The sequence below is a fragment of the Arachis ipaensis genome, chromosome B4 (assembly GCF_059453495.1).
Source record: "Arachis ipaensis isolate K30076 ecotype BB chromosome B4, ASM5945349v1, whole genome shotgun sequence".
Lineage (NCBI taxonomy): Eukaryota > Viridiplantae > Streptophyta > Magnoliopsida > Fabales > Fabaceae > Arachis > Arachis ipaensis.
In genome coordinates, this window is record NC_142439.1 from 6,678,653 (window position 1) to 6,811,827 (window position 133,175).

At 32.7% G+C, this 133,175-nt stretch overlaps 9 protein-coding genes across 14 annotated transcripts; 2 read left to right on the top strand and 7 right to left on the bottom strand.

Moving 5' to 3' along the window:
- Positions 1-8,692: 8,692 nt before the first annotated feature.
- LOC107635927 (uric acid degradation bifunctional protein TTL-like) lies at positions 8,693-9,616 on the bottom strand. Its single transcript, XM_016339475.1, has 4 exons — positions 9,458-9,616; positions 9,241-9,342; positions 9,021-9,147; positions 8,693-8,901 (listed from the first exon to the last, which is right to left on the bottom strand). The coding sequence occupies exons 1-4, from the start codon at positions 9,614-9,616 to the stop codon at positions 8,693-8,695; spliced, it is 597 nt and encodes a 198-aa protein (XP_016194961.1).
- A 5,523-nt stretch (positions 9,617-15,139) lies between these two features.
- LOC110265618 (uncharacterized) lies at positions 15,140-19,337 on the top strand. The gene is made up of 7 exons (XM_088483031.1): positions 15,140-15,163; positions 17,228-17,595; positions 17,675-17,910; positions 18,014-18,230; positions 18,447-18,539; positions 18,636-18,737; positions 18,822-19,337. Exons 2-3 carry the CDS (start codon positions 17,238-17,240, stop codon positions 17,833-17,835), a joined length of 519 nt encoding a protein of 172 aa, XP_088339157.1. The 5' UTR covers positions 15,140-15,163; positions 17,228-17,237; the 3' UTR covers positions 17,836-17,910; positions 18,014-18,230; positions 18,447-18,539; positions 18,636-18,737; positions 18,822-19,337.
- A 33,052-nt stretch (positions 19,338-52,389) lies between these two features.
- LOC148566563 (uncharacterized) lies at positions 52,390-53,277 on the bottom strand. The gene has a single exon (XM_088483811.1). The coding sequence runs from the start codon at positions 53,275-53,277 to the stop codon at positions 52,390-52,392; it is 888 nt and encodes a 295-aa protein (XP_088339937.1).
- A 5,025-nt stretch (positions 53,278-58,302) lies between these two features.
- On the top strand, positions 58,303-63,662 carry SRF8 (STRUBBELIG-receptor family 8). 4 transcript variants are annotated; one of them, XM_088483271.1, is made up of 16 exons: positions 58,303-58,699; positions 59,314-59,446; positions 59,542-59,613; positions 59,762-59,827; positions 59,936-60,007; positions 60,104-60,175; positions 60,433-60,504; positions 60,590-60,655; positions 60,728-60,793; positions 60,892-61,205; positions 61,607-61,863; positions 62,070-62,341; positions 62,441-62,576; positions 62,654-62,796; positions 62,913-63,069; positions 63,249-63,662. In XM_088483271.1, the coding sequence occupies exons 1-16, from the start codon at positions 58,534-58,536 to the stop codon at positions 63,399-63,401; spliced, it is 2,217 nt and encodes a 738-aa protein (XP_088339397.1). In that variant the 5' UTR covers positions 58,303-58,533; the 3' UTR covers positions 63,402-63,662. The 4 variants fall into 4 exon arrangements, with proteins under 4 accessions (XP_088339397.1, XP_088339398.1, XP_088339399.1 ...); XM_088483272.1 differs by having other exon boundaries at positions 58,319-58,699; positions 62,657-62,796; XM_088483273.1 differs by having other exon boundaries at positions 58,331-58,699; positions 58,906-59,446.
- A 938-nt stretch (positions 63,663-64,600) lies between these two features.
- Positions 64,601-68,330, bottom strand: LOC107638653 (Ribosomal protein L4/L1 family). 3 transcript variants are annotated; one of them, XM_088484127.1, is made up of 9 exons: positions 68,263-68,314; positions 67,972-68,147; positions 67,793-67,854; positions 67,569-67,689; positions 67,223-67,371; positions 66,535-66,642; positions 66,275-66,394; positions 65,231-65,404; positions 64,601-64,995 (listed from the first exon to the last, which is right to left on the bottom strand). In XM_088484127.1, the coding sequence occupies exons 2-9, from the start codon at positions 68,078-68,080 to the stop codon at positions 64,894-64,896; spliced, it is 945 nt and encodes a 314-aa protein (XP_088340253.1). In that variant the 5' UTR covers positions 68,081-68,147; positions 68,263-68,314; the 3' UTR covers positions 64,601-64,893. The 3 variants fall into 3 exon arrangements, with proteins under 3 accessions (XP_088340253.1, XP_088340254.1, XP_016197496.1); XM_088484128.1 differs by having other exon boundaries at positions 67,972-68,140; positions 68,263-68,311; XM_016342010.3 differs by having other exon boundaries at positions 67,972-68,330.
- Positions 68,331-70,017: 1,687 nt separating this feature from the next.
- Positions 70,018-74,815, bottom strand: LOC107637542 (homeobox protein SBH1-like). Its single transcript, XM_016340949.3, has 4 exons — positions 73,852-74,815; positions 73,384-73,642; positions 70,466-70,710; positions 70,018-70,371 (listed from the first exon to the last, which is right to left on the bottom strand). Exons 1-4 carry the CDS (start codon positions 74,302-74,304, stop codon positions 70,168-70,170), a joined length of 1,161 nt encoding a protein of 386 aa, XP_016196435.1. The 5' UTR covers positions 74,305-74,815; the 3' UTR covers positions 70,018-70,167.
- Positions 74,816-88,819: 14,004 nt separating this feature from the next.
- Positions 88,820-91,511, bottom strand: LOC107638654 (plant UBX domain-containing protein 4). Its single transcript, XM_016342011.3, has 4 exons — positions 91,190-91,511; positions 90,020-90,308; positions 89,646-89,741; positions 88,820-89,446 (listed from the first exon to the last, which is right to left on the bottom strand). Exons 1-4 carry the CDS (start codon positions 91,333-91,335, stop codon positions 89,066-89,068), a joined length of 912 nt encoding a protein of 303 aa, XP_016197497.1. The 5' UTR covers positions 91,336-91,511; the 3' UTR covers positions 88,820-89,065.
- A 2,411-nt stretch (positions 91,512-93,922) lies between these two features.
- LOC107638656 (P-loop containing nucleoside triphosphate hydrolases superfamily protein) lies at positions 93,923-100,737 on the bottom strand. Its single transcript, XM_016342012.3, has 13 exons — positions 100,251-100,737; positions 99,862-100,151; positions 99,013-99,143; positions 98,766-98,910; positions 98,382-98,653; positions 97,518-97,642; positions 96,120-96,163; positions 95,778-95,909; positions 95,583-95,660; positions 94,892-94,974; positions 94,681-94,803; positions 94,354-94,414; positions 93,923-94,277 (listed from the first exon to the last, which is right to left on the bottom strand). The coding sequence occupies exons 1-13, from the start codon at positions 100,324-100,326 to the stop codon at positions 94,119-94,121; spliced, it is 1,719 nt and encodes a 572-aa protein (XP_016197498.1). The 5' UTR covers positions 100,327-100,737; the 3' UTR covers positions 93,923-94,118.
- A 4,638-nt stretch (positions 100,738-105,375) lies between these two features.
- On the bottom strand, positions 105,376-106,717 carry LOC107638657 (uncharacterized). The gene has a single exon (XM_016342014.3). The coding sequence runs from the start codon at positions 106,570-106,572 to the stop codon at positions 105,586-105,588; it is 987 nt and encodes a 328-aa protein (XP_016197500.1). The 5' UTR covers positions 106,573-106,717; the 3' UTR covers positions 105,376-105,585.
- Positions 106,718-133,175: the final 26,458 nt, after the last annotated feature.

Consider the following 133,175-nt stretch of genomic DNA (forward strand, 5'->3'; position numbering starts at 1 on the left):
AATTAATTTATCTTTTTTATATAAGTATTTGGTACTTATAAATATAAGTTTAGCTAATATATATTTTTTAGAACACATTAAAATTATTATTAGTAAAAATTTTTAAATTTTGTATTTTAATAAATATAAAATAATATATTAATTTTTTAATAAATACCTTTTTAATTAATAACTTTAGCATGTCCTGGAAGGGCAGGTATTTGTTAAACCTATAAATATTTTTGTTTTGATAGATCAAATAAACTTTAAAGTTATATCTCGGTTTCTGTTGTTATTTTTTTTTGTTAAATAATGATTTAAAATATTAAATATTGATGTGGCAAGCAAAATCTTAACATGATAATATCTGTTATTTTGGTGTCTAACTAATAATAAAGAGTAAATAGATAGTACACATTTTAAATTTAACTAAAACAAAAAAAAAATTATAATGACCTAAGCAAAATAGATTTTAGAGACTAAAATTATTAAATTCTAGAAAAAAAAAACTTGTTTTTCCATCTTTAATTTATGATTTTTGAATTATAGAAAAGTTTCTAAAAATTCTCTAGAAAAAATAATAACAATTGATAAAACTCACCTCTAAAGCTTCATCGTCTTTTTTTTTCCCTTTATTATTACAAAAGGCTTATAACTTATTTATTTAGTTCTATGTTTCCATTTTTTTTTCTTTTGCACTTACTACTAGTATTTTCGTTTACGAAAATGTTTGGTAACAAAAAAAAATCAGTCAAAAACAGCCATAATTTGTTTTATTTAGTATTCATTAATTATTGCGATAATTAATTAATGCTAAATAAGGCAAGTTCTAGTTTTTTTTCTTCCTATTTTGTTTATAGGAGAAGTGTTAATTATATGTACGGTTTTAATTTTATGTTTAATTTTGATATTAAAAACATTGAAAAGACGGAAAAAATGAAAAATATGATTATTTATCCTAAAAAATGTAAAAATTAAAAAATAAAAAATATTTATCCTAAAAAGAACCGTGTAAAATATTGATATTGAGATGTGGTATATATGGTGACAGTGATAATATTTTTAGATATGTACTAAAAATAAAGTGATTATTGGTTAATTCCGTAGGCTTCAAATTTTTATACAATAGATTCTAATTGTACAAATTAAAGATTTTGCTTTTTATTTGATAATCAATAAACTAATGAGAAAAAAAAAACACACACACACACACAATCACGTATAACAGTACACGTGACAAAATAAAGTGGTTTTTAGTTGGAATGATACTAAAAGAAACCTAAAATTAAATCTCATCAATTATATATTATTATTTTATTTTATAATTAAAATGTTATTCCTAAATTTTAAATATTCAATTATATTATTCTATTAACATACATGATTTTAATTTTAATATACTATGATTTAGATTAAGATATATACATACGCCTATCTCATCCTACCTCCGATCCATCTACGCACACATGCATACACGCATCTACAAAAATATTTAAAGATAATAATAATCAATCACACACACGAAAATATTTAACACATACACATAAAAATATTTTAAGATAATAAAATACACACACATAAAATATTTAAAGATAATAAAAATCAATCACACATACAAAAATATTTAAGGATAATAAAAATCAATCATACACACATGAAAATATTTAACACACACATACAAATATTTAAAGATAATAAAAATCAATCACACACACGAAAATATTTAAAGATAATAAAAATAAATCTAAATCAGTCACACATACAAAAATATTTAAAAATAATAAAAATCAATCACAAACACAAATATTTAAAGATAATAAAATCAATTTAAATCAATCTAAAATCACACACACATAAAAATATTTAAAGATAATAAAAATCAGTCATAAATACAAAAATATTTAAACATAATAAAAATCAATCACACACACGAAAATATTTATAAATAATAAAAATTAATTTAAATCAGTCTAAAATTATTTTCTTTTATATATATATATGAAAATTAGTCTAAATAAATCTAAAACGGTCTTAATTTATGTTTATTAATTATATCTAAAATAAATACATATAAATATATAATTTTAAATAATATATATAAAATTATAAATATCAAGTTAAATAAAATAACTTTATATTATTATCTTTGTAATATTAATATATAGAGAGAGACACACAACACATACAAGAAAAAGTTATTAAATTCTAAGGAAAAAGAAAACAAAACGCTTGTTTTTCCTTCTTTATGATTTTTCAATTATAGAAAAGCTTCTAAAAACTCTAAAAAAAAAAATAGAAATAAAAAAATTGATGAAGTCAGCTCTGAGCTCCATCGTCTCTTTCTTTATAGTTACAAAAGGGCTTGTAATTAGTTCAATGTTTCCAACTTTTTTAAAAGAATGAGAAATATTAATTATATATATTTACCGTTTAAACTGGTGTATATTTTATGTATATATATATATATATATATATATTAATTTTGATATTTAAAATGATTGAAACGATCGTAATAAAATGTAAAAAAAAATGTTATTTATACTAGAAAAGAAACGTAGACTTAATTAGTTCGTACTAAATATAATTTCTTTTTAACAAATTATTATATTTTTTCCTTCAGTTAAAAAAATAAATTGAATGAAAAATGAAAAGTATAAAATAAAAAAAAAGAAAAACAAGATATATTGAGAGATTGAAGAATGAAGGAGAAAGAGAATAATTTATTCCTCATCATTTTATTTTTTATTACAGCTTGCTCCATATTACAGAAGGAATGAAACAATAGATATAAGGGAGCTCGTAATTAATAATAAGGTATGAAATGATGAATCAAGGCATGATGGCATGGCAATCTGGGTTATAACTATAATAAAAACAATCGCAAATATGATCATTATAGCAAAAGCCACTTGTAAAACCCAATGCACTTGAATACTTGTGATAGCACAAATTATAGCAATCGGGTGAATTGCAATGCTGAACGGATTCTCTTGCTTCACAATAGTGAACGTCACGTCTTGCCTCTGCATTTGAACCAATATATAGAACATGAACACGTTTGTGTAATTTTATTTTATTTCTTGAACTCATAATAATATAAGGATATTATTAGCATTGTAGTACTAGTACATACCAGAGCCAAAGGAGAGAGCAACCATTAATAAAACCATGATAAAGGCTGGCATAGTTTGTGTCTTCATCTTTTTTGGCTAGACAATAATGCAAGTGCGTATGAATGTTATGTTCATATATATATATATATATATATATATATATATATATGTTATTTGATATTGTTTTCACAGAGGTTGAGTTATTTATTAAATATGAATAGATGATGCAATTTTAAAGGTGTTTTTTAATATTGTTAAATTCTGATGTTATATACATATATAGTTCAAATTATTCTTATGGAGTATAATTTAATAATAATATACAATTAAACCACTACAACAGGACTGGCAGATAGCGGCGGCCGGTTTGCGGCGGTTGTAGAAATCCGCCGTTAAATATAAATTAGCGGCGGTTATTACAGCGGTCGGGTGTTATTAGAGTTGCTATAAATTTCACATATAGCGGCGGTTAGGATCAACCGCTGTTAAATGTAACCAAATTGCACACGTAATTGCTGAACTAGGGGTGGCAAACGGGCCTTAATCCGCCGGGCCGGCCCGCGTAACCCGCCAAAATAGGCGGGTTGGGCTGGAAATTTGGGACCGCCGAAAGACAAAAGCCCGCCTAACCCAAACCGTTTAAACCGTGGGCTTTGGCGGGGCGGGGCGGGCTTCCCCGGCGGGCTGAAGTTTTTTTTTTTTTTTTTTTTTTTTTTGGGCTGAACCCATTTACCCATTTCCACCCCAGACCCAGAACCCATGAACCCACCCACCCGGCCAACCCCCTACCCGACCCGACCCCCTACCGGCAATCCCCAACCCCAAACCCCAATTCCCCATTCGGCCATTCCTCATTTTTTCCCCAGCCAAACGGCCGAAACCCTAATGGCCTAATTTCGCCCTAACCCAATGAATCCCCAACGCTGAACGCCCCCAACCCCAAGAGCCAATTCCAGATTTGCAGCTTCCTCACTCAGTCACTCCTCAGTCCTCAGTTCGTCGTCGACTCGTCGGCAATACTCAGTCGTCTCCAGTCTCCTCGACGGCTCTCAGCTCGGTTCCTGCGTTCCTGCGTCTCCAGTCTTCTCACTCGGTTCCTGCGTTCCTCACTCGCTTACCTCTCAGCTCGAACTTCAGAGTTGCGTCCTCGCCCCTGACGGTCGCTGAGTCGGATTCAGTTTCCTCACCGTCGATCTTCGGTCGTCGTGGCCACCGCTGCTTCTCCGTCTGGCCGTCGTCGCTGCTGCCTGCTGGTCTCGGTCCTGGGCTCCTGGGTGGCTGGGTCTTGTCCTCTGACTCTGCTGGTCTCGCTATCCGTCACGGCTGCTCCTCGCCTCCTCTGTGGCTCTGTCCTGGTCGGTGGTCCTCGCCTCCTCTGGTAAGTTTTCTGGCTTAGGGTTTGAGATTCATCAATTTAGGGTTGTTTGTTGTGTTTTGTGACTGCTGTTTGATATAGGTAAATTAGGGTTGATATTTAGTTGAGTTTTGAACTTTTGATGATGGTTGATAATGGTTGAGTTTTGCCTATTTGGTTAAATCTGATGCAGATTCAGAAATTGTTTCTTATATTTTGTGTTGTTTGATAATGGCTGAGTTTTGAATATGGTACATAATGGTTGATATTTTGTTTCCTGTTTTTTTGTGTTGTTTCATAATGGTTGTGTTTTGATTATGGTTGATATTTGGTTAAATTTGATTATGGTTGAGTTTTGACTTTTGATGATGGTTGATAATGGCTGAGTTTTGCCTATTTGGTTAAATCTGATGCGGATTCAGAAATTGTTTCCTGTTTTTTGTGTTGTTTGATAATGGTTGATATTTGGTTAAATCTGATTATGGTTGAGTTTTGATGATGGTTGATAATGGCTGAGTTTTGCCTATTTGGTTAAATCTGATGTAGATTCAGAAATTGTTTCCTGTTTTTTGTGTTGTTTGATAATGGTTGACTTTTGATTATGGTTGATATTTGGTTTAAATCTGATTATGGTTGAAATCTGATTATGGTTAAATCTGATTATGGTTTTTGTATGGTTAAATCTGATTATGGTTGAAATCTGGTTAAATCTGATTATGGTTAAATCTGATTATGGTTTTTTTATGGTTTGCTAATGGTTGAAAATCCTAGTTCATATAAACAATTTTCATTTACTTTTATTTCAGGAAATATGAATTCTGAAACTGTGAGTAACCTTGTTACTACTGGAGTTGGTTCTGAGGCTGCTCCGGTCGAGTTTGATGAACCTAGTTCGAAAAGGCTGAGACCAGCAACCTCTGATGTTTGGAAATTTTTCAAAAAGCTCGGTCCAGATAAGGATGGAGTAGAACGTGCTGAGTGTAAAGGATGCAAGAAAGTGTTTAAAGCTGGAGGTAAGCGATATGGCACTTCTACTATAAAACGTCATCTTGATAGTTGTACTCAAATTAAGCATGAAGATATTGGTCAAACTATAGCAGAATTGCAACTTAAAATGGGTTCACTTAAGATTGATTCAGGAGTGGCTAGAGATATGTTTGCTGGGTATGTAGTTGCTGGGGATAAGCCTTTTAATATGGTTGATGATAGGAGATTTAGAAATTGGGTGAAATATATTAGTCCAACTTTGAAACTTCCTTCTAGGAACACGGTTAAGGCTGACATAGTGAAAGTCCACAAGAGAGAAGCTGCGAAACTTAAAAAAATTTTAGTTTCCATTCCAAATAGAATTTGCTTAACATCTGATCTTTGGACTTCAAGTACCAATGAGGGGTTTATATGTTTGACTGCACATTTTGTTGATGAGAACTGAAAATTACAGAGTAAAATTCTCAATTTTTGTCATATGCCTCCTCCTCACACAGGATATGAATTGTCTTCTAAAATCTTTACGCTTTTGACTGAGTGGAAAGTTGATAAAAAGATTTTTTCCATTACTTTGGATAATGCTTCTTCTAATGATACTTGTGTTGAACACTTGAAAAGTACTTTGGATGTGCATGGTTCATTGTTGTGTGGTGGTGAATTCTTTCATGTTCGTTGCTCTGCTCATATTTTAAATCTTATTGTCCAAGATGGAATGAAAATATGTGGTGATGCAGTGTGTAAGATTAGAGAGGGTATTAAGTTTCTGAGAAAATCTGAAAGTAGAATGGTTAAGTTTAAAGAATGTTTTGAAGATATTGAGGGACTTGAGTATACGACTGCATTATGTTTAGATGTTCCTACTAGGTGGAATTCACTTTATGCAATGCTTGCAAGTGCTATTCCTTATAAGAAAGCTTTTGAATTGTATAAAGTAAAAGAAGCTGGGTTTAGGGAGTATTGTCCTTCATCAGATGAGTGGAGAAGAACTGAAAAGATATGTGATTTCTTGTTACCATTTTACGAAACTACCAAGTTGATGTCTGGAACTTCTTACCCAACATCCAACTTGTATTTTTTACAAGTTTGGCAAATCCAGCTGATTTTAATGAATAGTTTAAAGAATGATGAAGTGCTTATAAGGAACATGGGAGAAAAAATGATGATTAAGTTCAAGAAATATTGGGAAGAATACAGTGTTGTTCTTGCATTTGGGGCAGTTCTTGATCCTAGATTTAAACTCAACACTTTGGTTCATTGCTATAATGAGATTGATCCTATTAGTGCTAAAGACAAAGTGGAGCATGTGAAGAGTAAGTTATACAAGCTTTTTGAGGTTTATGACCAAAATTCCTCTACAACTGTGGAGAGTTCTTCCCAACTTTCAAGTAATTTTTCTCAGGCAACATCTTCTGCAATTGGAACTCAGCTTATTAAAATTGTTGGTGTAAGTATTTTTATCTACTTGATTATATGTATTTTTAATTTTTCATGCTTTTTGATTCATATATTGTTTGTAATGCAAAGGATTTGATGTCCCGTAATCAAGAAGCTGAAGTGAAAAGTGGAAAGAACCAACTGGATATTTATTTGAGTGAGGCAACATTATTTTGCAATGATGCAATCATTGATGTTTTGCAATGGTGGAAAGACAATCATCATCGTTTTCCAACACTATCACTAATGGCACGAGATTTGTTGAGCATTCCTATTACTACCGTGGCTTCAGAATCTGCATTTAGCATGGGTTCTCATGTTTTGAATAAGTATAGAAGTCGTTTGTTGTCAGATAATGTTGAAGCGGTGATTTGCACCAGAAATTGGATACGTGGATATGATGATTTTGGTATATTATATTTATGACATACATACTTGAGTGATTTTGACCATTATTATGTACTATTTTGCTAATATATTTATTTACTTTTTTCTAGAGGAAGATAAAGATCAGGAAGATATTGCAAAAGGAGAAGGCTATTCTTCAGGAGTTGGTTCCAATGATGTTATTGACTTATATGAAGATGAAGATGAAAATTAAGTGTATTGAATTAAGTTTAATTTGCTTTGAAGACTATTTATAATTATGTTTTTGGACTTTGGATTATATATTTATTTTGTCTATGGGACTATTTATAACTATGACTTGAGTATTTTGGATAATTGGATTATGTTTATTTACTTTGAAGACTATTTATATACTTTGAAGACTATTTATATTTAATATTTGTATTTATATTGATTTAAATTGAAGATATTAGATATGTTCTTATAAAAAAAATTAATTAGGTGGGTTTAGCCCGATTTATATTGATTTAAATAAAAGATATTAGATATGTTCTTATTAAAAAAAAAAAAAAAAAACTAATTAGGCGGGCTTAGCCCGCCAGCCCGCCAGCCCGCCATTAGGCGGGGCGGGCTAGGATTTTGGGACCGCCAGAATAGGCGGGGCGGGGCGGGCCAGCCCGCCAGAGGGCGGGCTTCCGGCGGGGCGGGGCGGGGCGGGGCGGGCTTGCCCGCCTGACACCCCTATGCTGAACCAATACTTACCTTTTAGCGGCGGTTTTAAATCAACCGCCGCCAAATTTGCTTAGTTCCTCACTCTCATATTTGAATATAGTCTCTTTTTTCATTATTAAGAGAATATAAATTACTTTATTTCTCATTAGTTTCATCAATCTTTTTCTGAATTTCGATTGTCTTTCGCAAATTGTGAAACTTTTTATTGGTAAATAATTTGGGTTTGCCCATATTTGATTTTTTGATATAGTCTAATTAGTTAATTTTGATCAATTTGTTTGACTCACTGTTACCTAAACCGTGAGACCAATTTCTGGATTTGTGTTATGTATAAAAGATTAATCACTTTAAAAAGAGATTTTATTTCAGTCATGTGAAAAAAAATTACAAATTAGATTTTCTCATTTACTATAAGATATTATAAGGTTGCATTCAAGCATAAATGGAAAAGAAAATTGTTAGATAGTTATCAGTTAATGGCAGCTTTAATCGATCATAAATTAAAGTAGGGCTTTTTCGAAAATATTCGTTATTCAATCCGAATCTTAAAATTCCAAAAGTAGTCACATATGTAATACTGCAACCAAACCCATTAAGCTAAGTGGATGTGACCTAATTCTTAAAATACAAGGTCAAAATTTCTCTTCAACATCGTATTGACCTGGGTGAAAATACTCTGTCAAGAATCTATGACTTTCACGTGTTATAGGATCTGGTATTTCATCTCCATACCATGGCATTTTGTTCAAATCGAAGCCCCTTTTGCAACATATACATGATCTTGTATTTGCTGGTTATCGAAAGTTTCTTTGTCTTCTTCCAAAACCTTTTTGTTATCAGACTGCATGGAGATGTCAATTCTAACAGAGAAAATTTCATCTAAATTTTCTGCTGAATCAGTCTCTATCCCATCTAGACTGTCCTTAACTACTTCGCCTGAATATTCAGTTAACACTGAAAATATGAACATCATACAACAAGAAGGACATTCGTCAGAAATTAATTTAGTGAAAACATGGTATGTTAATATCAGTAGAAACTTTTAGAACAGATCAAAAATAAACAATAGTTACCATCTCCCTTATTAGTACTTTGGGCATATCTCTTGGATAGAAGATCTGTAATGTGCAATTCTATATACTTCATTTCCTCCTTTGATGCAATATCCAACTCAACAACATGGTCGTTTCTAAAGCGCGTCTACATAATACCAGATATAGTTTATAGTATTTTTTTGTAAAATACACTAATTATTTACAATGAAATTTTTGTATTAGGAATGTATTCTTATACCTTCAATTCAGCAAGTATTTCAGAAGAACTCTTTTCAGATGCACATGTCACAAAAGTATACCCAAACCTCTTTTCGTACATTGATCCCCATTTATGAAGTTCCTACACGTTTGAATGTTAACATAACAAATATTATTCCAATACATTTGGTTCTCGTATATAAACTTAACATATACATTATTCAATTAAACAATAACTGTATACCTAATGAACGAACTTGCCTGGTATAATTGTTTGCCTTTTTTAAGTATTCCTTGAAACAAGAGCGTCCTGATATAGCCTCCAACCAACACCTAACATTCACTTTACGAAACCATATGTCTCTAGCAACAGCAATTGCATGTTCCAACAAAGAGAACGGCGCGGCTACAGCCATTTCTGTAGTAAATGTCGGGCTTGAACAGCATGATGAAAAGTCATTCATTTCCACTTGCCTTGTTATTCCTTCATATTAAAATAACTAATATTTATTAGTCATAAAAACATTAAGATTAGTTAAAGATTATCATATATGTTATCTTTAAATAAAACCGACATTAAGAACAATAACATCAAACAATATAGATACCTCATTCTGCGTAAACAAATAAAAAAATGGATGAAATGGAAAAAAAGCTTTAATTAATGAAAGCTGTGATTCCAGTAAAGAGTTCATTGAAATACGAAAATGCAAATCGTGATGTAACCAGCCAACTATATAAAAAAACTGATTGATAACTTATTAAACACACAAATCTTTTGTAAAAATTAGGTTTTACAATCTCATGTTTCATTCTGCAACATCATCAATATTTTCAGATACATTGTCTGTGGGGTCTTCTGTATCATCATCCTTTGTCAACTGTAAATCTCCAATGTCCTCTGTCGTTGACATGTTTAACCCTGGCTGTGGAGAGAAACCAACTTCAGCTTCTTCATTCTCTTCTCCCATATCATACAAGTCTCGTGGCTTCACATGAACAACAACGCTCCAACCTTTATCTACTTCATCGTCCACATAGTATACAAGATGAGCCTCTGATGCCAATATGTACGGTTCATCATCTTCTCGATCACCATTGTGTATTGAACGAGAGAAGTTAACACTAGTAAGACCCAAATGATCTTTTTTGATTCCTCTAGTAGTAGTCGTATCCGCCCAAATACACTTGAACAGCACAACTGAGAACCGACTACTGTAATTCAATTCAATTATTTCTACAATTTTTCCATAATATGGAACACTACCAATAGCCACTTTTTGGTCACGCATGCTTGCATAACTTCGTGTATTAGACGAGACATATACTCCACTATTTTGGATTTTCATCCCTTCATCCTTTGCCATAGTTCTAAACTTATACCCGTTGACATTGTACGCCCCATAACGCCTTGCTTGCAGTTTGGGTCCACATGCAAGGCATTTAAGCTCATTTGAATACTCAGTGCTCTCCATCGGTACCTGACACCATATAACAGCCATTCTTACATGCATCATAATTAAAGTATTATAGTATGACTCGCTGTATCATTACTCCTTGGCATAATGCTTACTGTATACTAACCTCTTGCTTGAACCACTGAACAAATTCCTTGTGCACAATGCTGTCTATTTTTTATTGCGACCTTGTTTGACCTCGCAGCATTCTCTTTGTTTTTTGTCTAAATGAACTATTTGAAATAGCACAACATTATTCACTAATAGTGAAAGGCTTTACAGATTTATCTCCGAGAGTTGAAATTTAACATAATATCACTTACTCAATAAATTCAGAAACAGCCTCGCAGTTGACTAGCACGTGACGATGTGCTTGATGTTGTTCCATCTGACTTAGCTTAAAATGAGTTGCAGCCCCTACCGCCTTTCCAATTTTCGGGAACATTGTTTCACATGCATCAGGGATCACTCCACTAGGTTGATCGTCAACTCGCACCGGTCGACTCATCCTTGTTTCAATGTCATCCAGATATCTAGAACAAAAGGTTAGAATCTCCTCAGATAAGTATCCCTCTGCAATTAATCCTTCTGCTTGAGCCCTGTTGCGCACATATTGCTTCAAACGTCCCAAATACCTTTGAATGGAAACCATATCATATAAGTATCCTTCTGTTTTTTTTTATTTTGTTCGTCATTATTGTCCAGCAAGTTATTAAGAATTTTTTGGGTTGTCAATCAATAGGCATATACACTACTTACAAGCTTCAGCTTCTTGTATTTGTTGTAATTAGAAGTACATAATAATTTAACCTTTTGTGGTTTTAGAATCATGGACTAACCACCATGTCAATGATAAAAAAAAGGTTAAGTAAACACTATGTGTAATTTCTTGAGGGTGATGACTTACCGTGTTTGGACAAAATGGATGAGCAGAGGCGGTAGTTTCTTCGAGCTTTTTATGTTGTATACCCAAGTAATTGTACTTTCAATCCTTCACAAAAAAAAATGTAGATTTATGATACCATTCAAATGGGGAACAATTCAACCAATTTTGATACCGAAACAAAGTAAAGTTTTTACATTACCCATATTTTAATAATCACCCATCCCAGAGAACAAATATATTGAAAGTTAAATTTTACCTTAACCGAAAATGCGTTTGACATCAATTTTAGAGCCATTGATTAGTTAATTATAACTCTCTTACTGTTGATCTCTGTATTTTTTTGGCAAATTAAATTGGGTGCATGTAATTCTTAACCAGGAAACAAATATCATTTGGGATATTCTATGTATATAATAAAAGTAAATAAATCCTCCTGCCAACATGTAACTAGTATATGATTAAAAGAGGTAAAATGCAATCTAGACTTATAAAATCTTGTATGCATAGATTCAAAAATTAAAATATATCTTGTGCATATTAATGATTTAAATACCATAATTCAATGCACAGAAAGCTTTGCCGCTTGGCATAACAGAAAGAGATGGATAGGGGAGAGCATAAATTTTTCAATACACAACTTCTTGAGTTATTAATGATAAGGTATGGTGAAAAACTAACCTGACACCTTTGACATTGAAAATTGAGAATATTGTAAACTAGCAGCATACAATTCTTTATATAGGCTTAAAGAATCTAGATTTTTATAACGGTTTCGATTTGGCTGACAAGATATTGCTACGTACCTTTTAAGTAGCTTTTATCTGTTATGGATTGTTAGGAAAAATAGCAATGTTATCGATTACAAAACTTAATTTAAATTTTAAAACCAAATGATGAGGATTGGTTTATTATGAATTTTTCATAATATGAAACGTATTTTTTTTAAACTGAAATTGGCAAGATTTGGTTCAATATAAAATAAAATTGATCTGACTACCAAGCCAATTCGAGCTTAACCCGATACTAGTTAGTATTTTCTCAATAATCATTATGTTGACCATAACAAATTTAGACTACCCTCAAAAAAGGATTAGTGAGGAAAGAATGACTCAATCACGCGTTGCATCGTTTCAGAAGGACTTAACCTTTTTTAAATGGACGAAAAAATATAAAATCCTTCTTTTTTATTTTTATGATTTTTAATTCTTTTCTCTTTTACTAAGTAAGTTAAACCGTTATAGTAGCGTTCGATTAATTTTAGGTGTAATCAATTTAATTAGAAAGATTAAAACTATTGTTTGCCCATGTTTACAGATTATTATAATTAGATAATCCTGTGTATAATAAGATCTTGTATACTAGCAGCAAATCATAAATGTACAGGTAAAGATAATGAAATATCTGAATTCGAACAATTACAAATAAATTCAATCTAAAAGGTCTTTGTCGTCTTCCAAAATTTTATTGACATCAGAATGCATGGCAAAGTTAATTCTTTGGTTGGTGAACCCCACTAAGTCGTTTTCCGGGTTCACCCGCTTTTCTTCTAATCCCCTCCGTTGTTGTACATCGTTGCTCAGTATTCTTTCGTGTCCTCTTTGTCGTTTTAGAACCTGTTTCTCTTGTTCCAACTGGCCAAGATGTCCGTGGACAAGTCCCATAATCGCTATAGGATGTCTTTGCTTCGATGCTTCAGGTCGGGACTCTTGTGAGATTACTTTGCGTCTTTCCAGATTTGAAGAATGCGCATCTTTGACCACAAGTTTTTCTGTATTAGCTTGAGGACGTATGATTGCTGCGCCCTCGTTGATATGTCCGTCAACTCCTAGGGCTTCAGAGTCAGAAAACATGTTCAAATATCTAGGGATGTCGTCCGCCATAGTGCGATACTCATTTCCGGAGGTCCGGCAAAGACGTGTTTTTGTCTTTAAATGTTGTTTGCAGGACTGAAAAATTCAATTACCCAAATATTAAGTTATTTAGGACGAAAATCATTACTAAAGTACTAACTGTAAGTACATATGGAAATTATATATTCCTTGGTATAGAAAATTTTAACGTGTACAAATTAATGAATAAGGTCAAAAATTTAGTTAAAAACTTTTACTTATATACTCAATAAAATTGAAACGGCTTATAAAAAAAATAGACACAAACGTATATGTCACACGCGCATTTTGTTTCTAGCAATTAGTTAGAATAAAAAAATTTGTGATTTCAATGAGTAGAGAAATCCTGAACAAAATATGCAAAGCGAATTCAAACGTGCTCATGAAAACTCTTGTTCATAAATGGCGAATTTATATTTTTTTATATAAAGGTAATTTGCATAAGGTTGCAATGGGTGCAAATGAACGAATGAATAGATTTGAGACCTAAAACAGAGCTCTGAGTGAATATGACAGTAAATTAATACATAAAAACATAGGAGATTGAGGGGATAATAGTTCTAGAGAATGATATTTGATAAAAGGAATTCAAAATCAGATACCATATGTGTTCGGAGGAGAGAAATGAAATATTTATATTACCTCTGTGATCAATGGAAAATTATATCTATTTAAATTAAATTTGAAATTCAAGTGACATAAAATATCTAATTTTACCTAGTTATCATATCCTAATCCCGTTTAAGAAGGATGAGGCAAATTTGTTAGGTAAGTATAGAAAAATTTAACTTTTTAAATTAATTTATTTGGAAGAGGAAAAAATATAAATAATATAGATAACAAAGTTATAACTTTATTTATATGAATACAATTTTAATTGTATTTGCAAAACATGTCAGTATTTAAAATGCAGTTAGATAATAATGCTTATGGATCAACTTAAATTTTAAACTACTATAATGGTAAAAACTCTAGCCTGTTTTATCGGAACAAATCAGTTCCGTTACTACGCTATGTTTTGTATTTGAACCCAAATTGTGTGCTCTGAGTTTTCCCAACATAAATTACCCCTCGCTGCCACTAGTTTAGCCAAAACCCTAGCCTAAGTCAATCCCCGTTCACTGCACATTCACACGGCGTCTGTTGGGGTTGTAGCCCTACAACCGTCGCCGTGCCCTTCCGCCACAATCCCGCCCAGCGTTTCCTCCTTTGCCTGATTGTTCATCGTCGCCTTCAAGTTGTTTTCCCGTTTCAAAGGTGAGTTTTTGTGTTTTTTGAGTTGAATTTTATTTGTGGTTTTGCTCTGTTTATATGTTTCTGATTAATGTACTGGTGAAAATGAATTTTTCCTCTGCTCTGTAAGTATAAAGTTTGAGTTGGGGTGGATTGGTACAAGTTTTGCAGCTACTCTATGGTGTCACTGTTCTTCTCGAGGCATTGACCTTGTGTCCCGTTTCAGTTATTTTTGGGCAGATCTGTTTCTTCTCGACGTCGCTGTTCGGCTTTGCATTTGAGGTGAGAGTTGCATGCTCTTTTTTCAGTCGACTTTATTAGTTGTTGCACTATATGGTGATGTATTTCTAACCGTGCGTATCCTCTTGACATCTTCATCTGTTGTGCTACTCGAATACTATATTGCCTTCTTGTGCATCCGTGACACCTTGGGCTGATCTGGGTGTGGGTTCAACTTGTTCCATGAAAAGCTGCTAGTGGATTCTGGATAGCTATTAGGCAAGTTTAAATCTTTGTCTCAGCTTTACATTTTGTTTCTTTGTTCTCTTGTTTTGTTGTTGTGCTTGTTGGAGTATGTTGCATTCTAGAACACAAAAATAAAAAAATACAGCAGTAGAAAACAAATAATTGTGTTGAATAAGAGAACAAATTATTAATAGTGAGTTTAGGATTTCACTGTGCAGGATAACGTGAACAATTTTCTCTTTACATCAATAATTCTTCCCTAAATGTCCCCCTTTTTTTTTATTTAATGGTAAAACACACTTATTTTTTATCTTTTAAGCATGAAATCTTTTTTTGAAATTTTAAAATAAAAACTCTTTTAAAATTCAATGTAACATGATACAGAAAACTATTTAAAAAAAACTAATTTAAAAAACTCATTCTTGTTAAGTTCCTAATGATTATGGTCTTTGTTAGCAAGTTTTGAGAAGTGGATACGAGCCAAATTTGGTAAAGATCTGGATTAGTAAGCCAATTAAAAGGTAACTTTATAAAATAATGAAACTCAATAACAAGAGTGGAGTTCAAAAGATAATTAAAGAAAAGGTCTTCTTTGTATAAATTTAGTTTTTAAACTAGATATAGTGAAAGCTAATTTTTTATAGTGTTGACACTAACAAAACTTATATCCAAAGCTTGTAGAAAGTATCATGGGTGTAGAGCCACTGTAAATATGGTATTGACCATGTTGAAAACTTATGAAACACCTCCTTTTTTATTCTTAAATATTTTTGCATTTCTTGAATTAAAGTTATATCTGATAGGAATAAAATTCTGAAGAAGAATGTCTATTAAGATTTACAATTATAGTATAGTGGTGGTCAAATTCTCCATTCAAGTATTTTATCTTCTAATGTGAAACTCACTATTCTTTAAGATGCTATTTATTGTAATTTATTAGTACACAATTGATTTAGTTAATTGTTAACTTTCTGTAGTTAAATTTTTGTTAGTAGAGTTTCTATGAACAACGAATGTGAAATTAATTGATCAGATCAAGGTACGTGAATTTGTGCACTATTCCTCAACTAATCAGATTGGAATAATAACATCTTTGAATATAATTATTTATGTATCAATGGATTATTTAGGTTTTCATTTCATATTAAGAGAAAGAAAATCAGCATTGAAAAAATTAAGAGTCTACTTAACAGAACTGCAAAAAGGTTATCTAGGGAGGAAAGACTTAACATTGTTAAACTAATTCCATGTACCATGAATGTATCCAGAATGTTGCAAAACCCAATTCAAATCCAAATAGTCTTATTATTATTAAATTTATGTGATATAAAGGTCTAGCTAGATTGTATTCGTTGAAATGATCTATTGCACAACTCAAAATGCTATAATAATTAAGTACTTGTTGGTCTATTCAATCATTTTCAACTTTCAAGTGGCAACATGTGACTAATAATTGATGCTAACAAACCAAGGATCATGCGAACATTTGAAAATTTTATATATACAAGTTAAGTGGCTTCATGTTATAATTTTGTATGCCTATTATCATTTCTAATGTTTAAAAATAGGTGCGATGTGCATGTATCAATGTGTGTCTGAATTATTTCGTTGTTGGGCTAATTTGACCGATTACAAATTTCAATTGTCCTAGGTTTCCTTTCTTAGCTTTATTATATAACTTTCATGTGATTTTCTTTTTAGCTTGTTGAATACAAATCTTTTCTTTAAACATATACTTGAGTGGAGATGTTCTTGGATTCAAAATTCATGGTTCTGAAAGGAAGCATGCATTTGTGACTTGAGTTTTTAATAAATGTAAGAAGTTAGAAATTGTGGTCAACATTTCAAATTCTACTACCGAATGGAAAAAATGTTGTATTTTTTAATCATATTATTTAAGATTTTTTAAAATTTATAACTAACTAATGATTTTTGCAAATATGAATCGGTGATGCTTGCCAATTTTTCATCATACATGTGATTTCTAGATTAGCAATATAAATTTGTTTAACCTTGAAATGTTACCTTTATAACCTCTTTATTATTGGTTTTTTGGTAGATTCGACTCTCTAATAAGTTTCATTAGTTTATGTGAAGGTTTGAAAAAATGCCTAGAAAACCGCAGTACAGCTCTATCCCCGATGCCGGCACTGCTGACAAAACTCAGAATGTCATTGCTCCGACATCCGGAAAAAATACTTCATTCCGTCCACCGCGTATTGAAACACGGGTAGCTCCAGCAACTCAGAAAGATGCCGGTGATGCTACCGCACACCTCACAGAGACTGAAAATGTTGCTGGGCATGCCCAAATATCTTTGGAGGATGAAGATTATGATCATGAGGCAGATGAGGTTGGGTCATGGGATGACTTTGTTGATAACTTGTATGCCGAAGAAGAAACTGTAAGCCGTAACAAGCCCTATAAAGGCAAAGATACGGATTATTGGACTGTTGTAGTAAGCGGTAAAAATTTTTTCCCTGCATCCTATATTTAATTTTTAATGAATGGCCACTCAACTAAACCTTGTAAGTTGTTTCTTAGATGGTGGCGTCACAAGAACGATGAATTTGAGCGTCAGGGAGGCTATAATACTACCTCCTGGTAGACAAATCATTCTGGAGTTTAATACAGAGATGCAAGCGATCGGTCAGGCAGCGGGATTATTAAGTGGATTTCTAGGAAATTTGGGAGCTGACTTTTAGCATTTTCCCATTAACGAAGAAAGTTGGAAGACAATGGACAAAGCTCTGAAGGAACATGCATACGAGACAATTAAGGTATAATATTAAATTTCGTAGTTTTTTACGTTATGTAAAATTGGAGCAAATTCCTTTACTTTCCCTTTGTTGATGTTAATCGCATTTTTGGTCAAATATTTAGCGGACCTTTCTGTATGAGGAGGATGACCGTGGGAAAAGAAAAAAAGGTCATGATTCAAAGGCTAGGAAAAATTTGGAAAGAAGCAAGAAATCACTTATACCATAAGTGTTATAACGAGCAACTGAGTTGGGAAGATAATTTAAAGAAGAAACCATCAGGAATAAATGTATAGCAGTGGAGATGGTTCGTCAACTATCGTTTGAAGGAATCTACTAAGGTAATTAACATTGGATTCATACTCCATTTAGTGTTGTTATTTTAATCATTTTGCAAAACTGAATAAAATGATTGATTGAAAGTGATAGTTGTAAAAGGCCAAAAAAATCAGTCAAATAAGTTTCTAATCGTTCAAAAAAATGGGATAATATTAACGGGGCATTACTTTCTTAAGAGCCTTCTACATGATTAATTGTATTTTTATCTTTATCTATAGGAAAAGTGTAGACAAAATGCTGTAAATCGGTCGAAGCAACTTTTTACACATACTGAGGGCTCTAAGACAACTGCCAGGCTAAGGGATGAAGAGGTAATTATGTGTGTATTATCTTTCATACAAGTTTTTGTGGTTTGTGATATAATTCTGTAACATGTATGATTGTATGCATATTTAATGTGGGTACAGGAGAAAAAACAGCAAAGGCGCATTGGTATAGGAGAGTTGTTTATTATGACTCATAAAAAAAGGAATGGATCTTATATGAACGATGCTGCGCGTGTTGCTGGGGTAAGTGTTGGCTAAGAATTATTTTTGCTATATTCATGTTGCAAACTTCAACATGACAACAACCAAACTATTGTATGACTGTAGGAAGCGATTGCGAATATCGAGAGCCAAGATGGTTCCTCGAAGGAGATTTCACTTACTGATTCGCTTGCGCAAGTTCTTGGAAAGGAGCATTCAGGACGAGTTCGGGGGTTAGGTTTTGGACCATGTCCGACCGAACTTATTCATAACACGACCCAACAATCAAACTCTGGAGCGCAGATAGAGGAGTATCAGAGGGAGATTACAGAATTAAAGGCAACCGCAGCAGAACAAAAGGCAGAGATTACAGAATTAAAGGCAGCGACAGCAAAACAAAAGGCAGAGGAAATGGAAAAGAGACAGACCATGGTAAATCTGGTAAAATACATGTTACAACAGCAAGGAGACACTTTGCCACCTGAAATTGAAGCACAGCTGAAGTCTTTGGGGAATGTAGCACAATAGGGATCTTTTAACAATTAACTGTTTTCTTCTTTCCTTTATGAATAGTATACTTTGAGGTCAAATTATTATCAACTATTTTATTTTGTCATCTATATATATGGATCATTTGGGATATCTTAGAATTGTGTTTTATTTTTTATATGGTTTTTTTTAATTGTAATTGCAGACATAATCAGTTAAATTAATACGAAACAATTTTAAATTAAAATATTTCATGAATGTTGTTTGTCATATGAACACAAAATTCAAATAAAGTATTTGTTTGAAAAAAAAGTTATTGTTAGCGGCGGTTATGTTTGAATGCTGCAAAATCCGGTTATTTAAACAAACTCGGATAGCGGCGGTTATCTGACCGCCGGGAAACGTGTCTCAACGACTCAACCCAGACCTGGAAAGCAGCAGCAGTTCCAAACCGCCGCAAAACGTATTCGCCGGTAAATTGAGGTTTGGCAGCGGTTATTCCGGCGGTCGAAAAAAACCGCCGCTAAAGGTTTGCCGGCGCCCTTAATTTCAACGGTTTTTTAACCGTTGCTGTATGTTTAGCGGCGGTCAAAAAACCGCCGCTAACTGCGTTTTTAACCGCCGCTATCTGCCGGACCTCTTGTAGTGAACGTAGTATTATTATCAACTATTACAAAGCGCAAAATCATTCTTCTATATATATATATATATATATATATATATATATATATATTATCTTTCTTTATTAATTGGCTCGCTCTTCGTTAAAAATAAAACAATTATTATTTTTATATATAAATTTAATTTAAAGCATTGTCAATGTAAAATGATTTTAATATTTTATATATATATATTTAATCACGTAATGTTACATTAACAAAAATAATTATTTTTTATATTAACTAACATAAATAGTCATATAAAAAAATAAATATAATTATATAACTATGTAAAATATTTTATATATACTGTCAATATATCAAAATTATTTTTTTATGTATGTTTATCTTTTTACTTTTTTTTCCATTAATTTCTAAAAGGAAAAAGTAATGGTGGGACGATTGGAGAATGATGAGGAGATAGAAGTTTACGAGTATGTCTAAAATTGTTTTGAATAAAAAAGGAAAAAGAAAAAGAAGATAAGGAATGGAATGCACATATCTTTTATAAAAAAAATTAAAATAACTATTTAAAAGTCGCGTTTAATTTGTTCCCGCATGGTGTCTTATGGTTTATTTATTTATTTTTCAATGCCCTTTTTTTTATAAAAGATATACGTATTTTTTTATTTAAAATATTTTTTAAAAAATAAAAATGTCAATATTTTCATATATTATATATAATATTTTAAATAAATTATACTTTTATAAATATTTTAATAAAAATTGTATTGTATAATAATATTTTTAACAAATGAATTAATCAATAAAATTTTAATATAATAATTTAATTATTTATCAAGTAATATAAAATAAAATTTAATTATTTTATAATTTTATGTTATCGTTTAGAATATTATTTTAATATAATTTTTTAATATTATAAAATATTAGTATATAATAATTAATTTTAATAAATAAAAAATTATATTTTTTGTATAATACTTTTTTTTATAATAATTTTTTATTTATATTTAATAAAATCTAATAATTTATAAAAATGTAATACATCTAATATATATGAAATTGTGCTTATTTTAAAAATGCCTACAATTTTTTGTAGAAACTAGGAGAAATAAAAGGGAAAGATTCAACAAGAGTTAAAAAGAATCTCATTGTGCCAATGAGCTATAACTTAAATGGCAATATGGTATGATTTTTTTGATCATATTCATTTAAGAGGTTACAGATTTAAATCTCTCTATTTTTAATAAAAAAAAATCTGACTAGCATGTGTATGTTTAGGTATTGTTTTAAATGAAAATTTTAATATCAAATTAGCTCAGTTATTATAAATTCAGAAATAATATGCAAAATTGAAATTGTTCTAAAAATATATTTTAAAAATATAATAAAAATATCTTATTAAGAAATATTATAAAATAATCTTTTTATATTTTCCTTACATTAAATATATCAAAAATGAATAAAATATCGTTTTTGTCTCTAACGTTTGGGATAAGTCTCAAAGTTATCCCTAACATTTCAATCGTTCTATTTAAGTCTCTAACGTTTCAAAACTGACTCAATGTTGTCCTACCGTTAGAGATCCTTTAAAAGAATTGACGTCGGGACAAAATTGAGACGATTTTGAAACGTTAGGGACTTAAATATGACGAAAACGTTAGGGACAAAAATGATACATAGAAATAAATTTTAATTTTATCCTTTAATAATATTAATAATTTTTTACTATACATAGTATTCAATTATTGAAAGATAAAATTAAATTAAAATTTATTTTTATGTATCATTTTTGTCCTTAACTTTTCGTCCTATTTAAATCCCTAACGTTTTAAATCGTCTCAATTTTGTCCCGCCGTCAATTCTGTTAACGGATCCCTAACGGCAGGATAACATTGAGTCAATTTTAAAACGTTAGGTACTTAAATAGGACGATTGAAACGTTAGGGACAACTTTGGGACTTACCCCAAACGTTAGGGACAAAAACGATACTTTACTCATTTTTGATATATTTAATGTAAGGAAAATATAAAAAGATTATTTTATAATATTTTTTAATAAGATATTTTTATTATATTTTTAAAATATATTTTTAGAACAATTTCAATTTTGCATATTATTTCTGAATTTATAATAACTACTGAGCTAATTTGATATTAAAATTTTCATTTGAAACAATACTTAAACATACACATGCTAGCCAGATTTTTTTTTTTTTAAAGATAGAGAGATTTGAACCCACAACCTCTTAAATAAGTATGATCAAAAAGCGTAAAACATTCTTCTATATATTATCTTTTTTTATTAATTGGCTCTTCGTTAAAATAAATCACTATTATCTTTCTTTGTTTATAAAACAATTGTTATTTTTATATATAAATTTAATTTTAATGCATTATCAGTATAAAGTAATTTTATACGTGTATTTAATTACGTAATATTATATTAATAAAAAAAATTATTTTTTATATTAATTATGTGAATAATCATCTAAAAAAACAGATATGATCGTATGATTATACAACTATGTAAAATATTCTATACTATGAAGTATGAACGTTTCAAATATTTAACTCTTTCTATATATGTTTATCGTTTTTACTTTTTTTTTTCCATTAATTTCTAAAAGGAAAAAGTAATAATGGTGGGACGATTGGAGAATGACGAGGGGATAGAAGTTTACGAGTATGTCTAAAATTGTTTTGAACAAAAAAGGAAAAAAGAAAAAGAAGATAAGGAATGCACATAGCTTTTACAAAAAAAGAAAAAGAAAATAAGAAAGCTATTTAAAAATCGCGTTTAATTTGTTTCGTCGTTGTCTTATGGTTTGTTTATTTATTTATTTATCTTTTAATATACTTTTTTCATAAAAGATATACGTATTATTTTATTTAATATATTTAAAAAATAATAAAAAAATAAAAATGTCAACATTTTCATATATTATATATAACATTTTAAATAAATTATATTTTTATAAATATTTTAATAAAATTTGTATTATATATTAATATTTTTAACTCAAATTTTAATATAATAATTTAATTATTTATCAAATAATATAAAATAAAATTTAATTATTTTATAATTTTATGTTGTAGTTTAGAATATAATTTTTGAATATTATAAAAATTTTATTGTATAATAATTGATCTTAATAAATGAAAAAATTATAAATACTTTTTTTATACTAATTTTTTATTTATATTTAATAAAATTTTATCATTTATAAAAATACAACACATTTAATATGTATAAAATTGTGTTTATTTTAGACATATTTAAAATTTTTTATATAAATTAGGAGAAATAAAAGGGCAAGATTCAACCAGAGTTAGAAAAAATCTGGCTAACATGTGTATGTTTAAGTATTGTTTTCAAATGGAAATTTTAATATCAAATTAGCTCAGTTATTATAAATTCAGAAATAATATGCAAAATTAAAATTGCTCTAAAAATATATTTTAAAAATATGATAAAAATATCTTATTAAAAAATATTATAAAATAATTTTTTTATATTTTTTGTATTAAATATATTAAAAATATAATCTCGTCGTATATTAATTAATTTTTAAATTAACTTTTCTATTTATTTTTATTATAATATTTTTAAATTTTAAAATTATCTTACCAAATATATTTGTTATTGTTTGTATTTTTAAAAAATAAAAATTTTACTAAACTAAACTAAGTCTATATCTAGTTAAAGCAAATTGATTTATCTTTTTTTATATAAGTGTTTGGTATTTATAAATATAAGTTTAGTTAATATGTGTTTTTAGAGCACATATTAAGATTAGAGTAAAGATCCAATTCGGTCTTTCTCCATTTTCACGAAGGACAAAGTGATCCCTGTCCAAAAAAAAGAGATACTTCGATCCTCAACTTTTTTATTTTGGGACAATACGGTTCTTCTGTTAAAAAATTTATTAAATAATAATAAAAATTAGTTTTGTGTGGGATTTTAAAATGTGTACGATCTATTTATTTTTTATTGTTAGTTAGACATCGAAATAATATATATTATCACGTTAAGATTTTGCTTGCCACATCAATATTTAAAGATAACAAAAAACAATCTAAAGCAATTTAAAATTATGTTATTTTATATTCATTAATTACTTCTAAAATAAATACATCGATGAGTTTGAAAAATTCTAAATTTAATCTGATGATGAACAAACATTATTAATTTAATTAAATTATAAAATTGTCAATTTGATTTTAATTCATATGTATTAATTAATAATTTTGTTTGTACAAATTTTTAATGGGCCGAAGAGAAAAGAAAAGATCCTAAGTCCAATGAAATCAAATTTCAGCTTTGTGCAATATTGTCATATGAATGTTGGCTAAAGCATTTTATTTGTTGAGCCAGTCTGAATCATTATTGCTGCAAGCCCAATATGCTTGCAACATTCAGTCTTGTTCAAAATCTGTTATATTAAGTGGTTGAGGCAATTTATGATTAATTGGGCCAGAATCATGTTGAACTAAGTCCAAAACTAAATTGTTTGCTACAAGCAATCTTGCATGGTCCGAAACCATTAAGAAAGCAAAGTTTCATTGCTTCTAACGGATCTCATTTTTCATCATGTGATGGAATTCAAATTCTATTAAGATGAGTTAATGCAACCTTGGAACCATGAGAGAGAAATTTTAGTTGATTTGATTGATGGCCTTAATGAGGCACGCTACCTAAAACAAAGGGAAGTGGAAATTTAATTTACTTTGTCGAAATCCATTAGTTAGTGTTCAAATTTCTCTCTCCTTTCTTTCTCATCTTACTTCTTATTTTCGGTCATTACACAGCAGCTATGGAAGAAACTTTGAGTCACCGAAAAGAAGAAAGTGCAAGCAACAAGACCATCACAATGATGGCAAAAAAAAGAAAACAAAAAGTATGTTGTGGCTGAGATTCTCATCACTTTTGGTAGGATTTGGTGAAGAGATCTTAGCTTCTCCATACCAAAAATGATTGAAGAAGATTTCGGTCAGAGGAAGAAGATCCTTGGAGGGATGGCTTGACTCTGATTTTGCTCAACCACTACAGTAGGTAACTACAATGGCTACGTGATGGAAGAGGCAGAGATTGGAGCAGATGAAGCTGTCATCATCAAGCATGCATCAAGGGCTAGGAGTTCATCTTAGAGTGCAAGGCAAGATAGAAGGCTCGGATTGATGATTATTGGTGACCAAAGAAGAACCAGAGGTAATTGCATGTTGGTTATTGCATTCGGTTACTTCTCCTCTCTCTCTGGCCGAACCGGTTTGTATGAAGAAGAAGAAGATTAGCTTGGTTTGTTTGGTTTCAACCGGAGGCTTCTCCCTATATATAAGGGTGAACAGCCAGGGCTTGAAGTAAGGAATGAGAGTGCAAAGAACAGGGTTCTCAGAGCTACCTAAGCTAACATAATTTTTTCTCTTTCAATATTTTCTGTTTTGTATTTTTCTGTTTAATTTTGTCTGTCTTGAGTCTCATGGAAAAAGACAAACAGTGAGGTTTGTAAGAAAAAGCCATAGAGCGGAAAAAGGCAGAGCGTGCAAAATTAAAAGAAAAAGTCATAGATGTCCTTAGAGGTCCTTTGTACATCCGTGTTGTGTTTCATGATTATATGGAAATTCCCTTGCAAGTTGGGTTAGCACTTACCAGTGAAAGCTTGGCAGTAACCAAGTCAAGTTCAGGATTAAGGTTTAGATTCTGGACTTGTCCTGGATAGGAAGGGTAGTTCCTAGGGAGAATTTGTGTCTGTAATCAAGGATGATTATAGTGAAATTCCATCATTGTTGTGATGGAAACTGGATGTAGGCTACACTGCACTTAGCAGCTGAACCAAGATATATCTGGGTGTAATTTTCTCTTTCTTCTACTCTATTTCTGTTTCTGCTACACAGGAGATAAAACTGAAAAATATCTCATGCCGGGTCACGAGATAAAAAGGAAAAGTCTCGTGGTTGGGTACGAGACAAAAATAAAAAATTCTCCATAAATTATTTTAAAAACCAGCAAATATTATTAAGCAAAAAAGGAGCTAAGATTCAACCCCCTTCTCTTAGCCACTAAAACCATCATACATAATATTATGTATAATAAATATATAATGTTAAATAATATATATATATAATTATAAATATTAAATTAAATAAAAAATTTTAAATTATTATCTTCCTAATATTAATATATATACTTTACATAGAAAGAAAGCGAGAGAGACACAAGAGTTTCGACAGATATCAACGGTTTAATAATTGCAGTTGTTTCTAAAACTTCCGCTATCTACCCATTTAGTGGCAATTAGAGCGACCATCTAGAGAATAGCAATTAAATAAAGAAAAAATATAAGTAGACAATATAAATAATAGATATATCGGATATTCGTTTTATTAGGGGTATGGATAATTATTTTAATATTAAAATTTAGATATTTAATTTAGAGGTGTAGTGTGTTTTTATTTGATTGGTGGTTGTTCATGTTATTTAATATGGTCATTATTTACCTAGTATTAGGAGTGAACGCGAATCAGATCGGATATGGTCAAAATTTTGATCCGATCCGCACTAAAATCATCGGATCTCATATCCGCAGTTTTTTAGCTTGGATCCGATTGCAGATGGGATATCGGATCGGATATCAGATATATCCGCAAAACACAAAAATATTTTTAAAAGTTTAATTTTATTAAAAAAATATCAATAAAATTCATTTTTTCTATTCTTTTAAATATGTTTACTCTTAAAATAATATTAAACATATTTTTCTTAAATAATAAATTAAAATAATACAACATATATAATAATTATTAGTTGAAATAAAACATAAAAAGAATATTTACTTATTTATTTCGTTAATTTTGCGGATACACAAATATACAGATTGAATATGTGGATACCTACACAAAATCTGCTATCCGATCCGATTAGTGTGCGGATTGAATCCGATCTCATTCGATAGCCTTACAGATCAGATCTATATCTACAATTTTCAAATAGAATTCGAATAAATATCGCGAATATGCGAATCGAATTCAATTCATGAATATCCTACCTAGCATTTCCCTTAAATAAATTATAGATACGTGCTACCAAAAATTTAATTGTGCTGCCATAAATTTTACCCAACGAAAAGAGAAAAGCATTTTGTCGACAACCGAAAAAATGCATGTATTTCGCTCCAATAAAAAGATGTGTTATCATATACCAATAATTTACACAATTAAATTGTTTTTTTTTTATTTTAAGAAATATGCCGATAAACTTGTCATATTTAATTTTGATTTTTCAGCCAGAGATGTATATCTATACAATTTTTTCCTTTATTTATTTATTTATTATTTTGGAATTCCGTTGTCATTATTTTGATGGGTGTACTTTTATAAATTTTGCAGACTGAAATGTAAAGTAATTGTATGACCGAATATTTCAGTCAACTAATAATAACTAATAAGTCAAGGTCACCACACATTAAAGCTCGGGAAGACGGGAACCAACAAATTTTATTTATATTATCTAGCATTTTTAGTAAGCATTACTAGTATTTTATTAGTGTATTTAGAATTTCTTTTGACATTAATAAAATTGTTGATAATAAAAAATAATAAATTGTGTTGGCCTACTGTAATATTATTGTTTAAATTTATATAAATATTTGGTACCTATAAATATGAATTCAGATAATATGTGTTTTTAAAATACATATTAAAATTATTATTAGTAAAATTTTTTAAATATTTTATTTTAATAAATACATAATAAATTAAAAATTATATTTTTTATTTTTTTCTATACATTTGTTTTATTAATAACGTTAGCATATTATCTAATGACACGTTATCTAAACTCTATAAATATTTTTGTTTTGACCAAATAAACTTTAGAAGTTATACGAATAACGACCAAGCGAGTAAATGATATCAAAATTGATTAGTTTATTATGTCTAATAATTCGACAGAGTCCTCTCATGTTATCTTTTGAAAATGTTACATAAGTAATTAGGTTTGACAACTATATGGTCATAAAAAAAAAATGTTATATATGACTAATAAAATTTATTATTTTCGAATAATATTCTATATTGTAAGTACTAAATTTTAAATTATAAATAGTATTAAATCTTAACTCCTAATCATATAAGTAAAGTATTGACTAATATGAATAAAAAATATTAATCCCTTAATATTTCTAAAAAAAAAGTGAGATATTTATTTTGGCCATATAAAAAAGATAAAAAATGGTGTTTGAAATGTGAGGAAAAAAAAAAAAACAGAATGCTGAAATAACAAGACTGAAAATAAAATTATATTATAATATGAATGTTCTTCTTTTTGAGAGGCATACACTGAAAATAATTAATTTAAAATTTTATCTCTATATAAATGCTACTTGTTCTTGCTGAGTTTGGCCGGTGTATAGCTCGTTCGTCGATGAATGTCTTCAAGCTTGTCGTCGGGATGAGTTATACGTCGGCAAGGAGAGAATAATGGGGTGGGTACATGCAAAAGACACTCTGAGGCTCAAGTCAGTAAGTGTTTAAGAGGTATAAGAATAATTCTATGAATATAGAATGTAAGACATGAAATAGAAGTTATCATGTGTTGTGTGTAATAATTCTATAATAATTCTATGAATATAGAATATAAGACATGATATAGAACTTATAGAACTTATCATGTTGCCTCTTGAGATTAGATATAGAAGGTTCCTTTTATAGGCATAGAATTGATGAATGATATTCATGTTATGACCGTTTGGTCATTAAGATTGAAATGATGGTCATTAAGTCGGTAATGAAGGTGTCGGTTACAAGCAAAGAATAAATGATAATTAACGCCGAGTTATAACTCATAATGCACAATAAAGACCGAATTATAAGGTGACGGATCACTACTAAACATATCTGCATAATGAATGGTAAAAATTCACAATTGTTATTTAGATTTCCCCCTTTAAATGAATGGTATAAAAAATTTAAAATTCACACAGAACAAAAAATGATACTGACTATGCACCCAGAAAATATGACCGACCAGAATTAATGCTATGAAGATACATACCAGGATCAAAGGAGATAACAATATTAATGCTATAAAGGTGCGTGGTGGTTTGAGTCTTCATCTTCTTCTGCGTCACAATTAATATCGTCTAGAATTAATTAACTGTATAAGGACTTAGAGTTTAAAGATTCACCGTGATATGTATATTGATTAATCATTATTATAATATATATATATATATATATATATATATATATATATATATATATATAGTGTTAATAAAAAATAATTATATTATTATAAAATAAGTTTGATTATTTTTGTTTGAGAGGTTTTATTATTCTACTATGAAATATTTAATTATTCTAACTATAGCAGTTAATTATTTTATTAGAAAGATTATGTAAAATAATAAAAATTAAATAAATACATACAAATATTTATTAGTAATTGATTCGGCATGAATATATTTTATATTCGCAATATATTTTTGTCTAAGAACCACCGTATAAATTTGACATTTAAATGTAACGCCGCCATACATGATTTTTAATTTTTGTATGCATGCATGCTTTCATAGTAAGAAATTTGCTTATTTTTCATAACAACTATTTCAATAGTCAATTATATAATTAATTTATAATTGGTTGACATTAAAATATGTTTCCTTATAATTAATATGTTAAATCCTAAATGTTTTTTAGTTAATTATTTGTTAGTGCAAATATAAAGGAAAAATTGTATCCCAGGAGTACTATAACAAGAAAAATCTGAATTCTATTGGTGGGTTCGCTCTTGCTGTTTTATTGCTTGGACTTTGGGTTTATAGCTTTATCTATAGAGAGAGATGTTTTTATTATTGGGACCATATTATTAACTAATTATGGATGGGACAAAATTCACTTTACTTAACTCTATAATTTCATATAGAATCAATAATAAAAGAGAGATATGCTTTGTATCTTAGGTGAATTTTTCATTTTATTTGATTTTGAGATTATCTGATTGTTTCTTCCTTTCAAAGCCAACAGATCTCATTTGTTTGTTTTTTTTTTCTCTTGAAATATTTGGAAAAATAAAAAACAACTCTTTTTTATTCTTTCAAATATTTTTTTTTTTGTTTTACTGTTATATCTTTGAATAGATATAGTAGTGTTCACAAGCTAAGGTGCAATCTATTTATATTGTCGTATTAGTCTCTTTTACTTAAATTAATTAAGTCTACTACATTATCTTGTTTGATATAACATAATATATAAATCACAGATAATTTGCGTTGTCTACGAATTAGTAATTTAAATGATCACTTATGTATGCTATAATATTCTATGATTATTATAATAAAATAATAAAAGACATGTGGTCATAAAATAATAGATTAAACCATTAACATTATTATTGAGTAAGTCATGTTTTACTATTTGATAGAAATAATTATTAATACATTAGACGTATTTTTTCTTAATAATTATTATTTAAAAATTTAATGTAAAAAATCCCAAACCAGGCTTTTTCGTCAACCACAAACCAAGCTTTAGGCCCAGATTGTCTGTTAAATGAGGATAGAGAAACTGGCCCAAACCTAATCCATTCTATTTATAAGTTTCCTCAAGAAAAGAGTATAGATATAATCCTAATTGGGCTTCGGCCCAGAAATGTCCAAAATATTTATATACATACCATCCAAAAATAGTTTCTTTGGGTTTAGGATCCGTTTCAATAACCAAAAATCCATATCCGTACTTTTTCTTAAAAAAATCTGACTAATATAGAATTACTTCAAATAATAATCTTTGTATTTCTTAGGTATCCCCTAATTTGGCAAGATAATAACTAATTCGTTACGAATCGCAGTTTCATTATGAATTTGTAGTTAGTTAATGAGTTGCTGCATATACAAGATATGATTTCAATCTCCTAACACTTGTTTAAGTATATCGGAAAAGCTCTGCATACAAGCCCTAATGGCTTGTATGCCATACAAGTTCATTAAACAATAAGATCAAAATACGCGCTGCTTCAGGTACGTTGATTACACGCGCTATATAACATCGCGCGTATATCTAACTACCAGATTTAAAATATTTCTTTCCCTTTTCGTTTTCGTTATTTTGAGATTTCGTTCTTCTTCTTCTCCCGCGTTTACCCTCCTTCTTCTCCATTGTTCTTTTCTTCTCCTTTTCTCACTAGCATCTTCTTCGTTTAGGTTACCTTTGTCTCTCTCTGCAACTCCATCTTCGTTTTCTATTTTTGATTTGTTGTTTTTCGAAATCAAAGTTTGATCTCGTTTTGAAGATAATGGTTCATTCAACCTCAGATTGTCATCTGAATGCAGGCGAAGTGGATTATGAGTCAGAATCTAACGAAGTCCCTGAGGTTTGATTTACATAGGATTAGTATGAAATTTCTTTCAGTAATTTGTATAGCATTGTGTAGTTGAAAAATTGCTGAACATTACTGTGAAAGTAACACGTTTACGTGAATCTGTCGATTCAATGTATTAGTTGTGATTAATTACCTGGAATTTGTAGCAGACGCTCGGGTGTAGATCAATTCTTGTTTGGGTGTATTTTAGCTAGAAGTGTGGGTGTATCTATACTTTACTGGTTTTTTGTTATTTTAATTTACTTGTTGTGGTTCAGCTGTATTATAACAGACATGATTAGGTGTGTTTTTAGAACTGTATTATATCTGCATGCTGTGTATTTACAGTTTATGGCTTTAAAAGTCATTCTGTAGTTGAGTTGTTGCGGTTAGGGTGTATCGTATTAGAAATGATTGGGTGTATTTGAATCATATCTATGGGTGTATTTACAGTTCTGACATGGTGTATTTTGCAGCCTCTCTCAGTTGTTGATGACGAGCTTGTTCCAAAGGTCGGAATGACCTTTACCACCCTTGAAGATGCTGGAAAATTTTACAGGAACTACGCCAAGGCTGCAGGTTTCTCTACAAGAGTTCGGTGCACAAATAGGAAGGGAAACGAGATTAAGAACCAATTGATTACATGTAGCAGAGAGGGAAAATGGAAATCTAAAATATCTCCGACCGAGAAGACCAATCCGACAGCCGGTCTAAACTGTCCTGCAAGAATTTATATACACACATTGAAGGATATCGGTGCTTGGATCATTTCAAAGGTTGTGCTGGATCATTCACACCCCTGCTGTCCAAGCAAAGCAGAGATGCTCAAACAGCACAGGGAACTAAGCATGTCCATTCGTCGTACGATAGAGAACAACGAGGAGGCCGGTATCAGACCAAGCAAAACCTACCAATCATTTGTTGCGGCTGCCGGGGGTCACCGCGAGTTAAATTTTATCGAAAAGGACGTGAGGAATTACATTACGAGGGAAGTGCGGAATGTTTCCGAACAAGAAGATGCAAAGGAATTCGGGAAATATTTGTTAAGAATGAAAGAGAAGAATCCAAATTTCTTTTTTGAGCTCCAACTCGAAGAGGATCAATCGATTAAGCTGGCTTTTTGGGCCGATGCAAGAAGCAGAGCCGCCTTTGAGTATTTCGGAGACGTCATTTCATTCGACACCACCTACAATACAAACAGGTAACAAACTGTCCCTGTTTATGATGCCAAATTAATTTATTTTTACGAATCCGCAGTAGAGGTGTATATTGGCTGTTTCATTGGGTGTATGCGAAGCATTTGTTAGGGTGTAGCTAATGATTTTGCATTCTGGACCATGGTAATTTGTTTCAGGTATAATTTGGTCTGCGGTTCTTTTGTCGGGGTGAATCACCACGGTCAATCAACACTTCTCGGATGCTCTTTGATGAAGAACGAAGAAATTGAATCATTCAAATGGTTATTTCAAAGCTGGCTTCGTTGCATGGGAGAAAACGCTCCGAAAGGGTTTCTCACCGATCAGTGCGCATCCATGAAAAGGGCTTTAGAGGCCTGTATGCCAACAACAGTTCACCACTGGTGCATTTGGCACATCATGAAGAAGATTCCAAGCAAATTAAACGGGTACAAGGGACATGCCGATATCGAACAAGAAATGAGCCAAGTTGTTTGGAACTCTCACAGCAAAGACTCATTCGATAGGAATTGGAACGATTTTCTGCTGAATTTTGGTCTTGGGGACAACAAGTGGCTTTCAGGTAATGTCTTTTTAAAATCTGCATCAGAGGTGTAAATTGCATGTTTTTTCGGGTGTATTTATAGACTGTATTTGGGTGTATTATGCAGATCTGTACGAAGACCGTCACATATGGGTTCCTATCTATCTGGATCACCATTTCTGGGCAGGGATGAGAAGCACACAAAGGAGCGAGAGCATGCATTCATTTTTTAACAAGTATATCACCCGGAACAGCTCGCTTATTCAGTTCGTCAAACAATACGATAATTGCCTCGGAAGCAGGGAGCAAGCAGAGAGAGAATCAGATGCTGCAGATTTTCATACGGTCATACCGTGTGCAACCAAATCCTGCATTGAAGCTCAGTTTCAAGATGCGTACACTCACGCAAAGTTTAGGGAAGTCCAAGCGCAATTCAGAGGAAAGGCGAATTGCATCACCAGACTGAAGAATTCCGCTCTAGGCTATTCAGTATACGAAGTCGGAGAACAAGTTTCCAGCTCAATATTCAACAAGTTCGTGATTACTTACGACTCGGTTGCAGCCGAGGTAAAATGCCATTGCTTATTATTCGAGTCGAGAGGGATACTGTGCCGTCACGCACTAAGCGTGTTAAGCTTCGAACAAGTAAGCCAAGTGTCACCGAGATACATACTGGAACGATGGAGCAAGAAGGTAAAGAGGCGACACACACACATCAAGAGCAGCCACGACGAGCCACTAATGGGGCCAAGAAGCAAGAGGTTCGACCAATTGGTTTTTCGTTCGCAAAATATATGCGAATTTGCCTCTGAATCGGAGGAGCTGACTGCAATTCTGCACCGCGCGTACGATAACGTCATGGCCGAGATGGAAGCATTAAAAGCCAAAAGGAAGGGGACATCTTCTTTATCCCACGAAGACGCCAACTTGGAATCCGTTAACGAGCTTCAAAGCCCGCCAAGGATTCGAACAAGAGGACGTCCAAAAAACAGGCTAGGTTCAAAGCTGGAGAAACAGATCGCAAATGCCACAAAGAAGAAGAAGACGAAAGTTTTAAGCGAGGTAAAAGTAATGTTCTTTAAATTTGTGGCGATTGAGTTTATTTTTCTCGTTAATAGTTTAGGTAATGTGTGTGTGTTATATTTCAGATAAACCTGTTTGATGCTGCATCAGCGGCGCATTCAAATTGCAGCCAATATCAAGGACACGTTATGAGTTATCAGTTCAGGGTACCAGCAGCAGGGGATAACTGGTTGGGTGTATAGTTTTACAGAATATGGGTGTAAAAGCACCGTTATTTTGGGTGTATTTTCGTTAATTCACAATTTAGATATAGACACATATATAGATATATATAAAACAAAAGCTGTAAAAATTCTCAGGTTATGGGTTTATATTTGATTTGATGTTTTTCTTCATATTTTAGTACATGTAATTCATACATTTTGAATACAGCGCAGACAGTTTGGGTGTATATTTTATACAACCTTGGGTGTATTATTAGACTTGCGTTGGGTGTAGCAGTTTATAATTTGTGTTTATATAGGCCTTGATTTTTTCCTTCATATTTTACCACCTGTAATACAGCTTTTGAATACATCACAGACAGTTTACCAGCACAGATAATTTAACTATGGGAAAAAATATACATGGAATAGAAGTTGTTGATAAATGGCAAATATTTACATCATTTGTTCAATTTACAAACTACCCAGTTTCTATATCAGCAGAATTAATCTGACAAAATGGACTTAATAATATAGAGGATGGCTTCGACAGCCTTATAGCACTACTCTCTCTAATTGCCTGATCTCTCTGTGTATTCATCTCACTGAATAGTATCCGGGATGCGTACTCCACTCTATAGTGGTCCACCTCCTCCTACAATAAAAAAGTATATTCTGTTTAAACAGCAATATTAATTCAGTAAAGTAATACAGAGTTATATGGTTTTAAAGACAGTTACCTGTGGCCAATTATCCCATTGATACTTCCCCTTTTTGATGTTTTCCGGCTCAATTATCTCCATCCACTTCATAACGTACACAGCGCAGTCATAGCTGAAAACGAAGAAAATAAATTACAAATCTCATTTACAAAAGTTTAATGTTCAGACTCACAAATTTATACCTTGTTTTTTGGCCTGATATTTTAACATATGGTGATTTAATTTCCTTCTCCCTCTCCCCTTTCTGAAGAGGTACCCCGCCGGCATATGTTATCAATCTTGAAAATACGTATCCCTTAAATACGAAAACAAATCAGTAATACACCCGAATGAATGGACAAGATACACCCAATTGAATGGACAATATACACCCAAGCATCAACCTTAAATACACCCAAGCATGAACTTAATATACACCTATAATTTTGAGCTAGTTACCTGTTGCATTGATGCCAAGCGCATCACCTATTGTCTTTGGTGTTATTTGGAAAGAACCATATCCTGTCTTCAGTTTGTTCTCCCCAAGTTTGAAGTTGTTTGCCAGTTCCCTTAAGAGTTGGTGATCCACCCTTAGAGGTGGGACATGCATCAACCCACCAAATCCGAGATCCCTGACAATTGCCTTCTTCTCCTCAGCCATGTTTCTGAACTTATCACTCAGGAGATGTGTGGCACACTTAAGGTCTTTCGTTTGGTTTCTTGCTGCCATTTTGTCTGAAACAAAAAATACACACAAATATATTCCCATTAGTAACAGTAAGATACACCCATATGTAAGAATCAGATACACCCATTGATAACAGTGAGATACACCCATTCAAATTATTCAGATACATTCATATATATCAGTCAGATATCAGTCAAACATGTTTCAATATCAAGCAACATTACAAGGTCTAATAACAGTAAGATACACCCATATGTAAGAATCCGATACACTCATTGTTAACAGGGAGATACACCCAAAGATATTATTCATATAAATCCATATATATCAGTCAGTTATCACTCAAACATGCTTCAATATCAAATTAATTCAGATATCAGTAAGATACACGCATATATGAGTCAGATACACCCATTGATAAGAGTAAGATACACCCATATGTAAGAATCAGATACACCCATTGATAACAGTGAGATACACCCATTGAAATTATTCAGATACATTCATATATATCAGTGAGATATCACTCAAACATGCATCGATATCAAGTCACATTACAAGTTCAAACAGTATACAACCCCCAATCTACGGAATAAAGCCCCAAAAATCAACAACAGTAGCAAGAGAACTTAGAACAAGAATGTAGAACGACGTAGAACTTAGAAGAATGACGTAGAACTTAGAACAGTGTGACAAAGAAGCAAGAATAATAGCACAGTAAACCCTAGAGAAGAACGACGTAGAAGAAAACTAAAATTGGGAGGTTTTCTTGATGAACTTACATTGAGTGTATTTGCTTCGTTTTCTCTTCAGATTCTTCACGGAGAGTTTGATGTTGTTTTGATGGAGGTTTCGAACAACGATTTGTATATTTTGAACTTTGATTTTTGCTCGAAATTGGGAGCGTTTCCTTGGTTTCGAAGCGTTTTGAGAAGTGGAGGAAGTGGAAGAGTCTGCCTTGAGCGCGTGATTTTGACGCGCCATGTTATGCTTCCTTATGCGCGTGTCTTCGATTTGGGCTGGGCCAACTTGGATGCTTGGATACTTGTATGTGTAGCAGGCCCGTAAGTATATTAGTGAGTTAGACCAATTCAAGTTGATTAATAATAATAATTATTTTAATATTCAGGCCCTTTGTCTAAGCTATATATGATAAGCCCAACTATTTTTTCACACATTTTCTATTTTTACTATGCGCAAGTAAAATGATTCAAATTTAATTGCATAGGAGCACATGTGATTTTATTTCTTAGTTTTAAAATTAATATTGATCCTTATTAGTTCAGTTAATCAATAATATAATACACTCTTTACAAGAGCAACACTGAATTATTCTTTCTTTTCTTCCTCACTCTTTTTTTTAATATATATTTCATTGACATTACTCACATTATATCCAAAATAATAAATTCACAGGTGATATACCTAAGCACATGTTTCTCTAGTATTTTGTGGTTGCATGCTGTAGGATTTCTTTTTTTTTTTTTTTTGAGTTATAAAAAATATATAGCCTTGGGCATTATTGATTACCTATTAAAGGTGAAGTATAGTTTATTTGTTGCGCTTGATCCAAGTATGATAATATAGTATAGAAAAGTTTTTAGATATATCCGAAACACTAGTATTCTAATAATCTTAACAGTTGATATTAATTAATATATTCTATATAATTTTTATAATTAAAATTAATTATCAAAATTATTAAAATATTAATATACTTGGTATACTTAAAATTTTTCTGAAAGTATAATTTCATGTAACTATAGGATACAACAGTAAACAATAAAGAAACTATATTTAAAGGGCTTGTTTGTATTGGGTGAATTTTTAAGAAAAGGTTTTTTTTTTAGTTATTTTTTTAAAAGATCTTATGAAAAAATAAAAGTAATTTTATGTTTTGATATCTTATATAAAATTTTTTTTATTTATTAATTATGTTTGGGTATAACAATATAAAAGTATTTTTTTGTTTATTTATTATGTAAAAAATATTTTTTTTTTAAGAAAAAAAGATTGTAACTTCTCAAAAAAAAGATATTTTTTTATTTTTCTAATATTTTTATTTTTACTATTAAAAATTTGTCAAACACTCTAAAAAAAATTATTAAAAAAGTATTTTTTTTATCAAAATAATGACACTCAAAAAAAAAAAAAAAGAATAAGTACAATGTAAATCATACAAAATTTGAGGAGAGATATATAGAATTATAGATCATAGTTATAGAGGATTTGCAGCGCATAATCCTTTCCATATATATTATTGGTCAGCGTCAGTCACTGAAAACTGTGTTATTAACTTATTATATCTTCTTGTGGCGTAGTTTAGACTGTAGAGTGTAGAGACATATTTTTTACTTACAGTGCAAGAAATTAATGTCATAAAGGGGATACATATACATACACATGACAACTGTCTCAAAATAAGGAGATTCCTTGCTTTAATTCTCAATCATGCTCATGATGGATCTTGATTATGTGATCAAATTAGAATTAGTGATGCTCTTTTAACTTTCAAAATAAGTGTTAATAATGAGTGCAACAATGCAATTCAACAACATTTATAGGTGAAAAATACATATCAATGTTAAACAAACCTAAGTAAGATACGTAGTAGACTGAATATTAACATAGAGTTCAATGATTTGGGTAATATATTTAGGAAGAACTGAAAAATTCAACTGAAATTATAATTCTAATCCTTCTGCGCTAGTTTTACTAACAGGACGTTCCTTAAAATTAAACAACTAATTAAAAAACGGAAAAAAAAATATTGTTTTTTAACTTATTCAATGCATTACAAATTTTGAATATATTAATTTCAATCCCGTTATGTTACCAACAGTATTTTTGCCAACTCTTATTTATAACTGTGTTTAATAAAAGTGTCTTTATAAATGTGTCTAATAAAAATGTCTTTTTTATGATTGTGTTTAATAGAAGTGTCTTTATAAATATATTTTTTAGATGTATCTCTTTATATATGTGTTTAAAATATAATAATTAATTATTGTTAATAATAAATTGACAGATATTATGTTGGTACTTATATTTTTTTTTATTAATTTTCAATTTGATTCCTTAACGAGTACTCTAAATAAATAAATATACTTAGAGCATTCTTATCAAAACTTATTATATATACACTTTGTGCATTGTGCACCACGTTCAAGGTGTTTCATTTATCGCAATCTATATGGTCTTCATTAAGTCTTCATTATTCAAACCCTAATTTCCCAGCAAAATATGGCTGATGATGACTCATGTCTTGGTATTCTGTTTTTTAATTATAATATTAGCTGGTTCTACCAATCTTAGTAGCTAGGTTCTACTATTTATAATATAAATCAGATCGTTGATGCATTGACTACGTATTCCAAACGACGCTGATAAAAGCTACGAATAGATGTTAAGAATTAGTTATTATATCTATTATAAATAATTAATTAACTGATTTTTTTAGAATAATATAATATTACATGATCAACAAAATTGTTTTTGTCAATATTTGACCAACTCTAAATACTAAAGATTAAATTTTAAAAATTAAAATTTAATAGTATAAAAATAAAATATTAACTAAAAAAATTGACTAAATTAGTAAAAAGTGTTGGCCGTTTAATATTTTTTAATTTTATATATATAATATAGTCGCTTATTAAGCCTCCCTGGAGTTTATGTATGTTGCTTGTTCCATAATCCGTGATAGATTGAATCCAAATATCAAATTAAGTCATCATCAATGTTGATGATAAATATATTGGAGTTATGCATATGTATCCCGAGTCTTGCCATTTGCAAAGTCATGTGATAGGTCAGGGACAATAATGTATCAATCAATTAATAATATTAGAGATATTTGGCGTTTACTTCAGCCTCAAAATTTTATAAGAGATTTTTTTAACATTAATCAGATGGAGTTGCTTATTCAGAATTTGTTAATTCCTGATAATTAACCTGTTCAATTTGAAGTGATTTTATTATTTTTGTGATATTCTAGAAATAAACATGTGTTTGAAAAAAAGAATTTTCATCCTAATGAGGTGGCTGGATTTATGATCAGTAGGAACTTTGATTTTGTTCTGGTGATGAAGGCCAGTATTATTTTAAAGAAGACTAATATTAATTGAGAGCTGATTCTTTCTTTAATCAAACAGGTAATGTAAACTGTGGATATATTGTCTGTAATTATTTGGGTAGCTAAGTTTGTCATGGATTTTTCTTACAATTTAGAGGAAAGTTTGATCATGCAAATTGAACTATGGAAGATAATTAAAAGACTATAAATTGCTACTGCTAATGAGTTTCATCATGTGATTATTGAATCAGATTTGTTATGGCCATTAATTTTGTTAAACATGAGTGTTCTATCCAACATCCATGTGCAACTCTTTTTAAAGACATTGCAATTTTTGTAAAAATAATTTTTCATATGTATTGAAATCATATTTTTCAAAAAGCAAATTCGATGATAGATTTTTTAACCAAAAAAATAATTTTTTTTATGGACTTTATATTTTCTATGCTTTCCCTCTAAATACTATTTATACAATCTCCTCCAACACTATAAATATCCTCAAGTTGAAAAGTTGTAAATAATATTTATTTTTAGTATTTATTTTAGTTTGTGTTTTTCTTGCTACTGTTGGGGTCTATGACCCCTTCTCTACCAAAAAAAAAAAAAAAAAAAAAAGCTTAGGCACAGCGTTTGACATTTACATCTTATGATCGATTTCTCTAGCTACATGATGATCTTTGTAAATACTACACTAATATATGTTGTAAACACTTGTCATGTTGTCACACACGCACTATATTTTGCTTTGGGTTAAAAAAGAAAAAAAAAAGCTTCTTTAATTAATTTCCTACCGGCTAGTTACAAGATAAACTTTGTGACTAGAATCTAGAATACTAGATAGCATTTACTTTGGTAAGTTATAAATATTTTTGGCTGATTTTCTTTGGTTATTAAATATTTTTGATCTATAAAATATGGATTTTTTCTTGAATTGTGTTATCTACATTTTGAATATATTTTAAACATAATATTTTTTTTATATTTATTCGACACGTGTGTCTATTATGTTCAACGAATAATATTTTAATAAAAAATATTTTTTGACACGTTTAAATATATTTAAATGCTCTCACCTAGCAGTGTATTCAATTTTATTATTAATATATATTTTTAAAATAAGTTTAAAAATAATATATTATTATTTATTCAAATAAAAAATATTTTAATTTTATATAATTAAAAAAAATATTAAAAATAATTATAAATTATTTTATATTTAATATCAATAAAATATTAAAATATTATTATAATTTATCTAAAAGATACTTTATATTTTATATATACGTTATGTTTTTGTATCTTATAAATTTTAAAATTCTTGTATTGAAATATTTCGTGTCATATTATATATCATATTAGCATCTGTGTATCATAAAGTTATATATAATATAATCAAATTGTAATGCTTGCTATAATAATTTTGACAGAGAAGTCGGTTATTGTTATTAATATGAACGCATTGGATCCTTCAAAGCTTATGATTGTTGTTAAAGTTAAGGACTATTAGTGGTTAAATATATGATTCCATGCATATTATCAACTAGAAAATTAAAATTGGTATCAAGTTGATTTTTACTTATGTTCAAAGCATGAGTCGCTGTTTAGAATAAGGGTGCCTAGCTAGGGGGGGGGGGTATATATAAAAATATAAATGCTAATTATAATATTCAACAATTATAAAATATAAAGAGAGAGAAAAAAAGATAGATTAAAAAATAACTATCTTAAATATATAAAAAAAATCAGTCATCTAATTAATCGATATTCATATAAAATATATATTAAAAATAAATTAAACAATATATATTTATTATAAACATAGTGATTTATTTGATGACTAATTTTTAACGTGTATATATATAATATTTTTTATTAAAAAATATGGAGTTATATATATATATATATATATATATATATATATGTTGTAGTTGTTAATGTTGCTCCATTTTTAGTTTTCAAATTGGCATTCCGCGAAAATTATTATTCTACTTGTACTGTTCCACTATCACTTAATATGAGACGAAATTTGGTGCATGTTGTGCCTAAACTTTAATAATAAATAAAATATTTTTCACTCGCGAATGTGTCTTTTCAAGGAGAATCATCTTACTTAATTGTTTGAGTAAAGAATGATTCTAATTATCTTTATTGGTTTTCTCCACCTTTCAGCATTTTTTATGCAACTTCCAGCAGACTAAATCCAAAATATTAATAACTTCATCTAGGAGTTGGTTTATCTTTACTGCTATGTTTTTGCTTTGATATGTGCGGTATCACATACACTAACCATTTATTTTTATTTTTATTAATTATCAACATATCCTTTAACTTTTACCCTAAATAAGGAATCGATGAATATTAATTAACAACCATTAATTAACAAGTGTGTGTTTCTATTTGATTTTTTTTGAAAGAGAAGCTCAACATTTAAAATCGAGTACAAAAAATACACATTAGTAAAATAAACTAAACAAAAAGACAAACTCAGCAAATGAACAGTAACATATATCTTTTTATTATTTTTAACATTGCTATCAATAATAAAATAGATCCACACCTAATTATTTTTTGTAGTTTAGAAAAGATATGTTAATAATCTTCTCAACTCCTTTTCTTTTATTCTAAAAGATCTTTCTGTTCTTTTCTAGTCATAAGTTTCAGATAATCGTACAAAAGGACACCATCCATTGCTTGCACTCTACCTTCCTTTGTAATATTTTTGGCTAATTTAGAAAATGCTCCTTCAACGTACCCGGACAAGACTATTGTCTACCAACATACGATAGCCATGCACATCAAACCTGTCAAAAAAAACTACAGCGAATAAATAAGTGGTGACCAAACTCAACACTTTTGTTACATAAAACACATAAAGTATCTTGTTAGTTAATAGCTCCAAACCGACTCAGTCTCTCCTTCGTACTGACCATGCCAGTCAAAACAAATCAAACAAACAACTACACTTGTGGTGGAACTAGTCATTTCTAGATAATTTTAGTAAAGTTGTAGCTTATGATATCCTCCGGGACCATTTCCGCCTACATTACCTACACAAATGAGTTAGTTGAATAAACACCTTGTTTATCATATTTCCACACAACTTTATCCTTTCTGCCATATGCAAGTCTGATCAGCCTTAATGCATCGTGTAGCTGGTTTATTAGATCCAACTCCCATTGGAACAGTTGTCGTCTCCATTGGAAGTTCCATATCCACTCTAACCCATCCCAAAACCCACAATCTCCTATCACTTATCCTTTTTGGTTTGAAACATGAGAAGAGTCTTGGAAAGCGATCTTTCAACGAACCTCCAAAAAGCCAGACATTCTCCAAAAAACGAGTACCTCTCCCATCCCCCACCTCCATAGACAACCCAATAATCATCTTCTGTCTCACTTCTTGATTCGTGAACTGACAAATATCCCTCCACGGACCCTCCCGAGCAGGTAATTCCTGGTTGGTTAGAGGCACATTTGGATCCAGGTTATTGCAGGAACAAACCACCTTCTTCCACAATGGACACTCCTCCTTCGAAAAGCACCATCACCGTTTAAACAGAAGAGCTGTGTTGTGGACCAAAGCATCTCCAACTCCCAATTTGCCTAATCTTTTAGGAGCCTGCATCACTTCCCACTTAACCATAGCCATATCATTCCTCCCATCTTCCTTGCTCCAAAAAAAAAAAATCTTCTCTGCAAGAAAATCAACTTCTCTGCAACAACCTTAGACATCTTATATAAGCTCAAATAATAAATTGAAAGGTTATTTAATACAGATTTGATAAGCACCAATTTACCGGTTTTATTGAGGGCTTTGGCCTTGCAAAAACTAAGCTTTTCTTTCACTTTGTCTATTATTGGCTTTCAAATTTTAACCAACCTTGAGTTAGCTCCTATAGAGATACCTAAATATTATTAGGGATAAGTATGATTTTGGTCCCCAACGTAGAGGCTGAAAATTTATTTCGTTCCCGGCCTTTTTTTCGCTCCAAAATGGTCTCCAAGGTTTCAGTTTGTTTTAAAATCGTCATTTTTACCAATTTTATTTTTTTATTACCAAATTACCCTTCATTAAAAAAATTATAAAATAAAATAAATATAAAATAAATAAAAAAAAAAGAAGAAAGAAAGGGATACAGAGAATGGGGTAGGGAGAGAAAGAAAGGGGGCGCAGAAAAAGGGGAATGGGGGGAGGAGGGGGGAGAGAAGAGGGACCGCCGCTCTGTCGCTCTGCACCACTGCACCACCACCAGAAGAAAGAAAGGGATACAAAGAAGGGGGTGGGGAGAGAAAGAAAGGGGGGCACAGAAAAGGGGGGGAGTAGGGGGAGAGAAGGGGGACCACCGCTGCACCACCGCCGTCGCACCACCACCCCGCCGCCCTGCCGCCCTGCACCACCGCACCACCACCATTTCTATTTCTTCTTCTTCTTCCTCGCCGCCTCGCCGCCCTACCGCCATGCACCACCACCATTTCTTCTTCTTCTTCTTCTTCTTCTTCTTCTTCTTCTTTCTCGCCTCCCTGCTGCCCTGCACCACTGCACCACCACCATTTCTTCTTCTTCTGAACTGGATTTTTTGTGAAATTTCTGGTTGTTGATTATTGTTTAAAGTGCATGTTGCTTGATTTTTTCTGCTGCTGATGATGATGATGATGATGACCATGATGATACTGGTGGTGGTGGTGGTGATTCTGGTCGGGGTAGGTTTCTGTTCTGGTAGTGGTAGTGGTTGATTTTGGTTGATTTTGGGATGAATGAAAAATGGTATTTTCGTATGAAGAACGATTTTAAAACAAACTGAAACCTTGAGGACCATTTTGGAGCGAAAAAAAGGCCAAAAACGAAATAAATTTTCAGCCTCTACGTTAGAGATCAAAATCATACTTATCCCATATTATTACTACATGAACAATAACTTTTATTTTTTATTTTTTTCCTTCTTGATGAACCAAGAATAATAATACTATACTCAATAGGACGGTACGTATAATAATGTTAAGTGTGTGTTGTATATCTGATTTAACTATTTTCTTAAACTGTTACTTATTCTCCAGTGTGTGTTCGTATATTTGATTTAACTTTTTTCTAAATCTGTTATTTATTCTCCACATGTTCTATATATATGTGACGCACATAAATAAATTACAATTAGCTATGTATTAATTTTCTTTGCCTCATTCTATGCTATATTTTAGTATCTGACTGAGACTGTTAGTATGTCTATGTGATCATGCATTCATGCTCATTATATCCAAATAATAATCATCCATCAATATACATAGTATTGTTTATATATGTTATTTGACCAGCATCCGTTTGGAATAGAGTCATTTATTTTATGTGAAATTCCATTATTAGTTAAATTATATATTAACATGACAAAGGGGAATGGACAAACGGCTGCTAGGTATGATGATCGTGTATTCTATTGTTGAAAAGAATCTATGACAAATCACGGGCATGAAAATCCAATTAAAAAAGAAAAAAATAAAGTAAGTTATGTTTTATTTATGTTGTTACCAACCTTGGTCCCCCATATAATATATGGCAAGAAAGCTTTTCTTGAGTTGCTCTTTATTAATGCCTTTTTTTTTTCCATTACATTTTTATTTCACTTTCATTCACATCTCCTCTACTTCGGTCCTATTCTTTTCCCACTTTAAATTCCGAGATGATATGATTACAGTTGAAAGGGAAAAAAACTATACAAAAAGAAAAAAAAAAATCCATCCCTTTTAAATGATACATAAAAGCTTAGTATATAATTAATTATCACAGTATAAAAAATAATATCTTAAAAATAGTTTTTGAAAAAGCAGAAAGAACATTATTGATTCTTTAAATAAGGATGACATGTTATTCATAGTTTATGCTTTTCCAAATAATTATAGAATAGGAGTTCCAATGTAACATTATTGATAGATCTATATTTTTTTATTGGTGCACCGAGATAAAATTCTGGCGTGATGATTGTTGAATAATGAAGAATAATCATTCTCTATTATATAGTTGTATAGCTGCAACTTTGGATGAGCTCATGGGCTCTGGTTTCCAAATTTGTTTTGTTGTCAAATTGAAATAAACAATTGTTACTACGTCCTATTATTTAATTTAAGAGTAATGTTATATATATATTGTTCATACCCTGGCCCAATAAATAGAGCCCAGGATCCAAGCAAAGGCGCCCAACCCAAAGGGTTGGCCCTCCATCCAGTACCAGCCTTCATCCCAGAAGTCGGTACTAAACACGACCTGTTCCAAAGAAGTCGGATACGAAAGTTAGCTGGCAGATAACACTCATTCGAATGAGTAACTGCCCCTAGAAACCCTCTAACCACTTCCACAAGCCATATCTTAATTTCCCTAAGATAAAGGGACGGTTAACACCCTAAAAAAGTGGCACTACTCCAACGGTGGTTATTGGTTCACCACTATAAATACACTGACACTTCTCAGGTATCTCTAAATTCCAATACATTTCTAAACCTGCTCACACTCTTGCTAACTTAGGCATCGGAGTGTCTTTGCAGGTACCACCCCCCATTCTTTCACACGTACAAGTCGGACGGAGGAACACCGAGTAACAGATCCACTCGAAAGCCACCTCCTTCACACGTTTGGGCCAACCAACGCCATCCGACCCATTAATCTCCGGTTACCCACCGTAACATTGGCGCCGTTGCCGGGGAGCCGAGAGATCAACCAGTGATGGCGGATAGATCCCCTGAAGAGGGTCATGTGGAGACAGATTCCGAACAAGAGAATTTGAACACTGGAAACAATGAGGCAGAGCAGACCCTCCACCAGGAAGCCAATGATCAACATAGGGAAGGCACCTCCGGAATCAAAAATCCGAAAGTGAACTCCTCGGAGGGGCGCGAATCAGAAAAAGAAGGACCCTCCCACACTAGTGAGCTTATGGGATTAATCCATAGCCGCCTCGAGCAGCTAGAACAGGAGCGGGAACGACAAAAGGAAGCCGAAAAGAACCTAAAAGAGGAGATGGAGCGACGAAAAGAGTTAGAAAGAAAACTCTTAAAGTTAGAATCCTCCCTCAAAGGTCGGAATTCCCACGGCGATAGAGAAGATTCTCCCTTAGGAGAGAAAGATCCGTTTAGCGAGGACATAATGAGGGCAAAAGTTCCGAGAAACTTTAGAAGCCCCGATATGGACCTCTACGATGGAACCACCGATCCAAAGCATCATCTGAGCAACTTTAAAAGTCGGATGTATCTGACCGACGCTTCTGACGCTACGCGATGCAAAGCTTTTCCGACAACCTTGTCAAAAGCAGCGATGAAGTGGTTCGACAGCCTCCCTCCGAGGTCAATTACCAGTTTTGAAGACCTCTCAAGAAAGTTCTTGATGAGGTTCTCCATCCAGAAGGACAAAGTAAAGCATGCACCAAGTCTCCTGGGAATAAAACAGGAGGTCGGGGAGTCCTTACGGGCCTATATGGAAAGGTTCAACAAAGCATGTTTGGAGATTCAAGACCTGCCCACCGAAGCAGTCATCATGGGGCTAGTCAATGGTCTTAGAGAAGGTCCCTTCTCACAGTCCATATCAAAAAGACACCCCGCCTCTTTAAATGATGTACAGGAAAGAGCCGAAAAGTACATCAATATGGAAGAAAACGCTAGGCTAAGAGACCCGAGTTTGCGACCCGGGCACCCTCCCTCAACGAAAGAGAGGGAGAGGGAAGTGAAGAAGAAGGAAGAACTCGGCCTCGATAGGCCAAGAAAATATCACTCCTATACTCCACTGAAAGTTCCTGTAGTGGATGTATACAGAGAAATTTGCAATACTGAAAGGCTGCCTCCTCCCAGGCCCATTAAAAATAAAAGAGGAGGGAGCCGCGGTGATTACTGTGAGTACCATAAAATATATGGGCACTCCACAAACGACTATTACGACCTTAAAAATGTGATAGAAAAACTGGCCAGAGAAGGTCGGCTTGACAAATATCTCATAGAAAGGTCGGACAGTCATGGAAAAAGAAAGCGAGACGATATGGACAAAAGAGACCCACCACCACAAACTCCGGAGAGACATATCCATATGATCTCAGGAGGGTTTGCGGGAGGGGGACTCACGAAATCCTCTCGTAAAAGACATCTCAAGAGAGTTTACCAGGTTGAAGAGGGGTCCTCCGACCTCCCAACCATTTCATTCACAAAGGAAGATGGGCGAGGAATAATCCCTGGGCACGACGACCCAGTAGTAATCACCATGATCCTGGCAAATGCCCATCTACACAGAACGCTAGTAGACCAAGGAAGCTCGGCGGACATCCTCTTCAAGCCCGCTTTCGACAAGCTAGGATTAGACAAGAAAGAGTTAAGAGCCTACCCCGACACCTTGTACGGGTTAGGCGACACGCCAATAAAGCCACTAGGATTTCTGCCCCTCCACACCACCTTTGGAAAGGGGGAGAAGACAAAGACTCTGAGTATAGACTTCATAGTCATTGACGTGGGGTCGGCCTATAATGCTTTAGTCGGCAGAGCTACCCTTAATCGACTCGGAGCGGTGGTATCGACACCCCACCTTTGCATGAAATTCCCGACCTCAGCAGGGATAGCAACGGTGAGGGGAGATCAGAAGCTAGCAAGAAAATGCTACAATGAAAGCCTAAACCTGAGAGGAAAAGGCAAAGAAGTTCACACAATAGAGCTCGGTGGAGCAAGGATTAAAGAAGAGCTGCGACCCCAGCCCGGGGGAAAAACCGAGGAGATTCAGGTCGGCGAAGAGGAAGGAAAAAATACTCACATAGGAGCCAACCTAAGGGAAACCCTAAGACAAGGGTTGACCAAGCTTCTAAGAGATAATTCCGATCTCTTCGCCTGGAAGGCCTCCGACATGCCTGGGATAGACCCCGAGCTCATGTCCCACAAGCTTTCGGTCTACTCGGGATCTCGGCCTGTACAACAACGAAGACGTAAGCTCAGCCCAGAGCGAGCTCTAATAGTAGAGGAACAAGTACAAGCACTCCTAGAAGCCGGTTTCATCAGAGAAGTCGAGTATCCAACATGGCTAGCCAATGTAGTGCTAGTCAAAAAACAAAATGGTAAATGGAGAATGTGCGTCGACTATACCGACTTAAATAAGGCATGTCCCAAGGACCCTTATCCACTACCAAGCATTGATGCCCTAGTAGACTCTAGCTCGGGGCATCAATACTTGTCGTTCATGGACGCCTACTCAGGATATAACCAAATCCCGATGTATGAACCAGACCAGGAAAAAACATCATTCATCACGCCCAGAGCTAACTTCTGCTACGTGGTCATGCCATTTGGATTGAAAAATGCAGGGGCCACATATCAGAGGCTGATGAATAAGGTGTTTTCCCCTCACTTAGGGAACTTAATGGAAGCATACGTCGACGATATGTTGGTAAAGACCAAGAAGGAAGTCGACCTCTTGTCTGACCTCTCACAAGTCTTTGACACCATAAGGTTGCACGGGATGAGACTAAATCCTGCAAAGTGCGCCTTCGCAGTGGAGGCAGGAAAATTTCTAGGATTCATGCTAACACAAAGAGGGATCGAAGCCAATCCCGACAAGTGTAGAGCTATCCTAGAGATGAAAAGCCCGACTTGTTTGAGAGAGGTCCAACAGCTGAATGGCCGACTAGCAGCTCTCTCCAGATTTTTGGCAGGATCAGCACTAAGATCCCTTCCACTGTTCTCCCTATTGAGAAAGGGGCACCAGTTTGAGTGGACTCCCGAATGCGAGGAGGTGTTCCAGGAGTTCAAAAAGTTTTTGAGCCAACCTCCTATTTTGACCCGACCTATAGCCGGAAAAGACCTCGTCCTATACCTATCCGTGGCAGACAAGGCTGTCTCAGCAGCCTTGATAAGAGAAGACGAGGTCGGTCAACACCCAATCTATTTCATCAGTAAAGTTCTACAGGGCCCTGAGCTAAGGTATCACAAATTAGAAAAGTTTGCCTACTCCTTAGTAATAGCCTCTCGAAGGCTACGGCCTTACTTCCAAGCTCACACAATAAGAGTCCGCACGAACCAACCCATGAAGCAAATCCTCCAAAAGACGGATGTTGCAGGAAGAATGGTTCAATGGGCAATAGAGCTCTCCGAGTTCGACTTGAAGTACGAAACTCGGACGGCGATTAAAGCCCAATGCCTTGCCGACTTCATTGGGGAATATGCAGGGGACCAAGAGGATAAACCAACTACCTGGGAACTCTACGTGGATGGATCCTCCAATAAAACAGGAAGCGGCGCAGGCATAATATTGGTAGATGAAAGGGGAACCCAGATAGAGGTCTCCCTCAAGTTTGAATTCCCAGCTTCAAATAATCAGGCAGAATATGAAGCCTTGATCGCAGGATTAAAGCTGGCAGAAGAAGTCGGTGCTACCAAGGTAATGGTATACAGTGACTCTCAAGTTGTGACCTCCCAAATAAGTGGAGAATATCAGGCAAAAGACCCAAATATGAAGAAATACTTGGAAAAAACTCTGGAGCACCTCGGGCGTTTTGCAGAAACCGAGGTCACGCACATAACTCGGGACCTAAATAGCAGAGCAGACGCCCTATCCAAGTTAGCAAGTACCAAGCCAGGGGGAAATAACAGAAGCCTGATCCAAGAAACTCTCCAGGAACCTTCAGTGGTAAAAAGGGAAGACAAACAAGAAGTCTTTGAAGTGGTCGGATTAAACCTCGGATGGATGAACCCCTTGGTCGAATACCTGAAATTCGACGTCCTCCCCAAGGAGGAAAAGGAGGCAAAGAAAATCCGAAGGGAAGCGCAACACTATACCTTGGTGAAAAATATTCTCTATAGAAGAGGGATATCGACACCATTGTTAAAGTGTGTGCCGACCTCAAGAGCCACTGAGGTATTAGAGGAGGTACACAGTGGAATCTGCGGGAACCATCTGGGAGCAAGGTCGTTAGCCAGAAAGGTGATCCGAGCTGGATTCTACTGGCCAACCTTGCAGAAAGATGCCACAGACTTTGTGAAAAAATGCCAACCATGTCAAATGCATGCAAATTTCCACGTGGCCCCCCCAGAAGAGCTCATCAGTGTCACCTCCCCATGGCCCTTTGCAAAATGGGGAATGGATTTGTTAGGTCCTTTTCCCCAGGCGCCAGGACAAGTTAAATACCTAATAGTGGGAATAGATTATTTCACAAAGTGGATAGAAGCAGAACCACTGGCCACCATCACTGCACAAAGAAGTCGGAGGTTCCTCTACAAAAATATAATCACAAGGTATGGGATACCTTATTCCATTACCACAGATAACGGAACCCAGTTCACCGACTCCACCTTTAGAAGCCTAGTAGCCAGTATGAACATCAAACACCAGTTCACCTCGGTGGAACACCCACAAGCCAATGGGCAAGCCGAAGCAGCCAACAAAGTCATACTGGCAGGGCTGAAGAAAAGATTACAAGATGCGAAAGGAGCCTGGGCTGAAGAACTCCAACAAATACTATGGGCTTACAGAACAACCCCCTAATCCGTCACTGGAGAAACACCCTTCCGACTAGTTTATGGCGTAGAAGCCATGATCCCAATAGAGGTCAATGAGCAAAGCCCAAGAGTGATTTTCCACGACGAGATCAGGAATATACAGGGGCACAAAGAGGAGCTCGACTTGCTCCCCGAAATCCGAGAAGAAGCCCAGATAAGAGAAGCAGCATTGAAGCAAAGGATGACTGTGAGATACAACAAAAAAGTCATTCGAAGGAATTTCAACCCAGATGACTTGGTCCTAATCAGAAACGATATCGGAGTCAACAAATCAGGAGAAGGAAAGCTCGCTGCTAATTGGAAAGGACCATACAAGATCAACGAGGTCCTAGGAAAGGGCTATTATAGGGTAACCGACTTCGACGGCAACGAGTTACCCAGATCATGGCATGCTTGTAATATGAAAAGGTACTACAGCTAAAAGCGAACCCTACTCCCTGATGTACTCTTTTCCCGATTTCATGATTTTTTCCCAAAATCAAAGGGTTTTTTCTGAAAAGGGTTTTTAACGAGGCATCATAGTAGGGGCTAAGGGAAAACAAATAATCAAAAGCCCTTAGTAGCAATAAGGTACCTCCTCAATTAATAAAGATCTCTTTCATTTTAAATATCTCTTTTAAATTCCCTTTTCATTCTCTTTCTACGAAACGCGCCGATTTAAGCTCGACAAAACGTGAAAATCCCATGAACCGACCTAGATGGTCGTCAGGATAAAACGACGAGGTACAAGTCGGCGTAAAGAGGCTATAGAAGTCGATCATGATAAACTCGGGAGCAGTCCGACTCATAAGTCGGAATGCGAAATCGAGTAAAATTAAAATGAATCGCAAAAGTAGCCTAAGTCACGAAAAACTCAATAAAACAAAATTGAGTACTAGGAATAACAAAAAGAGATAGGAAAAACTAAGAAAAAATTGTAAGGCTGCCTTGAGGATCAAGGAGATTCAGAAAAGCAGGCAAGCCCCAAAGAAAAGGTTTTTCCAGAAAAGATCAAAGAGTCAAAAGAACCACGAACAGAAAAGCATGTGCGCATAAGGTAACCCAAAACCCTTATTCAAAAAGGGCATTTATTTAAAACGCTAAATTAAACCCTTAAAAGGGCATCATAAATTGTTTTGTTTACGGCCTTAAAAGGCCAAAAATTGTTCAAACACCAACAAATAAATATAAAGAGTTTAAAAAGGGGGGTCCACAGGCCGGACCCCCAGTAGCCAAATCACTTCTTTGCCAGAGGAGTAGGAGGATCACCACCACCAGGACTAGGGGTTGGGGAGAAAGTCGGAGGCGCGGCAGAAGAACTCGGAGCGTCCTTAGAGTGAGGAGGGGACTCTATGATCCTCTGCCCCCCGAGTCTTCAAATCAGACTCAGACTCCACCACGGGGACAGGAGGATCCACGATGGCACCATCAATGACAACCTTATCAGGGTCCAAAGGAGAAAGGTCCAAGTCAGGAGCAATAACTCCGACCTGCTCCTTGAAAACCCTCCAGGCCTCATCAGCACCATCCGCAATAGAGTCCTCCAACTCGGTATAGGCCTTCCGAGCATTCAGCAAGTCATTCTTTACAGACACAAGATCAGCAAATAAACTGTTGTAGCTGGCTTGCGCTGCTTTCCTCAAATCCACCTCCATGTTGCATTGGGCTTGCAATTTCTGCTCCTTCTCCCGGAGGCTGTCCCTCTCCTTCTTCAGCTTGGCGACTTTCCCCTCCAACTCCCTCTCATGCTCCTGATATATGCGAAGCCTACCCTCCAGCTCCTCGACCCTCGAGGTCGTCCCTAAAGAGCTGATAGGAGTCTTCTCAAATATATCCAAGAGTTTGCCACAAACCCCCGCCGTCTTGAGACTCTCCTCAACCACAGTGGTGAGGTAGTGCCGAACAAAAACATCATCCATACTCATACGAGCATGAGGATAGATGTTCTTTCGGACGAACGCAAGAGCGTCCGCCTCACCAGAAGCGCCAGACTCTAAGGTCTTGCGCTTCTTCAACTCTGGTTCGGGAGTAGGTCGGACGGAAGGGGGTGGCAGAGAGGAAGCAGAGGAAGAAATCACAATAGGTTGGGAGGGAGTCCCAACATTCCGAGGAGGAGGAGAAGGAGAGACAACCACCCTAGCACCGCCAGATCTGGCGCGAGACTTCGCCTTGGCTTCCTGAACCCTCTGGAAAGACTCTTGAGCATTTTTCTTTGCCATCTCTGCAAAAACAAATTGGTAGCTAAAGTCAGACAAGTCGGTAAAAGAAATTGCAAGTCGGAAATAAGTGAAAAACGCAAAAAGCTACCTAGTTGTGACTGGACAAAGGCCGGCGACCCCTGGAGAAATTTTTTAGTATCCAAGTATGGGGCCCTCCCCCACACTTCTCGGAGGAACCCCACAATGGCCGCCTCCACCTCATCCAGGTCGTCCAGACCATATTTCTCGCAGGGAGAGGCCTCCAGCCAATATAAAGGAAATCGGGGAGAAGAATCATCATCCAGGAAAAAGGGGTGGTGACCCTCTACTGCTTGAACTTTGAAAAAATAGTTTTTGAAATCGTGAAAGGATTCGTCAAAAAGGGTAAAAAGTCTCCGACCTTGAATGGCCCGGAAGGACACCCACTGTTGCTTATTATTTAACCCACTGAAGGGCTTGGTCATATGGAAGAGATAGAAGAAAATCCTCAGAGAAGTCGGGAACTCTAAGGCCTGGCTGATAAATTGGTAAATTTTCAAAAAACCCCAAGAGTTGGGGTGAAGCTGGGTGGGAGCAACCCGACAATGACGCAACACAGACATTTCAAACTCTGAAAAGGGGAGAAAAACGCCCAAACGAGTGACCATACTCTCATACATAAAAAAGAAATGAGGGGCCGTCTCGTCGGCCCTCCCGAAACAAACCCGGTCTTCTGGACCCGGGACTACCAACTCGTACTTCGGCTCATCTTCTTCAGAAGTACAAATTCTATAGTGAGTACGAAGGTGGGTGATAAATTCAGTATCAACTGAGGGCTCCTCCCCTAGGACCGTAACATCAACCCACTGGGAGAGAGCATCTACGGAAGCCATTTTCTTTTCTTAAAAAAGGGGTGACAAGAAACCTACAAAAGAAAAAGAAAATCAACACACGGTCTCTAAGGGAAGGGGTACGGAACTAAAGCCTACAAACCAAATCTACCTACAAGATAAAGGCACGCAAATAGAAAGCATGTTACAGAAGGGGAAAAAGCTAACCTTTAAGTCTGAAATCAAGACTGGAGGAAGTAAAAGCCTTCGAAACGCAAGAACGCAGCACGAACAAATGCAAGGGAAATTTGAAAGATTGCAGAAACGAAACAACGAAAGAGAGGAAAAGTATTTATAAAGACGTTAGGGGTATAATGGTAAAACTGGGGCAATCCTTAATAAAGGTGCACCGTTACCAAGGCCATTAAATCCCTACGCATACCCAACGGACACGACGCTTGATTAGACGTAACCGTCAGAACCGAAAGGTCAAGAAAAATCACGTCGGTTCTTAAATCATCACGTCGATCCTCTCGCAAATCGGCCAAGACCCCGAGTTGAATACTCGAACCCAACTCTTAAAAAGGAATTGGGCTCGAGTAGGGGAACTGTTCATACCCTGGCCCAATAAATAGGGCCCAGGATCCAAGCAAAGGCGCCCAACCCAAAGGGTTGGCCCTCCATCCAGTACCAGCCTTCATCCCAGAAGTCGGTACTGAACACGACCTGTTCCAAAGAAGTCGGATACGAAGGTTAGCTGGCAGATAACACTCATTCGAATGAGTAACTGCCCCTAGAAACCCTCTAACCACTTCCACAAGCCATATCTTAACTTCCCTAAGATAAAGGGACGGTTAACACCCTAAAAAAGTGGCACTACTCCAACGGTGGTTATTGGTTCACCACTATAAATACACTGACACTTCTCAGGTATCTCTAAGTTCCAATACATTTCTAAACCTGCTCACACTCTTGCTAACTTAGGCATCGGAGTGTCTTTGCAGGTACCACCCCCCATTCTTTCACACGTACAAGTCGGACGGAGGAACACCGAGTAACAGATCCACTCGAAAGCCACCTCCTTCACACGTTTGGGTCAACCAACGCCATCCGGCCCATTAATCTCCGGTTACCCACCGTAACATATATATATATATATATATATATATATATATATATATATATATATATATATATATATTAAAATTAGTTATTAAAATAAATTATTAGTATAAAATAAATACATGTTAGATTATAAATATACATTAATAATATTAATGACTGATTTTAGTAATTAATTTTGATATACCAATAACATTTTTGTTAATTTAATTGTGATTTATATATTCTATTAGCGTTGAGCGAAGTATAATCAAGAGAAATGAATACGACTTAGTTTAATTTTGATATTATATTAAGGGTTTAATAGTTAGGATACATGTTAAAATTATCAATTAATTTTTTTTATAAAAATATAAATTTTTAATTTTAATTTTAATTTTAATGTATTAATTTGTTATATTTTTGTCACAGAAAAAAATAAAAATTTATAATAACAATAATTTTAATATATACTTTAATAGATACTAGCTAAACTCTCAATTTAGCTATTGAATTATGCAAAATCACTCTATTAAAAATATTCATTTTTAAAATATGATAAAATCATATGAAAAAAAATTATAAATATTTAATAGTAATATCCATTAATCTCATCATTATATCCGTCAAAAGAAAAAACATCTCATCATTGGCAACTTCAACGATGTTATTATATTTGAAGCTATATATAGTTGAGAAACTAAAGTTTGGATTTGTTTCTCTAAAATTATATTGTCGGTTTAGAAAAAAAAATATATTATTAATTATTTTTTAATTAAGATAGTAAAATTCATAAATAATAAATATTATAAATTTAAAAATAATTAAAATATTATTTTATTATTTTATTAATATTATTATTTTAGAAATTTTTTTTCCTTAAAATTTAACACCATTTTTTTCAGTGGCTCCTATGTTTAATTATTAGAAGAAAAAAAAAATCAAAGAATTAGCGCATAAAAAATATGAAGTAATAATATAGCCCTACAATGAACATTGCTAATATCTTGATGATAGTGAAGTATAGTTTGTAGGAAAATTTTTAAGTGTGTCGTTATAATGGTGTTTTAGTAATTTTTATCCGTTAATTTTAATTATAAAAAAATATATATAATATATATAATTAAAATCAACGGTTAAAAATTATTGAGTATGACAATATACTTAAAAATCTTCTTTTGTTTGTATTTAATTTGTACGTACTTTAAATATGTTAATGAAAGCATGTAGAATTCGATGGTATCACATCATCACATGTTTAAAAAACAAAAGTCAAAATAAGCTCAACCAACACCATAGACCCGCAAGTCATTCTTATTCTCTCCTAATCAAAATCAAAATAAAAATCTGTCTCTTTCTTAATTAGAGTAAAGCTTATACAATATTCGTTGAAAAGAAAAATGAAAAAAAGAAGTTAGACTTATGCTGACCGACACTGCTAGTTATAAACAGTCAACGTTTGTGTTAATACCTAATAACTTCATCACATTAATAAACATTGACAATTAGGGAATTAATTTTTTAGTCAATATTAACTCATTTTTTAAAATTATTATTTATATTAAATTTTAAAATTTAAATTCTAAATTTCAATCTTAAATTTTAAAATTTCTAAAAAATAAAAAATAAAAAATAATTTTATAATAAAATAAAAATTTTAATTAATATTAACTAATCAAGAATTAGTTCTGTTTGTTCTTAGTTAATACAATAAGAAAAGAAAATTGTACAAATACTAAGATCATATTCAATAGAATATTTTTAGAGTATCATTATAATACTTTTAAGAATTAAATTGATTTAGAATTGAAATTTATATTAAAGTTGATTAATAAAATACAACCGCTATCAACTTTAAATTACGGTATTAATTTAATAAAAAGTAAATAAAAATTTTATTATTTATATCAGTATGTTAACAAAATAATTAAAAATAATATAAAATTATAATTGAATTAAAATTAAATATTAAAAAATAAATTTTATTTTTAATTTTAAATTATTATTTATAACAAATAATTTTATAAAATCTAAATTAAAATTAAAATTAAAATTATCATTAGAGATGCTCTAATAATAGAAATAAGACATGAGAAAATGAAAGGGAAAAGTGAACTGACAGACACAGATTGGATTGGGGGTAAAAGCCCGAAAGGTGTAGAATATAAGAATGAGAGAAATGGAACAAGAAAATCCTAAAACCCAGAGAGGAAAAAGCTTGGGGGCCCACTTTAATTGCTTCCTTTGTTGCTTCTTCACACCTTCAAAGTTCAAACGAAACCAGCCTGCCACCCTTTTCAACTGCTTCCATTCTATTTTATTTATTTATTTTATATTTGTATATTGCATATTCACTCTCAAATCATGGGGGAAAAAGTAGTTGTAGTATTGTATGTATGTTATGTTTCCTATACATGCTGATTGCTGTGAATAATTATGCTTCCCTATTTTAAGTGAATGGTGTATATATTTGAAGCTTTTTGTAAAAAAAAAGTTAAACTCATAAAATAATAGCTTCTCCCAAATATTTGAAAAATCTAATGTTTAAAGTTTAAACCCCAGAATGATTTATGAATAGAGAGGATCAAGTTGTTAGCCCTTTTTCGGAAAATTGTTCAAGTAATTATATTAAGCTAAAATAAGAATAACTGAATAAAATTCGTCTTTTTTATTACAAACTTTAAATTATTTGATCAAATATGCATTAAAATTTACTGAGATTACACAATCTAAATCTAATGCCATTCTTTTACTAGAAAAAAGAAAAGAAAAAAGAAAACTAGGTTAGGGACCTAGTAATATTAGGCAGTTCTATAGATAATTAGATATAGACATTACATAAGACACTTTACCTTGAATAATCTATTCTCTATTTATATACAAAGAAAATCTAGGTATTTAGTTTAGTTTTTTAATCTCTCATTTATAGTTTAATACTTTTTATTTAAATTATTGATAAAAAAATGAATAAGTTATATACATAACATAAATAAAAAATAAAAAATATATATTAACCCTGTACAACTCTAATAATAATTTTTTTCGGTATGCACTTTCTATTTCTTTTTATTTTTTCTTACGTGACATATATGATATATGATAAGAATATTATAAACAATAATTAATAATAAAATTTAGTGTTTTTCATTTTCGCCGACACACACAAACTCACACACTCATACGCTTGTGTTGTGTTTCGCTTCACTCTACTTTCTCTCTCTTCATTACTCCAAGCTTCGAATCTCTCTGACCCTTTCTTTAATGGAGTTGCCTTATGAAACCAGTCGCGATCTGAATCCCAACTACTACTCTTCTACCCCCAATCCCTTCTTCTTTCTCCTCTCTCTCGCTTCCATGCTTCTCCTGCATGTTTCCTTGCTCCTCTGAGCTTCTTTCTGCAGCTGCGGCGGGAAACAAGAACAACCCAACAATGGCTCTTTCCCGCTTCATTCTTCTCTCTCTCTTTCATCTTTCATTCTCTTCGATCTTCTTAGCTCTTCCTTTTGCACTTGCCAATACTGACCCTTCTGATGGTACCCTTCATCCTTTTAACAAGCTTCTTGTTTTGTTTTTGTATGATCACAATGTGTTTGATTGATTGCTGTGGCTGCTGCCCATTTTGTAATGCTGTTGAAAGTTTCTGATTTTGATGTAAAGTTTGGATTTTGCTTTGAACTTGAACCCAAGTTGAGCTTTGATGACTTGCTTTTTCTGCTTATAAAACTCTGTTTGGGTGCAGGGAAAATGCAAAGAGATAAAAAAGTACTGGATTTCTTTTGCTTTACCGTGCCAAAAGAAGTGATATTTTTCAGAGAGCATTGACTTTTGTAGGGCGTTGGATTTTATTTTTGTGAACACTCTAGTTGAAGAGGGAGTGCAATAAATGAAGTCACGGGGATTATCTGTTTTAACATACCAAAATCTTTCCCTTTTTTTTCAAGGGGGAAAGAAAAAACTCTCTTTCTTTCTCTCTCCATTTGAGTATATGTTTGATATCAAGATAAGCTGAACCACCAGTTGTACAATCATGTGGCTTTATTTGTGTGTATTACTGCATAGTGTTTAAGGCCTAATGGTATTCATTGCCTTTATCAACTATTGACAGTTTTCATTCCTCTTGTTGTTTTTCTTCTTCCCTTTGTTACAGTTCAAGCTCTTGGGGTATTATTCAACGCGTTGAATAGTCCATCTGTTCTAACGGGTTGGAAAGTAGGTGAAGGTGATCCGTGTGGAGAGTCATGGAAAGGAATAACCTGTGATGGTTCAGCAGTTGTTTCCATGTATGAGATTAAGATGACTCTGTAAAATTGAATTTTTGTTAAAATTGTTTGTGGTTTAGCTAACTAACTGATCTTCCTTTTGTGATGCTGATTAGTGATCTCTCAGGTTTAGGACTCAATGGAACTTTGGGATACCTGCTTTCAGACCTTATGTCACTGAGAAAACTGTGAGATAAACTCTGCTCACTCATGTTTCTTGTAACACATACTTTGATATTTTAATCTATTGGTATTTAGGGATTGGTTTTAATCTTATTATTTTAATATGTTCGTATTGTTGATTGATATTATCTTCTTTTACATGTGTTTTTCTAGTGACTTGAGTAACAACAAGATCCATGACACAGTTCCCTATCAGTTGCCACCAAATCTTACAAGCCTGTAATATTCACCTACAATTATCTGTTCCATTCATTTCTTGATTAGTCTCAATTTCTGAAAATTTGAATAATTTTTGTAACCGAGTTACTCTCTAATTGCAACAATCAGGAATTTTGCTGGAAATAATTTAAGTGGAAATCTTCCTTATTCCATTTCTGCCATGACTTCACTCAATTATCTGTAAGTTCCTTTCTATTAGTAAAGTGCTAAGTTCATAATGTCCAGTTCAGTCATTCATTGGAATCACTTTTTTGCTGTGTTTCAATGCATTTTCAGGAATGTAAGCAACAATGCACTCTCCACTCCAATTGGTGATGTTTTTGCTAGTCTTTCTGATCTTGGTACCCTGTAAGATATCTTACATAGTGTCTTCATTCCCATCTTCCATTATTTATTTCATTTAGGTAATGATGTCATCTACCATATTAATGATCACTTATTCTCCTTTGGAAATCTCTTCTGAAATGAGGGGGAGAGTTTCAAATTAAAACTGTATAATTCTTTAGACTTTATTTATCATATATTATAATTATCAATACTAGCTATTCGTAGTTTCAAGGTTGATTGTATTTGATGAATGTCAGTCTTTGTGTTCAATGATGCAGGGATCTTTCATTCAATAACTTTTCTGGGGATCTACCTGCTTCATTTGCTTCTTTGTCAAATCTTTCTTCTCTGTATGTCAGATGATATTTCGATTGATAAACTGGTTTTAATTTACCGTAAGTAAAACATATAATGCTTATCAAAACATATTTGCAGTTTCTTGCAGAGCAATCAATTGACTGGCAATCTTAATACTCTTGTTGGTTTGCCGTTAGATAGCTTGTAAGTACTTCTCCATTTGGGGTTAAATTTGACTGTATATCAGATTCTTATCCTGCTCAATGTTATTTCCAGAAATGTTGCCCACAATAATTTCAGCGGATGGATACCTCATGAGCTTAGTTCTATCCATAATTTCATGTAAGTATTTATGCATTCTTTTCCTTTAATGGAATTGCCAATCTGTTTTCCAATGCATAACACAGTGTGGTTGATATGAATCTTCAAATATGAACTAGATTTGATGGGAATTCTTTTGACAACGGGCCTGCTCCTCCTCCACCACCATTTACATCTCCTCCACCCAGCAGGTCTCACAATAGTCACCGTCGCTCTGGATCTGGTTCCCATAACAAAACACGGGTTTCTGATAATGAAAGTTCTGATAGCAATAATGGCTTGACCACAGGGGCTATTATAGGCATTATTATAGGTTCAATATTGGTGGCTGTTATTTTGATACTTGCTCTTTTCTTCTGTGTCCGAAAGCAAAAGGGGAAGGAAAAGGTTACAAGAACTTCTAGTGGGAGCCTTCCTCATGGAACTACTAATGGTGAATTCTTTTCTATACCTCTTTGTTTCCAAATACATTTTCTAATCATGTAATTTGCTTTCTTTGTTGAACCTAATCTAATAAAGTATGCTTAAATCTGGCCCAATCTTTGTTCAATATTTAATATTTAGAGGCAATGAGGTCGCAGCTATATAGTAGAAGTGATTAGAAGGCCAGCGTGAGGGAATTATGATTTGGAAATTCATATTCACTATTTTTCACATAGGAACAAATTTTCTTTATGCTACAATAGTCATTTGCATTATCATCCTTTTGAAGCTACTATTCCATAAATGGTTCTTTCATTCAGAATTCCAACTATTTTCTTATTCTTTGGAGGTGAAGGATGTTGTATATGTATCCTGAACAGTATAGCTTTTCTTTTTGGTTTGTACTTGCAGTGAATCCTCAGATGCAAGAGCAGAGGGTAAAAAGTGCAGCTTTGATTACGGATCTCAAGCCTCCACCTGTTGAGAATGTGGTAGTCGAGAGGGCGCCTGTGAAAAGTGGATCTATAAAGCAGATGAAGTCCCCTATAACTTCCACATCATACACAGTTGCTTCTCTCCAAAGTGCAACGAATAGTTTTAGTCAAGAAAATATTATTGGTGAAGGTTCTCTTGGTCGAGTTTACAGGGCTGAATTTCCAAATGGGAAGGTAACATTATGGTTTTACATTTCTCATCTGCAACCCTGGCATCTTGGGACCGTATACTTGTTGCGTATCAATGGGGTACATACTGGTTTCACTGTGGGAAATGAACAAGGGAAAAGTTGTTTTATTATTATCATTATTATTTTTATTAAACCATAAAGTTTATGTACATTGTAATTCTAATAGTTTGAAGTTTTGTTTTTATTTAGATCATGGCCATTAAGAAGATCGACAACTCAGCATTGTCACTACAGGAGGAAGACAATTTTCTTGAAGCTGTTTCAAATATGTCAAGGTTACGGCACCCAAACATTGTTACGCTGGCTGGATATTGTGCGGAGCATGGCCAACGCCTTCTAGTTTATGAGTATATAGGAAACGGAAATCTACATGACATGCTACATTTTGCTGAAGATAGTAGTAAGGCTTTGTCTTGGAATGCCCGAGTACGCATAGCACTTGGCACAGCCCGGGCTTTAGAGTATGTCTCGTGCAAATGACTCATTATGTTTGTTATAGGCTCTAGCTATCATACCACATTCAGGCTAATTTCTTCGTCGAATTTTATGCTGTCTATCAGGTACTTGCATGAAGTGTGCTTGCCTTCTGTTGTACATAGAAATTTCAAATCTGCAAATATATTACTCGATGAAGAGCTCAATCCTCACCTCTCTGATTGTGGTTTAGCTGCACTAACACCAAACACTGAGCGGCAGGTTGATGAGAGAGGATTTCTTATTTTTATCTTTTCTAGTCACACTTCAATGGTAAAAGTCAACAACTTTGCTTTTAGCAGGTTTCAACTCAGATGGTCGGTTCGTTTGGTTATAGCGCTCCTGAGTTTGCATTATCAGGAGTATATACTGTAAAAAGTGATGTTTACAGCTTTGGAGTAGTCATGCTGGAACTATTGACTGGTCGGAAGCCGCTTGACAGGTGAGCCTATTCTACTGCTGGAAATGAATATTCAACTTCATCATGTCAACATTTGCCTGTGTTTATTAGCTTCCATTTTTGTATGGATTCTTACATTCATTTCTAACTTTTAACAGTTCACGGGTTAGATCAGAGCAGTCGCTTGTGAGATGGGCTACACCCCAGCTCCACGACATAGACGCGTTGGCTAAAATGGTTGATCCTGCTTTGAACGGCATGTATCCTGCAAAGTCGCTTTCGCGCTTTGCTGATATAATTGCACTTTGTGTTCAGGTAATACTTTGAGTAATACAAACTATAATCCCATGAACTGCACTCTGTTGGTTTTTCTACTAATGAACATATTCTTGTGGATTTGATTATGATCAATATATCTTGCATCTAAACCCGTCTGGGGTTTCCCTCATTGCTCTTCAATAGTTATTCGTCAACTAACTCGATCTTCTGCGCAGCCTGAACCTGAATTTCGACCTCCCATGTCGGAGGTGGTGCAAGCATTGGTACGGTTAGTGCAAAGAGCAAGTGTGGTTAAACGAAGACCAAGTGATGAATCTGGTTTTGGTCACAGGACCCCGGAACATGAGGCCATAGATATGTCTATTTAAATATGTATTTTACCATCTAATCTTAATGCAATTTTGTGTAAAGTGTTGCAGTTTTTCCAGGGAAAATAAGAACATTATGAAACACAAGGAAGAGTTAGAGATCATCATGAAGATGTTGTTATCAAATATAGTAGAACAGATTCAAGATGTTTGTAATTAATTACAAGTGTTCGAAATTTTTCATACGCCATTTAATACTTTGGAAAAATAAGATGTATATTATTAACATGACATGGTGTAATATAATGAATTTTAAAGTCATTAATTTCTGTTCTTTTGCTAAATAGTACCAAAACAGTTTTTTCTGAGCTTACTGTTCTTATTAAGCTTTGTTGGCAAGCACTGAGTGGAATAATTACAACAAATGCCGACATGATGGATCCTACAAGTTAGAGTGGATTATGTTTTGTATGAGTTGGGGTATCTTATGAGAGGACAATGCATGCACATTAAGGGGCCTACATCTCACCAAGTTTCTTTCACTTTCTTATTTGTTCTCATTTAGAATGATTTTGGCGTTATGCCCTGTTCCCTTCATTTTTTTTATTCTCTGCAGGCTGCTTGAATAATTTCAACTTTATATTTGTGTCGGTGGAATGTTAATATGTAGTAGCAGTGGATTTTGTTATCAAAAAGGGTTAAATTTTTGGAATTATAGTAGTTAGAATTTTAATTTAATTCTCAAAATCTTTTGATTATGATTTTAAATGTGTTAACCAAATTTGTAAAATTTCTACTAAACAATGATTTTATCATTTAAATCTTGTTATGATTTCATGTTTTATGTATTCAATTTACTTTTATGATGTCATAAAAAATCACGAGTTTTTCTAACTTGCTCGGAATCATTAAAGGTGTGAAAAATATACATATTGGTAACATAATTATCAAAATTTTCAAAAATAAATCATTTACCAAAGACCATCAAAATAATTTATTTTGTAAAGCTTGATACTTATATTAACAAGGTGGAGCAATGTGTATATTTTCCTTAGTCTTTGGTAACTTCCTTCACTGTATATGTTAACAATGTGTACACATCAATCTTGATAATCAGTATTTTTCCATCAGGGAGATCAAAATCAAGGTCATTTAGTTGTTACAACGTGCATGAATGGAAAATACAATTGATTGTACACATCTATGCTGATAACTCCCCAAGAAGCAAATAAATTATATTTGATTAAATCCATGAGCAGAGGCAATGGTACGGGGCTTATTAGATCCTTTGCATTTGAAAGCTAGAAAATTATTTTCAACCATGAAAAACATAACCACTTGAAAATCAAAATTCGACCATCAAGTTCTTAACATTCCAACTTTCAGTAAAGGTAAGAATGGCTGTAACTTGCCTACATTATATAATTTTAACAGAAGCTACATAAGATATTCTCATTGGATGTCTAAGTTGTTACAGAAGAAATGATGGGCACCGGATACCATTCTTAATTTCCAAGAAAATGTAGGGAAGCACAAAAGTATAGTTACCGCCTTAACGATTTATTGGAGTGTGCATACGCTGGACGATACTGTTCACAGCATCTCGGGACATCACCAATGTGTCATGCAACAAAATGCTGTACACATTCAATCCCTGCAAAAACATATCACATTAAACATAAGCAAAGGAAGCTTTTAAATCTGGTCCGCATACATGAAACACACCTAGCAAGTTATTGTTTTGATACAAATACCGTGATATCAATCATATTTCACATATAATTGACACGTTGGAAGCTAATTAAGCAGTATTTTTTTCAGGTATTCATATTTTTTTCTCCCCAAGAGAAATCGAAAAAGTTAAGTGTTAAAATGGAAATGAAACTTACAATGGCAGGAAGTACGTTAACATAATGTAGATTTTGTGTAGCTAATTTTAACTTTTCATCTATGGGGCCTCCATCTACTAGCAAAACTTTCTTGGTGCTCTCCATTTGATTGTAATAGCTTACGATGTTCTTCGTTTTATGCGTCGGAACCGCCAGGTCATCAAACACAAGAAGCTGTACGAATGCCATCCATCCATTTGAGTATACATAGCTCGAGAAACAAACCCTCATTTAATACATTGTAAGGCGGCGAAGAAAAAGTAAAAGGGGGTGGGGTGGAGAACAATTCCAAGCAGTTGGAAGAAATCAATGAACATCTTAACATACAGACTTATAAGAATAAACAATGTAACATACCAGACTAGAATCATTTAGATGTCATTTGGTTAATGTAAACTATTCAATATGGTGTCAGGATAGAGATATATGCCCAAAAGAACCATTGGACTTACAATAAGAAAGGAATCAAATGACAGTTGATGCAGAAGTATCATACTTCTCATTTTTCCCCCTCCGGTACTGTTTAGTTTCTTAACATGGTTCTGATGTACTGAGTAATCACAGTAGTGAGGACTACCACATGACTTTTCGATGACAAAATCGTAAACCACTGAGAGATCTGTATTTTTAGGTTGGGAATAGTGTGCAGTTAACCTAATATAAATGGCACTCGGACTTTGTATTCAACATTCATACGATATACCTTCTGTTGACATTTCTGACACTAGAAACCCAAGCTATTTGTCCTAAATTCATTTTCCTCCTAGTGGAATAGCAACATCAATATCAACGACAGAGAAGCCCCCTAGTGGAACCAGAACAACATGTATCTTTCTAGCTTGGCTACTAAATCATTAAACAACCAAAAAAAAATAATTACAAATTGAGAGCTTACTGAAGTGAGAAACCACAATTTATTAGCAAAAATGTACAATCATGCAACAAATGAATGAACCAAGATGACAAAAGCATGAAAGGAAACAGAAGCGAATATGTCCTATTTTGTGCATGGAGAGCGGTGATGGAGGTGGAGAAAAGACTTGCCTTTCCTTCTGCAACACGAGCTGACAGTGCAATCTTAAGCCCTAGACGACGAACCTTCTTATTCAGTTTGAAAGCATGGCTTCGGGGCTTAGGCCCATGCTTAGTTTCACCTCCCCTAAACTGTTGCAGTCCATTAAGTTATTTAATTTTAACTTCCAAAGAGAGAAATGATGGGAGCGGAAGGGAAGAAAAATAGTGGAGAATGGAAGGATAAAGGGAGTTCAAAAGACTAGAAATCAACGAGCAGAATGCTTCACTACCTGAGGTCCACGCAATGAGCCATGCCTTGCTCTACCAGTTCCCTTTTGTTTCCAAGGTTTTCTTCCAGTCCCGCTGACCTCACTGATAGTTTTTGTTGAGTGTGTTCCCTGTTGATTCAGTCAATTAGCATACACAGAAAAAAGTTTTCCCAGATATTGATTTCATTTCATACTACTATGATATAAATTATATCTCTAAAACCATTATATATCTTTTTTCTTATGGAAATTAATTTTATTAAGAGAAAAGAGATAAGACATCCTCGCATTCACACAGATACATAAGATAAAGCTAAGACAGAGAGATAAGCCATGTAACAGCACATGGTCATTCCTTTGAATATTAGCAAGTGGAACAACACTATGCAGACTAAGTCTTGCACACCTAAGGGAAGCCAAAAAGGAAAAATTTATCCTATTCCAAATGAAATCAATAACTGATAAATAGAAACTTTTAAAAATCTTTGAATTACTTTTCAACCTGAAACAAGTAAACCAAAACACTGCATAAACTAAGGACTGCCACAGAAGCTTTGCTTCTTTACACAAGCCAAAACCTCCAACTTAGTGAGTAGAAAGAGATCCAAAAACACCAAGAAGCTATTACTGTAGACACCTCTGGATAACACATAACATGTGTCCAATGTGCAACAAAACTTTGTATTCCGAAACATCATGCAGTCACTACCTGTTGTCGTTTCGCAAGCTGCCATCTAACAACACGATGAATAATGTCCTTCCTAATAGGCACATCGAAAACATCTCCAGCTAAAACCATGAAGCCCTTGTCTTCATTATGAAAGTTGGTCACTGGAATTAAAAGATCCTGACAAAGCCCTACATAATAAACTACATTCAGTCGATTCTGCAAAGTAGACAATAAAACTTATCTCATATTCACATATCAATAATCTAACCACACAGAAATCCAAGTCTAGAAGTCAAATACCTATCCTTCCAAAAAACAGATACCAGAACAATATAGAACCATATTCATAACCGAAATGCTTCAAAGTTAAAATTACTCATCATACCTATAGTACGGTCAGGTGTTGCTACCATAGGCTTTGTGGACAACAATTCAGATGGAAATGCACCTTCATCAGCTCCAGGAGTCAAAATAGTGGTAGAAAACCGTCGAATCATTGACCTGGCCTACATTGAAATTCACTACACAAAATTATCAAACAATACAATCAATAAACAACCAGTATAATAGAAGGTTCAGTGATTAAACACTCATTCAGTGACAAATTACCAAAAGAAAGCCAGAACGTTCTGCAGAAAACAGTCCTTCCCCGTATAAACTACTGAAAGTACCTGTAGTAAAAACAATAATTTCAAACAAAAGTAATCATAAATCGTTACATGAAGTTAACATTTTTTATTCCTAAAGCGCAAAAAACAAAGTGGTGAGCATGCAGAAAAACAGTGTACCGTGTGATCTATGAGAAGCGGCGAACTTAGCACCGTTAGATGAAGGTCGACCTACTGAATGCAAAGTACGAAACGAACGCAGCATTCTTTTGGAGATAAAGGCCGCCATAGTTGCTGAACATACAATCTATGGTTCCAATCGCAACAAGTGGTTTTTTTTATCCTGACCCTGCCCTCTTGAATTTAAGAATTAACAATGAGAAAGACAGGGGGGGGGGGGGGGGAAACAACACTGAAACAACAAATTGAAATTGAAGAAAAAAATAACGACGGAGAAGAAGAAGAAATCACCAACAGCGGAGGAGGCAGAGAGATTCCGCAGTAAGAACAGAGGAGGAACAAAGGTTTAGGGGGTTTCTTAATTTTTTTGGGTCCGAAGGATTGGGTTTTGGCAAAAAAAATAGTTGGGCCAATGAAGCCCAAATTTTGTTACCCAAATCTGGTTCAAAACAAATGGGATTTGATTTAAAAAAGAGAGAGATACTACTACCACTCTACCAGTCTAATTAGTAATATACAGAGTAGTTTATATATTGTGATCTAATAAAAGTGAGTCAATGCAAGCATGGTGGAGCTTTGGTGAAGAAGATTTTTGCCTCTTGAAGGACATTGAGGATAGGTGCCATATTTGAAGCCATCTGAAAATTTTCCCTGTGCTCATTGTTGTTACCATCTCACACATATTTTGAAGAAGCTGAGGTGCTCCAGAAAATTCTCTTTTCAACATTATTGCTTGGCCTTAAGGTTTTTTAAGTTATGACTATGTGATATGAGTTTGGTGATTAAAAACTTCAAAATAGGATGCTGCCATATAATTTCATGCATTTTAATGTAATAATAAATACCAATAATATATATTTTAAAAAAAAATATAAATAGGTCCTGGACCTTTTAATTTACGAATATTTAAGTCCTAAAAAATTTTAAAATATATTTAAGTCCTTGACTTTTTTAAAATCTAAACATATCAATCCCTCATGTTCACTTGGAGCTACCAGACCCAATTAAAAAAAATCAAACATTAACTTCCATTGTACTGACCTGGTTAATATGGATATACACTATACACACGTAAGTCAATTTTTAAAATGAAACAAATTAAACCCAGAAATCGATATGTCCAGATTTTAAAGAGGTCAGAGACTTAAATATTCACAAACTAAAAAGTGAGATTGATTTGCCCTTTTCTCTATATTTTATTTAGTATCTCTTGCCTTTAGAGTTTAGACAATGTAAGGTTCTTGAGCATTATTACAAAAACACAAATGTTAGCTAATTATTCTCTTATATTTATTTTGTATTTAAACGTTTGGTGAGTTTTAAAAAAGATATTTTTTAAATGATCTTTTTTTTTAATTTTAAAAAAATAAAAATAATTTTATATTTAAACATTTTATGTATGATTTTTTTTATTTATTAAATTATATTTAGATATATATACATATATATATATATTTATTTATTCATTTATTTATTATGTAAATAATATTTTTTAAGTATTTTTTTAAAATAAAAAATTTAACTTATAGAAAATGATATTTTTAATTTTTCTAATACTTTTATTTTTTACTATTAAAAATTTATCAAACAAACTAAAAATAAAAAATATTATCTTTTTCCAACTTAATAACACCTTAACAAACTCTAACCATAACTACATTTCTATTTTTTTTTTCCTACTAAAATAGAAGTCCCATTTTGGAATTAACATAAACAACTAGAGAGTTATTTTTTCTTCTGTTGTTCCTCACTCAAAATTGGTTTTATGGGATTTGGCAAGAGTAATCAGCAATCAATAGCTTTATTTATTATTTTCTTATTATTTTATTGAAACTTTATATATTCATAAATCAACTTTATAAATAGTATCATCATTCATCACAAGTTTGTTGACATTCACTAGACCCGACCTCACATAAAGGACCATCCAAAAACCAGGCAGCAGCATAGAGAACTGCAAATTATATACTGTATTTATAAATCTTAATCATAACTTAGAATAATGCTTAATCTCTAGCTACTACTTACACACAAATAATAACAATAATAATAATACAGGATAAGTATAAATAATTAAGGTCTTAATTAAGTGATCACACAATAAGCTTATGACTGCTTTGCAATTAATAATTAATTAATTAATTAGACATATATAATTAAGCAAGGTGATGATTATGGAGATAATTATATATGTTTCTAGAGCATTGTGTTGGGGAGATCCATGGAAAATGGATTGGCAAGAACATTATCCATGTAATAATGTGGATGGGTTGGATCCACCACCACAAATTGCATGTCCTCAGAAGGCTTCCAGTGGCGTTTCCTCTGATTAATAAACCAATTGTTAATTTGCTTCTGATCCAAACCAGTGGATTCTGCTAGAGCCAGCTTCTGTGATTCCTACACAATTCCACAATAATGTGTTATTGATAATAATTATTTTGCATGCATGCAAGATGCTTAATTATTCTTACAAGGAAATAATGATACATACAGAAGGGTAAGGCCATTTGTAATGTCTGCTCCACCATTCAAGTAATTGTTGCCTTGCTTCTTTCGGAAGCTTCCCTTTCTTCCTCTTCTTCATGAACTCCTGCTTCAGACTTCCCAAGTAGCCGCTGTACTTTCTAAGAAGCTGACCCTTCAATTCCCTGTCTTCTGCCTGAGGATCTATCAAGCTTTGTAGATCTACATCTTCTTCTGATGATCCATTATTCCCATCATTTGCCTCCTTGCTACCTGAACCATTCAATTATGTTATAACCACTACATATGTTTCATGCATCAGTTTAATAATTACTATATAACTATTAATTAACTAGTTTCTTAGCCACCCATTATTTGAAAAATCATATAATATAAAGTACTTATTTATTGTATATTTTCTCATGTCTGAGTCTTTTTCTTTCCTCTAAAAGACTTCTGTCCCATATTTGTGTCCCACACTTTGTATTTTTCATTTTTCACAATTTTGTAACAACATCATATCATATATTCAACATTACACATGATTCTTCCCAAAATCAAACATGTGAAAATTTACCCATGATAAAGGAAGGAGACACATGGGACAGAACAATTGTTTTCCCTCAACAAAGCACAGTTCAACTATAGCAAATTAGACACTTTTAATAATGGTTAAACTTAAATGAAGTCAACTCTTCAATCAATGTAGAAAAGTACATATAACCAACCAAATTCAGACAGAATATGCAAGGTACAAAAATCATAGGACAATAAATAAAAAAAAGTAACACATTGTTCACTTTCTTTTTCTCCAATACAAAAAAAATGAAAATAAGGCAATGAATGAGTGTAGTAGCTGCCTTTAAAGCCATATAAGTGCCACCATTATTTCAAATAGCAGCATACATTTTATATATCAAGCCACAGAAGAATCATGAATGGGATAAATTTTAAAGAACTTAAGTGATTGATTTTATAAATACAAAGGATGAAGATAAGTACAGAACACAATGATTAGGAAATAATTGATTCAACAAAATGGAAGGTATATAACTTCAAATTAATGCATAGGTTAAAGAGCCTGGAGACCAATATGGCCAAAGAAACATTTGAAAATAGAAACTCATTTTTCAAGAAGCACAGTGGCCCTAAACCGTACACCCTGAGATAATGTGATTAACTTAGTCTATTTTTTCAAAATAAGATATGAAGGGCTACTCTATTATCACAAATGAGCCCTAATAAAAACATATAAAATTTCTATTTCTATATACTAACAAAAACTGACCTGTTCTTTAGTCTACCCAATTACATTAGTAGGTCAGAGATAGGAAGAAAAATGCAAGCTTTTTGTTTTTCCTCTATGTATTTAGTCTCAAGACATTGACTAAAAACAACCAAAGAAAGCAGGTAATTAACCATGGAAGATGAAACAATTGAAATCATAAACCAGAAAAGCATGCAGCTAAAGTAGTAAGTAAGAAAACACTGTTGGTTGCTCTCCTAAAATAGAATCTTTCAGGCTTTACAAGAAAGACACTATGTACTTATTTTGGCCCATCACAGTTAGAAGCTTGATGAGAAAACATTGATTCAGCAAAAAGCTTGGTCTTGTTGACATATACAAGCCAGCATATATGCTATAAACAAGCTCCTACTTATTTTTCTTCATAGTAATACTCATCAACATTATAGCAGCAAAGTTTGACTAGTATTAATGGTTGTCACATTCAATTGTATATTCTCAACCAGCCATGAACACTGTTTAGATTTGACAGTGTGTGCAAATAATTAAATCACTATCATATATAACATCATGAACATGTACACTAAACAAGCATGAGAATATGTATCTGCACCCGCAGACACAAATATACGCAGAATATATAGTTATTTCAATACCTATAGTAGTCACACTAGTTGAGAAATCATACGCATACATAACACTACACAAATATATTCTAATCACATAAATAAAGTTGATGCATGACCTTTGAAAAATAAATAAAATTAAAATTCTTAATCTATCATTATTAAGACAAAAAAAAAGTGATATCATATCATCTACATGACATTTATAAAGTGATGTGTTTTGATTGAGTGAAATCAAAATGATGTAGTAGTCCCCTTATATATTTTTTGGTAAAATTGGTTCATCCTCAAAACATTTCATGCAAAAATTGTAAATGTTTAAATTCATCACTGTTACAACTCATTATGTGTGCCCTTTTTGTTTAGTGTAAAACCTTGCTATTACCAATTTTCAGAAGAAACAAGAAACCCTAATCCCTAGGTTATATATTTAGTTCAAAAAACCCTAAATTCACGGACTAGTTGCCTGTTCATCCTCACACACATGAAATCATCATTAAGTATATAGAAGAATATAGAATCTTTCACAATTCTAATAAAGATGCAAAACCAGCAAAACTGAACGTCTCTGCACACATCAAATGGGGAAAATACATAGAAAAATAAAACACTTATATTTCCCAAAAACCATTTATCTGAAAACATGTCAATTCATGCACACAGGAATAGGAATACGAAGAAGAATTAGCAAAGATACAAACAAAAGTTCATTCAATGCACTAACACCGAGAACAAAGAGAATCACACACACACACATACATCATAGAGAATAAAACACGTTTCGAGCAAAGGCACCTTTTGCTTAGTAGTGATATTTGAAACTCTTGAACAAAGATAAAAGGGTAAGCAAATTAAAACAACTACATCATTTTTCAGAAGGATAACGTCACCAAAACGTTAAACCAAAAAGATCATAATTAAAGCTGAAAAAGTAAAGTAAAAGTAGACGCTTCAATCCACTTTAGATTAATCAAGAACATGCATGCATGAATTTGAAAATTATGGAAGACTAATAATATAGCATTTTAATAAATCTGAAAAATAAAAGTGTTAAGAAATAGTAGGACTCATCACCAAGATCTCTAGAAGAAGAAGAGATGGTGAGATTCTTGAACTGAGACTCCATCCTTTGAAGGAAGATCATGGCTTCCTTCAAGGGTTTTGAAAGTTCTTGCTCGTACTTTGTGAGCATCTCACAGTAAGCTTCCATGAACTGATCCAGAGATGGATCTTCACCTAGGCAAGAAGCTGATGTGTCTCCTGCAGCTGCCATTGACATGGCAGATGCACATGCTGCTTCTAACCTTGCCACCACTTCAGGTGGTGCTCCAACCTGCAACAAAGAGAAAATAAACCTCTCAAATAGGGTTCTGAGTTTATGATTTGTAAGATACAGTAATCTCAAGATCCGAACTTTGTGATGAAAAAGGTGTGTGGAGAAATTAATTAGGCATGGTTTTGAAGGGGTGTGATGATGATGAGTCCAAAATATTTTTGTCTGTTTTGAGATAGAATACAACAAGTTGAGTCAAACTTGCTGACCTTTTGACAATTGATGTAAGCTGCCAAGAGGCGGTGATAGTGAGGATGGGCCATGATCTTTGCCTTGACAGCAGAAGAAGGAGAAGAGGAAGAAGAGCTTCCATTGTTGTCCATGAAATAATACCCTAATCCAGTAGTAGTAGTAGTAGTAGTAGTAGTATTGTTTTCAAGCATGAAAGAAGTGTTGGTATTATTATTGTTGGTGTTGGAAGTAGGCATGGGAAGGAAGAGGTTTGCAATGTTATTAGAAGTAGAAGTATGATTTTGATGAGGAATAAGATTATTATTTGTTGGATGATGGGAATTAGTGACTAAAGGCATCATCATCATTGGAGATAGGCCACTACCACTAACACTGTTATTGTTATTATTACTACTACTGTTGTTGTTTTCTCCAAAAGCCATGAAACAATTAGAAGGGCCACCATTAGAGCTACCACCCTCAGCTTCCATAGCTGGATGGATATGATGTTGGGAGGGGTCTCCCGGGTTTTATGGTAAAAGAATGAGGCTGCTTTTTCCACAGAAACAATCCTAAACACACAACAACAGTAGTGTCTACAGTGATAGTTGTTGCTCTCAGTCTCAGTACAGTAACAAAGCCTGCAGAGATTTCCTTTGGAAAATGGGTGTGTGTGTGTGTGTGTTGGTAGGATTAACTCACTCACGCAGGTAGTTGCAGCTGCTCATAAAGATGGAGGGAGAGAGGGTTGAGAAGAGGGGGAGGGGGGGTTTGATTTACCTTCCCAATGAAAACTCTTCTCCTCTCTTTTCTTCTCTATACTGCCACTGATACACTGCTGTTTCTGCCATACAAACAATAGCAGTAGAAAGAGAAAGAGAGAAAGAAAGAACGATCAAATCGAGGATGAAGAGGAAACGAAAACAAGTTACCTACACTACTGAATGAAGAGAAAGATAGGTTTTATTATGGGGCACGGAATCAATTACCTTCTCTCTCTCTTTTATGCCAATCTCTCCACTCATTTAATTAATATTCTTTCACCACTTCCTTTTCCTCTTCTTGCTCCCCACTCTCAAATCAATCCACTAATTAAACTATTAATTTCACAACTCATCTTTCACTTAATTAAGCTGCATACATAAATATTCAAGTGGCAGCAGGTTCTTGTGTGTGTTTTTTTTAATTAATTAAATATTATTCTTGACTTGAAGTAATATATAAGTAAATGTTATCCTATCCTCTCTAAAGTAACATGTAAGTTACTTTTTCTGATGTGTCATATTTGAATTAAGTATTTATTTTTATCGTCGTCGTTGTGCTTCCTAAGTATCATCGTCTTATTGGGTGTTTCATTTTCTTCTTCTGTCAGGCCGTCACCGTCTTCCAAAATATTATTAACTCTCATAAGATTAAACTAACTCAGGTTAAAATAAACATCCAATTAAAATATGACATATTAAAAAAATAATTTACATATTACTTTAGAGAGAGTAAGATAACATTCACCGTATAATTAATAATGTTTAGCATGCAAATAAAAAGGCGCGCGAGTCTACGAGAAATAATTAAAGCTGGTAAAGTATGTGGGACAGTGGGAATGTGTGTATAGGAGCATAGGTTTGTTGCAAATTATATATGTGAGGATCCATAATAATAAGTAGCGTAGGTAGCATCACTAGTTCCCGTAAAAATACCGTAGTGAAAACTGAAAGCAATTCCATATTGTCGCTTCACATTGTCCCCCCCTTCCCATCACTTACCCCTATACTTTATCAATGCTTATTATTAATTAATAACCACTTCTAATAAATCTAAAATATTATTATGTACTTGACTTGACTTGCTACATAGATATTATTAATAATCAGTTAATAATGATGAGATTATTGAGATCAGCAGGGTCGTAGTAGACTGGTAGGTGTCTAGGAATCTCTTCAGAATTGATCTATCTATCTATGTATCTATGTTGCCGTTAATCAAATGAAAGACTGCATCATCAGCCTGCTCATCAATTTTATTTTATTTTTATCTGTCTATCCATCTATCTATTTTTGCATCTTTATTCTTATTGCTCCCACGCTTCAAATCTCCACACAAATACTTTACATCTTCTCACTTCAACTACAATATTTTCGCTTCCCTCGTTTAAAAAAAAAAAAAAAAAAAAAACATTTCATACGTACACTAGTATCTAATATTATAATGTTATAATAGTTTAAAGAGAAACTCTCGAGTTTATGGCCAATAACTTTTAGTATTTTTAGTTATTATTTGAATAATAATATAAATATTATATTATTTTTAATAAATAAATTTTATTAATTTATATATATAAATTTTTAAAAAATATAAATATAAATTATATTAATTTATGAATATAAAAGTCTGATAAATATAAATATAAATTATATATTTTTTTGTATAAAATTTTTGTAAATATAAATATAAATTATTGTTAGTTAAATACTAACAAAAATTAATAATATTTGTTGGTCATATAGTATTGATGTAATTTAAATATGCATTTCAACTTTTACTTGGCATTGTTCTTAGAAGTGTAAACTCTCTTGTTGGTTCTTTAATAAATTGTTGTGAAAAACAAAACTGACACAATAAAATTTAATATTTTTGTAAACTCTCTTGTTGGTTCTTTAATATATATAGTAGTGACGTCCAATCAAATGAAAAATAAATTACTTTTTATTATATTTAAATAATGATAAATTATTTTTAACCTTTTTAAAAAAAGATAATTTTATATCTAATTTATCAGTTTTGTTTTATTAAAGACTAATTTGTTTAAAATGAAAATCAACAAGAGAGAACCGTGTGAAATATATATCCAAAATTTATTATTAAAGTATATGTTATATTATCTCAAAATAATACTATCAGAAAATTATAAAATATTTCAATAGAGAAAATACAATAAATATTTTATATAATTGTCATAAAAAAAAGTAAAATAGATTTTGATTGGTAAGTCTAGGGTGGAAACGACAACGGATTTGGTGGAGAAAAAAATTGGTTAATTTGAAGATAGTAATTATGATCTGGTGGACTTTGTATGACAGCATCTCAACCTCAGGCCACCCTAATGGGCGGTGGCAACCTGTCAAAGACAAACCATCCCATCATATCCATCGGGTGCTCAAGCGTGCCATTAATTAATTATTAATTAATTAATAATTAATCAACATTTTCATTTCCATTCAAAATCGAAATCAATATGGGATTCTGCTGTTATGGAACACTTACGACATCTTCCGTACGTCAAGGCTTTAAATTTTGTTTTATCAAAGAAATTGCAAATCATGAGAGATCAGGTTGCGTTCCTCCTATTGCACCCACAACCACAAGTGATGACACATTTGCCGGATAAATTACCAGTAATTCAAAGTACATTTGGTAAAAAATTTCGATGTCGTCTACAAAATCATGTCTAAAAGATTTAAAAATTTTTGTATTTAATTTTTGAATTTTTATGATAATATTAGAATAAATATTTAAAAGATACATAAATAAATTTAGAATAAAATTTTATCTTTAAATTTTTTATTTTTTAAAAAAATAGTAATTCACAGTTAAATAATTGTTTAAAAAAATCACTTGATATAAAATTATCAAATTTTATAAAAAGTCTTATTTTTTTAATAATAATCGTAAAAAATTATATTCAAATTTGATCTCTAATGTATTTATTTAGTATTTAATGAGAAATACTACAAGAATAATAAATATTATCATTTTTTATTAGTAATTAGCTAACAATAATTTATATTTATATTTACAAGAATTTATATACAAGAAGCATAGTTTGTATTTATATTTACTAAAATTTACATACATGAATCAATACAATTTGTACTCATATTTTTCAGAATTTACACACATAAATTAATAAAATTTATTTATTAAAAACAATTTAATATTTATATTGATCAAATAATAAAAAATATTAAAAATTATTGGCTCTTAAAATTTTTCATATTTTAATATCTACATTTATTTAAATAGACAAGTAAACTGAACACTAAATCAATCTAAATTAATTTCAATAAGCAACTTCTTTAATCAGACATTGTTGCTCCTTTTTTAATTTTATTTTGCTAAATGATTGTTACATATATTACGATAATTTAACTTTTGTGTAATGATATCATAAAAGAGTTTTATACGAAATCATTTAATTGTATGTTTTTGTATCAATAAAAAATAATTAATTTTTATATTTATTAAAAGTTATTTATATACATAATTAAATTAGATGCTTTTGTAAATTGTTTTACTAAATATTAAAATTAAACTCATATATTTATATAGACAAATTACGTTTATAATAAATAACAATTTTGATAAATGAACCCAAGTGCTTATCAATTTAACCAATCACATGTTGGTTCTCAAAAATGAGCAAAACATGAAGAAACATTGGATCAATGAAAATTAAAAATAGTAACCCAAAATTCCAAAAATAACCTTCGGATGAAATTAATTTAAATCAGTGACATGTATAAACAATAAGCATGAGAATGAGACTAGACTTACCAAATATTGAACATTATTATATATATATTATTAATTTAGGTACAAAAGGTAATATAACATTAATTTGTATAACAAAAATATCATGTGTATTAAAAATCAATTATTAAATCGATTATTATATATTTATGTATAAATATATATAATATTAATTATTTTTAATATATATTTTAAATTTTAACATATATTCTATAAGAATGAATAATTTAATAATTAATATTTTTGTATAAATCTAATATAATTGTTTATAGAATAGATCACACAAACAAAACTATGTCACACTGGAGGAACTCCGATCCATGCATCTTGTCAATTTGCTAATACTACCATTATATTAAACTTATACAGGAAACTCATTTTCTTTTTGGTGCCAGAATTAAGGAATCTCTTTGATGTTGATGTCAATTATATATACACGCAAGAAAATAAATGATTATCAGAAGAAGTAATGTAGATTTGAACATATCCCATTTTCCCATTTCTTTTTCGGGTCGAAATCCATATTCCTATAAGAACAAAAAATTAAATGTTTATAAGTACGAAAAGCAATTTGAAGACAAAAATTAAGGATTAAGATGTTAAAGTAGAGATGTGAATTGAGAATTTTATAATATATTAAAAAGAAAAATGAAATATGTGTTGTTCTATATATAAATGTCCATTTTTGGGTAGGTTTATATATGGAATATATGTTCCTTTCAGCGGTATAAAATGAGTGAAAGAGCAGTTGTTTCTTTATCATAAGATATCCCCTGAAAGCTCCACTTTTCCTCCATAATTGAGCTTCTCAGTTCTGATTTTATCAGCACCTGATAATGACACGGGAAACTTAAGAAAGGACCTATGAGTTATTGCGCACACACATTGCGTCAAGGACTAATAAATCATTTCCAACTATAGCACTACACCACTATACTCCAAAATCCATTCACAAAACGTTATTCCTTCCCCAACTTCAACTCTCTTCAAAGGGTTTTAGTTAAAGGTGGAAACTGGTACGGCCAATTTTACGTGAAATTGATAACTGAGAGTCATTAGATAAAAGTTTAGTCAAATATTCAAATTATTTAAGGCTCTCAGCTATCAACTTCACGTGAAGTTGACTGCACGTGAGTTTTCACCTTTAGTTAATATGTTTGTATTTTTTAGATATATTCAAGTTATCAAATAAAAAAATTTATAAGAGTATAAAAATTTAATCTTTTAACGTATTTGTTATGTATTTATTTTTTTTAAATATATTAATAATAATTTTAAAACGCATGTTAATTAAATCCATATAATTAATATCATCCCATTTATTTGCATTGAGATATCGGATGTCTGCCTTTTACCAGGCAAACAACTTTATAAGACCAATTAATATCATCCCATATAATTAATATTATTTAAAAAAAATCTCATTAAAATTAACTGAATTTGATTAAAGTTAGCCAAATTTTCTTAATAGAAAAATTTGGATGTGAATTGAATTCCAAAATCCAAATCTCCAACAGCATACTCTTCATAACTTTGTTTGCGGTAGAGAGAGAAAGAGAGAGAGAGAAAAGCAATAGAAGAGTGTGTGAATGGTGAAGGGTAGATAGTAGAGACAAAAGGGGGTAGTAAGTAGTAACAGTTTGGCCGCCACTTAAATGAAGTTATCAATTTGTGTCTTTGGCTGAAGTGGCACATACATCTAGCTAACACGCGTGCAACATAATCAGCAAGCAAAATCTTAATTTCCCCCTTAATCTCTTTTAATTTTATTCTAATCGACTAATCTTATTTTATGAATTAGAGTCATTTTGGATTGTTTTTAAAAAAAAAATTATTTTTTATTTTTTTTAAATAAATAAACAAAAATTATTTTATATTTAAATAAATTTTAAAAAAATTTAAATATTAAAAACGTCTTCATTTTTAATTTTTAAAAAATAAAATATAGTTCACTTTTAAAAAAAAAAATATTTTTTAATAAAAATATTTTTTATTTAAATAAATCAATTAAAATCAACACTTAAACTTGATTTATAATTTTTTTTAAAAAATAAATTATAAAAATTAGTTTTTAAATTATGATTTTTTTAAAAGTTTTAATATTTATATTTGATAAATTAAATAAAAATAATTTTTAATAAGTACAAACAATAATAAATATATTTTGTAAAATAATTTTAAAATTTAAAATATTATAATAAACGATAATATAAGAATTAAACTTGAATATTAATTAATATATGAAGTTATATTAGTAAAATTATATTTAAAATTTCACTTTATATGTTTTAAAAATTATTCTTATTTTTTGAAAATTACAAATATAAATATGTAATTTTTTTATTTATTAAATACAAAATAAAAAATTTGTGATTTTAAAAAACACAAACACATTTTTGAAATATTTTACGAAGTCAGGTCTTGTACTATTCTAAATTAGATTGTGGGCCTCATTTTAAATGGTCCAAATTTATAAATATCAATAAATGATATTTAGACTATTTTTTATGTTAGTAAAATTATTTAATCTTTTAATAATAAAAATAGATTGACTAAAAAATTAGCTCTGATTTGTATATCTAAATTGAAATAAATTAAAATAAATCATATAAAGAAGAAAAAGTTAATTTAATCAGGCTATTAATTAGAACAAAAAGAATTAGATAATTATCTATTAATTATTTATATTTGTAGTTAAATTAAATGTTAATTTAGTGTTAAAAATTATAATTTTAGTAATTATCAAAATATTTGTGTTTAATAAAAATTAAGAGTCTAATGTAAAGTCTAACACGTTATTTTAAGGTATTATTTCATTTCAAATACACTATTATAATTATAATTTCTAAATCAAATGACCTAATGTGTTTCTTTTTTCTTCATAATTAACAAAAGTAGTTAAAAATAAGTGAATATAATTTGTTTATAAAACTGACCCAACCAAGTTTAATTAATTTACGGTATAATTAATTAAATATGTTAGACCAATTATTTGTCTTTCAGTCAATAAGAGAGTAACTATGTCCACATCATATTTAATAACTTCATTGATCCTCCAGTTTTTGGTTCTGATCTTCACACACACATGAATTTACCTCTCGACGATCAATCCAATCAGTGGGTCCTAAATCTCCTGACAGATTTTTTTCGTACAGAATTGATCATGAATTCTCTCTTCATTTAAGAATCCACTTGATTTAACAACTGTGAAGTGAAGCCATGTATATAGCTTGCACAAAACAAATTTGTATAATTTAATAATAACCAACCACTTTGCTTTAAAGAATATACGATTTTTATTAATAATATATGAAACGAATATAGTGAATACAGCGTATGGGATATGAATAATTGAGGTCTTGATTCTATCTCAATGTATTTTTACATTTCTAGACAGACACATAATTGTATCCAACAAAAAAAAATTATAAATGAGTTTAAATCTTAATTTATTCTTAACATTTAAAATAGTTCATTTTTTATCTCAGAAGTTTTATTTTGTTTTATCTAATTTTTAATTAAAATTAAAATATTTTATTTTAAATTTAATTTTTTGTTATTATTATTTAATTATCTGTCTTTCTAAAATATAAAGCATAGTAAAAAAATTATTTAGAATAAAGTATAATTTTAAATAAAAAATTATAAAAACTAATTTTCAGTTAGTTAATATTAACTAATTTTTATAAACAAAATTAAATACTAAAGTAATTTACCACAGATGATAAAAGTCGTTAGCGTCACTAGTTAATACTAATTATTTTTTCCCCTTAACTTCACATAGCCAATTAAACAGTTATCCAATTTGGTGTGCTATACTATATACTATACGGAAGAATTTCAAATGTACCAGAAATATCGGTATTCCAATTATTTTAACCGTTGATCTGAATTATAAAATATATATAATATATATTAATTGAAATCAACGGTTAAAATAACTAGAACACTAGTATTTTTAGTACACTTGAAAATTTTCTTATACTATATGAAAAATAATGGTATACATTAAAACATATTTTTTTTTGTACCAGCGTATTTATTAGGCCGAAAGTCTAATAATTAATCTTTTGGGTACTGTAAAGATAAAGTGGACGACCCTCCCAAACAAACAAATTTCATTCTTATCTTTCAATTAATATTGAATTCGAAAGAGATGGTTAAAAAACACAGACCCTCATCTATTTGTGTCAACTTACGTTGATAAATTAAAACATATTTAATCCGATCAAACTATATATATATATCATTGAATGAAACTATAGATTAAAAACCAACAAAGCAATAGTTACTGTATGAATATTATAACAGTTATGATTTTTTAATTTAATGATAAATCTTTCATCTAAAAAAAATATATGAAAAAAGAAAAAGAAAAGAAAGTAATTGTCCCGCCATGTGTGTAGTAGTGTTGGGCACATGGGAAGTTAAAAGGGTATTGGTTGGTTAGGTGTTGATGTAGTTAGGGTTAGGGTTAGGGTTGGAAAAGGAGTTTGTACGCGAATCCGTCACAAGAGCGTAAGAAGAAAAAGCAACGCAAAGTTGAGACTTGAGAGACGTCACTGCTCATGGTGGGGTCACACAAACCCTAGCTACCATAGCCCTCTACCAAGCAACCTTTTTTCTTCTCTTTTTTTTTGTTAATTTTTTTTATCTGTTTCGTTCATTTTCGCTATTCTCTCACTTTAAGTCACGTCTATAGACAGTTGTATGATTGACATTAAGAAAAAGGAAAAAGAAATTATTTTCAATAAAATTAATTAATTACCGTAGAGAGTTGGATTTATTGCACCTAAACAAATAGTACCATGAATGAAATGAAGCGATCATAAGGATAAGAATGGTGTGGCAACTGGAAACAGTTACCAGATACGAATAATTTTAGGTTCGTTTTAATCTTGCATCAAATTATAGGAGAGACTCACTTTAATATCTAAAAATTGAAAACCAATAATTCAGTCTTAAGTTGTGTTGACGAGTCATATTAACTTGTTACTATACCTGCTATTACTATAGCATCATAGTTTATTAGTTTAGTTTTACTATATTAACTTGAGAAAGTAATGGATTAATGAGATTTAGGCCCAATTTGAAAAAATAACTTAATTAAATAGAAATAAATGAGTATATTAAAATAAATTTATAAATAAGTTATTTTGTATTTGGATTTTTAGTTTTAAAAGTGCTTATTTTATAAAAATGTAATAAAAAGTAATAGTATTATGAGAGAAGTCATTTTTTTTAACTTCTCTATAAGTTTCTAAATAACTTCTTAGAAATTAATACTACTACTTTTTATAAGTTAAAAGCTCAAAAAAATTATTTTTAAGCTTTTCAAACAGGTCCTTATTTGCCAATGAATTATTATTAGTATAAGACAAGATTTAAATTTCAATACTATGAATTAATTATTCAACCAATTCAATTAATTTACAAATTAATTATAACGTATGTTATTTTATATTGTAAAAGAATTTAAATAAGCTATCATATTACTTATAATTATACATAAGTATATATTAAAATTAGTTACTTAAATCAATTATCAATATAAAATATATATTAAGATATAAAATATTATATAAATAAATTAAACTATAAATATATTTATTTATAAATATATGATGACTAATTTTAATTGATGATTTTAATATATATATATAAAATAAGTTTTTTTATATAGAATATATTTTTTCACTGATGAGAATTGATCTTTTAAGAAATATAAATTTGTTAAAATGTCCAATTAGGTTTTATGTTAATACAACAACAATAAAATCTTAGTTCGTCCGGTAGTGTCAACTAAATATAGATTAAACAATGTTATTGAGTCTTATTATATATCATGTCTATAATAAAATTATTTATACGTAAATTTTCTTTATTTATTTCATATATGATTTTAATGGATAATTAGATTTTATGTTAATAATTAGAAAATCTTTATAATAGTTAGCATGGTGGCACATGTTAAAGTAACTGGCAATTTGTGCCAAAATTGAAAACGACATTTACTAATCCTTTTTGGGTAAATCAATCAATGATTATGACACAGTGTATAACTTATGAACAGCCAAAGATGGTAACAAACACTTTCATAAGAGGCTTAAAGGAGGCAAGCAGCTTTTCTACAAGTGTTGTTGGTGTTGTCATTCGAAAAAAAGATAGAGCTCTTAATTTAATATCAATGACAAATCTTAATTTGGTGTTATATTATTTGATTGATACTACTATCTATCCCAAAGTTCATCATGAGTATTTACTTTTTGTGCTAGAACATGAATTGACTTCTCCACATTGTAAGCTTATTATAGATTATTAAGGTGACAATATTTATATTCAAATCATAAACTATGTATATAAATAAAACTTGTTATTTGTGGCAAATGGGGTTGAGGAAAGGACCAATAACAAAATGAAAAGCGTCCTATTAAAGCATGTTGGGCTGCCATTCCAAGTAGGTGTGGGTCTATTCCTTCTTCACTTTTTCTTCTTTGTTGCATAATCTCTTAAGGAATATGGATTTATAGCCCACTCTATGCTTCCATTTTTATGATATTTTTCACTCTTGTGTCAAAAAGAGTAAAAGACATTAAGACAATAGTAATTGGACGTTAGGTACTCTCATTTTGAAGGTTTCTTAGGCATATTATATTCCATGTTAAAAATCCTACTTTTCTTTTAAGAATAAATTACCATTTGTACCCATGAAATATATAGACGCTGACAAATGTATCTATATAAGAATAAAACGACAATTGTAACCACGGAAGATGGCTTTCGTGTGCCAAAAGTACCCAGAAGTGGGTTATGTTAGGGTACTTGTGGCACACATAAACCATCTTCTATAGTTACAATTGTCGTTTTATTCTTATATGGATACATTTGTCAGCGTCTGTACCTTTCATGGATACAAATAGTAATTTATTCTTTCTTTTAATTCCACGTTAGTTATTATTAATAGGTCATCAAAATTCACAAAAATGGAGCATTATTATGAAATATGTGACCCCAAAGGAGCATTATTCAAACTCTAGAATGTAAAGGAAATATATATCACTTTTTGAAGTGACTAGTGATTAATTACATGACACATCTCACATCAAAATTTCTAAGCACTAGTTAACTAGTGACTAGTGCTTTTTTCTTTATGCTAATACATTTTTTGCTAAGGCTTTGAATGGTTTCCTCGTCATCATTTTAGAAGACAATTCAAGACGTTTGCCTAGTTAGCTAGTTTCCATGCATTCCTTTTCTCCCTCAATACATGCAACAAAGCTGCCAAAGTCAAAATTCATTATATTCTCTTTTCTTTTCATGTCATTTTGTTTTAGCATCACAATTATTATATTTGCTACATATATATATAGCCAAGGCTCAAATCCATGTTGATGCTTCGGACTGGAATTCAAGCCCTACCCATTCATTATGGAATAATGTCTAAGCCATGTTATTATTACTTTACCAATTTTATACCTAATAATTTTCCTATTAATCTTTTTATTTGAACCTAACGAAAATAAAAGGGCAAACTAACATTTTTAATCTTCAATGTATTAGTTGATGGTAAAAATTCATGTGAAGTCGACTTCACGTGAATTTGATAGTTGAGAATCGTTAGATGAAAATTGAGTCAAATCAGTCAAATCATTTAATGGCTCTTAATTATCAACTTCACGTGAAATCGACTGCACCTGAGTTTCCACTGTTGGTTGAGTGAAAAAATAATTCTTCAAAATATTAATACTTATATAGTTGTGGTAATCTCGTTTATATCCTTTGAAATATTAGGAATTTTAATGTGGTACACTGAAAGTAAAGAATGCATCAATAGGGTTTAGGGTTTAGGGCTTCTATGTTAAACAAATAATTAAAAAAAGGTGAATTAAAAAGTTGTAATAAGCTCAAAAAAAAAAAAAAAATCACGGATTATATATCCACCAAGAGAATTACTATTTATTATGAATTGAGTAAGTTTAATTCAATCACAAGCAATAATCTAATTAACAATTTGGAAGCCTAATACTATATTAAGAATTAAGTAGTTTCCAACTGAATCCTAAACTAACTTGTAAATTAAGAAAAGGGTCCTCTCCATATTCTTTTAAAGTTTATGATTATGGCCATAATCATAACGTGAAACCCTAAGATTACTAACTAACCACATGATTTTTGGATTAGAAGAGACACGTTTGATAGAAGAATATGTTAGCAAGGAGTGGTAGGGCCAATTATCTGTACACCACACAAGACATGGGAGTGAAGCCCCACATGTTAGTACCTTTCTTCCACTCAGCAATCTTTTAAGTTAATTTGGTTCAACTTAGGGAGTCACATATGGCACCTTATATTATAGTATAGTTGAAAATTTGGTCCGATATGTAATTCATGTTTTTCTTCACTCGTGTATCTTTGGCTCACAATTTTTCCAACACAAAGCAAATCTTTCTTTTCTCATTAGCATATTTAGCTTTCCAAATAGAGTGGCACTAGTAGCGTGCTTTTTGGGGTCTTTTCCTCAATATCTTTTCAGGTGCTAAGATAATGGTTATTAGATATTGTTCTGGGACACTTAGATTTGTTTGTTTAATTGAAAATCAATGTCAAGTTGAAGGATTAGGATTTTAATTAACCAATCTTACAAGATTTTAATAGTTTACTGTTTTATAATTACTTCCACATCGAATACCATTTGTTGTTGTACAGTTCGAACGTGAGTGTTTGTTTTTCTTCCCTCGTCTAATTCATGTCAAGTCATGCTGCCACGATTGGTGTTTTTGCTCTATGATTTCTGTAAAAAGTATTCTTTTTCGTCTTTAAAAAAAAAGAAAAAGAAAAAGAAAATTCTTCTAGTATATGGTTTAGTATTAAAAGTCATAGATTTTAGTTAATGATACCAAACATGTTAAAATAAGTTAAAGTTATAACATATTCTGCTTTTCTTTTTTTTTTCAGTGCTAAGCTTAAAGTATGATTTTTTTTTTCATTTGGTATATCAAATTATGTTTTCTATTGCATGCACTGGTAATAGGCTATAGTTGGGGTCCAAGAACTACAGATGGAAAGTGAGAAAGCCCATTTGTTGAGAAAAAAAACAAAGAAGAAAAGGTGACCTGAAAGGCAGATGCTGGCAAGTGGTAACTGGGAAAACTAATACAGAAAAAGAAATGCCTCCACATAAGACCATATATATGTATATATATATATATATATATATATATATATAATGACAAAAGAAAAAGGCCAAATATATATATGCAGCCAAAATAAAAAACTGTAAAAAACTAAAAATATATATATATATATATATATATATATATATATATATATATATGCAGTCGAGGCTTGGTAAATGGCAATATTACGTGCTTCAATGGGGAGCTACACATGGGTTCGAATCCTTAGTGAGGAATATAGAATCCATAACAGTGGGGTTGAATAGGTGTGTGATGCGTAAGATAAAAAAAAAAAGACCAAATATATCTTAGAAAAATTTTCAAGTGTACAGTTGTATCGGTGTTTCAATTATTTTTAATCGTTGATCTTAATTATAAAATATATATATAATATATATAATTAAGATCAACGGTTAAAAATCACTGATACACCGGTATGATGGTACACTTAAAAATCTTCCATATTAGCAGAAAAGTATGTATATATAAGACCAAAAGTTCATTAACATAGATCATGGGTTATTAATCGGCTTTAAATAATCTGCGTTAAAACTATTGTATAGCGCATATTTTTAGAGATAGCAATACCACCCGAATTCGCAGGTACCTACCCCGCCTCTACCCGCTCGAGGCGGGTAATTACCCGCCCTGCACCGGGGCGGGTTTTTAGTGGGGCAGATTCTTGGGCGGGGCGGGGTGGGGTTTAGGTAATACCCGCCCCGCTATATATATAATATATGTAAAATAATTAGTAAATGATTAATAATATTGTATCATATTTAAATTTTTACTTTAATTTATGTTATGTATGTGTTTATGTTGTATGTGATGATGCTTATATAAATTTTGAAATTTAATTTTATTTATTGAATTTTAATAATTATAGGGGCGGGTAGGAGCGGGACGGATACCCATAAAAACGGATTAGGGGTCAACGTTTTATTACCCGCGGATAGAAGCGGGACGGATTTTATGCAGATTGTTGTACGGCGGGGTGAGATCGGGTTTGTTGCCACCCTACATATTTTAGATGAACCTTTTCTGCTCAATTAAATCATTATCTAAATTAAAAATTAAAATATTGGAGAAATCCTTAGAGTGATTTCTCTACCGGTTACCTTAGGATAATATAGAGAAGAATGATTAGAACAACCAAGTTATTCCGAAAAGTTAACTTCAGTTTTATTTAGCAGCTTCAGCTCGAATGTCCCATAAAGCAAAATCACTACCTTTATGTTATTTTGCTTCTCATTGTTAATTGGGCATGCTTGCATAGCCTAAACAAAAAAATGTCTCAGGCAAGTTTTTACTTAAATGATATATAGCAGTAAGTAATGTGGCGTATAATCCTGCATTTCAAGTGTTTGTGCTATCAATGTCATTTGGACCGACGAGTACAATGACATATTATATCAACCATGACATCCTGCTCTAACAATAGAATTAGGTCCAAGGCTAATCCATTTGAGCAGCAAAATCATAATATCCCCTCTCCCTTTTTGCTTTTGTCAATAACCCTCAATAGAACTAGTTCACTTCATCGCAGCTGCTAGAATTTCTGGATGACAACTGAATTTGCAAGTCCGGCCTGCTCTATTGTCTGAGTTTCGTCAGCTAGAACCTTTGGGGGGAAACCCATCATTTGAAGTTGATAATTCCGCTGTCCCCCGGGTCTAGATGCATCGATGAAGCCACGGATGTCGCTGATCGTGTGATGGTAATTAAAATTTGATATTAAGCGGGTTCCATCAGCTAACCTAAGTTGTATTGAAGTTGATGGCAATGACTGATCGACTACCAGGCTGGCTGAAGAGGCTGGAGCAGCGTTGGAAGTTGTTGCTGCGACGGTTGCCTCAGGTGTGGCCGAAGTAGAGCTGCTTCCCAGAGTTCTTCCCGCCCCTTGAAATGGAACATAGTGCTTTTCTGGTTCCTGAAATGGTAAAATGCAATTCTCATTAAAATCTTGGACATACATGATTCATACAGATGTAATTATGCATCAAAACAGAATTGATTCCATTTCAAATGCAGAGCTTCAAAATCTCCCAAACTAATAAACGAGATGAACTAAATTCTTTCTAGTGTCGTAATAAATTGGAAAGAGACAGACAAGAGAACAGAAAACTCACAGGATACTTCTCGTTCCTCCTTATGAGGTTAACGTTAACTGATGACCTCCTATCAGCAGGTTCAAGCTCTCTTGGACACTCAGATTTCTTTATGCTCTGCATTCAAACAACAATTGATATAACTATGAAGAGTAATATCAGCACAATCATCTGTACAGGACACTCAGTACTGTCTACAAGCTACAAACACCTAGCAAATTATAATATGCAAAAAATAAACTTCGTTTTCAGCCATTTCGTTATTCCCTGGATTCAATGAAGGCTCAATTATCTACCAGAGGGCACTTCTCTTTGCTTGACATAAACAAGACCTCATAACTTCTAATATTTTTACCGTCCAATCCACTTAGGGAATCAAAAATTAAAATATTTACCTCTAAAAATGAGGCATTTTCAGGATCGTCCAAACTCCTCAAAGGTCCACCATTTACGGTGAAACCATTACTCCAAAAAACAATGTTGTGAACAACAGCCTCAGGAGGTTGCTGAGAAGCAGCTCGTACAGTTTCGCCTGAGAGTAACCTGCCAGTGCCAGTAAAGCTAGTTGACCTTGGAGGTTCCTGCAGTTGATCAAGAGGCCTTTCTACAGCTCCCAGTTGCCTTGCCTGATTGAAAATTGCATCCACATCATTTCCCTTCGTAGGATCCTGAACAAGCATTCCACTGAATATATAATTGTTAAATATTCAATAAGGTACAAAATCATAAAATCCATTGAAAATATATGCATTTATTTTGAAATCCTGTGCAAATCAGAGATGTCAGGTTGTCAACAAACTGTAAATGTACACCAAATTTAAAGCATGGAAAACATGACTAGATGCATTAATCCACAAAAGCATTCATCTTGACAAGCCCCAATACTCAGACACTTTTAATCAATGAGGTCAAAAGAGACTTCAGCTAGATGTAATTGAGGTTCTAGAACAGAAAACCATAGAAGTGAAGAAAGTGAGTTCTTTATATAGAATTACAGATATTCTTAATATCCATATTTCAGAGTCAAAATTAAGCTACACACAATCAGAAACTCTAAAGGCAACAATGATGCAAAATCATGAGAAGACAGAATTAACCATGCCAAGACTAATTGTAACCATGATACACATAAATCATGCTAGTTAAAATATTCCTAAACTCTAATCTGGTTCTTTAACTGCCAGTGTACCATTCTATTTCCGAAGTGAAATGATGTTGATAATGCTAAACATAGGAAACTTAACTTCCTGAAGATCAACTGCAAATAAGTGAAAGTACACACCCCTGAATAGAATGATGTTAACGGACCTTAAAGGAAACCATGATAATGTCAATCTCCTAGCAAATTACAATTCAGCCCAATGAAATGGGGTAATTAACCTATTCAACAAAGTCCCTTTCCATTTAAAACCTAATTGTGTCCCAATAGCCTTTCAAATACGTTATATCAAACTCTACAGCGTCAAACTGAATCCTTTACATTTCCCTCCAGCTCACAAACATTAAAATGGAATCAATGAAACATGAAATTCAAATAAAAAAGTTCCAATTTTGGGGGAGAGAACCTTTTCTCGCCGCCAGTGTAATACTCCTGAGGAGCATCGGGGTCGGCGTCAAAATCAGTGGAAGGGCGGTTCAGATCGGATAGGGTACGGATTCTGCCTGCTCCGCTACTGGACGCCTTCTTGTTGTTGTCACTACTCGACGCCATTAACAGCGACTCCCGCAACACCCAAAAAGAGAGAAGAGAGAGAGGTGTGTGCCTAAGGAGAAGTCTAGTTAGCAGTTGGCTTTGTTGGCACGTGGTTATATGCGATCACTCTCCCTTGGGCATGACGCATGAGGAAAATGTTTCACAAGTCAGAGCTATCCACATCTCATTCATCTAAGGATTTTTATTTTCAGTAAATAAATGAAATAAATTGATTATGTACTTACTTATTTTGTTGGTATATGATTCCAATCAATTTAAAAGATAAAATTAACATGATTTTTTTATTATATATGTATTGGTTTAATTTTATTTTTCATTTTTATTGAAGGATTATGATCTGTATTCATTGATTTGATTTTTTTAATTCAATTTTAGTTTGAATAAAATCTATTTATAGCTGATTCATATATAATTTAAATTATATTTTATCTAAATTTTAAACTTTAAAAATTTTAAATTGTTATTTTTTTAAAAGAAAATTTTAATTATTATTTTTTTAAAACTAAATAAATCAACTAATTTTAAATCATAATAGTTTAATATAATATAACCATAGAAACTAATTTTTTTTTACTTTTGAATTATGAAAAGTTACGGTACATATGTTTGACACTATTTTAAAGAAAAGCTTTTAACTTTTTGAAAAGTTAATTCACAACTTTTGAAGAAGTAGAATTATATGACTTCTCTTTTTTTAATAAGTCATTCTATCACTTATGTAAAAAAATATTTTTTGTTTCTGCTAAAAATACTGGCCTTCCACCACTATTTTCACGTAATGACTCATCTGCTGGAAGTATTGACCTTCCACCACAATTTTTAGACAATATTTCATCTGAACCACCTATTGCATATATTCCTTTCCGGTATTTTTTTATTATTTTACCACTTTATTTTTATTATTAAATTTATATTTAACATTGTGTGGTATGAAATCTTAGTTTTAATTTTATTTTTTCACATGTAATTTTATTTTTTTATAGCTTGCTATTATTTTTATAGTTAATTATAGCAAGTTCTTAACTCCAATAAAAGAGGAGGGAGTTCTAATAGGAGTAAAAAAATAAAAAGCAATAACAAAATATACATTGACACACATTTCATATTTGTTTTTTATTTTCACCTACCATATCATATACAATAAAACAGCAAATACTAACTACACAATAATTTCCTTGGCATTGCCATCGAGATTATTGTGAATTAGAATTTTGTTACTATTCACCACATACAAGAACACCGTTATGAAGTAGAAGAACCAATTTCTAATGATATTACGTGGGAAGAACCAATGCTGAAAGCGCTAGAAAAATAGAATTAATAAGAGAACAAATAAAGAATCAATTGCTTAATCAATTGTAATCTTAGTGATTAGGTTATGTAAAATCAATATTCAATATTGAAAAGTATTTGTTATCATTGTTATTTTAATATCTATTTTCTTGCGTAAAAAAATGTATTTTTTTAGTTATTTATCCAAACACTACAACTTTAAAATAAGTACTTTTATAACTAAAAATCCAAATACAAAATAACTTATTTATAAGCTGCTATTAATAAAAAGTCTTTATACTTTAAACTCTTCTTCCAAAAAAATTTATTTAAGTTATTTATTCAAACTGAGCCTTAAGTAAGTAATCAAATATCGTCTTATGCATGCAACAACTCATTAGCAAACGGTAGACCTTTAGATAGAGCTTAAATTCACGACAAATTAATCTTTGGCCTATCAGGTTGAAAATAGCCCGGACAAAAAAAAGGTTTAATATAATATCATACAAATTATAATCTTTTGAATTAAATTAATCTAAACTTTACTACAAACAAAATACTATTAGCATATAATTTAGAAATAAAAATTGAGAAACGATAAAAGACCAATACAATTTATTATTTTTTATCATTATTTTTAATTATTAATCTAATTTTTTTAGCCTAACAATTCAATAATATAATTTTAACCTATATTTTTAAATATTAATTATTAACTACTAGACAAAAATAATAAATTCTACTAATTTTCTAACATTTCTTATAAAAATTATATGGTGTGATATCATTTAAACATAAGTTTAGTATAATTTACCTGAAATTAATATAAAAATACTATAATATTATACACAACATAAATTACAGTTACCAATTCAAGAAAAAACATAAATAAATAAATAAGCTACCAATTCAATAATAGATTCAGATTCACGAGTTAGACCATAAACCATGAATACTTTGCTTAGTTGTTGTGCTTGCGTGTCCGACATTTATCAACATTCATTCAACACACGTATTTATTATGTACAACCATATTTTTATAAGAAAAATTCTCTAGACACATTTAAACATCGTTATGTATCAATATGTTCAGTTTTATTCTTAACCAGTATTATTGAAATAAATTTAAAAATAATATATATTATTATTTATTAAAATAAAAAATATTTTAAATATCTTATATAATTAAAACAAGACATTTAAAATAATTAAAAAATTAATTTATATTTAAATATCAATAAAATATCAAAATATCATTATAATTTATCTAAAAAAATACTTTATATTTTATATATACATGTCTCCCTGTATCTTTTAAAAATTTTACGAATGTTGGTATATCTAATGTCCCATATCTGTGTCAATCTCCATGTATAATAAGTTAAACCTTTCTCACATGGCCATAAATAATAAGAAATTTACCTATAACTACCTTTATCTTTACAGAAGTCAAATGAAAATATTCTAACATTAAAATAGAGACACAAAATACAGGAACAAGCAAGACCTCAGTCGGTTGCCATCCTAAGATGGGAAGAAGTTCGGAAATTCCTGCCAGCAGCAGCACTGAGCAGTGAGTTTTGCCGAATTGTGGCGCACTCTATATATTCTTGCAAAGGTGGAAGACTTTCTTGTTCACCATCTTTGGATACTTGCCCTCGAATAATCTGACCAACCACAAAAAGATGCTCTCAAATGGTATCCCTAACATGCTGGGAGTTGAAAAATATAAATTGTTCTTACCTTTGATGCCCACGATCGTTCTGCTTGCTGACAAACATCACGAATGTCTCTTCCGGACATACTGAAAAGAATGGCTACCAGTAAACAGACTAAACAATAAATGTATGACTTTATCGTGGGAATATTGATTATTGAGGTTAAGAAACTGGGGTAAAAGGCTAGTTACCAAAATCCAAATATTAAGAAGACGCAAGGGTTGGTAGGAGAAAAAATAAGCAGGTAGTTTTTGTATGTTTCTCATTTTCGACCTTCTTGTTTTGACTGCCCACCAACCAACCTGTAAGTTAATAGCCCAGTTGTGGAGGACAAAAAAGGAGACCAACTTACTCTTCTGTAGCTCTGGCAAGTTCATCTAGTTCAGGTTTGGTTAGGTGCTTTGCATATTTGGATGCTATTTGCTGACGATTACGGTGATCAGGTAAGCCAAAAGGGATCATAGTATCAAACCGGCTAACATGAAAAGAAATAGCAGTTAGAATAAGATTTGATCGGCCAAGCAAACATAGCAAGCTGCAGAGGAACTTGTATTGAAGCTCACCTGATTAATGCAGGATCAAGGTCTTCCTTTCTATTGGTAGCAGCAATCACAACCACTTTCTTATCCTGCTCAAAGCCATCTATCTGCAAAATTGATTCCTTACAACGGTCAAATTCTATTAAAATTTAAACTTTCAGCAAGTTTGACATATGGTTTCAATTAGTTGTTGAACAGATTGCTTAACAAGGGTCTATTCACACTTATTACTTATCAGGCCATTTACTATCTAATGAAAATTAAGTCAACAGCTTACTTGGAACCACTGCAGATATAATCTCATCACAAACTAAATCCTATAATCAAAACAATAATAAACCTTTTTTCTCTTTGGCCTATTTATTTACATAGATCACTCAAGACTAAGCACTTAAAGGCTGAATACTTGTTAAAGCTCAATGTTAGGACCATATTAGTTACAATTCATTCATGTGAAATTAGTATAAATAGAAGGAATAGGGTAGAGATAAGTGTCTCTAGTCAGTTGGGATCTTTTGGGAGAGATTGGGGATCTAAAATTCCCTTATAAGAGTATTTGTAAATTGCAATTCGTCTAGGATTCTTCTTGGCATATTGTCAAGAATTTCTCAAAATATACACAGGGTTATATATTCTTCTCTTTCTTATTTGTAACAGGGCTAACACACTACCACACAATTTCAACAGACATAAAGCAGCAGGACATGAGAATAACCTGTCGTAACAACACTGACAATATTCTCCTTGTAGCTTCATGCATTTCATTATCCCGAGCAGCAGCAAAAGAATCAATCTGTATCCCAAAAAAGAAGACAAAGTCTCAATCAATATGCAAGGTACATAAAAAAGAAACCATTAAGAGAATGAGAGCCACATAGCAACTCCTCAGAAAAATGTCTAGCTTCATTACCTCATCCAGAAATATAATAGCACCATTAGGAAGTTCATTTGCAAGTGAAAACACTTTTCCCAGAAGGCGTTCACTTTTACCGTAGTATTCAGACATTATAGCCTCAAGTGGAACATATAGCAAGGGGACACCCTGCCAAGTCAAAGCATGCGCCCTTGAGTTTTTTATTTACACTCAAATTCAATTCATCATGTCATACATAATTTATCCTCAACGAATTAGAAGACATTTTCAAATAAGCTGCAGCTGAATAATTGACCAAGCATTAGGATATTCCGAAACCATTGCAACAATAAAGCTATATGGATAGGCTGAAAGTAATAGATTAAAAAAATAGCATACTGCTTGATTGGCAATAACGCGAGCACAAGAAGTTTTCCCTGTACCTGAAACCATACAAATGGGCCATAGAGACATCATAACTTGAAGAATGAAAACAAAATACTGTGCCAACATACTAGGAATAATCTTTTTATTGAATTGAGATTCCGACGTCATAGAATAATAACTTGATAGGTGCAATTTTGTTATCAAAAATAGCAAAGGAGCTCTTACTCAATCTGTAGGATCCCATACTAGAAACAATAGTAGTTTGACGGTCATTGGAATATTCGGTATAGAGAAAATGCATCTATGTAGCTTCATGTATTATTAATGTACAAACTACACAAAAGGAGCTATGTAAACAGAAAAATGTTCACTACTTTTATTGACTATTTTCCCAAAAAAGCAAAAGCCTTCTTTTTTATAATAATAATAATAATAATAATAATAATAATAATAATATCCACACCCCACTACTTTTATTGATTATTTTCACACAAGCAAAAAACTTGTCATTTAAAAAACAAAACAATTGTAATAACCACACTCTTGAACGTATTATTTAAACAAGAGCTTTTTTGTATACCTGCTCAGTAATGGAAATTCTCCTTGTCATCCAAAAACATTTCTTAATAAATAAATAAACAAAAACACTGGAAAATCTTGGAGTAAAGACCCAAAATTGCCCTTGACATTTGCGTTACACCTCAAAATGGCCCCCGAAATTTCAATGAACCTAATCCGGACCTCCAAATATCAATTCTTGACTCATGTTAATCCCTCGGTTCATCTCTATTAGTTCAACTCAAAACCCTAATGGAAAGATACAGAACGCCTTACTATTGCGCCATGGAGGAGAAAGAGAGGAAGGTCAATGGGTTTGGGCTGGGGGAGAGAGCGTATTTTAACTCCATTTTTAAATGATGTCGTTTATTTCGTTAATTTGCATCATCAACAAAAGGTGTTGTTTTCATTAAATCACCTTTAACATACCAACTTAGCACGCCGTTAACAGAGATGAACACAGGGGATAAAGTAAGTCGCGAATCAAATTTGGGGAGTCTGGATTGGGTTAATTGAAAATTTGGAGGACCATTTGGGTCTTAACTCGAAAACCATGTCACATTCAGTTGTTTCTAAATTCTTCTTGTTGGATATAAAGAATTCCTCCTTAATATCAATAGCTCGAAGTTATTTTCAAAGTTCAAACTTCACAGACATGGTTTCCTTCAGGGAAACAATCCTAACCGAACAGCTCTTTTCTACCCCTTTGGTGAAACAGTTAAGTATTTTTTAAATAAATAAATAAAATGAAATTTAAAAGCAAAAGAAAAAAATATATATTATTCCAACCTAAACATACCCAAAAGACTTGACTTTACTAAACGGTGAATTAAAGGGGCCAAAATTGCACACCTGGTGGACCTTCAAACAGCACAGCTCGAGGCCGGTTTGATTCAAACTTATGACGAGTCCCTCGTGCAATATTGTCATATACTTCAGGACTATGCAAAGCCAACAGTATTGTATCTTCTATTACTCTGCAAAATAAATAATTTAAGTAAACGAGTATATTTATACAGACATAAAGGGAAACAAATTATTGTAAGTAAACATGGGTGAATGCTAATGTGCTCTGGAAAAATTAAGGAATGCAGCACTCCTTGAACTTTAAAGCCTGAATTCTAAACCCTAAATCCTAAGCTTTGAATCCTAAACCCTGAATTCTGAACTCTAAGTCACTAATATAAAATATAATAAATGGAGGGCTAAGATTTGTTTAATTTGCAATGAGTGCAGCACTCCTTACTTAGTAAGGAGAATTTAAGGATGAACCCACAACAATACAACATGATACTGAAAGGGAAATAAACTAACCCAAAAAAAAAAAAAAACTGCAGTGTTACAATTTTGAATTTTCTGACATAAATTGTTATCCCGCCATTCAACCTTGTTGAGAATGACGGTCTAATCTTTCTTTCTCTTAAAAGTTCAGATACAATCTAGAATCTATTCTTTCACTGACTACAAATGTACAAGGCCTCAATTAACAGAAATTAAGCACAAACCCAATAAAGTTTTCTGCAATAAAACACATAGTGTACAAATGAGTTCATACAAAGTCATAATTAAGTTCCTAAAAGGATTAAATAAGTGATTTAATCTATCTTACTTTGGGCTGCTTTGCCAGAACCATTTGCTTCACCATATGAATAAAAAGTTCAGCTAGTTTAAGAAAAATGGAAAGAAAAGAAATATGGTGTGTCCAAATTTACATACCGTTTTTGATGTTCATATCCAGCAATGTTATCCCATGATACCTCACCATTTGATATACCAATGGGTTCATTCAATCCATAAATTCTCACTCCCATGGCCTCAAGACTAGAAATAGATTTATCTACAGATGGCGACTGTTCAGTCTCTTCCCTTGACTTCCTTTCCAGGGGGGAACTTCTTTGTCCCATCTTGCTACCAGCTAATTGCAAAACAGAGACGAAAGCATCAAGCTCTTCAGGACTCAAGTTCCCTTGCTTAATAAGTTCAATTTCCTGCGATATTAGCAAGAACAATATAAAAAGTGTTGACCTCCTTTATTACCTCTATATTTACAAAAGCACAATCTGTGAACACCAAACAAAAATTGCAAAATTAAATACTGACAGCTTTATCTGAGCCAATGAGAGAATGAAAAAAGAGTATGCAAAGATCTCCATCATGTCCATTCATATCTATTGAAGATGGATCATCCCCTTGAATATGCTTTTTCTTGGACGGATGAGTAAGGGCAAGCTGCCAAGCCACTGTGCTGGATAATTATTTGCAAGAAACATCAATGATTTTAACAAAATTATGACTACAAAATCTGTGTAATAAGTTTAACCATGCACATAAATTGAGAATGAACAACCTGTCCCAAGATCGCAATAGCATATCCGATCCACCTCCGTTCCCTTCAGCTTTCAGTCCAAGATTTGTTGCGAGATTTGCAATAAGTTGCGGGACTTCACAGGCAGGAGGTATTTGAAACTTAACGCTGACCTGCAATTGCAATTTTAATCACCATATATAGTTTGATTTCTAATAGAGGCAAAGGACATCATCAATATAGGACAGTCTTTGATAATTGTGTTTTGCTTTTTTAAGTGGGGAAGAAAATCGTAGAATGTAGTTCAAAGACAAAGTTGTTGGAGGAAAACTGAGGTTGAATTTGATCGATATCACAAGAGATCACGTGAAGCTAAAAGGCTAATAAATTGCAAAGACACTCCCGGTTATATTTAAAATAAGGATTCTGACAACAGAGCAGTCGTTACGTAATCAAGAAATACATAAAATCTTCAGAATTTTTCTATGCTTTCATCGTATTCAAAACACAAAAATTCATATATTGGATATCAGTGCCTTAGTTAGATACACCTTTAAAATGATATTGGATATCATATTGTAAAAGGACAGATATACAGACAAATTTGATTGCAATCAGACTTAACACTGCTTAAAAATTGCGTTGGTATTATAGTTTCCAGAATTAAGGACCATTTTCACATATAATATATTAATATATCCGTATAATAGCAGTGTAGAAACTGATGTAAGCAGCTAAAATCCCGTATACTTATTTCAACTGAGACATAAACCAAAAAAGAACCATCACCAACTTTTTCGAACATTTGTTCCCAAATGTATCATCTGACAAGTAAACCTGAAGAGGCAAATCATGGAATAACAAAAACAGAAAGAAAAAAAAATGAGTAACCTTTTGTCCTTTAACAGCAACAGTGAAGCGAGGATAAGAACCATAACGAACTCCTTTCTTCCTAAGCGACTCCTCAATGCGCTCGCGTTCTTTCTTCGCAACAGCGTGCACATCCTCAGCGCCGCCAACGCCACCGCGATCGGCATCAGCATACACCGTCTCCGCCAATCCAATTCCGAAAGCACCAGCTAACACAGCCGGAAGCAACGAATACGGTGCCTGATAGTGATCATCACGTGAGGGTCCGGATCCCAAAACTCGAGGCACGGCGAATGAAGCAAGTGCTGATTCTAGAGAAAACGTTAAAATAAATAAATTAACAATGTTTGATCGAATTTCAGAAATTGCGAAATCACAGAAAGGAAAATCAGAAGAGGAAGGAAGGTTACTGTGAGGGGAAAGGGGGCGAGAGATTAGGGTTCGGAGGGGGCGTGCTGTTCTAGCTAGGCGCTGCATTAGTGCCATTGGCAGAGTGCAGAAGACGAAAGAGAGGCGTAGGCGTAGACGTGTATGCGTGGTAGTGTATGCTAGAAATGCCTTAGACTCGAGTCCAGGCAGGTGAGGGTTTAAGACTCGGGGGTTTAGTGCCACCGGCTAACTAAACCACTCCTTTCTCGAAATTTCTTGGTTTCTTGCGCAAGTAACAACAGCGAGTAATAATTCCTAATTCATATTAGATAGATTAAATTGGCTACTGGCTACTGGCTACTGGCTACATATATTTTCTTACAAAATAAAAAATAAAAATATTTATTACTTTCAATATCAGATTTTCTTAAGAAACCTTTCATTTTCTACATTACCTAAAACATATTAGTATTTACCAAATTCAACTAATCTCTCAGTCAACACAGTGGTGTTAGAGTTTTTGTGGATAACTGTCCCCCCCCCCCCGGGGCCCTTTTAAGCTCTCATTTCTTAATACTCCTAACTATGTCGAGAAGAAAAATTAGAGAAAATATTTTAGAAGGAAAGAGGGTGAATAATTTTTTTTTACGGTATTTTTTAATTTGATAGATTAAGGACTAATTTTTTATAAATCTAAACTCTATTTAAAAATTTGTTGCCAGCCAATGAGTTGTTATATACACAAAGCAGAATTTAAATTTTGGACCATCCTAACTTAGTTAGAATTTCTTTTAATTATTTTATGAAATGTAATAACTAATATCTCAACCTTAATCTTTTTTAACCAGCCCACTCTTATTTTCTTTTTTTTTTTTGTCAGAGACCGGTCCACTCTTCTATAGACAAGCACATCCAACATTTTTATTGTTTCAATTTCGATAACAATTGGCCAAAAATAAAAATACCAACAATTAGTTGCATGTTCAAGCTAACTACTCCCAAAATATGTAGTTTTCATAAACCAGAGTAAGATTTCATGTATGATATGGTGTTTTTCTTATAAATGGGAGAGGGGAGAATTCACGTAGGAACAATGTTGTTAATTTATAAATTTAAGTTTATGACAATGTATGAAAATGCATGCAATGATGCAAGACTTTTTTTTCTTATTGACAATAGGCAAACGTCCAAACAAAATAACAACAAATTTAAAGGGACTAACATTCGTTCTATCACGGGAAAAAATAGAGAAGGAAAGAAAAAAAAAAGAAAGAAGAAAGGTAAAAGGAATGTAATTAGATAAAATCTTATAACCAAATAATAACTAAATTAAACGTTGGAATTTTTTTGGGAGCTAATCCGCGGTTGGTAAAGACTTGGAAACCAATTATAGATAAGGTGGAACAGAAGTTCAGCTTATGGAAAGCGAAGGTGTTGAATAAAGCAGGTAAGTTTGTCCTCATCAAATCAGTACTGAATAGCTTGCCTATTTATTACCTAAGTTTGTATAAGATGTCACGGGCGGTGGCGGACAAACTGATTGCTTTACAAAGAAACTTTATGTGGTGCAAGGAGGACGGAACCTATGGCATACCGTTGGTCAAATGGGAGTTGGTCCAGGTTCCGAAAAAGGCTGGGGACTTGGGGGTGGGAGATGCAGTGCTTATGAACATAGCACTATTGTTTAAGTGGTGGTGGCGGTTTTCAAAGGAAGAATGCCTGCTGTGGAAAAAGATTGTCTGTTCTTGCAACAAGTTGACCCCAAATGTAATGCTAGCAAATCAGTCTTTACCGGTCAAAGGGGGCCTTGGAAGGACATATGCCACCTGAATATCAAAGAGCAAAGGGTGCGAGATAAAATGGTGAGTGGTCTGGCGATGGAAGTCGGCAACGATAGGAAAACCCGGTTTTGAGAAGATAATTGGATTCAGGGTGGTCATCTGAAAGTGAATTTTCCAAGACTCTTCTCTATTTCAAGGCAACAAGAATTTGTGATTGTAGACTGTGGATTTTGGGATGGATTAGAGTGGATATGGAACTTTCAATGGAGGAGGGAGTTGTTCCAATGGGAGCTAGAACTTGTCCATCAACTGCATGAGCGGTTAAGGCCAATAAAGCTGTCATCTGAGAGCGAGGATAGTGTGGTGTAGAAATTTGATAATACATGTGTCTTTTTCATGCAATTCTTTCTGCAGGTAATCCAAATGGAGATGTTGTCAGAAGAGATCACGAGCTATAGTTTCACAAGTGCACTATAGAGAGGCCTGGTACTCCCAAGAATTGAGCTTTTTGGATGGTTTGTGCTAGTTGGTAGAATTAATACTAAGGAGAGATTGACTAGATTAGGAGTTATTCATAGTGATAATATTTGCGTTCTGTGCCACAAGGGGATAGAAACTATTGAGCATTTATTTCTTCGGTGTGAGGTAACATGGCAGGTGTGGTGCTACTGGTTGCGATCCTTTGGTAGAGAATGTGTTATTCCTGGAACCATGAAAGAACTGTTTGGGAGTTGGATTGGCATGCGCGGCAGAAGACAAGGCCAGAAGCTGTGGATGACGGCGTTCTTTGCAGTGATCTGGAACATCTGGTTGGAACGTAATGCTAGAATATTCAAGCATACAAGAGCAAGCATTGACTTCATTCAAACAAGGATGGTGTTGAGCTACAAAGAGTGGAATGGTTGTGATTCTTTCGGTGGTTGATAACATAGCCGCAGGTGCAAGGAGATTGGTTTCGTTGTTCGCAGTGTTTTATGCATTTATATTTGTTTGTTTTGCTCCACTTTAATGTGTTGAGTTTCTTCTATTTTAAAAAAAAATATAGTTTAAACAACATGAATACATATTCATCTCTGTATACTTGTAGCCAATTACAAAATCAACAAATCCGACATTTTTATTTGGGAATTTCTTTAGTAAAGAATAGAGATGTTTACTAAATTTAGAAAATACATGTGCATTACACTTTTACACATGACTTGACTTACATTTTGTGAATTTTTTACTTAACAAAGTAATATTTACTATTCACTAAAATTTAATTTTTTATCATAAATATTATCTTTTCTATTTTGCTGGAACCAATGTTTCAACGGCATGAAAATTCACTTAAAAAAGTAAATAATTACAGTGATTTTAAAGTGTTCAATTTCTTTGATGTCATTTAGAAGGTGATAGAATTAAAAAGATAATGAATCCAGGCATCCAGCAAAGATTATATGCTTGAAAAGAAAATGAAACATTGTTTTTTTTTTCCCTCTCTAATGAAAATCAAGATGGTTGACAAGGAACATCGTCCTACAAACAAGTTGCAAGGTGCATAACAGACACTGTCTGATGTGATATTATAAGCTTATTCTAATTGGATTAATTTATACGGCTATAAACAAAGGAGGGCAAACAAAATAACAACGAAACATGTCATATCGTATCAAGACTTGTGTTCCTGAAAACGATAAAACATCAAATGTTTCAATCCCATTGAAACTGATAATCTTAATCTTAATCATATCCAACGAGAATTTTAAGCTATTTCATACCACATGAAAAAGTAGTTCTTTCTTATCTCTTCAAATATTCTGCATAAAGACAAAATTATACAAGTCAAATAAAGTTTACTTCCTTTTTTTCAGAAAAAATTTATTGTTTCTAAAAGAAGAAGAAGAAGATTAAGTGTTTCAAAGTAATTTCAGAAAAGAAAAAATTTTACATACAAACACAATATTCGGTTAAGGACTAGGAGGTAAAATAACTTAAAAATCAATAATATTTTTTAGTTTTATACAGGGACGGACATACGGGAGCGAGTGGAGGTCTCGGCCCAACTTTTTAAAAAAAAAGATTAATAGTAATAAGTTATTAAGTATGATTTAATTTTTTAAAAATTTATTTAGTATTTACTTAAATATAAAAAAAAGTCTAATCTAACTTAAATATTAATGATTTCTAATATCTAAAAAGTAAGTAACAATATTAAAAAAATCTGAAAAAAATATTATTACTAATATTTTTAAATTAAATAAAATTTTTCAAATCTTATAAAGTGGATTTTTTTTTTCTTCTTGTTAGCGTCCTTCTTTATTCATTTGGTATTAATTCTTTATGTTTCAACTACTACAACTGAGAGATATTTTTCAGCTATGAATATTGTGAAGAATAACTCAGAAACAAAATGAAAGATGAATTTCTTGCTAATTATCTTTTAATTATATTAAAAAAATTGCTGAAAAATTTGACACAGATTCTATTGTCGATGAATTTTATGATAAGAAAAATCGACCACTTCGTTAATAAAAAATACATACATATTTTTTGTATTTTAAAATATATTCTCTATCGGTATATTTTTGTAATACATTTTACATTATATAATTTTTTGCATAATTTTTTAATATTATATATGTTATTGCCCCCATGATAATATTTCTGGATCCGTCCCTAGTTTTATACTATAAGTTTTACTAATATATTTGAAAAAAACAACAAAAAAAATTAAAATAAAAAACTAAATAATTCTGACAATTATTCCCTAAAAAATAACGAAATTTTCAAAAAAAAAATTAATTTTTAGTACAATATATGAGTTAACCAGTTTTACAAAATAAAAATAAAAAAACAAAAAGAATATTTTTTTTATTGAATGCCTCATTATCTTTGAAAGTAATTGTCAGGCCGTTTAAAATTTTTTTTTTCCTTTAATTTAATTTATACCAAGTTCTACCCCAAGAACAATGTTCCCCAGCAAGCACACCTCTTTCCTTAAGATCGAATTAAAGGTGACAAGTACTAAAATATTAAAAAAAGAAGTTATTAGTTCGATTGAGTAGCCGGTGAGGGGATAGAATCATAGAACATAAACCCTAGTTCTTCTCTACCACACTCAATCTCCAAAAGCAGATCCTCTGCTCTAAACAAATTAAAAACGAAAGCAACAAATTAAAAGCATCAAGAGGCCCACAAAATGAGGTACCGGGACGGGAAAGTTGGAACCCCAATTTTAAACAATTTAATAATAATAAACACATTCTGATAAAGCATTTCAGAATACACGAGGGAGACCACAAAAAAAGAAAGCTTGGCTAACTAGATAAATAGCATTGCAACCAATACCATCGATTATATTATCTATTCTTAATTGCTAACTCCCAAGTCTTACCCTGTAAAGTCAGAAAGAGAGAACTTTTTCGATTACATAATAGTCCATAATACATACAGACGGTATATAAATATAACTAAAAAAAAAAAAAAAACTTATGAACTTTTTGTACATATATAAATATTTTTAAACAAAAAAAAGCCTAAAAAGGTAACTTTAATTTTATAGTAGTAATAAATAAAAATTTGATAATCTTAGGCGTAGTTAAAAATGTTGAGACTAGTGAGAAGTTACTATGCTTTTCTTGGTGAATAGGTTGCGCAGATTAAAAAGATTAACCCCACTTCCACCATCATTATTACTCCCCTCGCCACCGCTACAACTACCACCGTCGTTGTTATCGCCGCCGCGGACACTAGTAGTGCCACTAACAGCACCACCATTCTCGTCGCATCTACAACTCAAGTGCTGCCCGTAACCAATGCACATCGGAACGTTCAGATTCAACACCCTCGCTTTGGTCCCTCTCCGCTGACACGCGGCACTTTCCCTCTTCTTGGCTTCGGCGCCGTCGTTGTCCTGCGCGGGGGTGTTGTTGCTGTTCTTGGTACGGCGGACCTGCCACACCGGGCTTGTCCGGCCCACGTGAACTCCGGGACGGCCCGGGCTGCTGGGCCACTTCCTGGACTTGGAATCTCCGGTGGAGTTGCTCCGGGAACATGGCGCGCTGTTCACTTTCCGGGTCGAAGACGGAGCTCCGGCGAATAATTTGGGTCGGGTGACGGCGTTTCCAGCGGACCTGCTCCTGGAGAAGGGCCATATATTAATGTTTAGCTCCGCCGCAGAACCCGCTCCGCTACCCGTTTTCTTAATCTCTTTCTTCTTCTTCTTCTTCCCCTTGTCTTTCTCTTTCTCTTCTGTGTCGTTGTTTTCTGTGTTTTTCTTCTTGAAAATGTCCTTCCAGCGCTTCGATGTGGAGAGAGTAGTAGTGGTGGAAGTGGAAGATTCCGTTATTATGGCGGCTGATGAGGAAGCGTCAGAGGGGTCTCCAGAGGTTGTGAGTTGTTCCGGGTCGGGTGGTGGATCGGGTTTGGATGCGGATGTGGATGGGAGGAGGTGGAGAGGGAGGAGGACGCCGTCGACAAAGAGTTCATCGGCGGAGTGGAGATTGGGCTGAGGGAAGGAGGGATTTCGGAGCATCCAGAACTCGAATTCGGGTGAGGAGGTGGAGTCGGATCTTGTGGCGGTGGTGCATGGTGATTCCATTATTGGAAGAAGAATAAGAAGAAGATGTGAAGAGAGAAGTGAGAAGTGTGTGTTTGGATTTGTAGAGAAGAGAGAAGAGAGAAGAGAGAAGAGAGGGGTGAATGAATTGAGGGAAGGAAGCTTCTTGTTTTCTTGGTTTAGCTGATTACTTATTCGATGGGTCCACAAATGCATTTAAACAAGTATTGGGGAATGAATAATAATTAAACACATTTTAGACGTAATTGTAATAAATATATACACTATGCTCCACGCATGTGCAACTGCACCCTTCATACTTCATATCTCCACTCTCCTCTCCATATATATTTTTAAAATTGTGTAGCAATTTAAAATTAGAGACCATTTGAACATTTACTTTATTTGCTCATGCTAAACTATATAAATTAATATACAGAAGTATGCATATATATATATATGTTATCAAATATTATTTGGTTTATGTATACATATATGTATATAAAATATATAAAAAAAAAAGTAGTGCGTTCATTGGTCAAAAATAATGAACCTTCTACTCTTTCTGTTGATGTTTTATTGCAGTTATATTTTTAAATATATTCAGAAATATTTTTAGAATATACTTAACGTCACTAAAAAATTTATCATGGTACTTAATTAAGTTTTAAAATTCTTCTATAGCAAGTTATAATAATTGACCTATGTATTATTGATTCAACATATCCATCACCGTGTGTCCGTATGAATGTTTTTTCTTCATTTTTCCTTCTTTGTGAGTCGTGTCATTGTTAATGAGGTAACATCATTTTATTGAACAAATATGTCACTGCAATAATATTTATAGTCGTTTAGTCATTATTATTATAGTAGATGTAGATATATTTCTCATTTGATAAGATTGCAACGATTGTAAATGGTTTTTGGTTATCTATATGAGTTAGATCGTTAGACATGCATGTGCATATTACTTAGCCACCACTATCACCCAAAAGTGTACATATAAGTTGGGTTATCAACCATATTAATACGATAGTGATAAAAAAAAAATTAGAACTTGTTTTATTTAATATTTATTAATTATCGCAATAATTAATGAATACTTAATAAAATAAGTGTTTAATTATTTTTAGTTAATTTATTTTGGTTACTGTTCATGAATTCGGATGATCGGTTGGTGACGAAGTGTTTGAGATATTGATAGAATCTGAGCATAAACTTCGGACGAAAAGAGCTATGTATGCGATTTATCGGTTGGACGGCGGATGAGACCACTCCGATGCTAAAGTAAGTGTATGTACGATAAAGCGGCTAAGTTAGGGTTATGGTGACGTACCTGAGGAGAGAGGTAGGTCCCTCTCTTTTATCCTCACCAGTCGGGTGGGCCTTCTCACTTGGGCTCAATCCCTCAAAAGTTTCTGCCAGCTCTCTAGATCACCTCCAGGAGATCGTGTCATGTGATGGACGTATTACCGTACAGCCGGGTCGTGGGTTCGCTTGATAGACCTCTGATATTTGTTGGGTTGGACCAGAACAGTGCCCAAATATTTTCGCTAAATATAGGAGATTGCTATGTGATGCATGAACATCTTTGGTTGTTTTCTTTATTATTTCTTTGAATAAAGTTAATGATTTTCTTATTCTTAATTGAGATTTTTAGTGTTTTAATCAATGTTTCTAAAAGTTGCCTTGAACTTTGATATATGAAAAAAAATTGTTGAAATCAAGCAAAGACAAAAAGAAAGCGGAGCAAGCAATGGAATCAAGCAAAAACAAGGATAGAAGGAGCTAAACAAAAGAATTTTTAGACAAAGCAGAGGAGCTCAATTCATCATAAGAGAGCTCCTAGAAAAGCAAGCCTCCAAACCAACTCCCAAAGATTACATCCAAACCATATGCTTCACATATAAGCTCACATGTTTCACATACAAACCCAGGCGCTTTACATACACACCTATGCGCTTTACTTAGGCTCCCAGGCACTTTACGTACAAGTCATGCACTTTACATATGGTTAATTTTCACCTCCAAGGGTTGCACTCCTTCCATGCACCTTACATGCAATCTATGTGCCTTACATGTAGCCTTATATGCCTTACATGCAGTCCATGCGCCTTACATACAACCTTGTGCGCTTTACATGTAATCCTATCGATGTATGAGCATTTTAAATACTTTTCTTGGGTATTTTTTATAGAAAAATTATGACTTTAGCTTGGTAATTATATGATATTTAAGGCTATTCTATTAGTACTTTGATTTCTTTGGTTTTATGATTCTTATAGGAAAATGTTAGGAAAAGAAAAGTAAAAGCACAAGGAGGAATCGAGAATTGAAGACAAGTGCAAAAAGAATTCGTCAATGCTGTCAATCTTGACCTCTTCACACTCCAATGAGCATAACTTGAACTATAGAGATCCAAATGTTGTGGTTCTAGCGAATTAGAAAGCCAACTTTCAGAACTTTCCAACGATATATAATAATCCATGCTTGCTCTCTGCCAACGCCGTGACATTGGCATCCAACGCCAAACCGCGTTCAACAATGCAATCCTTCTCTACCACCTTGGCGCTAAATGTCACATCACCGATGTTTAGCGCCGGACCAAGGAAACATCACCATTCCTCTTTGCCACCTTGGTACTAAACGCCACATCACCAGCGTTTAGCGCCGGACCTTGGAACGCACGCGTAACCTCTCTGAATAGGTGGCGTTAAACGCCACATCACCGACGTTTAGCACCGGCAGCGCTGCAAGGAGTGGGGACCACATCCCCATTAGAACAACACAGAAGATATTCTTTGAATTTAAATTCAAATAAATAAATAGAAAAGATATGCTTAGGTTTTGTTTAATTTGAGTTTGAATAATTTAGGATTTGATATAAAAGGAAAGATTAGCTCCGCTCCTCTCTTCCACTTTCGCACTTTTCAGTTTTACACACCTTTTGCACTTTAGGATTTTCTCTGTATCATGAGCCACTAAGCCTCCATTGTTAAGGTTAGGAGCTCTGTTTACTTCAATGGATTAATACTATTTGTTCTTCTACTTTTGATTAATGCATTGATTTCTGTTTAATAATTGGTTTCGTTCTTCTTCATCCTAAGAATTAGAGTATATTGGAAAATAACTCGAATCTAAATTAAATCCCTTTGAATATTGGAAAAGTTAAAATCATTGGAACTAAGCTTGAAATCCTCTTCTCATAATTCTTCAGTTATCTGGATTTAATGTGATACGTAACATATAATCATATTTTTTTTGGGTTCTTAAGAATTGTGTGGCCCTAAACTTGAATTTGGATTAACCTCTTAACACGATAGGAATTGACAGTTGATTAGGTTAGGAGAAATTGGATTGCCAAGGAATCAGAATTCAATTACTTAGGATTTGCCATAAATTAAATCTTTGCATGATCAAGGTAGATAAATATAACTATTAATCCAGAAATTTAAATATCTTTGAAACCTTAACTCTCCTCTCATATAATCTCTTCACACATTTACCGTCTGTTTTCTTAATTCACTTATGCCTTTTTTGCTATTGAACTCTAAATTCTGATTGTTCGACTAGACTAATCAATCAATTATTGCTTGCTTAATTCATTAATTCTCGTGGGAACGATAACCCACTCCCGTTGTATTATTTGATACGAATCGGTGCACTTACTAGTAGTTTGTAGCATGAAAAATCCATATCACCTATGCGCTTCACGCAAGCAAATAGAGGTCTCCAATTCCTCTTTGATGGGCTTGCGCTTTACATGTGGTCTAGGACTACTCCCAGGGGCTTGTGATCTCTTGCCAAATCTCTTGCTAATCTCCAATACTTTGAAACACTTGAATTGATAATTAAAGCTTGAGCACAAGGCCCATGATTTGAAACATTGATTGACAACTATCGAAGGATCATTAATTAGTTTATATTTGATTTTGTTTTAATTTGATTTTGTTTGAATTCTAAATTAATTAGGTTTAGAGTTAGTATTTAAAAGGAAAGAGACTCTTCGTGGCTTCTCTCGCTGGCCCAACCGTTTTGAATTCATAATTCTAAGTTTTTCTTTACACCATGAGCAACTAATCTCCTTTGTTAAGGTTAGAAGTTTTGTTCATCTTTTTATGGATTATTAATCTAAGTGTTTATTTTATGTGAGGTTTATACTTTGATCTATTTCATGATTAAGTTTTTGTTCTTTATCCCTAAAGATTTAGAATTGTTGGAAAATATTCTAACTCTGTTTTAGATTCTAAATATTGTTTTGAAAAATGTAATATCGGAATTAATTTGAAAACTCTTTCTCACTACTTTTTTTTATTTAACTAGGAATAGTGTTTCAAAGAGAGTACGACACGTATTGATTTTCAATTGCTCTAGTTTGAATAAGTGACATAAAATTTGAATTTGAAAACTCTTGAAAATCACTCTTTCTTGTAAGTTTCAATTGTTTAGAAATAATGTTGAATCTTATTTGAAATTGAATTAGAATTGTGCTTCACCTCTTTTCTAAAGTAATTGACTAAGGGATTAGTGATTAATTAGGTTAAAGAGAAATTGAATTACCAAGGAATTGGGATTTTGTTATTTATAATTTGTTGTGATTGATCTCTGCATATCTCAAATAAATGAATATAAGGATTGTTTTCCTAGAGAGTGAGCATTTTTAAAACCTTAACATTCTCACCATTATTGTCTTCATTCACTATTTGCTATTTTGTTTACTCTCTGTTCACACGTTCACTTTAATTTAATTCCTCACTCCTCTATTTCTTTGATTTGTCTAATTAGAATAATCAATTAATCATTGTTGCTTAGTCATTCAATCCTCGTAGAAATGATAACTTGCTTATCGTGATATTACTTGATATGATTTGGTGCACTTGCCGAATTGTGGAGTTAAATTTTGCATCACTATGGTGCCTAAAAGTATTTGTCTATCTTATTAAAAAGGGTTAAAATTAATATTTAATTTTAAAAATATAAAAGTAAATAATCATTAAATATTTAATTTTTGTCTAAAAAATAAGTTAGAAAAAATTAGACACCAAATTATAAACATCATAAAATTCACCTTAAATATATATCAAAATCAGCTAATAAAATTAAGGGTTAAGTACGATTTTGGTTCCTAACGTAGAGGCCAAAAATTTATTTCGTCCTCGCCCCTTTTTTTTTGCTACAAAATGGTCTCGAAGGTTTCAGTTTATTTTAAAATTATCATTTTTATCAAATTTTTATTCCAAAAATACCCCTAACTATAAAAAAAACGTTGAATAAGGGGGGAAGGGGGAAGGGATTCGCGGCGGAAAGAGGGAAGGATCTTGCCGCTCCAATCCGCCGCCGCTGCTCCTCTGAGCTCGGCAGAGGTGCTCGATAGCGGTAGGTTCTGGTTCGAGGCAAGAACAGGGCTGCCGCTGCTCGTCGTCATTCGGTGGCTGGATCTTGCCGCTGCTCCTATGGGCTCGGTGGAGGTGCTCGATGGCGGTGGGTTGTGGCTCGAGGCTAGAACAGGGGAAGGCTTCGATGGTGAGCTGAGGGAGGAGAAGAGGTCGCGCTGTGATGGTGGCGCTAGGGTAGCGCGAAGAGAGAAGAAGAAAAGGGTTGTGGCGCTGTGATTGTGGATCGGCGTTGTGATGGCTGTGATGGCGGTTTCGGGTGGCTCGCTGGCTTCTGCTTCTGCTTCTATTCTGGTTTTGTTTCTATTATGTTGTTGTTTTTATTATTGTTGCTTCTAGTTGCTTCTGCTTCTGATTGATTATATTGTTTCATTGTTGTTGTTGTTCTGCTCCTACTTCTGTTTCTGCTCCTGCTCCTATTTCTGCTTGATTCCGTTGTTGATTCATTGTTGATTCATTATTGTTGTTGTTGTTGTCCTGATCCTGCTTCTACTTGATTATATTATTGATTCATCATTGTTGTTGCTTCTATTTCTGCTTCTGTTTCTGCTTCTGCTTGTGCTTGATTTTGGGGAAGAAGGGGAATAGGTATTTTGGTTCTAAGGACGGTTTTAAAACTAAGTTAAACCTTCGAGAGCATTTTGTAGCGAAAAAAAGGTCGGGGACGAAATAAATTTTCAGCCTCTACGTTAGGGACCAAAATCATATTTAACCCTAAAATTAGCTATTAATATAAAGTATATGTTAGAATATAAAATAAATATTAAAAATAATTTTTATATATATATTTATATTACACAAATACATAATAATAAATTTTAGTGGTTGATTTTGCGTACATATAATATTTTTGTATTAAAAATTAAATTATTCGTTTAATTTATTTAATCCAATATTAGCACTATTTTGGACACAAAAAAGCTTTAGAAGATTTTATACTAGCTACTTTACTTATCAAAATTCAAAATACCTATAAGTGAACAATGGATTTATTTCTGTAACCGATGACAAGTATTTCAAGACAAAAAAAATGTTGATTTAATTTCTTTATAATAATTTAGATGTCATAAAAAAGTTGATTACATACATAAATTTAGATATTATACATAATAAAATTATAAAACTGTTAGTCAAAATTAATTATTTTCGAAAGTTGAGTCGAGTTGAAATGTTAATAAAGCTTTGAAATGGAAATAGAGATCGAAAGGGATGTACTTGAAGGCATCGAAGGGGAAACTATTTGGCAACGGGTTTGATTGACATGGTAAATCGCACAATTACCGGAATAAGGAAGATTGAAGGTTTTCACTTTAGAAGGATTTTGGTAACTGTCACACGTTTAGGCAAAATAGTGGGAACAGTTACCCAAACATTCTCATACGAGGGGGCACCATTTCATTAATGATCGGTTATGAAAAAGGCTATAAATATTAGAAAGTATTAAGGCACAAAGGTTGGAACTTTTTTTCAGAAATACACTCAAGCACACTCATATCCCAATGAATTTCTGAGTCAGCGTTCAAGTTTGATTTCTGTAGGGTTCCTTCCATATCTTTATCTTTTCGATTTACAATTTCAGCAAACTCTACTTTTCCTGTTCAATTTATCTTTAAAGCATCTTTAAATTTCATTGTCAGATTTACATTTCAATACCTTTAATTTTCAAGTCCAAAGTCCTTTGATTCAATCGGAGGCATTTTTATTGCTTTGTTTAAATTCATTGCAAACGTTTTTTGTTTTCAGTCAGTTTATCTTCCAAAATTCTTAGTTTACACTCTTTAAATCCTTTTTCTTTTTTTTAATGCTCGTCTAATTCGAGGACCTTTGATGCACTTATAGAAAAACAGGTACCTACAAAAGAGGAGTAGGTTTCGCTCCCAGACCATTAGAATCGAACCACCATCGATTTGCTAAAAATCGACAAAACAAATTGGCACGCCCGGTGAGATAGTTTTAAACTGAAGTGTGTCAACTGATTTGGTATCATTTGGTGTATGCAATTAAAAAGTGGAAGAATTATTCACATGGCGGATGAAATGTCAAATGTGAATGGTGGTTTATCCACCAATGACAGCATACCAGTAACTGTACAACCTTCGGACATTATTTCACGTTCAGAAGGCATAATTGTGAGTGAAAGTATAGTGGTTACTAGTGTGCAGACTAGAAATAATGGACACGATATTTGACCACGTAGTAACTTACCACCAATACAACCTCCGGTAACTACTGGTTGGCCTCCTTATGGCCTTCTTCCTGGTTATACTCCACCAGTGAGTGGTTTTGTTCCTCCTATCCGTGTTGGGAGTGTAATTGGAGTAAATAATTCTCAAAACCCACAACAGCATTCCGAGTATTCTCGTGATTATAATGTGGGCTCTATGTCGAATACCTCTAATTCGATGGCAGCATTTCGACAACAGGTAGAGGAAAGTCATCATGATTTGGTTAACCTGTTAACTCAGCAAATGACCACAATTCTGAATCCTATGATGGCTGATCACGAATTGAAATTCGACCGTCTTGCAAGGCAAGTCGAACGGATTGCTCGAATCGTTGATTATGATGAAGGAGAAAGGCATGATGCTAGGGGGAATAATGAGGGTTTCGAAAATATATTTCAAAATAGAAACAATGTTTTAAGAAACAGAGAGAATCCTCAGTTAATTCCCTGTGGTCAAAATGCAGATGACGTTCTGGCCCAATTACGCGCTAATCAGGGTGGTGAACGTTATCAAGTTATGAGAATTGTGGAAGATGTGCTCAATAGAGTCAGTTTGAATGTCGGGTTCATAAATTGACCCCATTTTTTATCTGCTTTGCCTCAAGCTATTCAAATGGCCGAAGTGCCAAGAGGTGTGAAAAACCTGAAAATGATTACAAAATTTGTGGGGGAAGTTGGAGAATCGACCACTGAACATGTCGCTTGATATTTGGTCAAAATTGGGAATCTAGCTAATGATGAGAATTTGAAAATGAAGTTTTTTCCTTCTTTGTTAACGAAGAATGCGTTTACTTGGTTTTTGAATCTTAGACCAAATGCGATAACGACTTGGGCTCAGTTCGAAACTGCTTTTCATGCCCAATTTTATCGAGGGGAATTGAACGTAGCAGTTACTGATCTAGTAGCTTTGAAACGAGAAGATGGTGAAATCATCGATGATTATATGATACGTTTCAAAAATGCTAGAAGTAGATGTTATGTGCATTGCCTGAGAGTGAAGTGGTGAAAATAGCAGTTATGGGGTTAGGATTTTATATGCGTCGAAAACTGCTTAATGTGCATATTCCTGACTTAGCCCATTTGGCTGAAAGGATTCGTCAGGTCAAACTTCTGAAGAAGGAAAAGGAGAAATATGAGAATGAAAAGAGGCTAAAGAGTAGACCTTTTACTCGAAAGGAAAAGGTTGCTTATGTGGCCATGGAATCCTCGGAGGAGGAGTCCGATTTAGAAGTAGAGATTGATTTAGCCGAACTTAAGAAGGGTCCTCCGTATGTTTTTTCTTTGCTTAAAAATCTCCCTAGTAATGAGAAGTCGAATGATTCAAAACAAAAGAGTGGAAAGAGATATAGTTTTGATATCTCGAAATCTGACCAGATTTTCGATGTGTTGCTGAAAGATAAACAGTTAATTTTGCCTGAAGGCAGAACTTTACTTTCGGTGAAGGATTTAAAAGGAAAACCTTATTGTAAATTTTACCAAGCAACTAGTCATTCGATTAACAACTGTATTCATTTCAGGAATCTTATACAGGAGGCTATTATGGAAGGGCGTTTGAAGTTTGATGATGGGAAAAAGGAAATGAAGGTTGATTATGATCCTTTTGATGTTGAAGCCAGTTCTGCTGAGCCATATTTTGGTGTGAATATAGTTAGAATGTCGTATGATTTCAATGTGGCTTTGGGTGATTTTGAATCACAAGTCCGATCTGTATACCCTCGTGTGGGAGACGGTTTGTTGGATTTCTTGATGCAGCAAAAGCTTAATGATCGGGACGTATCTCTGTGTCCTCGATGCAATGTTGTATTTGACGCAGAAGCCGCAGCGATATTTGAGAAAAAATGAATGAAGAAAGAACAGGCTCATAGAGAGGAGCAGGCTCGTCAGAAGCAACCAATTTAACGAGTAGAAGGACAAAGCTCTAAGGTTCTTCAACAAAATGCTAGTGCACCAATAAGCCGTTCTCAGGCTATAGGAGTTCAATGGAATCAAAATTGTCAAGAATTCCAGAATGGAGATGCTCAATATAGGCGGAACCCAAAGTGGGGACATCGAGGACCCCATCGAGGCCAGTATTCTTATTATCGTGGCCGAGCTAGGGGATACCCAAGGGGTAGAGGAAGAAGGAATCAATAGCAAAGGAAGAAGCCTCAAACTAATAAAGGCAAGGGGGCAACGCCTTCAGTGCACTCTCAAATAGTCTTCCCGTCCAATGGAGAAATATATCCAAAGGGTATTCCTTCCTCTGCAAAGTTGGATAAAGGCAAAGCAGTAGTTAGCACTTCAGGTGTTGACAAAGACAAGAATGCTGACTTAAATGAGGAGTATTTTGAAGAAGGAGATGATGAGATGATTGGGACTATTTAAATTATCCCGACTGAGTACTTGGGTGAGTATTGATAAACCCCATTTTTAGGGTTTATCTTGTATTGAATTTAGAGTATTTTGATGACCTTTTCTCGCATTTAACCTATGAATTAGCATGGTTTTGTTATCTCTCCCGTATTTGTGCTTAAGTGTAAAAACATGCTTTTTAGGCCTTATTTTGATGAATTTTGATTTCTCCTTGATTCCATAAGAGGCCTTGATGTGTTTGCTAGTAATTCCAGGATTGAAATAGGCCAGGCATGGATCAAAGGAAGCAAGGAAGGAAGCATGCAAGTGGAGAGAAGCACAAAAAAGCCAAAGAATTTATCACGGCCATGCACGCGCACGTGCCTGGCGATTTTGAGGGGTTTCTGAACCCATTTTTTGGCGCCAATTGCTGATAGAAAGGAATAAAAGGATCAAGGATTAAAGGGGAGAGGGAATTAGATTGGAAGTGAGTCATAGCTTTAGTTTAGAGTAGTTCTAGAGAGAGAAGCTCTCACTTCTCTCTAGGATTAGGATTAGGTTAGGGTTAATCTCTCTTCTTAGATCTAGGTTTAATTCATGTCTTAATTCAATTCTCCTTTACCAATTCTTAATCTTCTCCTCTTCCTCTCTCTAGTTATGTACTTTAATTCTTGTGATTCTTCACTTTGTTTTGGATAGATTGTTGTTTCTTTTATTCCCTTTCAATAATGCAATTTGAGGTAATTCATGATAATTGTGATTTCCTTGGTTGTTGTTGTTAATTCTTGTATTCAATTGTAGTTAGATGTTGTGATTTGCTATACTTTTCTTTTGTGCCTCCCGAGTGTTTGATGAAATACTTGGTTGGATTTTTGTATAGATTTTGTTCCTCGTGGCCTAGGTAGAGTGATTAGTGACTCTTGAGTTATCTAATTCCTTTGCTGATTGATAATTAGAGATTGCTAATTGATTTGAATGCCTCTAAAGCTAGTCTTTCCTTTAGGAGTTGATTAGGTCTTGAGGAATCAAATTGATTCATCCACTTGACTTTCCTCCATGGTTAGAGGTTAACTAAGTGGGAGCAATGAACAATTCTCATCACAATTGAGGAGGGTAGCTAGGATAGGATTTCTAGTTCTCATATCTTGCCAAGAGCTTTGTTAGTTGTTAGTTTACTTTCTTTGCCATTTATATTTCTTGTACAAAATCTTAAAACCCCAAAATAACCCACAACCAATAACAAACCACCTCATTACAATTCCTAGGGAGAACGACCCGAGGTTCGAATACTTCGGTTTATAAATTTAGGGGTTTGTTTTAGTGACAACCAAAATTTTTGTATGAAAGAATTCTTGATTGGTTTGAAAACTATACTTAACAACGAGAATTCATTAGTGGAATTCTAAACCGTCAAGAAATCCATTCATCAAGTATGAAGGTGATCCTGAAGATGACTATGATATGGATGATGAAGAGGCTTTTTCGTTCATTTGATATGAGGATGAACCGGGATATTTTCTGAGGCCTTCTGAAAAACAAAAGTCATATTTCCACCCGCTTCATATCACGGCAACTATGAGTGGGATTAAGGTAAATAAAGTTTTAATTGACGGCAGAGCAGCTATAAGTCTTTTGCCAGAAAGGATGTTGATGAAGGTTAGCAAGCATCCTGATAACTTGGTTCCTACCAATATTGTTGTGACAGACTTCAGTGGAGCTTCTACTCCTACTAAAGGTCTGGTTACCTTGGGGGTGAAGGTAGGATCTTCAGATCAAAACACTATTTTCGTGGTGGTGCCTTCGAAAGCAAGCTATAATGTCTTATTAGGCCGAGACTAGATTCACGGAGTTGGAGCTGTACTATCTACTGTGCGCAGAGTGTCCTTCTTTGGACAAAAGATGGAAAGCCTGAAATTGTTAAGGCTGATTCAAATCTGTATGTCAAACAGTTACATGTCAATTTCAGAGTATATAGTTCGAAACTGACGCCTTTGAATGTTGACAGGGTGTTAAATTCTTTCAACTGTGAAGGCTGCTATTTGTCTTCAGAAGGTTTGACAGTGAAACTGCGTCATCCACACCTTACTATGCCCCCAACTGGTTAGGATTGTTCGTCTTAGAAGGAATTCGAGACGTTGCTCAATGGAACATGCAAAGATGTCTCGGATTACCTGGTAACTTTAAATAAATATATAAGTAATTTCCTTTCGGTAGAAAATAAAAATGATTCTTCTGATGAAGTCGAATCACTTAGGAACGTAATTTCTTCTTCTTTTCATAGGAAAAATTCGATGTCTTCAGTCGAATTTAGCCATCGTTTAAGTTCTTTTTCTTTTTGTAATTTTAATGATGTTATCAATCAAACTACTGATGAAATAACAGAAGTTCATTGTGTTGAAAATGAAGCTATTGTTAATCCAGCAAATGTTCAAGTTCATTCTATTCCTAATGCATCTGTTGATTTCTCTTTTGATTGCATCTATGATTTAGAACCTTTGGGTTTTGAAAATGAAAAGTATTCAGTAAAAGATGATGACCCTACAAAAGGCTTTGAATTCTAAGATCCTCTAGAGGAAATTAATTTAGGATCTGCTAATGATGTTCGAATTACCTACATTTGTAAGGATCTCGCAAATTCTTTTCGAACTGAATTGTTCCATCTTTTGCATGAATTTAAAGATTGTTTTGCTTGGAATTATCATGAGATGCCTGGTCTCAATCGTTCTCTTGTAGAACATCGATTAGCATTGAATCTGAATGCTTGACCTGTGAAGCAAATCCCTCGGCGTTTTGCTCCAGAAATCAATCAAAAGATTAAGGAAGAAATAGAACTGTTAATTAAAGCAAAGTTTATTTGAACTGCACGCTATGTTGAATGGGTTTCGAATATTGTACCTGTAATGAAAAAGAATGGAAAATTAAGGGTGTGTATTGACTTTAGAGATCTGAATAATGCCACTCCAAAGGATGAATATTTTATTCCCATAGCAGACATGTTGATCGATTTTGCAAGAGAGAATGAAATTTTAAGTTTTATAGACGGTTATTCAGGATATAACCAAATCTTCATCGCAGAAGATGATGTGTCCAAAACTGCTTTTCGTTGTCCTGGGACTTTAGGCACTTATAAATGGGTGGTTATACCATTCGATTTGAAAAATGCTGGTGCGACTTACGAACGGGCAATGAACGCCATATTCCATGAGTATATTGGAAAATTTATGGAGGTATGTATTGATGATGTTATGGTCAAGTTGAATTCGGTTAACCAGCACATTGATCATTTGAGAAAGGCATTCATTACTATGCGAAGGAAAGGAATGAAAATGAATCCTTTGAAATGCGCCTTTGGAGTGTCGGCTGGAAACTTCCTAGGTTTTGTTGTACATAAAAAGGGGATTGCAATTGATAAGAATAAGGCTGATGCAATTTTAGCATTGACTTCTCCTAAGTCGAAAAAAGAAGTGCAGTCGTTCCTGGGGAAAGTGAATTACCTTTGAAGGTTCATATCGAATCTTTCTGGCCGAACTCGAGTGTTTGCACCTTTAGTAAAATTAAAGAATGACTCACAGTTCGAATGGACAAACAAGCATCAACAGGCTTTCGAGTACATAAAGGCTTATTTGTCCAAAGCTCCGATAATGACAAATGTTCACCCACATGAGCCCTTGAAACTGTACATTGCTACCTTTACAAACACGATTGGGTGTATGTTATCCCAAGATGATGGGAATGGACATGAACGGGCCATTTATTACCTTAGTCAAGTATTGACTAATATTGAGACAAGGTATTCACCAATAGAAAGATTGTGTTTATCTTTATACTATGCGCACGAAATTAAAGTGTTATATGGTGGCTAAGCCTGTGAAAATTATTGCACAAACTAACCTTGTCAAATATATGTTGAGTTCTCCAATGTTGTGAGGTAGTTTGGGGAAGTGGATGTTAGTTTTGATAGAGTTCGATTTACAATACGTTCCAACAAAGGCTGTAAAAGGCCAAGTCATTGCAAATTTTTTAGTTGATAATTCGAATAATTTGAATGACCAGGGGGCAAATGTGCTCGACATTAAAGTCGATTACTGAAAGTTATATTTTGATGGATCGAAGCACAAAGATTGTGCAGGGATAGGAATTCTTATTATTTCACCAGAAGGAATTCCATCAGAATTTTTGTTTGAGCTAAAATATCCTTGCTCAAATAATATAACAGAATATGAAGCTTTAATTTTAGGCCTTGAAATTTTGGTTAGAAAAGGAGCTTTGGAAGTCCAAATCTTAGGGGTTCCCAATTAGTCTTGAAATAGCTATCGAGAGAGTTCAAGTGTAACAATGAGAAGTTGCAAAAATATTTGGCAACAGCTTAGGAGTTGTTAACTTCCTTTCAAAAAGTTTCATTGGTCCATATCCCGAGGATCCAGAATAAAATTGCTAACGAGTTGGCCCAAATAGCTTCAAGATATAGAATAGGCCCAGAAATACTAAGAAAATTGGCAAATTTCCGTCAAATATTAGTGCCTGTGGATGAAAGAGAGGCTTTGCGTGTGGATGAATGGGAAGCCGATGATTGGAGGAAACCCATTGCTGAGTATTTAAAGAATCTTAGTATTCAAGTCGATAGAAAGACAAAATTGCGAGCAATGAATTTTGTCTTTATGGCTGATGAGCTGTATAAGAAAGGAATCGGTGGGAGTTTTTCGAGATGCTTAAGTCAAGTAGATAAAAACACTACTTTAGGAGAAGTTCATGAAGGAATATGTGGTGCTCATCAGGCTGGGATTAAAATGAAATGGGTACTATGTCGAAATCATGTCTATTGGCCCTCCATGATCAAAGACTGTATCGATTATGCAAAAGCATATCAAGAATGCCAACGACGTGAGATAATACAACAGATCCCAGCGTCTGAGTTGCATTCAATCATTAAGCCATGGCCATTTAGAGGTTAGGCTCTAGACTTAATTGGATTGATACACCCCCCCTTCATCGAAACATCATAAATTTATCCTGGTAGCAATAGATTATTTTACGAAGTGGGCCGAAGCAGTTCCTTTAATAGAGGTTGGGCAAAATGAAATAATAGATTTTATTGAGGAATATATAATCCATCGATTTAGAATTCCTCAAACATTGAGTACTGACTAAGGAACTATGTTTACTGGTCAACAAATAAAAAATTGTGCAGCTTCAAGAAACATTAATATGGTTACTTCAACCCCTTATTATGCACAGGCCAATGGATAAGTTGAGGCGGCAAATAAAATTTTGATCAATTTGATCAAAAAGCATATCGGAAGTAGACCTCGAACTTTGCATGAGACCTTGAGTCAAGTGTTGTGGGCTTATCGAAATTCACCAAGGGGTCAACAGGTACTTCCCCTTATAAATTAGTATACAGACATGATGCTGTGTTACCATTAGAAGTCAATCTTAAGACTTTGAGAGTATTAAAGCAAGATGATTCGCCTATTAACGATTATTGGAATGCAATGTTCGATGAGTTAAATGATTTAGACTCAGAGCGTATATCGGCGCTTGAAAATATGATTCGGCAAAAAGAAAGTATTGCTCAAAGTTATAACCGTCGAATAAAAGAAAAATGCTTCAGTATAGGAGAGTTGGTTTTGAAAGTTATTTTGCCAATGGAAAAGAAATCGAGGGTTCTTGGCAAATGGTCCATACTTGGGAGGGCCCTTTTCAAATAACTAAATTATATTCTGGAAATGCATATCGAATCAAAGATATCGAATCTGGTAGGGGTGAGCACGGGTCGGTTTGGTTCAGGTTTATGGTAAAATTAGAATCGAACCGATCAAAATGTAATTAGTTCGGTTTGGTTCGGATTTGTATTTTTTTGTACATGTACCCGAACCAAACCAAACCGATTAAGAACGGATTGGTTCGGTTCGGGTAATTGGGTATCCGATGACTTTGAAATTCATAAAAAAAACCAAATTTTTATCTTAAAAATTCAACAAGTATAATAAACATGTAACATCAATAGAAATAATTCAAACATGTTAAACACCAAATACATTAAAAACTAAACTCATTAAAATCTAAACATATTAATAATGAATAATCATTGTCTAATGGAAAAGCCATATATATTTTTTTATTTTTTTATTTAATTAATATATGATCGGGTTCGCGGGTTGGTTCGGGTTCCGCACCCTTAAAATCGATACCCGAACCAATCACTAACAAAAGCCATCGGTTTGGTTCGGGTTGGACCCGATTATTTGTTGATTTCAAAACCAATTTAATTGGTTCGGTTCGGGATTGGACGGGTAATCGGGTACCCACTACCCGTGCTCACCCCTAGAATATGGAAATATAGTCAAATCGATAAATGGAAAGTACTTGAAGCAATACCATTGTTTGTTAAATCAAAATTAAAATACATAAGTTTGGAGATAAAAAGGATGTCATTACAAATATTGATATCCTAAGACAGAGAAATAAAAGGTGCTAGGAGCTTGGCCAAGTCAGAATACAGTTGAATTCTCTCACTGTCTAGGGCTGAGAGTTTTTCGGTCTGCTCATACTCTTCATGTTGAATTTTTTTGAATTGCCTCGCGCACTCCTCTTATTTAGCTTCAATGGTATATATCTCCTTGAAAAGTTGTTGTTTCTTGCGTTGAGCAGTGGCTAAAGGTAGATCTATAATAGCTTTGCTCTCTCGAACCATGGCAAGCCGTCGGTTGATCCGAGTTGATTCTGATTCGAGTTCTTCTTCTTCTTTGACATAATAGGCTCGAGAAGTAAAGGCTTGAGAGATTCTTAGACTAAATTCTTCGCAAGAATCTTTCATTGGTTGAAGAGCTGCATTACATTCCTCTATTTCGGAGTTGATTGTGGTCGCTTTCTCCTTAATCTCTTGTAACTTATTCTGGGCAGCAACATAGTCATTGGCGATCTTTATGAATTTCTTGACTATGGCAGAATTCTGAGCTGGAACTTGAAGCTCAAGAGAAGAACTTATAATTTTAGAAAGAATTGGTTGCAAGCCTGATGAATTGGTCTATTTAAGAGGAGAATGTGATAGGAATCTAATAAGAGTGATCAATTGGTTGCGAGCACTTTCATTTAGTTCAAGAGGGAGACTGGATGTTGAAGGTCCTGCAGGTGTTGGAATGGAAATGGGCACCTTGTATTTTTGAACAAGTTGGTTCAAGGCATTAACCAACCCAATTATATCATTGTCATTTGGTTAGGGGATCATTCCAAGAGTTTCAGAAGGTGCTCCCAAGTCATGATGAATTGAAAGTCCGGCATCCCTGGGTGGACTGAACGATTTTTGTGGTGAAGGGACAGTTTCTGGAATTCGGGTAGGTGAATCGAATTCAAGAGCAATGGTTTTTGGCACTCGAGAAAGTGAATCGGAATTGGATTCTAGAATTCGATAAGGGGAGTCAGAGTCATGAGCCATTTGGGATCCAGTAGAAGCCCCTGCCTGAACTGGTGAAAGAGAGTGTTCGATGTTTGCAGTCTGAGATGGTGAATATTGTTCCTCTGATAAATCAATCACTTGTATTTCAGTCAAAATTGGGGAACCCACCCGAATGGGTTCAGCAGATCCAATGGTTTGGGCTGATGAATGAGTGGCCTTGAAACGTTCCTTTTTGTATTGTGGCCAGCCTGTTGGGATCACTTGGACAGCCAATAAGTTTTTCCAAATCCTTTTGGCAATTTCGTCCTCTTGATTATCATTGGGAAAGAGGAGACGTTCAAGCCAGGCAGGACCACAATTGCGACGTAAAAAGGGAGTGAAATTGAGGTCATCATTATTGAAGTTTTTATAGGAATGAAAAAGAGAAAAAACAGCCCAAAATCGATCTTCATCCGATTGAGCCATTGGGAAGTGTGGCTTGAAAGTAGCCAATTGAAAACCCTCAATGTGTTGCTTGTCAGATGCACCATCTCCAGGTTTTTATCATGAATTTTTCAAAAATGGCATTCAACCAGAGTTGGAGAAGCCAGAGAGGACCACCTGTGCTAATAAGAAAGTTCTTTCGAAGGCAATTGACAAATTGGCCAAGTTCTTCGAAAATGTGCCTTAGAAGCAGTTTCGCTAAATTGAAGTTTTTTCCCTCATGCAAAAGGGCAGCAAGGGGATAAAAAAGTTTATGCATTTGGACACTTCGAGAGTAAAAGACTATGGCGTTTAGCCAATAAAAAAAAATATCACATGTTCATCATCCGTTATAGGTTCATTGTCTCCACCTATATGGTGAGCAATAAATTCACTGTAAGAAGTCATAGTACCTATCTTATATTGTCGCTCAGGTTGCATATCAGAAGTAAATTCAGGAAAGTTTATTGGAAGCCCTGTGATGGTAGCCACATCAAGGAGTGAAATACAAATCATCCCGCAAGGAAGGTGGAAATTGTTGGTGGTTCTGTTCCAGAAATGAGTTACAGCCCCAATCATTCAAGGATGTGTTGAGGGGGCAAAATGAGAGAGTCGAAGGAGATCTTGAATTCCAAGAGCACTCCAGGTAGCATTTTACTTCGGTGTGAGACGTCTGTGCTAAGCCATAAAACCAGTTCCTCGTGGGGTAACTTTAGGGTTTTTCGAAAGGCTTTTTGAAGGTTAGTGAAGAAAGAGATGTCGAGGTCCTGACTAATTAGTAAATCTTCCCCTTGGACACTAGGAAAGAAATGAAACCATCTGTTTGCTCTTTCTAAATTGTCAATAGGATCGATGAAACAGTGAGTTTCGTCACCTACGGTGAAGGGAATAAGGATTCTGGGGTCATCAATTTGAAGTTGAGGGTCCCCAATGATCTCATCATTGATTTGATTTAGTATGTGCAAAGACAGAGGAGCTGGTTGTTGTGTCATTAGACTCTTGCCCTTATCTTGAGCAGCAGCTTGAGAAGATGAGGCAGCCATTGATGAACAAAGAGAAAAGTGAAAGATGAAAAATGGCAGTTGTGGAATGAAACAGAATACAAGGTTTCAGGGAGCAAGAATTCAAGAAAGGAAAAACAATGGTGTGAAGTTTAATTTAAACAGGGTTTACTTCCTAACCGTTATTACAAAAACGATTCAAAGTGAAAAGAGGTAACTTTGCGAAGAAGGCGAAGTGGTGGAGAGAGATTGTGAATCATGGGAGACGTGTCAAAACGGGTCAAAGTTGATGGAGAAAGTAAATGGCAATTATGGCAAATTAAGGTAATTCCTATTAAACCATGGTTAGAGTCTGAAAGTATTAAGACATAAAGGTTTGAACTTTTTTTCAGAAATACACTCAAGCACACTCATATCCCAGCAAATTTTTGAGTTTGCATTCGAGTTCGATTTCTGCAGGGTTCCTTCCATGTCTTTATCTTTTCGATTTACAATTTCAGCAAACTCTACTTTTCCTGTTCAATTTATCTTTAAAGCATTTTTAAATTTCATTGTTAGATTTACATTTCAGTACCTTTAATTTTCAAGTCAAAAATTCTTTGATTCAATTGGAGGCATTTTTATTGCTTTGTTTAAATTCATTGCAAACGTTTTTCGTTTTCAGTCATTTTATCTTCCAAAATTCTTAGTTTACACTCTTTAAATCTTTTTTCTTTTTTTTTAATACTCGTCTAATTCGAGGACCTTTGATGTACTTATAGAGAAACTGATACCTATAAAAGAGGAGTAGGTTTTGCTCCCAGACCATTAGAATCGAACCACTATTGATTTACTAAAAATCGACAAAACAAAAACTTTTAAAAAATATATTTCTTAATATAATATATTTTAGAGTAAATTATATGTAAATATGTAATCATGTATATCATATGAATTATATTATCTTTTGTATAAAAATATTAAAAATTATGATTAACTAATTACTCCAAAAGGTAAAGAATTGTGTGGTTTTGTGTTCATAAAATCATGATTTTTTTTGGGGGACTAAATCATTATTTAAATCAACACAATATATTATACAACTAAGACAAGTTTTTACAACTCAAAGTTAGAAAGCACCGTAAACTTTTAAATTTATAGGACGTCGTAGTTTCGAATATTATATATTAATAACAATTAAAATATGTTTCCATCAATTATTTTAGTGTTATGGTAGTGGTATTCAACTATCACAAAGGTGTAAGACAGATGTTTTTGTCATCAAATTTCTTCAAGAGATTTAGTTACTCATTTTATAAAGTCAACGATCAAATTAAGTCATTTGTTCAATTTTAGGTATTAAAATAGGTATTTAAAAAAAAAAAAAAAAAACAATCCGACATATCAATCTTGTATAAATATGTATAAATATATTGTGACTAATTTGATATTTTTTTTTATGAATCAGTTTTTAAAATACCTTCATCCAAATAAAGAGAATAATCATATATATACTACATACACATAAAAATTAATCACTAATTAACCATCATATAAGAATATATATTTGGTATTTTAAAATAATCTTGATTATGATGCAAAACTATTATTCAGCTATGACAAATTTGACTACTTTAGTAGTTAATTATTTTGTTAAAAATTTTGTGAAATATCGTTATAAATATTAACATGTCTAATTTTTAGTGTATGATGAAATAGTTTTCAAAAGCACCATATATATATATACACTAAAATTGAGCAACTAAATCAATTAATATACATGTAAATTTTATGATAAAAAGATTTTTGTATTGAGAGAATAAAAAAAGTATATAATCTATATTAAAAAATAATAAAAATAAAATAATAGATTTTTTTAAATAAATATTTAACTATTTGTAGAAAAATCTTTATTTTTTTTCATCATATTTTCTCTCCATTATAGCATGTATTATGTATATGTAATTTTAAGGTATATTATATATGTAGTTAATTGGTAATTAATTTTTGGTATACATATCTATCTATTATATCCATCTAATTTTACAACTAAAATATGCCACATTGTAATTAAAATTAAATCTTTCCTCCCAAAATTAAAGAATCTTCTCTCCTCCATACTAATTTTACAACCAAAATATACCACATGTCACTCCTCATTGCAATTGGAATGAAATCTTTCCCTCCAAAATTAATGAATTCTGCTCTCCTCCTTACTAATTTTAAACCAAAATGTGTCACATGTCACTCTCTCACTGTAATTGAAATTATTAAATTAAATCTTTCTCTCTAAAATTAAAGAATTCTTCCCTCTTTCATACTAATTTTACAATCAAAATGTGCCACATGTCACTCCCTCATTGCAATTGAAATTAAATCTTTTCCTCTAAAATTAAAGAGTTCTCCCCTCCTCCATCTTCCTTTCTCTATCTCTCTCATTCCTTCAACCACTCTATCTATTTTATACATCATTATTAATTTAATATCAATGACTAATTACTAATTTGACAATCAAAATACACAACATGATATTCTTTAATTGTATTAAAATTAAAATTAAAATATTAAAATTAAAACTGAAATATACCTATATTATGTATTATATATTTCTATCTAATTTAAAAATCAAATATGTCACATGACACTCTTTTATTAAAATTGAAAGAAAATATTTTTTTTTCAAAATTAATAAACTCCTTTTCTAAATTCTCTCATCTACCTCTCTCCATTTTTTATTTCTGTCTACCATTTTTACTCTATATATGATTTATATTTTATATTAGTAATTTGACAAATTAAAATATGTCATCCAATATTTGTTTATTATAATTAAAATAAAATATTTTCTTCCAAAATTAACAAATTCTCACTCTTCATATTTATCTTTCTCTCTCTTTTTTCTCATTCTCTATCTTTTCTACTTTTCTGTTTTACAGAAAATAAAATTAACAAAATAATATAATTCAAATAAAAATATTATTAGAGAAGTGCTAGGGGCGAGCAGAATTTGTGATTGTAACATCCTCACTATCAGAAATCGCGCTTCCGGCTGCGCTACTTTGATAGCAAGAAATATTACGACTACTTTATATACTAAATATTAAAATAGGAGCCTGTGACTTGACACTGTATCGCTGATTTCTTTGAAAACCGGAAGTAAATACTTTATCTTAAGAAAAATACAAGCAGACATAAAATTCATATACAAGACTCCTTACATAATAACTCATAATATAATATACAAATAAAACATACAACTCCTATCCCTCTTACAAACTTATAATAACAAAGACGAGGGAAGAAAATAATCTAATTAATACAACATATAAACCAAACGCAGTATAACTCTTCATAATGCTTCATCCGGTTCGTGAAAAGATAAAGTTGTAAGGGGTGAGAACCTAACCACACGGTCTCACCACGAAATTTCAAAGTTGTCATAAGAAGATATTTAATAAGAAAAACTGTTTTCAAACTAAGTGATTATCGTTGCCTTATGAATCTTTTAAAACCCATAGGAAATCGTTCAAAACTTTTTCAAAGAAACAATATTTAATCTTTCAAAAACCCAAAACCTTTCCTTCCTTATAAGAAAATCTCAATCAAAAACCAACCACGCAATCAAACAACACCGTCATTAATTCAGCACCAAAGTTCACTCACAAATGTAGCACGCCAGGACAAACACAGGCAAGACAGACAAGGAAAGCACAAGTAAGTAGCAATTGCAGCAAATAGTTCAAGTAGCAGTTAAGAACAGTTTAGCAATTAGGCAAACCAAAACAAGTTCAAACACAAGCAAAGCATACAAATGCATATGATGCATGCCTGTCCTATGGCTGATGAGGCTCATCTGTCGGTTATCCAGCCAACCCGACAAGTCTGAATTGTCCTTAGACTGTCCCCCGACGTACATCCCCAAGAGTCTATGCATAGCTTTTTCTCAAATAATCAATATTGCTCAATGGGGGTAACATTCCCGGAAATTTATAGTGTCCGATCACACTTACGTCGTAGGGTCAATAGAGTATCAAGTTTTCAACATGGTACACGTGGTGACGGCACTTAATCCAGGGAACCTCGTATCTCAGATATTTCAAATTCATAATCCATATAAATAATTCATTCATCATTCATCAATATCTAAGCCATTCTCAATATCATCATCATTCGTCAATCCATATCCCATTTCCAAATTCATTCAGGAATCATATTTCAAATCAATCCTAATCATCCTTCTTTCCGTTAATCAATAATCTCAATTCAAAGCATAATTCTTTCTTTTCTAAATAAATCAATCTTAAACAAATAACGTCTACAAATTAAATCTTTTTAAACAATTACTTCAAACAAAACTTCCAATTTTATAAAATTTCGACAGCATCTCCTCTAAAACTCGGATTCTGCCACCCTTTTCGGGTCCCATCCAGACATTCCTCAAACTCTTTCTCAACAATTTCCAAATCTCAATCACTTTCCAAAATTCAACCAATACCAATATCAAATTATTTTCAAATCAGACCAATTCCAATAATAAAACTCTTTTTAAAATCAAACCAGCTTAGGTATTAAATCATTTATAAAATCAGACCGATTCAAAATCAAACCGCTTTAACTCTAAACCAAGAAAAACCACTTCTCATAATAGTCAAGTAAATAACTTTTCAAACCCATTTTCTTATCAACAACCGTACATTACTCAAGCAATTAAACAACTAATAATCCAGTCCAACAAACCATCACATCCACAAGACACATATAATCACAGAAGTATATCTCTTTGCATCAATATCTATTTATCACAACTCTGTAATGAAAAATATATTTTAAAGAAAACCCCTACCTCAGAAAGTCGAAAATCTATGGTAATATAATTAATTTATCTTTATCTTTAATTTAAAGTATTAAATGATATAAATTAAATTATCATAAATCAAATCATATAAAATTCTTATTATTTCATAACTACCAATTTTATAATTTAAATATAGAAAATAACTCAATAATTATAAAATTAGACAAAATTCTAATTTAAATAGCCAAACCCCATTATTTTCAAATTTCTAGAACATTAAATCATAAATAGGAAAATAATCCTTAGGTATAGAGTTTAGATAAATACCTTAATTTATTTCAAATCCAATTAATTGCCTTTAATTATTTTTCAATAAAAATAATTTCTGAAATTAAAACTATAAATAAATATATATAATTTGGGATTAGTTCAAAATAGGACTTTTCAAAAGTCTTGGGTCTTACATCCTACCCACCTTATAAAAATTTTCGTCCTCGAAAATTGATACAAAATGAAAAATTTTCATATTACTTCACTCTTGAACTTATTTAAAGAAAAGGCGAAAAGTTCTCAGTATATTTATTCATATAATTTCAAATAACAGAATTTTCATATAGCATAAAGGTATAAAGGGTATAAGTGTTATGCGAAACAGAAATTACAAGATAGGCTTGATGTACAAGGTGATATATTTCAAACATGTGATGGTAAAGCAAGGCGGCAAAAGGTTATAAAACAAGCCGGAGTTAAAACGATGTGCTTAACGTCCGTATATTAATCTCATACTAACTTCAGAGACTCAATTATTCAAACTTCAACATAATTTATCTCCATCATTCTTAACCGTACTTCATTGAGCAACTCATCCAAAGGTTCTCAACTTTGTTAAACACTTTATAAACCTTACTGCTGGTCATAAATCCCACATCAACAGAACTCTTTCACGTAAAACAAGGTTTCACAACTCCCTGTGATGTCGTATACTTACGAGTTTCACCTTTTACGTTCACCAAACGTGTTCTAAAGGACTAATGTGTCGTTTATTAAGTCTAACAGTCGCAAGAAGTATACTCAGAAGGATAATAGACCCTAGAAAAGAAAGAAAAGCAACAAGGACCGCGTTCGCGAGAATTTGAAAGAATAAATGCAATTGCAGGTAAACAAGGATGCTCAAGCAACGAAGTTTGCTAGAAAGAAATCAATTGACAACTTCAAGGATAACCTTTGGATCAAAGAAATTTAATAGGATTAATAAGAAGAAATTCAGCACATTAGTTTGAAACATATCCAAGCTGAGTTGAAGAAGTATGAGGTTTCATAGAAAAGGAATGATTAAGGACTATGGTGACGCATTATCGCGGAACAACTTCAAATGATGACGGGGGTTTCATAGTTCATGGAGGAATATGAAATTAATAGCCATGTTGCAAGAGTTTTAACATAGTCAGAAATATAAACAGTCAAGATATGCGTAAGGTACAAATGGCGAAGCAAAGAAATTTAAATTACATTTCAAGAAAAGAGAAGGAGGAACGACACATCAAATTGAGTGACACAATTTAGAACACATAAGCCAATACAATATAATAAAAGGGGAACTTTACATTTCAAAGATTCAAGGGTCGGCATCGTACCCCAAACAATTCCAATGTTATGTCAGAGAGTACAAAATTCATAAAGAGAAGTATAATGACAAGGATAGACGTTCTGAAAGATTCAAACAGTAGTTTGCGAATAAGAGGCGGACGCATTGAGAGTTTAAAGAACTTCAATTGAAACAATGAGAGAGAAATTTTACATTTATCAGAATTAAAGTCAAGTTGAATCAAAGTATAAGATTTACAAGAGAAAAATTATCAAAGTCAATGGCGTCGTTTACCGAATTCAAGAGAATGTATAAAAACATAACCGAATAACATGTCCACAGAGAAACGGAAAAACATAAGGAGGGATTATTTTACCTTTGAAAAAGAAAAGATATGAATTAAACATTTTTCAGAAGAACCAAGAAGAATATAAATATTTGCATTACATCAAAACATATTCAACTTGAAAGGAGTTATGTGAATGTTGTAAAATAAAGGTAATTTGGAACAAGAACAAAAATCTTCCTTCAAGAGTCTTGGAAGACATTTAGATACATAACCAACAAAGATAAGCATAAAAACGGCAACAAAGTTGGTAAGAATCAAGTTACATATAAATAAAGAATCAAAAGTGAAATCTTCTATAATTCAGAAAAAGAATAGACGTATATTGCAAATATGTAGGTTTAAACCATATAAAGAAATTTTGAAGTTCATGTAGAGAGATACATGTAACAGTAAAAACAATTCTCATAAAAAAAATTTAAAATTTGGTTGTGGATAAAATTAGGCAAAGGACGCATCAATCAACTTCTTTTGAAAGATCCAAACAAAATCTCAAAAGAACGCCATAAGGTATGGTGTAGCAAAACGAATTTGAAGCTTATCGAGGAATTATGTTTTCCATGTATAGAAACACAAAATTAAAAGCCGTGATATCAAGAATCTACAAGATAACTAATGAAGATAACTAATGAATATGGTTAGAGTAGAATACACAAAATGTAAAATATGAAACTAAAGAGTCAAATCATCTTAAGAAAGAATCTAATTTAGAAAATTTTGATAGAAAGAATAAAAGAAAAGATAATATATTGATCGAAACAAGTTCCGACTGAAATAGAATACAAAGTCCAGAAATAAAGACAGCTCAGGTCAATGACTATTTTTTTTTTAATTTTGAGATCATTCTTTATACTGAAACAAATTCAAGCTTGAATCAAAGGGTATAAAATTCATAAAGAGAAATAAGTGGTGCGTTGCAAACAGACAGATTTCCGCTAAATAAGGAAGCTTTACAAAACTTCATTTAAAATAGCGCATGCTAACTTTAAAATAACTTTGTCAAATGAAAATCAACTGAAAAGAGGCAAAAATCTTTCTTTTGAAAAATACTTAAATACATAATCAAATAAAGATATTTGTAAAAACTGTAATAAAGTAGTTAGAAAATTAAATTGTATTTAAAGTAAATATAT

Bases quoted from the DNA above. Each gene is read 5' to 3' on its own strand.
- LOC107638654 (XM_016342011.3), bottom strand. From the start codon at position 91,335: ATGGCGTCGAGTAGTGACAACAACAAGAAGGCGTCCAGTAGCGGAGCA. The intron at 90,309-91,189 runs GTTCTCTCCCCC...TTATATATTCAG, and splicing joins TACACTGGCGGCGAGAAAAG to TGGAATGCTTGTTCAGGATC. The intron at 89,742-90,019 runs GTAAATATTTTA...GTTTGAATGCAG, and splicing joins AAAATGCCTCATTTTTAGAG to AGCATAAAGAAATCTGAGTG.
- LOC107635927 (XM_016339475.1), bottom strand. From the start codon at position 9,616: ATGGCTGTAGCCGCGCCGTTCTCTTTGTTGGAACATGCAATTGCTGTT. The intron at 9,343-9,457 runs GTTCGTTCATTA...TCAAACGTGTAG, and splicing joins CAAACAATTATACCAGGCAA to GAACTTCATAAATGGGGATC. The intron at 9,148-9,240 runs GTATAAGAATAC...GGTATTATGTAG, and splicing joins AAATACTTGCTGAATTGAAG to ACGCGCTTTAGAAACGACCA.
- SRF8 (XM_088483271.1), top strand. From the start codon at position 58,534: ATGTTTCCTTGCTCCTCTGAGCTTCTTTCTGCAGCTGCGGCGGGAAAC. The intron at 60,656-60,727 runs GTAAGTACTTCT...TGTTATTTCCAG, and splicing joins GGTTTGCCGTTAGATAGCTT to AAATGTTGCCCACAATAATT. The intron at 63,070-63,248 runs GTAATACTTTGA...TCTTCTGCGCAG, and splicing joins TAATTGCACTTTGTGTTCAG to CCTGAACCTGAATTTCGACC.
- LOC107638656 (XM_016342012.3), bottom strand. From the start codon at position 100,326: ATGGCACTAATGCAGCGCCTAGCTAGAACAGCACGCCCCCTCCGAACC. The intron at 96,164-97,517 runs GTGTGCAATTTT...GTATGGTTTCAG, and splicing joins GCTGTTTGAAGGTCCACCAG to GTACAGGGAAAACTTCTTGT. The intron at 94,975-95,582 runs GTTATTCTCATG...TCAATTTTGCAG, and splicing joins TGTCAGTGTTGTTACGACAG to ATAGATGGCTTTGAGCAGGA.
- LOC107638653 (XM_016342010.3), bottom strand. From the start codon at position 68,080: ATGGCGGCCTTTATCTCCAAAAGAATGCTGCGTTCGTTTCGTACTTTG. The intron at 66,643-67,222 runs GTAGTGACTGCA...CTGAATCAACAG, and splicing joins AGCTTGCGAAACGACAACAG to GGAACACACTCAACAAAAAC. The intron at 64,996-65,230 runs GTAAGTTTCATT...ATGTTTTTGCAG, and splicing joins TTAACGTACTTCCTGCCATT to GGATTGAATGTGTACAGCAT.
- LOC148566563 (XM_088483811.1), bottom strand. From the start codon at position 53,277: ATGGCAAAGAAAAATGCTCAAGAGTCTTTCCAGAGGGTTCAGGAAGCC.
- LOC110265618 (XM_088483031.1), top strand. From the start codon at position 17,238: ATGCCTAGAAAACCGCAGTACAGCTCTATCCCCGATGCCGGCACTGCT. The intron at 17,596-17,674 runs GTAAAAATTTTT...GTTGTTTCTTAG, and splicing joins TTGGACTGTTGTAGTAAGCG to ATGGTGGCGTCACAAGAACG.
- LOC107638657 (XM_016342014.3), bottom strand. From the start codon at position 106,572: ATGGAATCACCATGCACCACCGCCACAAGATCCGACTCCACCTCCTCA.
- LOC107637542 (XM_016340949.3), bottom strand. From the start codon at position 74,304: ATGGAAGCTGAGGGTGGTAGCTCTAATGGTGGCCCTTCTAATTGTTTC. The intron at 73,643-73,851 runs GTCAGCAAGTTT...TCTTTGTTGCAG, and splicing joins CTTACATCAATTGTCAAAAG to GTTGGAGCACCACCTGAAGT. The intron at 70,711-73,383 runs GTGATGAGTCCT...TGAATGGTTCAG, and splicing joins TTCTTCTTCTAGAGATCTTG to GTAGCAAGGAGGCAAATGAT.